Source organism: Buteo buteo, chromosome 6, assembly GCF_964188355.1.
Source record: "Buteo buteo chromosome 6, bButBut1.hap1.1, whole genome shotgun sequence".
NCBI lineage: Eukaryota > Metazoa > Chordata > Aves > Accipitriformes > Accipitridae > Buteo > Buteo buteo.
Window position 1 is genome coordinate 12,120,760 of NC_134176.1, and position 140,881 is coordinate 12,261,640.

At 47.8% G+C, this 140,881-nt stretch overlaps 4 protein-coding genes, 1 long non-coding RNA gene and 1 other non-coding gene across 9 annotated transcripts in view; 1 reads left to right on the forward strand and 5 right to left on the reverse strand.

The window, feature by feature from the left end:
* Positions 1 to 5,567: 5,567 nt before the first annotated feature.
* Positions 5,568 to 13,552, reverse strand: EIF5 (eukaryotic translation initiation factor 5). Of its 4 annotated transcripts, XM_075029774.1 has the most exons (13): positions 13,447 to 13,552; positions 13,081 to 13,273; positions 11,541 to 11,738; positions 10,711 to 10,990; positions 10,360 to 10,441; positions 9,964 to 10,136; positions 9,522 to 9,633; positions 8,667 to 8,806; positions 7,990 to 8,148; positions 7,636 to 7,797; positions 7,185 to 7,349; positions 6,774 to 6,908; positions 5,568 to 5,967 (listed from the first exon to the last, which is right to left on the reverse strand). In XM_075029774.1, the coding sequence occupies exons 4-13, from the start codon at positions 10,780 to 10,782 to the stop codon at positions 5,875 to 5,877; spliced, it is 1,293 nt and encodes a 430-aa protein (XP_074885875.1). In that variant the 5' UTR covers positions 10,783 to 10,990; positions 11,541 to 11,738; positions 13,081 to 13,273; positions 13,447 to 13,552; the 3' UTR covers positions 5,568 to 5,874. The 4 variants fall into 4 exon arrangements, with proteins under 4 accessions (XP_074885875.1, XP_074885874.1, XP_074885876.1 ...); XM_075029773.1 differs by lacking the exon at positions 11,541 to 11,738; XM_075029775.1 differs by lacking the exons at positions 11,541 to 11,738; positions 13,447 to 13,552 and having other exon boundaries at positions 7,990 to 8,145; positions 13,081 to 13,381.
* LOC142032484 (small nucleolar RNA SNORA28) lies at positions 9,021 to 9,144 on the reverse strand. The gene has a single exon (XR_012650846.1). It is a non-coding gene; the product is annotated as a small nucleolar RNA SNORA28 (small nucleolar RNA).
* Positions 13,553 to 13,669: 117 nt separating the features above from the next.
* Positions 13,670 to 67,473, forward strand: LOC142031918 (exocyst complex component 3-like protein 2). Its single transcript, XM_075029777.1, has 12 exons — positions 13,670 to 14,257; positions 21,938 to 22,110; positions 25,012 to 25,163; positions 51,140 to 51,214; positions 53,410 to 53,510; positions 54,558 to 54,650; positions 56,027 to 56,159; positions 57,386 to 57,496; positions 59,002 to 59,157; positions 62,303 to 62,424; positions 64,020 to 64,205; positions 66,776 to 67,473. Exons 3-11 carry the CDS (start codon positions 25,119 to 25,121, stop codon positions 64,198 to 64,200), a joined length of 1,017 nt encoding a protein of 338 aa, XP_074885878.1. The 5' UTR covers positions 13,670 to 14,257; positions 21,938 to 22,110; positions 25,012 to 25,118; the 3' UTR covers positions 64,201 to 64,205; positions 66,776 to 67,473.
* A 3,855-nt stretch (positions 67,474 to 71,328) lies between these two features.
* Positions 71,329 to 77,398, reverse strand: LOC142032413 (uncharacterized). The gene is made up of 3 exons (XR_012650822.1): positions 77,232 to 77,398; positions 74,969 to 77,062; positions 71,329 to 74,238 (listed from the first exon to the last, which is right to left on the reverse strand). It is a non-coding gene; the product is annotated as an uncharacterized LOC142032413 (long non-coding RNA).
* A 15,981-nt stretch (positions 77,399 to 93,379) lies between these two features.
* Positions 93,380 to 113,318, reverse strand: TNFAIP2 (TNF alpha induced protein 2). The gene is made up of 12 exons (XM_075029778.1): positions 113,272 to 113,318; positions 105,896 to 106,247; positions 103,288 to 103,915; positions 101,528 to 101,642; positions 100,144 to 100,269; positions 99,202 to 99,302; positions 99,015 to 99,113; positions 98,722 to 98,845; positions 97,679 to 97,801; positions 96,627 to 96,782; positions 95,382 to 95,503; positions 93,380 to 94,961 (listed from the first exon to the last, which is right to left on the reverse strand). Exons 2-12 carry the CDS (start codon positions 106,233 to 106,235, stop codon positions 94,820 to 94,822), a joined length of 2,076 nt encoding a protein of 691 aa, XP_074885879.1. The 5' UTR covers positions 106,236 to 106,247; positions 113,272 to 113,318; the 3' UTR covers positions 93,380 to 94,819.
* Positions 113,319 to 129,195: 15,877 nt separating this feature from the next.
* Positions 129,196 to 140,881, reverse strand: part of EXOC3L4 (exocyst complex component 3 like 4) — a 20,886-nt gene continuing 9,200 nt past the window's right edge. The window contains exons 5-11 of the mRNA XM_075031055.1: positions 140,067 to 140,167; positions 138,009 to 138,104; positions 135,702 to 135,816; positions 133,535 to 133,657; positions 132,690 to 132,842; positions 131,587 to 131,708; positions 129,196 to 129,453 (exon numbers count right to left, since the gene is read on the reverse strand). Of these exons, the coding sequence (XP_074887156.1) occupies positions 129,291 to 129,453; positions 131,587 to 131,708; positions 132,690 to 132,842; positions 133,535 to 133,657; positions 135,702 to 135,816; positions 138,009 to 138,104; positions 140,067 to 140,167 (873 nt within the window). The 3' untranslated portion in view covers positions 129,196 to 129,290. The remainder of the gene's footprint in view (positions 129,454 to 131,586; positions 131,709 to 132,689; positions 132,843 to 133,534; positions 133,658 to 135,701; positions 135,817 to 138,008; positions 138,105 to 140,066; positions 140,168 to 140,881) is intronic.

The following is a 140,881-nucleotide window of genomic DNA, read 5'->3' on the forward strand; positions in this document are numbered from 1 at the left end:
CATCCAGCTGGGACCGCTGGCTCCTCTGGCTCACGATACAGAATATGAGCACAGGCTGAAGGAACAACGGAGGCAGGAGATGGAAGCCTTTAAATCCAGGTTTCACAGCCTCAGAGACCACGTGAAAAACCCTTAGTCTTTTTATTTAGCCTTTTCCTTCTTTATTTAGTCTTTTCCTATGTGAACTACTCTGTTCGCAATTTGTATACCTGTAAATTTGTCCATCAGAGTGATTATTTATTAATTAATAATTTATTAACAATTCCCTGACAACACAGGAATGGGATTCTCCTGGGGAAATACACTTCCCTCATGTTTCTTTTAAAGATGCCAAATGTCTCCCTTAATTGCACAGATACAAAGCCATACTCAATTGACGTCAGTGCTGTTAGCAGGGATTTATTAATATCAGATAGATATAAAAATCAGTATCAAGCAAAAATTCAGAAAGAATAAGACAACACCCACACAAACTTCCCTTTGAGGAGTTCTTGGTGCTGATACTTCCCTTATTTGCAATGTATGGCTGAAGCGGCTATGACCCTAGGCTCGGACCAGAGCTCTCCTTTGCATCATCTCTTCCTCCCTTGAGAAAGAAAATCCTGCGCAGAAAATGCATGTATCACCATGGTAATGAGATAAGATTAGCAGTGGAAAAAACAGCACTCTCTAGCCCCAGCCTCAGAAAATGTCACGGTCCTGAGAGCAGGAACAGGCTCTGCAACCTCTCCCCCCTCCTTGCAGGTGCATGGCCACCTGTGTTCAAGGTCAGCTCTGATATGGTGCAGCCGAGTAACCTTGGAGCTGAGTGACGCAGAAGGAGCTGGGAGAAGCCCAGTCTGGGGCCTCCCCACCTTGGCACTTAGGCTGGGGCCCTTGTAAAGCTTGCATACCCGCATGGGCATGCCTGTGCCCAGCCATGGCCCTCGCTGATCCTGGCCTTGCCTTACTGACCTGGCTTCACCCTGGACCTGCCCTGTCATGATGGATTTGCATGGCCATTGCTGGAAGCTAATAGCATCCTATTCATAGAAACCCAGGATGCAGCTTTCTGCTGAGGCTAAATTACTAAAGAGTCTTAGCTATTTTGTAAATACCAACATTGAAGCATGTGCAAGTAGAAAAACTGATGTCCAGAAAAGATGGTTTAATGTTTATTGGATTTCCGTGACACTCATCACAACAGGAGGAACCGTTCCCTCTGTTTTACTGACAATGATTGGGTGAACCCCTGTTTCTTGGGTTCTTAACCCAAGATATCAAAGATTTTTTTCTTTTTCCTCTGAAAAACATTGAGGAGTTGCAGAATTTTACTGAATTAAAAGCAGCATCACCTGAGTGCTGGGGCCATGTCCTTGATGGATGCCAACTGGAACAGCTCTAAGGAAGCTGTGGAGATACCCTGGTGCTGCTCCACACTAGGTAAGGAAGTGGTATCCTGGGAAAGCTGTTCAGCGGCTCCAGAACAGCTCCTCACCAATTCTGGGTCCGGAGACAGATTCTGACACCTCTGTGGCAGCAAGATGATTGTCTTCAAAAGAAAAACATAGACAACACCAGCAGCCTGTCAAGCGTGTAAGCAATCCCAATGGCTCCAACAACTTTATAAGACTTAAGCTGAAATTTAAGCATGCAAACAGCATTTCACAGATAAGGCTTTCAAGAACATTGTTTTCAAGCTGCTTTTTATTGTCTTTGCTTTGGGGTTTTCTGTTCCACATCTTCACAGTTCAGTGGTGTTACTGAATGCCAAGGAGTCAACAGCCCTCTGAGGCTCTTTCAGAGTAATTAGTTTGAGAAGAAAATAGCTGCCACAGTTTGGAAGACTAATTAATTGGTGGGTCAGCTACTTTTGTTCCATCTCTCCTTGCCACTTCCGTTCACTGGTTTCACTGGGAACCCAGGATTGCTGTGATCTTATTACTACCCTGTAGCAGCCCTCAAATGAAAGGACAGCATTGTTACGGATCGCTACATTAACTACTTTCCAGTGATACCTCTTCTTTTCAAACATCAAAGTTCAGAACTTGCGCAAGTAGAATACACCCACATAGGAAACATTACTTATTAGAGTTATAAATCAACTCTTTTAACTCTATGGTACATCTGGCCAGCAACAAATCAATCCAGCTGTTTGACTTGTGTGGAGATTGGGATCTTTCAGCAAGCATCTCAACCTAAAGAACAAGGAAGATCTTAGTGGGGAGGAACAATAGCCTCGTGGCAATGCGTCACACAAGTGACCCCACAGAGCAAACTGCGCCCTGTTTAAAAAGCTGACCTCTTTGGGAGCATCACATTGCGGTTACACCAGCTGGGGTGGCCGCTACCACAGCAAGGGGAAGTAAAAAGCATTCAGCACATTACTATGCCTACTGCAATCACTTCAAATCACTCTTATCTTTAGTCATTGCCTTGCTACAAGTCCAAGCTGTACGCTCTCAGGAGCAAAGAATGTCCTTTTATATAATACATGTCTACCATATCCAGCTGAGTGAGGCCCTGCCCTCTAATGACGATTTTTAGGCTCTCATTGATAAAAGTAAAACCAGGCAATTTTACTTCTTGTACGCACAACAACAATCAGGATTTCAAACCTCAGCTGAAGCTGCTGAGCTCCTTTCATCTGCTCGTGATTCTGCCCCAAGCAAAGCCGTCAGCTGAGAAGCTCCCCATTGTGCTGGATGAAGAGAAGCCACTGATGAAGGCTGCTGAGCTGCAGTAAAGCTCCTGATCGCAGGCCCCTGGGAGAAGATCAAGGTTTGTAAAACCAAGGCTAACGGACCTGCTGCTAGACCTTCCACCTGCCAAATCACAGCATTCATGCTGAGGGTTTTAAACAGAGAGACTGTACGGTATGAAGCAAGTGAGGGCAATCGCCCAACACTTACTGTTTCCTTTCCAGGTGCCAGGAGTCTCTTTGAAGCTTTGAGCAGATGGTATCTAAACACCAAGTTGCCTTTTGAAGATGTACTTGTTACTTTTAATCAGATAGCAGCAGCAATAAATTCAAAGACTCAGGAAACTTCTAAGTCAGACATTTTCCTTCCCTAAAGAAATACTCACAAAATGAACACTCATTTTTATTAGTAGCTGGTGGAATCCTCAGTTAACAATCCGAGATGGAAACAGCAATGTGTGTGAAAATAGGGTGAGAAGTGGAACTCAGTGCCAGGAATTTCATAGTTAGTGGTGGCCTCAGGGCTTCTAGAAGCCTCCTCCATATCTGAATATTAGGGTACCACTTTATAACACACTTAATCTGATCCACCTGTGGGCTACTACATACAAGAACACTTTCACTCTCTGCACACTCCCACCATGTTTACCCCATATCTACCATCACACAGCTTTGCTATAACATCATCAGTTCACTAACCCTATGGAAAATTGTTTGGGTGGATTTATTTTCTAGTTTCCCTACTGGAAAGAATAGGTCTGTCTTGCTAGTCACTAGGTCTTGGGGTGGAAAAAAAATATCATCCTTTGGTGGCAGCCTGCAATTACAATTAAGTGGGCTCTAAAATGAAACTTAACTACACCCTGAATCAAACTTCACCTTGTCACAGCTGGTAGCAGCCAACACCATGCAACACATACCTCACACAGAAACCTTCCGGTCACATCCTAGAGATGGTATTGGTATCAACCCAGATCTACAAAGCTGCAGCTGCAGATGATCAGCATGGAGCAACTGATTATTTTGGTGAACGCTACTGACCTACACTAGCTAAGAATCAGCCTCAGAGAATCGGAAAGTGGTGCCTGCCCATGCTGCAGAGAGCTCTCTTGTACACTTAGTTAAGGGGCCACAGCATTTCTCAACATTGCAGCTGTGACACACTCCTGGGAAAGAGCAAGGCTTCTCATTCCCTGCACAAGCAGGAATTCTGCTCAGAAAGGCAAAGCCAGATCAGACTCCTACCCACAATACAAGCACCCACCTCCCACTGCAACAGGTAAGTGACTACCAGGGAGGTACAACTTGTGAAGTCCTACAACCACATCACCAAGGTGACTGGGAGATACTGGTGAATGATTTCATTATCCGGGTATTGGTCATGCCCAACCTGTTGATACAAGTATGCAAGAAAGCCAGGGCTGAAACCTTGCCTCCAACTAGACAGTGTTTTTAACCCTTCCCTCTCAAGCTTGTCACCAGCCCTGAACTTGTACCCTTTCACTTTAAAAAGTTCCAGAGGTTCTAGTCTCTTAATTCTATCCACACAACAAAACCCCACCCATTACAGTTTTCTACAGGAATAGCAGGCAAAAATCATCAGCTCTGCAATAGTGACACTGTATTCAGCTGGGATTTTTTCAGAGGATCTCAACCTTGCAGCCTGGCAGGCAAATGCCTATAATGGCATTTTCTTTTAGAGAAAAAGAAGCCAGGAATAAACCTGTATTTCAATTGAAAATCATGTTTTTGTACTACTACAATAAACACCTGCCTAAACACTTTCAAATGCTTCCTGGCTTCACCCCATCTTTCTAATGCTGTTTGTCACATCTGCTAGTGCCAAGTGATAATTTGCTGCCAGGGCCACCTGCAAACACAAGTTCACAGACCTATACCCCAGTTTTGGAGAGGAAAACGCACAGCTCAAGTCACCACTATTGCACCCAGCAAACATAATCTTCCCCTTCATCCAACTGCAAATTCTGCTGAAAAGTTTGACTAGAAAAAGCAGCTCACTGCACTGGCGCCTTGATCTCTCAAAACTTGTAATACTGAATCTCACAACAATTAAAGAAAACATTATCGCTCTCTTGCCACTCTTAGTTTTCCAGAGTGGAAGGCTGTGAAGGGCAACAAAAAAAACTCTCCCCAAAGCCCCTGCACTGACCCACACACCTACACCAAAACCCATCACTCACCATGTCACACATTTCCTGATTTAGATAGACCAAGTTCCTCTTTGTTTCTGAAGGAATCTGGCACCTCTACACTGGCATTTGGGATCTACAGAACTCACTTCCACAGCTATGCAGGTCAGCATCAGGGGGTCCTGTGCTCAAGGTAACAGATCATGCCCTCCACCTCCCTCCACCCCGCAAATCAGACTGGAGCAGGATGCCAGTCTCCTGTGCTATGATGACACCACACAGCAGTGCGTAAAGCCACAGCCAGCTGTTCAGCGGCAATGCATGTTAACTGCAGAGGTACTGGTCCCCTCAGCTCTAGTCAGAGCCCTGAAACCTGTACTTAATGGACCTGTTGAAAACATCAGAAAAAAACCCCCAACTTCTGTAATGAATACCTGTGGAAGTTTTTGTTAAAAAAAGCCTGCACAGATCACAATCCAGGTGCCTTCTGTTTTAAGAAGCTGGCATCTGCACACTGCAGATTACCGAACACCTGCTTCTTGCCCAGGGTTTCAAGTCTCCACTGTTGCAACAGCCTCTAAGCTAAGGTTATTTTTTTGCCTCAGTGGAGACATTTTTGTCATTTTGTCTCAAACTTTGCACATCAGCTTTTGTCATTTTGTCTTCAACTTTGCATGTTTCACCAAGTTATGTAAATACTTACTTGGAAAAGAAATAAGGGAGTTCAAAGTCACAAATGAAGATGGACCAAAACCAAATCCTTTATTTCCACAACTGTATAAATGTGCTCCAAGTATGTGTCCAACACAAGTTAGAAAAACAAAATAGAACATGCCAGTTGCAAACTAGATCAGTTCACCAACGTGCTGACTCCTTGGTATTAGGCTTAGTTACACAAGACCAGTCACAGTAAAAAGATACATTTTAGAGTACAAAGAGTAGCAGGATGTTAAGCCATTTCAGCTTGTGCACATACAAGTCACACTTCTGGCAGAAAATGCAGAGAAGTTTGCATTATTATGCTGGAAGCTATGTTGCATCACTTTAAATGGCATCAATATCAATATCATCATCTTTATTGTTTGCAGGCTTCACAGTTTCAACTTTAGGTACACTGGCAGTTGTAGAGTACACCACCTGTGGAAACAAGACACTTTTACTACAGCACCTACTGTCATTAAGCACTAGAGTAATTTTAACACCAGAAGCTGCAACACACCCGCCTGCTCAACAGCCCTCCTGTCTATTGCCATGACCTGCTTAACACACTGCTCTGTTCTGAAATGCACTGCACACCATCTTCCCCCACAAGAATTAATGCTGCATAGGAAACCTGAGTTCAGGCATGCCGACACTACAACTATGCCGTAACATCTGTCTTCAGAAGGCAGAAGCATGCATGTGTATCTGTAGGAAGCAGGATCTCATACCCAGGAAACAAGAGTAGGTACTACTGGGATGAGAATAAACAAACAAAAAGCCCACATGCAAAAAAAAAAAAATCCCAGCCACAGTCAGCTGGAGCATAGCTAAAGGATTTTACCTAGGCCTACACCATGAGGAAAACAGTCATTTGTTCTTTAATCAGCTTTTCTAACATACACCCACTAACTCTTCTAGAAGATGAGGCTTTACACACAATACCTCCTGTCAATCTTCCACTACATGAACTACTCTACTGTGCAAGAGACTGTTCGTGCTATTCCACAATGACAGTCTTTGGCTATGAAGATACACCTGTACCATTACAAAAAGGATCTTAGGCAGATGTGTAGCAAAAACACTCTGACACAGCATTAGACATGAGGTGTCCCTCCACCTCCCAACATGCACAGTAACACATGAAGTAAGCTAAGCTATTCTATAGTGCACCAAAACACAGACTTAAGCATGCAGGAACAGTGCAACCTTGGAGTTGTTTACAGTAACTGAGCCTTTCCTACCTCTATGTTTTCATCTTCATCCTCTTCTTCATTACCGGAAGATTCTTCTTCAGCTTCCTTTAGCCATTTAATAAATGGTTCTGCTTTGACACGGATTTCTTTGGCAAGCTCCTTTGAAACATACTTCTTTGAGGCCTGAAAGACAGAAGTAACCAGACTTTGCTTGAACACTGAAGCAGTTTACATTAGATCATACCCAAACACAGCAAAAGCCTAACTTCAAACTCTCACCTCACCCCACTGCCTTGAACAGCCCATTTTTGAAAGGGAGGTTTCTCCCAGACAGTTAACTTCTCAGATTAGTTGTTCAAAGACATCTGCATGAGAAGCTACACCAGAAGGGAGAAACCAGACACAGTATACTACATTCAGGTACTTAGCTTGTATAGTACATGAAATACTACCCCTTACCTTTTCTGCCCAGCCAAGGATGACTTCTTCTTCCAGAAGATCTGCATCATACATTTCCTTCAAAATATGTGGTATCTTAGAAATAAGCTGAGACTGATGCATGGCTACCACACACTCAAAGCCATGGAGAAGGTACCGCTGAGCTTTCTTATTGTTGTGGCAGAACTAAATCATGATAAAAGCAAACACAATTAAGTTAGCCTTTTTTTCCCTCTCCAGAAAGGACTGCTGCTTCTCTTCTCAACAAAATGAGATAAGAAAATTTACAACAGCTCATACTATCGCTCCCAGCAGTTCTCCCTAGTTAAGGAGGCATTTGAAAAACCAAAACAAACTACAAAAAGCCTTCTTCCCCAAAGTACCAAGCAATCCAGAACTGAGTCAAAAGCAGTTGTTACAAAAAGCCAACCCAACAGTTGTTACATTGGATGCAAAAGAAGAGGCTGCTTACACGAAGGAAGTGACGCCTGTATTTCCTTATCTGTTCACGAATCTTTTCGTCAAAAAGGACTTCAGTGAGAACTAGTGGGCCCATAGCCTTTACATCCAGTCTCTCTGCTTCTGCTACAATGTCTTTGTCAGAAGTATCAATGACACCTTCTTCCTTCTTTTTCTACAAAGACAGTAACAGGTAGAAACGTTTTAGAGCTTCCAAGGTCTGCATCAATACTCTATTGCACCACTTCCTTCCCCACCACCGGTGGAACTGCTTTGGTAGAAGCTTAAGCAGCTTGCGCTTAGTCTCCTTACCAACATCTTGTACAACTGCAGCAGACTACCAAGCAAACCACCAGAGAATATTCACCTTCACAAAGTCAAATAGTATGTTGACTCTCTCCTCCACTGTTCTTTCCAGGTCTTCACTAAGTGTGAGGTTCTTCGCGTGGTCACTAATTTCATCCATTCTACGCCTCTGGGCTTCTTCTGTTGTGTCTTCACCCCAATCATCATCATCCTCCTCCTCCTCAAAAACAAAACCAAAGCAACAGGTTCACACAATGTTACTACAAGCTTAGCAATAGGTGTCTTTTCCAAATACAGTTTTGAGAGCGTTTTTAAACAGGCAATTTTGATCTTCCCCTCAAGACAGGGTTATACTATTATTTAGGAGTCAAAGATGATGGAGAAAGGGTAGATGTAGGGAAGAAGTAACGTAAGCTAGACACGAGTTTGTAGCCATCTGCAGGGTGACTTGAAGAGCAGTTTTACCACTCCTATCTAATACGCTCATGAGATACTCCTTTTCAGGGACCTGGATCGTAAAGGGTATGCAGCTTTCACTTAGTAAGGAACACAAACCACTGCCACTGAAGAGTTGATAAAGCTGCTATAAAGGAGACCCAGGGATACTTCTATTCCAGCAATGAAGTTCTGGATACAATAAGAACTTTTGGTGCAATGCTGACTAGCAGGGAATACCAGTGATTTAAATTAGAGCAAGACACCACACACGCCCATCTCCCTGCTTTCCCTTCTACTTACCACAACCTGTGGAGGTGTAATCTCCTCTGGTGGTGGGGGTGGAAGTGTCTCATTGCTGGACACAGAACCATTCTCTTTGTCTTTGCCTTTTCTGTTCTTCTTCTCCTTTTCTTTCTTTCCTGTACCAGTGTCACCACTTTCTGCAAGTCAATTTTAATGTTTTATTCCATGAACTAGTGAAAGCTGAAGCCCCTGCACCACCTCACCTCTGCCAAATCCCCAAGTGAGTTGGGATGCTTTTATTAGTAGCAAGTTATGTATAGTACCCATCCCCAGATACACTCAGGGCAGATATACATCTGCTGGGCAAACCCCTGGTTCTGGTGAAAGTCTCATTTCTCATCAAGACATAAGGTTGTCCAAGTCTATATAACAGGTGACCTCACAACGCAGAGACCCCTGGAATAGGTTAGACTTTTCTATTCTAGCAAGCTTAAATTGCAGCAGGCAACTAGATGCTTACTACAGAGTGTTGCTTGCACAGACCAAGTACATTACAGTTAGCATTTACTATATTGCTTTTACTTCCTACCCTTCTACTTCCCACTGACTTGAAGGCAAAACTGCAATGAGCTCCTGGCTGACTAGCTCCCCTCTTGAGTCTTGTCCTGCACAGGCAAATCCAACTCTTCAAATACTTCTACTTGGGAAGAATACAGGATAACAAGGGAAGAGACTGCTCATATTGAAAGTATGAATACAGCTGCTTCATCCTGACCCACAAACATACTCTGTGAGTGTGCTGGAGTCTTTTTACACTTTAATTATATGTGAGCTATTTGTTTTTCTGCTTCCATTAACCTCACTCACACTGAAGAAGCTCCCTTTACTCACTAGATAAGGAAACACACTTACCAGGTGGGTTTTTGAGAATAAACGTGCAGAGCTTATGGTTTGTGTCAAGCATGCCTCGATAGCCACAGGCTTTGCAAGAGTTACCTATAGTTTGTTTCTTAGGATTGACATGCTGTAAAACAGAACAACCTCCAGTTAGCATACCACTTACAGAACAATTAAGTATTAAAGTCTAAACCTGATCTTTACATTATCATCCCCACAGGCTTAAGCCAGAGGTTTAAATACTTTATATCACCCCCACCACAGCAAGTCTATAAGTAGCAATTTAGCTTACAATTCTTAACTGTTAAAATGTAAAGCTTTGCCCAAAGAGGGTGTGTGTGTGCACTGGATTTTTTCTTCATAGATATTCGAGTCAGCTATTAAATTCACACCACCTCCATAAACATCTAACGAAGTGTTTCCATAGCGCTACCCCTAACAGACTGAGTGCACTCACCAGATCAGTTTCAGGATTCTCACACTCAGGACAGAGAACAAATTTTTTAATGAATCCATCCAACATGTCTTGCAGCTTATTCGCCTCATGAGATCCATTGACAATGTAACGGTCATTCTTAACATCAAACTGGGTCTGTGCTCCCAGCTCACAACCAAAAAATTTGGTAGGATCTGTAAAGAAAGTATAATAATCACCACTGCTCTCATATCTTGTGATTTTTAACAGCAATTAAATATGCCATTGCTTCTTTCTGTTCACTATTTCATCCTGAGATAGTCACATTTCTTTCTTACAAACCTTGAAAAGTGTTAATGCTTATTAGCTACGTAACACTACCACTTTGAACACAAAAGCACAAAAAAAAAAAAAGTGCTGTGTCACTCGACTACTTACACGTTGGAGGCCGATTAAGCGCCTTTGCAACGTCAACCATGTTGACTATAACTGTCTTTATTCCATTTCCTTTGCCCTCCACCTAAAAGAAAAAAAAGTTTTAAGATCAAGTGACTGCAACAGCCAAACTCAGTGTGCATTTTCCCCATTTCACTACATCTAAGTTCTGCTTTACAGTGTGTCTTCTTAGAAGAGCCAATGTGCACTTAGTCCAGACAGAAAGGAGCAAACATCCTCCTTGCCCTCTGACTGGCTAAACATTATCATTACCTCACACCTCTCTTCCTCCTCTATCAAGAGAGCTAGTGGTGTGAAACACTACCTACTTAGCACTGATGGTTGGCAAGTTACCTTGGCAATCAGACGGGGCATTTTGTAGCGATAGAACTGATCTGAAACACTGCGGTTGACGTTGACAGACATTTTGCCTTATTAGTAGCTTTATCAATAAGATGAAGAGATCTTTGATTGCAGTTTTTTGGTATCTTCTGTCTGGAGAAGACGGGATGACATAAACGACTGCAAGAGTTCTCGGTCTCTGACATGAAAAAATTTTCGCCACTGAGGCTGTAAGGTTCTTGCTTGTATGCTATGTTTCCCCAATACAGGTACCAGTGGCTGCGCAACAGCTCTGCAAGTGTTAATAAACAGAAAAGAAAGGAAGTTTATCTTAATGTGCGCCAATCAGGTTTTGCTACAGAGCTATATAAGGGACTACATCATAGGGTGAAAAGAAGAAAAAACCTCCAAACATTCTTTATGCTATATGGCTTTCTTCAACTTGTGGAACTGAAACCAACAGCCTTGAATTGTATACTGCTAAGGAACTTTTCCTCAACTACACCACAGAGCTTTCCACCCTCTTTTTTCTTACTACCCAAAGCATTGAACAGCTTAAAGCTATTTTCTGTACAATTAACTCCTGAAGAGTGCTGCAATTAATAAGGAAGGGAAAGGAACACTGCTTGATTTATTACGGAGACCAATGGGTCTTGCACCAAGAGGGTCATGTGATACATTTCAGGCTGCAGGAAGCAGGAGAAAGATCTGGAAAACAGTTTCAAATTCCACATCATAGCATGAACCCATCACATAAACGGAAGTCTGTCAGAATGTTGAGAAATATCAGTAAGATGAAGCAGCACCAATCTGTAGCCCAACATAATTTTTACATGGCTTACCAGTTTTTTTGGATCGGAGTGGAAAAGAGTTGAAAATTAGGTAATTCTCCCTCTCACTTATGGATTCTCATAGCAGCTTCTGTTGAGTTTTGACTTAACAATAAGCCTGATAAAGTCTGACATAAGTTGCTTCACTGTAGAAAGCCTAGCAATGCAGAGGTACAGAGCAGTGCAGCAGCTTTTCCAGTTGATTTTTTTCTTAGGGGAAGGGGGGAGGGGAAGGAAGGGGAAGGAGGATGAATCCTATTATTAAAGTTGCCTTAAGCAGTATTTACATATTTAAATTAACATGTGTCTCTATAATCAGCTCTAAGAGTACTTAAGCCACAACTGGTTGACTACACAGGCAACCCTGACTAGAGTATGGCTATTCTGACACGTCATCATGTTGTTATAATTAATGACAGAAGCGTTGACACATTAAAATAGCCTTCCTGGTATTTATGCATAAGAGCACGTCTATTGGTTCCACGTGGTCCGAGTCCCTCCAGTCAGGCTCACAATTTCTTCACACTAAAAGCGAGCAGATTTGTATGTGCCTTGCGTTCTACATTAGCCCAGATGCAGTTGTGCCCTTCCTCAGCAAAAAGTGCACCACGGACCCTGTTTCAAGCTCGAGCCTTCCTTCCCCAAGGTATCTAAAAAAAGCCACCACGTGACCTGGCCACGTGCCTGCAGAAGCACTGAGGAAGCAGGTATCTCGGTGACTGAGCATGAGCTCTCAGGCAGAACATGCCGTTTCCCCTCCTTCCAGATTACAGCTTTTGTCTGCTGTAGACTAAAGCTCCCTCTCCTGGCCCCTAGGACACCTCATCCCAAGCACCACCCCCCCCCGCCCCCCCCCCCGTCTGCTATGCACAGAGGAAAGAGCGGGAAGGCAGATAGACTCCCTGCTTCAAAGCACCGTTTCCCCGCCCCACTCAGCCTATGATGAGTCATAAATGCAGCAATTAAGCACTGAGTCAGCCCTGGAAGACATGGCGGGGGAATCACCTCCAGCCAGGCGTGCGCTCTCCAACCGCGAGAGGGGGACGCTCCGCGGCTGGCCCCCCGCTCCTTGTCCCCCGTCTCCCCCCGCGCCCCGGGGCTAACCCTTCCACAGCAGGCGTCCCCCCCCTCCCCGGGTTTGTAACTGCGCCACAGCTCCCCGCGCCCCCTCCCCGCCCACCCACAGCACGGGGAGGCGCGGCCCCAGCCGCCGCCATCTTGTCTCATCGCATGGCGGTAGTGGGGAATTGTAAGAAAAAAAATGAAAAAAACAAAAAAAAAAAGACAAAAAACCCCACCCCAAAATCAGCAAACGGGTATAACTGAAACTCTGGGGCTTTTAGGGGTTTTCTCGTCGTTTTCTCCTCCCTCTCCCATCAAGGTCCCGGACACTTCGATACACAAAACCTCTCCCACTACCCACCGTTTACCGACGACCCGACGCTCCAGCCCAGCCTGAGGCGCCCGCCCGCTCCCCCCACCTTCCCAGGACCCAAAACCTCCTCTCAATCCCGGCTGTCCCCATCCGCCCTAGCCCACTGCCAATACTCACCGTTTTCGTCCAATAAAGACATAAACCCAACGCTGCTCGCCCCGGGCTGCGACGAAGCCGAGTGTGCGAGGAGAACAGGGCCGTGGGGGCGCTTATATCCGGACGGAGAGGGAGGCGGAGGCGGACGCCGCAGCCTCCGGGTCCCGGCGTCCTGGGGCGGGCGGTATCAGCAGGGACAGCAGTGCCGGACAATCTGCGGGCAAGACACAATCAGGGGCATCGTTAGTGGCGACACCTGTGAGGAGAGGGAGGAGGAGGAGGAGGGGGGAAAAAAGGGAAGGGGGGAGGGAGAGGCGGCGGCTGGCGCGCAGCTCAGGCAGAAGGGGGCGGCTGATGGGACCCCGGCAATGGCTGCCCCGTACTCACCTCTAGAATGTTCTCGCTCTAACTGAACAACGCCAAAGCTGGGATCAATCAGCCAGCGGCGTGCCCCGCCCCCCCAGCCCCGCCATTGGCTCGCCGCTCGCCTTGGGACGAAGCTATTGGCTGAGGCCTCGCCGTCCCCCTCACCCACTGGCGGCGACCGCTATCAATCAAGGCACCCCTGGCTTCGCCTCCCTCCCCCTCTGCCCTCCCCCCGCCGGTGCCCCAAAGGACATCGCGTCTACATCCACCGAGTCTCGCGAGAGGGCGCGGGAGGCGGCGGGGGGAGGTGCGGGAGCTGGCGACGGCTGAGTCAGTGCGGCAGGGCCCGGGGAGGGCGGCGGCGGGGCCCGGGGCTTCGTGCTTCCCCCGGCCTCCCCTTCCTTCCTGCTGGGCTGTGCGGAGAGACCTCTCCCGTGCCCACCCGCCGCGGTCAGCGCCGTTTCGCGCCCCGCGGCAGGGAGGGGCCCCTCGGTTTCCCCTCAGGGCTGCCAGCCCTCCCGGGAGGCGAGCGGCACGGCCCGGCCCAGCCCCCGCGGCCTAGCAGGGCCCCTCGCGTTTGGGGCCGGGCCCGCGTAGGCCGCGGGCGCCGGTCGCTTCGGGAAGGGGCCCGAGTCGCGCTCCCCGCCCTCGCTTTCCACAGGCAGGCAGGTGGCGCGGAGCGGGCCCGGGGGAGGCCGGCGGTGCCCCTCGCCCCGCCGCGCTCCCGCTCGCCGTGGCAGCCAGCCCACGCCCGGCCGGGGCTGGGAGAGGCGTGTGGGGCCGCGCTTCTGATGGAAGGGAAGCCTGCAATGCAGTAGGAACGAAAGTCTGGGTGGGTTGCGACTTGTAATAGACCGGCAATGACTGAATGCTTGACATCACAGCAGCTATATTACAAATAATTTAAAGCAATTAAGTTGCTGAATAAGTTGTGTTTTTCCTGTACGGCTTGCTTTCAGGGTGCAGGAAGGAGCCTATTAAAGTGTCACAAAGATTCAGCTTTGGGCAGCTGTGGGTGCTTGGGCTACCTTATAAAGGATGGTACGATCACCATGTCTATATACTCTATGTAAAATGTTGCCAGCTCTCCTTAGCTGAATTGGGACCCTGGATGAAATACACATTTGCATTTACATTCACTTAAAAAGCAGAAAACTTAGGTGCTTTCTTCCCTGTGCTTTATTCTTTCCCATCTTCCATATTCACTTTTCGAGCATCACAGTGAATTACTGTTTTGGACATTTTAGGATGTGAATAATGTTCAAGTGGCAAAGAACTTTTTTTGACTTTTATCAATTGAGTGATGAAACAACTCTCTCACCCTATGAATACTCCCCAGCAGAACAATACTCCTCAGTTCCTGTCACTTGTGTCTTACTGAATAATGTTGGAAGGCTCAATGGCTATGTGGGTGTATAGGGGAAAAGAGAGGAAATGAAGATAAAACTAGTAGTGACATTAAACAATGTCATATACTCTAAATCTCTTTCTGCCTGAAGTTAGTTTTGAAACATAGGTTTCTCGGCTGACTTTGATAACATGTTGATACAGAATCATTTAGGTTGGAAAGGACCTTTAAGAGCATCAAGCCCAACCATTAAAGGAAACACCACTCCTTTTGAACATTCAAGTACATCTTGAACATTTTTGGTGTGATACGCAAAAGAACTGCATTCAAATATGAAGGTGACTGATAAATGAGGTTTTCTTGGAAATCATAAAAGCTGGGCTATCATTATGAACAGTTCCAGTGACACACAATAATAAAAATCTTGTTCCCTCAGCTGGAGCAACCAGAGATAAATACGCACATCTCAGTGCTTTCTAACAAGATCCTCCTACATGATGGCTGCTGCCCTAGTTATACATCTCTTTTCAGCCTGTGGAATAGCAAGTCCTTGTAGCCAGGACACAATCCTATAAAACAACATGTGAGTCTATCTTGGACTTCACTATCTGCATTTGAAAAAGTTAAAAATTCTTCAGGATATGTTAAATGTCTCCTTGGTAAATACACAGCAACGCTTTTTAAAACATGAGAAAGAGGGTTTGGGCAAAATAAGGAAGTATCTCCAAAATATGTGAGGCTTGGCAGTTACCATGAAGGGAAAAAAATCATAAAAATGTGGGAGGCAAGAAAAGCACAGCAGGAACTCCTTTGCTGTGAAAATTGCAGCATGTATAACTTGCTAAGTGCCTCCTGTCTATGGCTTTAGTTCCATGCTACAACACCTATGAGGTTAATAAATTACGAGTGTTAAAGCAGACTTCTGCCAACAGCACTTTATTGAGCAGCAAAAGGGAAATGAGACCCTGGATTTGGTGCTATTTGACATATTGAATAATGACATAATGAATAACAGTTATGATTAGTAGCATAAAGAAGGATTTCTTTTTTTATTTTACAGTCTATAAATTGACATCATTAAGTTAAAGAGTTAAGTTACCTTTTAAGATAGTGTTCCTTCTGCAAAAAGCAGGTCCCATCCAGATGAAGTCATATGATAATCTCCTGGATTATACAAAACAGACTAAAATTGTGGATTATTGTCTTCCCGGTGCCTAGTTATTGATTTTTCTCTCACCAGAACAATTCATTAATATTAAATGTTGGATCCCAAATATTTTTTACTGAATCTTAATATTTATAGTTTGTTCATTTTAGTATTTTGTGGCTTGGACAAGATAGAAAAATACTTTCCTCCCACTTTAAAATGTCATATTTTCATGAATCCTGAAGTTCGTAGTTCACATTGCTTGTGTGACCTTCAAAATACAGACCACTTGTGTGCTTTGCATTTCACTGGTAGAAACTAAGCAGGTTTTATATATACTTTTGTAGTTAAGACATTTTAAATGGCATTAGTAAGTCAGGTTTTGGAAGTGGTTTCATGCCTGAGAATAGGAAGTTTTCCACAGTGGACCTTAGGGTGCATTTCCTTATCACAGGAATGCTTTATTGTCATTCAGTTCAGCCTTGAACAATTCAAGTTTGTTCTATGTTGCCTTAGTCAGTTTTTATTAAAAATAACAAAGAGTCAATGCCTGTGATAATGCAGCAAAATCAAAATTCTATTGAAAATCTTAATATAGGTCTGTATTTAAAATATAAATCTTCAAAAATGGGCGTTGTAATCATGTGTGTTTATATTCTCTGATAATCAACTTTGTGTCCTGTCTGCTGTTTATTCTTCAGCAGGTTTGTTGTCTATTGGTGATGTGGTTGGCTATAAACATAACCCTATTTCAATAGCCACTTGGTAACCTTGGCCTTGAAGAATGTTTTTTTCTGTGCTGCAAGCTGTACGTGTTATCTCCCAGTGGCTGGCTCAGAGCTGTTATTTTGTCCAGTATCAACTTAGCTGAGTAAGTGATTTCTCGTTGTGCCGTCCTCATGGCTTTGGCTGTAATTTCAGTAATTTCGGAAGATGGAAGGAGGGCCAAGATCATGTACAGTTACACTGAACCGTGAATAGCAATAGCTTTTGTTTTTCATATTTTGGCAATGTGTAGAGAAAGTTTAATTATTTACACACCAGGTTTCAACCTTTGGGGAAGCATGAGTCCAAAATCCATCGGGACTGATACTAGACACTGATCAGTAGCAAGGGCAGAGGTTAATTCTGGCTCTACTGTTCAGGAGCTCCACATTGCTGACCAGCAGCTTCCTGTTCATCTTGAGACTCACTTTGTGAAATGCCTTCCTTTCTGTGTGCTGTAACACTGTCATTCTTGTTAGCTATTTTTATTAGTTCAGGAATTGGAGAAAAAAAGGAGAGCATGTGTATGATGTTAGATACACACACAGCCATTATTTATGGTAGTTAATTTTCTTGCTTCTATTACTATGCAAAAATGCTAAAATCTCCCAGCTAGTGTTTGGGTCCGAGTGCACTGAAAGGGCCCAGTGCTAGCTGACAGCATGAGGCAGGTTCTGCCCCAAATCTGTTGTTATCGTCTCAATAGACACAGTGCGGCTCCCTCCTGCTCTCCCTCTTTCTCTTCCAGTGTGTGTCTGCCTGTGTAAGGGAGGCGCCTCTGCAAGCAGAAAAAAACCGGCTTTCTCTGCAGAATATAAACTAGTGTTTGATAGCCGCAAATGCTAAGGGAAAATGATGCCTTTTCTATGTCCCAGGATTTCCTATCAGGATGCAATGCAGAGGATGAATACAGGCTGGCTGGGTAGGGGAGCAGTGCTAAGGGGATGCTGGGCCTGACTCTCCAGTTAGTGCTGCTCAGTATGAGACCCACACACTGGGTCATCTGCTGAGATGGGTCACTGCCCGCCTGTACCAACACTATATCCAACACCAAGTACATTCACCATGTTGCATTAAACAGAGTAGGGGCTGTCTTCCCAGAGCATCATCAGGTCTAATGGGGCTGTTGTCACTTTGGCTTCCATGAATAAGGCTAAGGTGGGCAGAGAGTATCCTGGCTCCATCTGGATGTATGTTTGCTGTAACACCCTTTCCAAAATAATAGTAGTAATGTATCTTTTCTTAGACCAACTCGAACATCTGGAAGAACTAGCAGGCTTCATGAACAGCTGAGTAATACCCATCCATGTGGGCTGAGAGAAGGGCTAAAGGCTGTCACGTGCATCGCTGAATTTTAAGCAGTACATATCTTCAGCAATGCGGTAGAAAAGTGGGTGTTTAGGCTATCAGGCTGCAGGTACCCAGTGGCCATTTGAGTGGTCTCACTGTGTTTGCTAGGATAACATGGATTTTCATTGCGGAACATGTTGATTTGCTTTGCATGTTTTTTCTTGTGTTGGTGATTTTTCAATAGTGTACCTTTACCTTTGGCATTGCACTTGGCTGGTTCTTTGTCTGTGGGAGGAGTCTGTTGGGAATTTTACAGACAGTAGTTGTTTGGATGAAAAGACAAAATAAAATGTCCTTTTGAGCAAATAAACCCAGGCTGTCTGTGTTTAAAGAGGCAAATAAAAAAAGGCAAACTCACAGAAATGAATGAAGAGTGCAAATGGGGTGGAAGTTCAATCAGGAGGTGAATTCAGCACAGCAGACTTTGGAGGTCTGTGAAAGAGGGATGCCCTGGGCTTGGAGAGCTGTCTTTTCTCTGTGTGTCTCAGCAGTAGGTGGAAATGTTTGTGATAGGAATCGGAGAAGCCAGGTTTCCTTAGTTTGTCCAGGTAGCAGCTTTGGCCACGGGCCTAATTGGCAACCACTAGCATTATCCAGCAGTTGCATGCTTGTGGTTGGCAAATCTGCCTGCTACATTTATATGGTTGCTGAAAGAAGTGGATGTGGAAGATAAGGAGTCCCTGGGGAATATAGCTTCCAGCTGAGAACACGCTGTCAAAGCTGCCTGCCTGTTCATTATGCCCATTAGCAACCGCTGCATTTACATTTCCCTGCTACTTATCATAGCCAGGCTTCAGACATCAAAATCTGTCTGCTTGTTTGTTAAGTTAAATCTCTCTTCCAGTATCGTTATAGTGATTTATGCTTTCATTTCCATTTCATTAAAGAAATTGCTCAGGTCCTCTGCAGCTGTTAACGTGCTTTGCCAACACCTCCACATATACCTCCTGTCTCATCCTTTTTCTTTGGCCTCTGATGGTCTGGCAACCAGTGCTGTGATTATCAGTATTGATTTCCCAGCAGATGTTAGCTCCAGTAAAAAAAAGTAGTGAGTGCTTAGAGTTACCTATTGGCTTTCCAATTCTCCGAAGAGGAAGGTGTGGTAGCCCCTGGTTTTGAGAGCCTGTCTCCAGAACTTACTCCCAGTCTGGGGAGACCTTGGAGATCTTAACTGCTCTCAAAGCCCTTCTCCCATGGGCAGAAATATGTGGCTGCTGAGCTGGTTTGTAAGGGTCTGCACTGCTAGTTACAGCATGTTTTGCTGTTACGTTCTGCTCATTTGAGCATGGAGGAGTTTCTTTGCTTTAAAATAACAAGGACATTGCTGGGAGAACTGGGGTTTGGAGGCAATACTGAGGCCCAGATAGGGATTACGTTTGTTCTTCTGCTGGCAGGTCTAGTAGAGGAGAAGGTATCCCTGATGCTTGTGCTGAAAGCAAAGGAGAAGTGTGTTTTAAAGGCAAATGAAAAGCTTCATATTCTCCAGAACTAAACCTTTGAAGGTGCTGCTTGACGGGAAAGGCGGAGCCATGCATTTGGAAACAGAGAGAGACACATATAGCAGAAGAAGTTTTGTCTCTGAAGTCTGATTTTATATCCCTTACAGAGTTGCCTCTCTTGCAACATTGAAGGTATTTTGCAGAGCACCACAGGTTTTATAGTGGATAATGTTGAAGTTGTAGGAATTTGCTGCTTTCTTGGTAGGTTTTGCCTTCAGCTAGAGTATAGCTGGTGTGGGCTTCTTAATAAAAATACAGGGATTACCTTTTGTAATGAAGCAAGTAATACACGACTGCGACACAGTGCCAAAGTCTTTGAATGTTCTGGTGTTTGCAGCTCAAATATATTACTAAAGTAAATTATTTGCCAAACTGAAAAAAAAAAAGGAGTGGTACTTAAAATAAAAAAATAGAGGCAGAAACTTTGTTCTGTGGTTTGCACATGCCAAGTGTTATGTATGCTAAGGATATTACATAGACTAGTAGCAATGTTAAAATAGCTGATAACACACATGGTTTCCAAGAGTGGTGTAATGAATTAAGTCTGGTTTTGGCCTATGGGGATACTGTGGTGGCTAATAAAAGCTGACTTGAAGCACTAATAATGTTTCACTCTACCCATCTGCCCATGCCTTATGTACCTGAATGTCAGTGTATTTGGAATTATCCACTGGGTTCAGGAACGGGTAGATGAGGCTGAAGAGACAGGCAGGTGCACACACATACACAGATACACACACCATGATCACGTAACTCTTGCTTATTTAAGAAACAAGTCTAAAAATACCCTTGAATGTGAATGCAGGTCAAACATGTTGTTGACTGTAAAGTCTAGCATGATTTTATTGACCTAATGTAGGTTTTTCTTTTTGAGAACAACCCAGGAGACACACTGATGGCAGAACTTTCTTCCAAGGGTATTACCACCTTGAACTGTTTTAAAAATCAGTTTTTTAAAGTCCTTAAGACACACAGTTGGGTCAATGAATGCTCAAATGCATAATGGAGGCTGAATTTTGCCTTGAAGCTGAAGGATGTTATTTTAAGACTCTTTAAGAAACAAATCTTGTCTGCATTGATTGTTTTTGAGCTTTTTACCTGAAATAGTTTTAGGAAACAGGCTTCAAAAATATTTCCTGCAACAGGTATTTTCATAGAGTTGAAAGGATATAAAATAAATGCAAATAACATGATTTGTGGCTAGTATCTCTGTCCACACTCATCTGGGAAACTATGGTATCAACAATTATGTTAGACTAGATGGTACTTGTGAACATTTTGGTGCTGTAACTCTCTCAGGATGATTTTAGAATTCCTAAGTGATCATGTGCATGTAAGAGAGATCCCTGGTGTAAAACATTATTCAGCCCTTGGGAGTCTAATTTATCCTTTCACTAGTGTCCTTAACATGCCAGTTAAGTGTTTTTTTGCACTAGTAGTTTTAAGCATGGTAGCATTTTTGCTTCAGTGCCTGATGTTGTCATGGGGCATCTGAATAGGCTGTAACTTGCAGTTGTGCAGTTCTCCATGGGTTTTGTATCTGGTATGTCTTCCCTGCACTAAAGAACACAAAGTAGGACTTCTTAAAGTTGCTTACAACCACTCCACCCGCTAAAAGAAGAGATACTCAAGAAGAATACACTGGCTGATTTCAGTGTTGTTTTGCTGCACCTCTCCCACAGTTTATTTTTAATCATTCTCATGAATGATTTACTATTCCCATTCTATCATGTTACTTTTTTGTTGCTGTCTCCAGCAGGCAAAAAGCTTTCAAAGGGTTCCTTAGGGTTTAATGTATTGTTTGTCCTAGATATTGGGCATGACTTATTCAGAAATGTGTAATAAATACACAGCTCCTCTCGTTTCTGATTGTTTGCACAGCCAACAGATTAATGGATGACTAGGTGATGGATGAATTCTCCATTCTAGATGAAGTTAGGGAGGGTGTATGGGTGCAGGTGGGATCTCCAAGGTCATATGTAAATGCTTGTGAGCTCATTCATGTCTATGGTGATGCACCATTTTATAGCAGTGGATAATGTGCCAGTTTAACTCAGAGATTTTACCTCTGGGATGTCTTTCCTGGTAGTGGCTTTGTGTGGTTATCCCTGACTATGCCATACAGCTACAATACTTCTGTCTTCAAAGATGTATGCTTATAAATAGTTATTTTTGGTTTGTAGATATCCAGTTCTTTTGATTAGTAGCACCTACTGTGCCTAAAGAAGGCCCTTATTTTCCCTGTTTGCTTTTTTTCCCTGGTGCACGGAGACAAGGAGTGCTGCAACAAAGGGTTATAATAGTTTAGTCTGTCTGCTGGTAGGATAAGTTTCTGTGTGAGTCTGTGCACTCTGGATGATGTTTACTAATACATGTTTGATAAAACTTCTTTTCACTTTATAGATAATGAATTATGAATCTCAGTGCCACTGCTGCTCCCACAGAGACCTGCAGTGAACAACTGAGTCATGCAGAAGCAGCTTGAAATGTCTCCCCTTGCGGATGTAAGGGAGTCCCATCGCTTTCTCGCCAGAGGGTCCTGAGCTACTGTGTTCTGCACCCTGCAAAATGTTCAGGTGGGCAGGAGGGTGAATGACTTGGCCCCTGCACCTTGTCTGGCAGTGTGCTAATTCTGGTGCACAGGGAGGCATATGCTGTGATGTGTGCAGGCAGATTGCTCACAGTTTACTCAGTTCCTGGAGCAGCAGGGAAACGGGCAAAGTAGTGGTGGGCTGCCAAGTCACAGCCTGCTAGCTAGGTTGCTTGAGAGTCAGCACAAACCACCTTATCCCCTGCTAGGGAGTAAACTGCTCAGTAACGTCTTCTCTTACCCTAGCAAAGATCTTAAAGAGGCAGTTCTGTAGCTTACTTCAGGTTGTCTGATTTTACTTCAGATTTGCCTGATTTTTGCCTGTGTACTTATTGTGCTCCAGATCTGCAAACAGTGTTGTGTTTGCCATAGTGATTCCAACCTACATATTTCTGCTCAGAGATCTTTGGAAGACGTGATCTGTGTTGGGGAGGTCCGTCTCCCTACATCCGTGGACTTTGCACAGGGCTATTGCACAAGAGGCTGTGCAATACATTCTTCCAAAAAAATCTGCTAATGAGAACAAGTGAATCAAAGGAGAGTTATTAGTCATGGGTTTGCCATAGCAGTCTCTTTCATGGACTGCTGCCTAATGGCTGCTTCTCAATAAATAAATAAAAATATCAGATAAAATGAAGTCAAATTCTTAAGCCTTTACTCAGGACCAGCTGAGCTTCAGCCATTCTCTCTGACCACTTTTGAAAGCCTGGCATGCATCACTTGCATGGGAGAGTTGCGCCAGAGCTGTGAAAAGCCCTGTATGTTTTAACTCTTGTCCTGTGTCTTATATCTTCCCGATTTCCCACTTATACTAACTGTGTTTAAAGCTTTTTAGAGGGTCTGTCATTGTGCACAGTCCATGCTAACACATTAAGGACAGACAGGATTCTGTTCTCAAATCCTGCTTTGAAAATCTCTTCATAATATGTCCCTGGAAGAAACTCCTGGTTTGTTTATTTTGATTTGTCCTTTGGCTGTGGCTGGATGCCTGGTCATGGGCCAGAATGAAGCTGGCCGAGTACCAACACAGAACAATTTGCAGCTCCATGTAAGTGACTTCAGTTCATTTTGGCCATATCTCTGCAGCATTTCCCAGAGCCAGTCATCTGTGCTTCAGCTGATTGGGGTGCAAACTGAACTCTGGCTTGCCTGGCTGAGCCTGCCAAGAAAAGCATTAGCTAAGCAGAAACAGCTTGTAGCTGAGGGCAAAGGTGAGCATGCATTAAGTATCCACATCTTGATACAGAAAGGATGCAGCTACAATCAAAACAGGGGAAAGGGGACTGGGCAGACAGACAGCCGCCTGAGGTGACCCAGGAGTGCATGCCACACTGCTTGCTGAGAAAGGCCTCTTTGTCTCCCTGCATTATGCCTGCCTGTTTTGACTGAGATGCAGAACAAATGCAAGAAACCCACCTATATGGCGTTGATGATATTTTTCTGTTTCTTGGCATTGCTTTGTTGTGCTCAGAAAGGCCTTGAATGTGTTGGACCATTGTGCATATCTCAGCCCCAGTCAAGCAGAGATATCTGTGCAGCTGACTGCAGTTCCCTTCTCCCTAACGTACAGGCTAGAGGATAGAGAGGGTGTCTAAAAGCTGGGGCACCTTTCTAACACGAGAATTCACTGCTGAATCACAGCTGGGAGACAGGAGAAAGAGACTGAAGTTCTTCCTCTGTGTCTAGGAAGCAGCGGGGAGCAGAGATGGGGAGGAGACCTTTAACCATCACCTACCCCTTTAGCACTGGCTGGTGGGTATGCCTGATCCCATGTCATACAGCATGACATTGCTCCCCTGTTCCCATTTAGATTAGAGCTTCGCAAGTGTGACCTGCATTTCCAGACCTTATTTTGAACATAGCTAATGCAAGCCTTGCTCTGGCAGAAGCCCTGCTGTGCCCATGAGTATCCCTCAAAGAGACAGGACAGCATTTCTTATCAGTTTATGAGGAATGGTCTTATCAGAGTTCTTGGACTTCACCTGGATACGCACAATTCCTTCTTGTTCTGACAAGACTTTACCACTTTGATAAATTCTATCTATAACATCAGCCCTGCCATAGGCTATAGATAACATGATAAAATGGACTTGACTTCCAGTTACAACCAGTTTTGTTTTCAGACTGTCTTTCATATCTATTTCTGCACTGGAAAAATGGTTGGACTGTGGGCCTTGAAGCCATAAGGCTGAACATGAGAGATACCAGTTCTGTGTTTACCTGAACTTTGGCAGCATTCAAAAGATTGGATTTACAACTTGACCTCTGTATCTACCAAATGCCTGTTTGGCAAAATAGTTTTCTTGAGTGGCACGCCCTGATTCGGGATTCAGCTCGGTGCTGTTTGGTGGGGCTGTTTTGTGGGAAGAAGTAGATTCCTCCTCCTGCAGTGGGTTTAGGTCCAGCCAGGAGACACTTTGGGTGTTGGTATGAGGTAGTACAGTCCTTTAGCAGTCTTGGCTGCTGTTAGTGAGAGGTAATTCTAACAACAGAGAATAATGCCTGGAATGTAACGCTTATTTCTTTTAGATGCCCTTTGCTTTGATGTCCAGCAGAGACAACCTCTGAGGCCATTGGCATGACAGTAGCTTTGGTCACTTTTGGGAATTTGAGACTATGTGGACTCAAAACTGTTCCCTTTGCATGGGTGGGCTGAGATAAGCCCCATGTCTGAGCTCCAATCCTGTGACTTACTTGAATCTTTCCCATTTCCCATTAACTGTGTAGCTTTAAAAGTTAAACAGCAAGCCTCTTCTCTTCAGACCCTCTTCTTTCTTTGTTGCTCTCATGTTCATTCTCATTCCAGCTCCCTAAGGGGAAAACCAAATGCCATTTGCAGTTCACTGCTGTGTATTACATTTATTGCCTCAGTCTTTCTCTCTTGCAGAGCATGAACCCAGCCGACCAACTTCTTATCAGTTTGACGGGCTGTGACTGTTGTCCTGGTGACCAGCATAGTTGCACTATCATCACGTACAGAAGGCAGCAGAAGAGATGCCTCGACCTGTGGATGTAGCTGTGCCTGCGCATGATATGCCAGTAAGTCACTGGGATACAGGAAGATAAGGTCCAAGTCTTGGTCTGTGTATGTGAAAGATGAAGCAAAACCAAAATGGAGAAGCATGCAAAGTTAATAGCTATAAAAGAAGAAATGAGAATGTGCGTAGGAGTTGCAAATGCTCAACTCTTCTCAGCATCTGATCTGTGTGCCCATAATTTAGTGCATTTGTATTCAAGAGAAGCTTGCCCACCGGCCTGCTGCCTCTTTGCCTTTCTGTCTTTTTCTACCCTCTCCATTTCTTCCATTTCTTACTTAGGTTTATGGAATGAGAAAGAATAATGTTAGTAACACTTCTGAGTCACGTTTTCCATCCAGACACACCATGCTTAACCCGTTCATACACACAACCCTGTACAACATCAACTCCAATTCACTAATTACTCACGTGAATTGATCAGACCGATTTTTTAGTGCCCTGTCACAGATTATCTTCTAGGTGCTAACAGAAAGCCCTGCTTTGAACTGCATACGATCCAAGTGGAAGACAAGGAACAACAGATGGAAAGAGATGGGTAAGGGGAGCGCAAAGAAACAGTGAGACATCATTACTCAGCACATAGGCAACGGTGTCAGCACACCAGCTGCCTAACGCTTGGGACAGCTTTTGCAGGCTACGCAGTGTATTCTTGTTTTAGTGTTGGCTAGTTCACTTAGATATTGCCAGCTTTCAGCCATTGAAGACAATATGGGATGGGGTAACCTAGATAAAACCAGATCCTGGCTAGTACAGGCTATATGTTAGTTAGGGGACAAGAACATATTCAGGTCTTCTACCTGTGAAAGGCTGGTAACAAGCCTGCCGGTTTCTGTGCTGAGCAGGGACAGCTTTAATCTGCTGGGGTCCAAGTGGGGCACGGCCCAGAGGCTCGTGTGCCCCGTGTTACGTGTGTGGTGGCATGGTAGTGTAGCCGTGGTTGCTATGGGGAGGAAGTGTCTGGTTAATCCCCAGCCCAGCTAATCTTCCATGGCTAATTGAGGGTTGAATATGGTTGGTTTACTGTAAAACCTGGCCTTTCTGAACACTTATTACCAGGCATAGCTCCACAGTCATCAACAGTCCTGCACTAGACCCAAAATTGTGGGCAGGTATGTCTGAGCTGCTGCCTGTCTTGTTTTGCTTATGTATCTATGCCCTTAGCATTGCCCTCGCCTGTGTTTGCTTATCTGCGACCTCCAAAGGCCTTGCAGCAGATAGGATGCTCCGCTAGACCTGCCCACCGTCTGCTCACATCTGTGTATCTCCAAGCAGCCTGCGTGGGGGTTGGATTTCTGTGGGCAGCATTGGGAGGGGGAGCTGATGCAGCAGATCTGTCTCCCAGGAAGGTCTCTAAGGCGATGCTTCAGGGCAGGCTGTATTTCAGTGATGGTGACAGGGAGAAGGGATATGCTTGTGAACAACATGAGTCAGCCCCCATGCCAGGGCTCCTGGTGGGAGATGCCACATCTCCTGGCTGCAGGATCAGAGCCCTGCTGACTAATGAGGAGAGGTTTAAGGATGTTATGGGATGAAGCTTCTGTCATGTAAAATTCATGGTGCTAGCAGGCCACCTTAAATAAAACATTACCCTCCCTGAAACAGACACAAAGTTTTCATTTCATGCTTGTAAAAAAACACAAAGAAAGGATGTTTAAAGAATGAGGGAATTCAGGACTGGTTTGAGTGTGCCAGTCTGATGTGACCCTGAATCTGCTTTCACAGCAGCTTTGCACTGGAATGACGCATGCACGTTGCCCATGAGGAAACAGCAGTGAGGGAACATCATTTCAGTTAGAGGAGGAGAGGACTCATGCTTTCTGAGTAGCAGAAAGAGAGGAGTTGCATTTCTCGCTTCTGCAATAGCTTCAGTTCTGGGGTGGCTCCATGAGCTTCAGTGACACAGTGAATGCATGGTGCCGGCGGGCAGCAGAGCAGACCTGCACCAGCTCTCTTGTTACGGGACAGCTGATAACCTGGCTCCCATTACAATTCTGCTTCTGCTTTTTGTTCGCCTGCCTGCCTGTGCCTATTGTCCTGCACTCATTAGTACTTCTGTTACTGAGATCAGACTGTTTTCCTTGGGCTGCTCATAACTGTCCTAGGTGTGGTGTATACTGAAATTTCTAAGGGACTTGTGAAAGTCCCGTGTACCTTGGGCTAGTAAGGCACGATTATGTGGCCCTTCCTTTGTAACATGAGTTCTTCCTCTTATGGGAAGCTGATAAATGAAGAAGAAGCTATTGTTTGTTGTTGTTACAAAAGGCTCTTGAGATAAATGGGAATCTGGCACCAACAACTAACTGCGTAATTTCGGGAGGGTAGCTGAAATGGCTGGAAAGCAGTATCTGCTACTAATGAGTGCAGTGAATAATTGCTGCCTTCAGTTCTTTTTCAAGGCAGTATTAGTTTGCTGGTTTTAACAATAAGATGGAGAACGCATGTGTCAGTGACTGATAAAGTATGTTATATTTTTATATGAATTGATCACCAAAAAGTATAGTTACAGAAGATTCAGTGCAATATCACATACAATGTGTTGCAGGTGATAGGTAGCAGAAGTGACCCATGTGTGAGTCTTATGTGAGGGATGGAAAAAAAATGGGAAGTTTGGGGTATAAGAAGCCATATCCATGATGTTTATCCCAAACCACTGGTTTTCCTGGAAGTGATGTTAGAATCATGTGGCATAGCAGCATTAGATGATGACACAGTGATGCATGGCTAAGCCTCCAGCCAGCTTGTATCACCCAGGCCATTCCAGCAAGTTTGTAGGATATGTCCCATGTTCTTAAAACACTTCTGAGCATCCTTGCATATGGTTCTCACTCACCACCCCAGAAACACAGAGCTGTGCCACATGTAAGAGGGCCTAGCCTTCCCCCATTCATTTGTGCTGTTTCTATTTGCAGGAAAATCTACAGTTGCCTGCCCTGCGTGGAGGATGTAGTTTGTGTAGCTTTATCTCCAGTGCATACCTAATACTCAGTGGCAGCATGGTCTTTGCTGGAGAAATGTTATTTGTAGTTTGGAAGTTGAGTTGGATCTTTTCCAGTTGTCCTTGTCTCTGCCTGTGTTGTTTCTTTTGAAGTTCTCATTTCTTTTTGGGGGGAGTCACCTAGATGGTACCAGCACTTAGCTCAGTGAGGCAGACTGCCTGGGATGGGAGCTTCAGGGCTTGAGATCAATTACAAAGGACAGTTGAAAACAGCCTTTCTGAATTTGAGTGTGTGCAGCATGTTGGTGGATTGCCAAAGAGGCAGTTGGGACCCCAAAAGGGCCCCAGTTCCTGGGGCAGCAGTTCCTGGGCAGAAGCAGAAAAGGTGTCAGCAAGCACCAGGCCCTCCCAGCCAGCTCAAGCCCTTCCCTTTCCCCCATGGCAGGAGCAGCCTGTCCCCATGCTTTCATCCTCTCAGCAGCAAAATGTGATGTTACTTGCATGGTTTTGAAGCCAGGAGCCAGCAATATCTCCCAGCTGTGCAGAAGTCCTGGGCTAGGGGTGGTAACCTGGGGAGGTGGGCAAGCAGGATTTCTGTGTGGGGCTCCCCTCCTGCTGAGATGCAGCAACTTTTGCTGGGGCTGTTGCCAGAGATGCAGCCCATAAAGGCACGTGACTCATCAGCTATACAGCTGACCCTATGCCCTCGCAGATCATATACATCTGAATTTTTTCAGGTGAGTGGAAAGTCAGAAGACCTGTGGGCCTGGAGACTAGTTTCTGGCACTTTTTGTGGTGGTTAATTTCTGGAAATTTAGGCTGTGGTTCGTCTGCTCTGAAATACATAGATTGACGTCTGAGCTACGCATTCTGAATTCCTTCTATTGTTGATGGAGAGAATTAGGCAGTGCTGGTATGCTGCTTGACTGGCCTATTTTAGATGTCTGCATTTGCTTGGGAGGAAGGGCACTGCCTATGCCCGTGCCTTTTTTCTGGTTATAAAAGCAGTCTGGATTATCAGCAGAGTTGTAGACTTCTCACACTGGCCATGCAAGGTTAGTAAAAGGATTCACATACCCAGAACTTGAACTGCCTGTTAACTCACACACTGGGCAAAGAATCTGGATTCCCCAGACAGGCCAGATGAAAACCAGGCAGGTAGAGACCTCAACACAGAGGGTCCCTGCTAGGTCCCAGCTATAGGGGCCCTCTCCCCTTCAGGGAGGATCCACCCTGGCTTGGTTGTCTGGTGGATATCCATCATGATTGTGACCACTAACCTGCTGAATGAAAAGCTGATACAGGATTTAGTTGCCTCGAGTTGTTTTGTTTGTGCCAGGGAGGCAGGAAGAGGTCTCAGGAAATAAACTTGAATCTCTGGACAAGTTTTCTGTTGCTGAACTTTGCTCTCCTGCTGACTTTTGTCTAGCTGCTGAGATCTTGGGTTTACCCTTTCAGGAGTTGTGAAGATCTAAGTAAGTGCAGTGTTTTGTATGATCCTTCAAACTCTGCCTGATTCCCCACCTCCCATAACCCCCTGGCATCTTTTCTGCTCCATATCCTTGTCCCTTGTTACCTGCATCACTGCCTTGCCTTTTCATAGCCTCTCTGTGCTCTTGTCTGGTTTGATTTGCTCACTGCTGCATGTACTTTTTTTCATTGACTGCCAAGGCATGCAACCTGCAAGGTCTTTTGATTGAGTCTGACTTTGCATTTTAAAAAGAGGCCTGAGATCTCAGTAACCCACCCAAAGAACTAAAAAAACAAACCACCCCAAACAAGACAGACAGGAAAATATACAGTGGATCTTTCTGTGCTCTCATAAATAAAAGTCAGACAATCACATGGTTTTCTAAAAATAACAGCCATAGTGAGCGTTTCGGTAGGAATAATACTGACCTAGTTTGCATGTTGCCCACATGCAAAAATAAGTTGGTGAGGAAAACCCAACTGCCTGATGTGGTATTTGCATTTGCTGAACCAGATCTGAATTGAGAGGTGGTTAATTAGATCTTACATTCTCCTCTCGGCAGCCCCTCTGGAAGTTTCAGGGAAGAGGGGAAGGGGGGATGCTCACTGGCAGCATGGCCCATAGCAGTTAGCTTGCCTTCTGCATGGGCTGGATGTGTGGGTTGCACCTGTGTGGTGCAGTCGGTGAGGGTCCTCATGAGCAGAAGTCCTCTTCTGTAGACTCGGTCCAGGATGTTCATGTCTGGAGAAAGGGCAGAATATCTCTGTGATCAGAGGATCTGAATGTGTGTATGTGAATTTAGCCTTCTGTCTCCATCTGTGAGGCAGATCAGAACGTTTTGGTGCTGAAGGAAACCTCCCTTGACTGCCCAGCTCATGCCCACCCCCAGTACTCAGTCTGTGCTCCTGTCCTTGTCCCTGTGGCCAGCACTGCAGCATAGCCCTGGGGTGGGAGCTATAACTTGCAGGACATGAGAGTGTCTTGCACTAGCCCCTGCCTGCCAGCTGCTTCTCATCCCGCCAGAGGGGATGCTGCTCCGGTGCTGGCCTGGACCTAGAGCTGCTCCCTGTGGGCAGCTTGGCATCAGTGACAGCAGTGACAGCAGCTGTCAAGGGCTAACATCAAGCTGGCATCCCTCACAGTGATGGACACCCTCAGGGTCCCCTGATCACTGGTCTGGTGAGTATTATTGGTTAATATGAAAGGTTACTGGGCCTGGCTTATAGAGGGGCCTGCTAGGATCTCGGGGAGATGAGGAATGTGGTTGTAGACAAAATGGATCAGTAGCAGAGGCAGGAAGAAAAGGACTTGGAGGCCTTTACTCCAGGGCTGACCAACCTTTCTGTCCCTCTGAGCCTCATACCACCATCATTATGTTGTCGAGTGCCACAGGACGTGCTTCCCGTCTCTTGGAGAACTGGCAGATGGAGACATGTCCTGTGTGGTTCACCAGCAGGACATGGCATTGCCTCGTCAAGGCCTCCCTAGCTTCCCAGGGGCGATGGATGTGCACTATGTCTGCAGCTGGATCCCATCGCGACCTGGCAGTGCAGGGCTCAGCAGACCTCACTGGCTCATTTCCTCTTGGCGTGACGTGAACCAGCAGTCCTTGATCCAGCACAGCCTCGCTGACGGCAGCCCAGGGCCAGGAGCTGCCTCCGAGCTGCCGGAAAGCCGCGGGTGGCTCCGGAGCGGCAACCCGGCCACCCCGTTGTGCGGTCGTGTCCTCCACGGCTTTGGCACATCTCAGCCTCTCCATGGAGCCGTGGCTGCCTGGCCTGCTGCGTGTGCTGAAATGAGGGCTGCAGTCCTTTCCAGACTCTGAAATGAGAGCAGAAGCGTGTCAGGGAGTGCTTTGTGCGGATATGGATAAAGCTCTTTTATGACTAACGGATGCCATCGCTTTCCCTTAAGATGATATCCTCTTTCTTTCCCCCCCCCCTCTCTCATGATAAGTGATATATGAATTTCTGACTCCCTGAACAGCCTCGAAGCTGGGAAATGCTCTCATTCAGGCAGAGAATCTAGGTCAGCTGTTTGTAAGAATAGATCAAGCCTTCATTGAACGCAGTGGACGGGCCTTCAGCAGGATGGGTTTTTTTTCCTAGCTTGTTTTGTTCATAATGAGCTCTGAAAGTTGACAGACATTTTGTGGACGGCAGCTATAGCTTCCTGCCAGCAGGCTAGATGCAGGCATTACTGATCCAGTGCATCACAGGGGAAAATCAATAATATGAAATATTAATTGTGATTTTTAATTTTTTTTTTAACCTAAGATGGGGCACTCAGTAATGAAGATCTATACCTATGTTCAAGAGGATCTGATTCGTGAGGTGATACATTATGAAGAAGGGGCTTAAATTTTTTCTCTGATTCCACACCTATAAATAACTGCTCTTACATATGGCATCTAATTATTTAATTGTATATGCAGATTAGATAGTCATTTACATGCTGTCATCAATGACAGCAACTAATAGTACTGGCAGTTATTTCCAGGCGCATATGGTAATGCCAAAGGTTTTAAATATCAGTCAGTACCTGCCATACATATCAATATCTCTCCCCATCTCTTCCCTTCAGAAAATGTTAGAATAAATTACTATCGTAAGGTACATCTGCTGCTTCTTGGAACTAGTTGTACCATGGCATATCTGTTGTGTTATATATTTTATGTAAGACTACAGTCCAGCTTGTAGTTCCTGATTTGTCTGTGTGTGATGGCCCCCCGAGACTGGGAAGCAAAAGGAAAGAAAATGTTAATATGCTTTTTCTCCGTTGTATTTACACTTGTGAAGGGTGAGGGAAGGCAATTGCAGATATGAAGGACTCGGGTCCCATTGTACAAAGTGGGATCTGTAGCCATTTTGATCCAGAAGATATTTTACAGCTATTTGGCCTTCCCTTTGCGTAGACCTAAATGGTTACCCAGGGTAACGTTAGTAGGAATCAGGGCTAGGGAGTGCCCAGTTCATCTTCTTATCCTCATCAACAAAATCATTGCACTCTTCTTCTTCCTGATGTAAAACAGGTTTAGAGCATGAAAGCTTATATTTTACTGCCATTTTACCCATTTTGCCTGCCTAAGATATACTTAACTGTGAAGAGCGTGGTAACAGCCAAGGAGACCTCAGTGAACATGTAACCATTATTGGGCTTGGAAGCTGCCCATTAAAACCTTGTGCAGAAAATACCATTAAAACCCCATTCATTCAAACAAACAAGCTCCAAGGCAGCTGCCTTAAAATCCAATGATTCTGTGCTGTGTCAAGATCAGCTATATTAAATTGGTTTGCAGTTTGTGCAATTTTCAGATGTTATTGACTCCAAGGCATTTGTTGTCATGTAGCCATGGATCTTACAAACACCACTCCACACCACTCTTTCCGGCTCACTAAACAGATGTGTACAGCTAAGAGGCTGAATATTCTCTTTGAAACTAAAGGAAATAGTCACTTACTTAAATCCTTTGTTGGAATGTGGCCTTAATGCTCTTTTATTAATTGAGTTCCAAGAGTCTTGGCTCTTGACAGCCAGTAAATAACATGCACTGGAGTTCTAAGGTCATAACAGTACAGATAACATGCTTGTTCAGGATGGGAAAAAATAGTGGTTCCTTTTCTAATTTGCTTGATAATTTAGAAACATCCTTACAAGTTACCTAATTTTGGTTCCTCGAAGACCAAATCTTTCTCCTTTGCAGGGAAGAACTTGCTGTGAGTGATGAAAACCGGCAGAGTTGTTGTGATGAAGGCAGCAGAGGAACGCTGCCAATGTGCTGGCAGTCAGTGCTGTGCAGCTCTGGGGAGATGGGTTGGTGTCTCTGAATCTTTATATAGTGCTCCCTCCACTTTGCTGAGAAGTGGGAAGCAACAGAAAGATGAGATAATCCTGATACCAGCAGCAGATGAATGCATTACAAATACTCTTTCCTTTCCTTTACCTTGCCTGTATCTGATGCCTCCCCCCTCAAGTTTTGCCCACCTCTTTCTTTGTCGGTATTTCTTCCATTCCTGTGAAACAAGAATGGGTCAGAAAATCATAGAATCATAGAATGGTTTGGGTTGGAAGGGACCTCAAAGATCATCTAGTTTCAACACCCCTGCCATGGGCAGGGACACCTTCCACTAGACCAGGTTGCTCAAAGCCCCATCCAACCTGGCCTTGCACAATTCCAGGGATGGGGCATCCACAGCTTCCCACAGCAATTTGTTCCAGTGCCTCACCACCCTCACAGTGAAGAACTTCTTCCTTACATCCAATCTAAATCTACCCTCTTTCAGTTTAAAGCCGTTAACCCTTCTGGTATCACTACATGGCCTTGTAAAAAGTCCCTCTCCACCTTTCTTGTAAGCCCCCTTCAGGTACTGGAAGGCTGCTGTAAGGTCTCCCTGGAGCCTTCTCTTCTCCAGGCTGAACAACCCCAACTCTCTCAGCCTGTCGTCATAGGAGAGGTGCTCCAGCCCTCTGATTATCTTCATGACCCTCCTCTGGACTCACTTCAACAGGTCCATGTCCTTTTATGTTGGGGGCCCCAGAGCTGAACACAACACTCCAGGTGGGGTCTTACAAGAGTGGAGCAGAGGGGGAGAATCACCTCCCTCGACCTGCTGGCCACGCTTCTTTTGATGCAGCCCAGGATACGGTTGCCTTTCGGGGCTGCAAGTGCACATTGCCGGCTCATGTTGAGCTTCTTGTCAACCAACACCCCCAAGTCCTTCTCTGCAGGGCTGCTCTCAATCCACTCATTGCCCAGCCTGTATTTGTGCTTGAGACTGCCCTGACCCATGTGCAGGACCTTGCACTTGGCCTTGTTGAACTTCATGAGTTTCGCACAGGCCCACCTCTCAAGCCTGTCAAGGTCCTTCTGGTTGGCATCCCTTCTCTCCAGCACATTAACCACACCACACAGCTTGGTGTTGTCGGGAAACTTGCCGAGGGTGCACTCGATCCCACTGTCCACGTTGCCGACAAAGATGTTAAACAGCACTGGTCCCAATACCGACCCCTGAGGAACGCCACTCGGCACTGGTCTCCACTCAGACATTGAGCCGTTGACCGCAGCTCTTTGAGTGTGACCATCCAGCCAATTCCTTATCCACTGAGTGATCCGTCCATGAAATCCATGTCTCTCCAATTTAGTGACAAGGATGTCATGCGGGACAGTGTCAATTGCTTTGGACAACTCCAGGTAGATGACGTCAGTTGCTCAAAGTGTTGAAGACTCAGGGAACTTCCGCATCATGTAGCAGTGCTGAATTTTCCAGTGCCACGTCTCCTCTAAATGCTTTTCTGATTTTGGAAGAAAACACAGTGGTGCGGTGTAAATGTTTTATCACCATGTATTTGGGAGGCCTGCTTTATTCAGCCTGAATGCATGCTGATAAAAATTTAATGCTTCTCTTTGTGCTCATGCAGAGTTCCTCCCCAGGGTATTTTTCTGAAACCGTTTCAGAGGATGATTAGCTCTCTTCTAGGACCCTTTGGGTTCCTCTTGTTGTAGCAAACCCCTCGTTGTAGCTAGCTAGGTCCAATGTTTAGAGATTGCAAAAGCCTTTTAAAACTGACCTTTTTACAGTGTGACATGGCATCTTCTTGGATATCCTGAGCTTTACCAGGGCTAGTAGCTAAACCAGCTCCCCGCTCACTGTGGGTTGGGAATGGCGTTCTTACTCAGAGTTGCCAGAAGTGACAACGGGAGATGCTAGGTGCTGAACATTTCGGAAAATGTGATCTATTTAAGTGTCTATATGAAAGCTGATCTCTTTTCTCTCACCTGCTCTCCTAAATAACCTGTCTGCTGTGTCAGAGTGTTTAACAATGAGGATAGGGGCCCTGAGTTGTGTTGTAAATATATCCCATTCCATATAATAACTCCTTTGGCAGTGCAGGTACATGGTGTGTTCCTGCCTTAGTTTGTAGACAGATATACCTGCCATGAATGTTGAGTGGAGAAATGGTTGAGTTCTGATCCTGCGTTAATATTTAAATGTGCCCAGCTCCTAACTGAGAGGTCTCAGGATGTCCTGGAAGCCAATCCGTAGTTATGATTTTTAGCCTCCAGATGGTGTCTGGCAGATGTGCCTGTGGAGCCATGTCAGTACAGTGGGGGTGAAACACTGGAGACTAGAAATGACACAACCACTGGCCTCCTGTGCAGCAGAAGAAACATGAAAATGATGTAATGTGGATTTTCAGTCCCAAATCTCTCCATATACTGCTCTGTGAGGGCTGTGGGTACAGATGTGTGTAGGAAGTTTCCTGCAAAGTTGAACCTAAAGTTTTTCCTGCTGGAAAGAATCTATGTAAAAAGGCACAGAGGAATCCTGTCAATCTATGCCAAATGAAAAGACTTGAATAAAATAATGTTAGGCTTGTCTGTCCAATTGGAGATGCAATATTCATAATACAAGCTTTCCAAAAAAACCGCCTCTGGATGAAATCATGGATCATCTTGAAAAGAGGCATAGTGGTGGTTGAAGTAATGCATTCTTTACCACACTAGCAAACAATATCCATAATTTATTTTTTAAAAATCTCTTTCCATCCCAAGGATAGCAAGCAGCATTTAAGTTGTAGTTTCCTGGTGGCAGACCTGCCCCTGGAGCCTTCCTTGGGTAACTCTTCAGATAGCTCATAGAATTAGAAACCAAGCTGTTGGGTGGCTGCTCTTCTAGGGATTCAACCAAACCAACAGCCCGTAGCACTGCAGTCATTTCTGTGGCAGAAACACTTCCCTCAGCTGCTGTTCAGGACTTGGGCTTTCTGAGCGCTGAAGTGATGAGGGTGGACCCTGAGTAACAGGAGACAAGGCGTGTAAAACTACCTCTGGGATAATTTTCCTTCGTGTTTTCCTGATCCCTTTTGAGGCAGAGAGGCCAGGTCACCTGTCCTTCTAATCCCTCCTTGGTACAGTGTACTTCTCAGTTTGACATGAGGTATATATTGTTTATATAGAGGTATATATGGTAGGAGAACAAGGTCAGACAGTATCTCTTCTTCACCTGCTGCCCATGCAGGATTCCAGAGGCCCTGGGCAAACACAGATTTTGTCAGCCTGCCTCACTTCGCAGCCCTGATGTTTTCCACACCAGCTGCTTTCCCTGCTAAGTTATTGTCTGTGAAGAAATTGGAAAATAGCCCTCAAACCTTTACAGAAGCTTTATGTCCTGCCCAGCCCATGCTGTAGCAAGCAGCGGGGGGCTTTTACCAAACCGGGGTGCACGGGGCGAGGGGATGGAGCTGACGGGCTCCATCCCCTCTCTGACCCAGGTCTGTGGGCCCCGTCCTCTCCCTGTGTCCCCTGCAGGTGCCAGTGCCCCTCTGAGGGCTGCAGCCCCCACCCCTCCACACCGGTAACGCCAAACCAGCCGCTGGCCACTGTACAGGGCAGGGGTGGCATGGAAACTGCCTCCTGCTCCTCCTGGTAGCTGCTATTTCTGCACCTCCCCACAGCTAAATATAACCTAACTCCAAAGAGGGCCTCGGGGTTGATTAAGTATGTGAAAATTAACAAGTTTACTTTGAATTATTATTATTTATTATTATCATTTTGGGCATTTGGAGAAACTCTTTTTTAACCAGTCTGTATTGCGTGCCATGTACTCTGTCTGGTGGATACATTTTTCTCCCTCTTCCACTGATGCTGAAGGAAAACAGAAGGAAGTTGCAATTACTACAAGATCCTCAGTCCTTGCTGGAGGCCTGCAGGGCAAAATCAGGGAGTGGAATTCCCAGCTTGGTCCCAGTTTCTTTACTGAAGGCTAAGCTGCTATTTCAGGAAGTATTGCTTTATTCTTCTCTTTCTACATGGATCAGATATTCTTAATGCAGGGGTTTTTAGGGTCACTTCCAACATCCCTATTGCTTGACTTTCTACAGTGTATCTTTAAAATTTTGGGGGCTGAGTGATTATTTATTTATTATTACTATTATTATTGTTGTCAAAAGGGGGAACATCTTCCTTAAAGCAATGCTTGTTTCATTCTGTAAAAAAAAACAACAACAAAAAACCAACCCCAAAACCAGAATCAGGCAAAATCCCCAGGAATTAGCTAAAAATGTTCCAAAGGAATGGCAAAGTAGGTTATTAATTAAGTGAAAATTGAGGTCAGTTTGGAATGGGGTCCTCACAATTAGAAGGAAAACAGAGGCAGTGCAAACTGTACATCAAGTTCAAATGTGTTTTGTTTCAGTATTCAGGGCAGGGGAAGGGGCAGTATTCAGTTGTTTGGGGAACTTATTCTTAGGACTTTAGTGTGGTTTCTGAAACTGCTGGGACCATGCAGCCTGTCTGTCTGCTTGTCAATCCATCTGTCTGTCCCCTCTAATAAACTGAATTCCTCCAGTTTCAGACAAATCTGGAGCAGGAGAGAAGTCTCAGATTAACTTCTGCAGAACAGGATGAAAATCAGTGGCTGAGCAGAGAAGAGCTACTCAAGCAAAGGCGGTCAGTAAGAGAAAGGAAGGAGGTTCCTTCTTTCCCTTTTGCTCTGACCATGGCTGTCAGACAGCAGCAGCAGCTCCAAATTAGCTCCAAACTCGCAGCTTTTTGGCCTGTTTGGGGTAACACAGATCTCAGGGAGGCGAGGGGGTGCAGCCTGGGGTGAGGAGGCACTGTAGGGAAGCAGCTTTGTTTCAGTTGTTGCTATGGGAAATGTTGCTTGTATTAAATATTTGTGCTGCTTTATTTACTGTTGCACACACACGGGTTAGCTGGAGAGTAAACAGGGGATTTGGTGAGCAACAGAGGCAAGGAAACCATGTCTGTGTACCTTCAGATTGAGCTGCTGGGTGGAGCCCCTGATGTCTAATAAAGGCTGAGTTCATGCTGTATTTTGTTCCTCAACAGGAGCAGTGAAGGTCTATCCTCTCTCCTCAGCCAAGTATTTTCATGAAGTGTGTAAGGATGTACTATTCCGTGCCAGTCACCCTCTGTTAGTTTGGTTAAAACTAGCTTTAAAGTTTGTTAAAACTGACTTAAAACCCAGTCAAGTGCACTAGGGCAGGGGATCAGATGAACATAGAGATGCATGCAACCTGTGGCTGCATTGCCTCATTTCTTTAGGAAATGGCATTATCCTTAGGAAATAAGAATAAATATATGCTTTCCACAGAATGATAAACAGCTAATTTTGCACAATTAACAAAGTCACCTCTTGCATATGACCATTATGGCAATGCCAGCTGCAATGTCAAACTGGAGGGGAAGGCATTTTTGGTTTGTTTGTTTGTTTTCTCTCTCTCCAAAAAGCCTACCTTGCTTATAACACAGACTGTCCGTTCTTTGATTGCTGATGAAATCACAGATGCTGTGTGTGGGTGGAGGAACACATTGTCAGACTACAGCATAGCTTCACAAAGTGCTTTTGCATGAATTTATATCTGAGGGAACCACCATGTTTCTGTGCCATACTCTGCATGTTTTATTATCATAATTAAGAATTCTTGCTGCCACCTTTCATGCCTTTGGTTCAAAGTGGTGAAGAGTACCAGCATGTTCTGGAAACAAAGAAGGAGGTGAAAAAACCCCAGATGTCTCTCTCCAGATCCTGCAGATCCAGCCCGCCTGTTAGGACTCAAGTGTGTTTCATATAACAGATGCTACTGAGCACAAAGTTTCCATTGTATATGCCTGACTGTGTTCATGTAGAGTCCCAGCAAAGCAAGCAGGGGCATCGCTGCATTGCTGGAATTGGAATATTAATGTAATTGGACTCTTGCAAAGTCATTTAATTTGAAGTGCTAATAGTCTGACTTCATCCGATTAGCATCCAGACCAAACAGCTATTGTTCAAGGCAGGCACACAATCCACTTATTATGAAGGGATTTTATCTACATAGGCAAAAGAAATGGGAAGCAGCAAGATTAAGTCAACAGAGAAACAATATAAAAATTTATCTGAGATATTCACTTGTTTAGTGAAAGATTCCAAAGACAAAGGAGTTACAGTTTTTCTGAGAGAGAAAGACAGAGTCTCAGTGATGTGGGGAGGCTGTGGGCTTTCCCAGGAGCTCCAGGCAACGGGGGAAACTCCTGAACACTGGGGATGTTCCCAGAAGACAAATTGCTCGTCAAATTGCTGTCCTCAGTGAGCATAGCAAGGGTCAGGGCAGGAAGGAGAATGACCCCCCTAGAGAACGTCACACTGTGGATAAAATAGAGGCATTGAAACACCAGGAAGAAGGAGGGGGTAGGGGCGGGCTTCCAAGAAGTGGCTTTGGAGGAAGAAGAAGGTCATTTGGTACACCTGACAAAGGAGATTGTTCAGAAGCAGAACTGTGCTTGTTACAGTGCTGTGTTCTTGTGGTTTCCTACTGCCCTTCTTTCTGCTTGGAAGGACTCCCCTTGGGTGGGCAGCTCAGGAGCCCAGGAAGAGGCAGGTGAAATGTAGCAGTGCCCCAATTCCACTGCCCAAAATGATGGTTTTGGACAGCAAACAACCCCTTTGCATTATGTTAATAATTGGTGAAAGACCTTTGTTCTAGTTTGATCTTGACCCTTTTCAGCTCCTTTTCTGTAAAGGTGTAGCTTCCCTGGGGACTTTGCTTGTCTAGGCATAAAACCATTCATGGAAGCACTGTGGTAGAAGATGTTCCTAGAGATTCAAATCATCCCCATGTTTTAGCTGCAGAACTTTAGCCTGAGCAGTAAAATGGCATTAGAGACAGAGGGGAGAGACCTGTGCACCCTGCATGTGCTGTTAAGGCACACAGACCCAGAAAACCAGGATGCTGGTGGCCTTTTGGCAACTCCTTTGTGGCATGTCCTCTCCTGGTGCAGTGCATTTCCCTTCAGTGATGCCATGCTTCAACCCTTGCCTTTGGAAAGTAGTTGTGGGAAGATTTGCACAGAGTGGGTGATGATGGATTGCTGCTCCTGCTGCAGCAGGAGGGATGGGGCATCACCTCATGCTGCTGACGGGCTCAGTGCCCACCGTCAGGAAGACCATCCCCAGCCTGCTGTCCCTTTGTAGGGTGTTCATAGCTGCCTGCTCCCCTAGGCAACTGCCTGCTTTGCCTATACCCACACATTGCCCCTGGTTTGTGAACCAATTAAAGGTGGAACAGATGAGATCTGGATTGTTGGTGCTGCAGTGCTCAGATGGGGTGTGCCCTCAGGGCACTCTCATCTTGCGGAGTGTCTACCATGGCTTTGATTGAGTGGACCATGGAGCAAGACATGGTCCTAGCCTCGGGAATTCTATCCGTCTCTGCTCAGTCACTTGCCGCTTTCCACAGGCTCACATTGTATTCCCTTGAAAGAAGCTTTCTGGGAAAATACAGCAATTCCCATACGTCATGTTGCCTCAGTTTAGGGCACGATCTGCAATGGTACTGTGTTAAAAATCCATATGCTGCAGAGAATCTTGCCTGCAGGACTGGCACTTTGACATCCAATTTCCTTCCACAGAGAAGTCTGGGGAAATGATTTTTGTTAAAGCCGGGCTTGTTGGAAAAATGCTGATGAAGTGAAACATAAACACATTGTGTTGGAATTTTCATGAGAAAATATTGCTGAAGGGTTTCAGCATGCCTGCAATGCGTCTCTTCAGTACTAACCCTCTCACTCCGTCTTGTATTCATATATAGTGCAGCTATAATATTCCAACGGAAACATTTTAAGTTTAGCCAATTAAAAATTAAGGTCAAAATGGAATGTACATAAAGCCTCTCAATTTTCAACATTTTTCACAACCTGGGAAAACACTGTATTTTGAAACCTCAGTATTTCCTACTGGCAACAGCTCAAATTTATGACCACTGCTGGAATTTCTGTTTATCCTTCCGAATGAAATGGATTTACTTCCTCCTCCCTATTGTTACTAATGAATCAAACAGCTCCATGATAACATGCTGGTGGAATTAAGCACTGAGTAAAAGAGCCAGAACAACATAACATTTACTTGGTTTCCAAGTGGGAAACTAGTGGAATTTTACTGTCACGAAAATGTAGAAAATCTTGGAAAAACTGCAGGCGTTAAACCCAGAAAGATGAATGCACTTATTTGGATTAATCTAGATGCTGTGTGGAAAAATTGCCCCTTAAATTCATACCCCCCAAAAATAATTCTTGAATAATGTATGGTTTTGAATCAATACAGCTTGTAATGGCTCATACAAGACTTTCTTCAGCTGATGAAAATCCTCAAGGTCTTGATTTCATTTTTATAATAATGGAAAGGAGAAATAAAAACCAGTTTGTAACTATCTAGCAAAGACAGCGTGGTAAGGACAGCATTTCAGCTTATGTCCAAGTGTAGTGTCTTTCTTACAGCAGTGCAGGGACTTTTTAAAAATCTATTTTAAACATGAGCTCCTGGAGTTAAGTGATATTTTCTATGTAGGAATTTGTTCTGAGGATTATGGATCAGAACCTTTAACAGCCCTGGACTCGTAAATAAGGTGCTTGCACTGAATGGGCATACATCTCCTTTCTCTTCACTCCAGAGGCTGGCTGGTGAATAGACCTATATGTGCGCATACACATATGGACACACAGAGACATGCACACATTTATGATGCATTGCTGTAATGTTATGCCATTTATGTATACGTGTGTGTGTATAAATATAAAATAATATGCAATAGTGTATATAGTTGCTGGAAAATTGCACAATCCAGAAAGCTGAGATCACTCTTATCTCCTCTGAATGGTGCTGCTAAAACCTGAAAACCATTGCCTGTTCTCCAGGGCTTTACTTCCCTGTTGGCTAACACTAGGCTTGCTGGTAGGTGGGGAAAAATTTGGCTCCAAAGCCAGGCATGATCTCCTTGCCAAAGAAGAGCTCAGGTTCAGATGGGGCACGTGGAGTGGGTGGAAAATGATGTGTGCTTCATAGAAACTATTAATTATCAACTCCCTGAAACTGATAGGATTGTCATCGAAATAACTGGCAGTGTGCAGGGATGTTTTAATCATTTAGAAAATGCTGAAAATCCCGCTGGCTTTCCCCCAGTGGCTTGTGGTTAGATTGTGTATGAGGTTTTTGACATTATTTCCCTTGAAGAGGCAGAGATTACATAAGAGGCCTGGCAGCCTATAAAAATGTCCTCACTCAGCACGGGCAGGAACCAGGTTAGGCTTCTTTGAAGGCAGCTGAAGCTTGTAGATGCACAGAAAAAAACTTAAATCTGGGGAGAAATTACTTCTCTGGGAGGCGGCTGCTAAGATCACCTTGCATCAAAATGTTTCTAACTTTTTTTTCTGATAGTATTCCCAGTTGGACAGAAAGCATCTGAATCTGCTTGGATCATGAGGAAGATGAAATATTCCTGGGCAGCCTTTGCAGGAAGAGGTAGCAAGTGGGAGAAAATGGCTGGGGAAAATGCAAGGATGCTGCCCAAAGCCATGCATGAGGAAAGAAAGAAGCAGGAAGCGAAGAGGAGAGGGAAACTGAAAACCATGGCAGGCAAATTACTAAAGTCCATGGCTAGTGGGAAAGAGGCAGCGGAGGAGAAGGCTGGCAGTGAGGATGTGGCAGGGAATTTGCTGAAGACAGCAACCAGTAGGAAGGGAGCAGAGGGAGAGGTGCCTGCAGGTAACCTTGAAGTTATCTCTGGGTCCAGTCCTGGACCTTCTCTGCCTCTTCCAGCCCTGCAGGCTTTTGGTTTCATTAGCTTCTGGAGTAGGTGCTTTGCGCTTTCCTCCTCTCCATCCTTCACCCAAGTTCTTGTCCTTTTTGAACTGTACGTTTGCTCCTCTGGAAACGTCTGTATTTCGCTTTGCCTCACAAGTATTTCTCTTTGCTGTTCTTATTTTTATCCCTGCAAAGACTCCTGATGTGTCTTGTGAGAAAGATGAGGTACATGTGACTGACACCCTGTCGGGTGTGACTGTGCTGTTCTTCCACAGATGGGGAGGGGGAGGTAAGTTGTACATGGGCTAATTGTACCAAGTAACGTTTCCTGAGTGTTACAGGTATGGAGGCAGGATGAGTGCAGCTTGCTAGACCCCTCCTGAGCAGCTTGCGCATTGCTTTGCTGAAGATCCTTGCATCCGGCCTTCTCCATTTTGTGTCACACTCCTCTCTCCAGTCCTCTTTGATATAAGTCTTAGTACAGAGACGAGGTGTTTTCATAGGGGAAAGTGAAGGATGCAGGTGAAAGATAATGGAAGCTCATACTCTTTCATTCTTCACTCTAGTCCCAAAGCTGTATCCTGAATTGATTTCAGGGTCCCACTGCCTCTGGCCTTGCTTAACTTTTCCCTGGGTTCTCAACAAGTTTGATTTTTCCTCTAGGTGCTGCTTCAGATACCTTTGGGCAAATCTTCTTAACCCTTTGTTGCTCAATTTTGTCATCTGTAAAATGCACAGGAAAAAAACCACAGTTCTGTGCAGCTGTTGTGAGATTACATTTAACTCTTAGTGGTGGGCTGGGTGCGATGAGTAAGATAGTTTGGAAACAAACAGTGGTGAAAGACTTCTTCCAACTTCTAAACTTTAAAGTTTTCATAACTGCCTTGATGGGGTGTCTGGTGATTAGGGCAGTGGCTCAGTCACCACAACTTCTTGCAGACATGGAAGTCATGGGGAGTTAAGTGAATCCCCATTGCTGAGACGCTGCAGATAGGTAGCCCACCTTATGGTTTTCACCTTTGGGCAAAATAGCACGCATGGTCGTTTGGCCTAGTTAAAAAGCCCCAGCAAAGAGAGAGCCCTGGACTCCACTGAGCAGTCTCAGTCTAAGACAAGAGCTCGCTGGCAGGAGTGACACCCTCTGTGTAGCCATGGCAGACTGAGCAGGTGGGGGGGACCTTACAAGAGAGTTTGCCGCACTTTGGTCCTGCCAAGGCTTCTGTAGAGAAGACAGAGGATTCCTTCTAGGCTTGACTTTCAGCTGTTGGCTTTCAGATGTCCTTTCTGTAATACTTTTCTTCTGGACAAAATGTATATTCCTTAAGGAAAGATTGTCATTATTGAACCTGCATTGCCCACATGAGGAGGTCTACTGGGATGATGACAGAAAGCTGCAGAAGTGATGGGTCCTAATAGAGGAGTGAACAAACATCAAGTTGTCTTGTTACTCTCTCTATTGCAGAGGAAACCATCTGTGGATTCATTGAGCAAGGAAAATTTTTTGAAGCTTGTGATCATATTTATGACCTGGAGCATTCTGGAAATGATGGTGTGGGAAAATCTGAATCACTTTATATGCTACTGGCTGAGCGAATGTGGACTGTGGTGGGAGAAGCACTCAGTGGAAGTGGTAGGATGTTCCTGGAGCCGTTGCAGTCGGTGGGGGAATCACTGAAGTGGCAGAAGCAGAAGGAAGCAGAGTGGCTTGGCAGCGGCCAAGAGACGGAGTCTGTTTCCACCTGGAGTCCAAACTTCTGGAGGAAAGATCTGGAGGAAAAACTAATACAGTACATGACAGCCCAGATTCCACAGTTTGGGTCCTCGAGTAACACAGACAAGACCGCACTACACCAGCATCTGAGTCAGCTGGAAACAACATTTCTCCCCAGCCTGGAGCACAGAAGTGATGTCTTCAAGGAAGCCGGACTGCTTGTCACCTATGCCCGCTGCTGTCATGCCTCTTTGTCTTCTCACCTTTCCACACTTACTGACAGTAACCATTTCAGCTTCAGCCAATGTCTTTCAGTTTATGAATGGGGCCTTAAAATGTACAAAAGGTATGTTTGAAGGACTTCTTTTCCTCTACATTTTTTCTATGTCTCAGTTCATCAGTTCTGAGCACATCCCTGCTTCCTGTTAACACAATGATGCTCAGGACTCTTGCTGAGTTTAGACTTGCCCACTGCCTGTTTTGTCTTCCGTGCTCTCAGAATCAGAGCCTTTTTTCATTGCAATACTGGCTCTTTCTAAATCCTTAGTATTGGGCTCTGGGGTTTACCTGAGGTAGGCAGGTATTTCTCTGCTGGACTCCTGTTGGACATGCACAGTGTCCTGCTTTCTTGAACAATTTCTTTTCTCACATTAAGCCTTTTTTAGCAAGGTCCATAATACTCTGATTACTCCAGAATAATTTTCTCTTGCCTTTTATGTCAGCATGGTGCTCTGCGGACTTTTCTTGTTGTCTCCTTCGTTCTCTTGCTGCTTTATCTGGCTTGTAGTTTGACCAGTTGTTTCCATATTTCCTGCATTAGTGTTCAGATCACAGGAAAAACACATAGCAGATCATTAAAATCCTGCCCAAGTCTGGGAAAACGGATGTGGCTTTCCCCATGATCTGAAGAGCGGCACATCTGGGACCTTTTGGCCTAATGTGAATTCAAAGCCTGTGGGTGTCATCAAAGCCTGAAGCTTTCTTGTGATTTCTTTTTGTATGACAGTGGTAGATGAGGTGTTTGATTCTCTGTGTCCATGGTTACTTTGCTACTTGACAGCTCCAATCTACTTATGTCCTAATAGTTTTCAGCCCTTTTGGGTTATTTGATTGCTTCCATCCAAGCCTAGAGCTTCTATGTTCTTTGTATTAATTACACTTGTAAACCCTTGATTAGCTCATGAACAGTTCATCAGGTGGGCTTTTCCCCTCACCAGCTCCCAAAGGAGGGAGGCAGGGTAGTGGATACATCCTGGTGCATGCTGTCCTCAGACACATGGGAGCCATCTGGCCAGGATGCATTCCTTCTACTGCTACTCTTATGGGTTTAAAATGGTAAAACTTTGGGTTTAGGTAAGAGTAATGGATTGGTGAAATATTGAAAACTTACACAAAGTTGGAGGTGAATAATTATATAATGTAAATATATAATGAAAAGCTCGAAGATAGGAAAAAATGTAAGTGTTATGCAAATGCTGAATTCCTTCAAGAAAAAAGAAAAAAGCAAGAACAGCTTGTGACTTTTGTATGGTCAGAAGGTAGTGAAGAAAGTGGAAATGAGAAGAACAGAGATGCCAGATGTAACTGTTTGGATTTTCCTCTCTGAATACAGTTACAACCTTAATGAAAGCTCTATTGTAGATGCAGTTGTCCTGCTATATAGCTGCTTTTTATTCCATTCAGAGAGAATATGTGATGCTTGTAAAATTGTGCATCCATGCAAGTGTGTTTGGGTGACTCTACCCAAGCCTGAGGAGGAATTCAGCAGCAGGACTGAGGGAAGGGGAGAGGGAAATGGTGAGCGAAAAGTGTAATTTGGGCAGCAAATATAGGAAGAAGGAAAAGAAACGGCACAAAAGAATAGCTGGCAAAAGGGCATGGTAAAGATCATCTACCATGTTGTGGCTGCCCCGACTGCTGGGTGCTTGCAGGGCACCCCATTTGCTTAGCATGAGGCCGTGGTGCCAAGCAGGGGGTGCCAGGCGGGCGATGGGCTGTGGACCAGTGGGAAGTTGCCCTTCTGGCTGAGCTCTTGTTTCTGTACGCAGTGGCAGCGAGACATGTCTGAGACCCAGGGAGACCCCCCAACACAGCCTTTCCCTTGGTGTACAGTGTCTCATGTGGATTATATTGAAGACTGAGGAAAAGTTACTTGAAGTCGCCCGGGTAAGAACTCAGGAGTTTTATCCCAATCTGCCTGTTTTATTCCCATGGTTTTAAAATAAGTAATGCCTTTGTTAAATTAGCTGCTCTCTTGCTAGCTGAGCCAGCTCTGCTCAGGTGTGTGTGAGCCCCAAGGTCTCCATCTTGGCCGAGTTTCATTGCAGAGCCCAGGTGTGAAGATCCATGACTGTCTTCTACCAAAGGGATACTGCCCCATCCTTGCTCCTTAGCAAAGAGATGCTGAGACATTTGCAAATCTCTGTTCATCCCATTTCTGCGCCTTCAAAGTGCTGCAATCTACTCTGCTCAGAAGCCAATGTATCTGGAGGAAAGGGAAGCTATGCGTGAAATCCACTTCCTTACTGAGGGCCATTTCAAGATGCTGCTCATCTCACCAGCTGTTAATGAGCCCACAGTGTGCAACAGTTGGGTTTTTTAAAGCCCCTTTGCCTCAGCTGTGTAGGATATTGAGACTGCTGGATTTGTCTGTATGTGGACGCGTCACAGGCCTTTCCAGCCTGCTGGATGCTGCTGAGATTATAGCAAAGATTATTTCCAGAGCCCAGCATAAGAAATCGTGCAGCTGGTGCACCCTGGCACAGCCCTCCTGTAAGGTCGGAGCAGGGCATCCTGCCTTGCGATCCCACAGGTGACCTCAGCTCCAGGGCTGTGGGATCTCCTTCTTTTCACAGCAAAGCTTCCCTTTTGAAGAATGCTGTCTCAGTGTGTGGAATACAAACGAAGCGGGGAAGATGCATTATAGCAACGGGGAGCTCCAGAGGAAATCATGCTATTTGGAAGACTCAGCGGGGCCTTTTAGATTCAGCTAAAGCTGAAATGCAGCAGCAGGAGTTACCACACTCATCTCTCTCTCTTGCTTTCCCTTTCCACCAGCCTCAGGGGAGCAAAGGAGGGGAAATTCCATGGCAAACTGCTGAATCACTCCAGGGAAAGTACTCTAAATTGCAGAGATTTTCCTCAAGACCTATTCCCTGAAGGAGAACAGGAAGGTAGTCACAAACATGGGAGTAGAGGTGCCAGCTGGTGACAATATGCTTTAAACCTACTGATTTCAGTGTTTAACATTAAGCATCTTTATGCGCTATTTCTAATCATTACCCCGGGGAAGACCACATGTTCTTAAGGTCTGGTTTTAGCACTTATTTCAGTGAAGGAGATTACTTTACTCAGGGTAGTGCTTGTGAGGTTATCTTAAAGCATGTCACTGAGTCATACAGATGCTGACTAACAGTGATGGAGAATTTAACTCTTTTTTTTTTTTTTTTTTTTTTAGTTTCCTCTGAGGTAATGGCTGGAGAAAGCTTTTGTTTAATCATGGGCTTTCTGCTTTCCTGATCTACCATGCGCTGAGCAGGCTCACGTAGATCTGGCAGTGGTTATGCACTCTTGTGCCATGCTGCCCTGAGTTGGCTGCATTTTTTCATGCCACCTTGGATCTGGAAGCATTACAGCTCTACATGGTGCCACATTGTACAGGGAGAACAGAGCTGGAATTGCTGGAGAGTGTGGTGCAGCAGCATCCCAGCTCACTTCAAACTGTCCAGTTTAGGACCAGCTCCAGTTTCAAGCTAATGAGCTTAAGTGGACATGAGCTGACTCCATATGGAAAAATTATAGATGTCTCTTCACTCAGCTCAGTGGCATAGCTTCTAAAACCTGCTTTATCCTTCTATTTCTTTTTCCAGGATACTCCAGCCCTTCATTATTCCAAGTATACAGGAAGCTGCTATTGAGCAAATACCCTGTCAGTTATCTCTGAGCAATTGTAATATATAATTGTGACTGTAAATCACATGGTGCAGGTTTTGCCACTTCAATGGATGACTAAATTTTTCTAAATGAAAAGAGACTGATCAGAATAAGCCATGGTCTGCTTTGCCTATGAATACCTGGCTTGTCACTGGGAATGCCAGCCTGATATCTGTGCAAACTAAAAGCACTTTAAACAGAAATGAGCAATGAGAACTGTGACCACATCTGAAGGTGCTGAGAGCTCAGACGCCACGTGGGGTTCAAAACCACTTCCAAACGTCACTGCGGGGAACTGGGCCAGCTCTGCATGCAGGCGGTGTTCCCTCAGCCTGAACACTTCTAGGGCAAGGGGGCTTTGCACCTTTTGAGGTTGCAAGGTTGGTGAACTGGAAATGATGGTGCCATCGACTAGGTTTTTGATCCGTCACCCCTGCCCTTGCTGTACTGGGGAATTTGACATGAGTGCAAGGCAAACTTTCCAGCATGATGCCAGGGTTCATTCTGATACTGGGAGGTAGAAAATGAACTTTCTATCCTCTGATTTTGCAGCCTCAGCTCAAAACTGGCTCTTTGTCCAAAACTGGAAATGGCAGGACTGGATATGCATACCTGGACAAAAGCTCGAGGAGGGTTTAGACTGACCTGCAAAGGATCGCTTGGGTCTGTGACTTCTTCCCTCTCTCCCTCCCTCCCTTCCTCTATTTTTTCAAGTAGACGAAAGGAGGACTGAGAAGTTCATGTGCTTTGGAGAATTTGGGCCGAGCACCTGCTGCTACCCAAACAAATAAGGCTGTGCAGTTTTTCTGCCCACCTTCCTGCCAGTCTGCAGTGGTGCGCTCCCACCCGTGTTGAGCCTCTTAGCGAATTTTGACCACACTTGATAACGATGTAAAGGTCTCAAGGATGTTAAATTCTTGCATGTTTTAAAACAGCAGCTGGACAGATGAGGGACCCAAGTTATAACTCACCCCCTTGTGTTTTCCAAGAGGAAGCGGTTGGCTGGGCAGTCAGCACCGGCGGGCTGGCCATCCATGGATCTGAAGCTTTTACAGCATGGGGTACTATGTCTTGGTCAGACAGGGAGGGACAAGGAGGAAACTTGAGGTTATTTATGGGCCTGTTTGTTACAGCAGAAATTCTGGTCCTCTCCATGTTGGAGCTTTAGTGCCTGAGGTGCTGGTGTCACCATGAGAACTACAAACAAGCAAGCTCATGCTAATTCAGACACATCATCTGATCCAAAGCAACTAAGTACAGTGGCTCAACAAGTTATTGCCTTGCAGTTACTAACTAAATGCATGCTTTGTCCCACTGGGGAGCAAGACCTTCATGTTGGCTTAAGCTGACACATTTTACTGTGCAACTGGGGCAGGCTAGAAGTGTTTGTGCAGCTCGGCTGGGATGTGTTATCTCAGCACATCGTGTTCACACAATTGCTCACAGTCAGGTGATGGCACTCGGAGGAAAGGAATTTTTCTTGGTTTGTTTACAACTGCTTATTTGTCTTTGATTAACATTTTTCAATGAGTATGCGAGAGCAGTTGTTTTGAATATACTTTTGATTAAATTCTTCAGTGACAGCCACAAATTTCCTAATTCATCAGCCAGAAAAGAACAAAGACAAAAATGGAAGATCAGACTTTACATTCTTTTTATTTCCTTGGAGGAGGATGCAGAAATGAAAGAATAAATAAGCGAGTCAGGCTTTTGAGTTTAAAGCTTCTATAAAGGTCAGATCATGTTTTAAGCAATGAGCCCTTTCTCTGCAGTGTTAGTTTTGTTTTTACAGTCCATTCAAAACAACACCAGCCAGCCAAGTCTTGGGAAATTTCCCATCGTGCAGCCTCAGGGGGCTCATCTCACCATGACAGTAGCTCTAAACACTAACCCGACTCCTCTTTGGACTCACAAGTCCCTGGCTTAAGTGAGGGAATGCTTTTAATTAACACTGGCTGGTTTATGTGGGTGCTGGTTGTAGCGAGGAAGGGTGGAAAATCTCAGCTACAGTAGCTGGCTGCACAGAGTTGTGTCTAAGTGTTGTTTTGCTTTGTGGGCGCCTTCATTTGAGCTAAGCTAACTAGGGAAGACTGTAGATAACCCAAGCTGACACTGGGATGAAAGGAAGCTGCAAATCATTTAAACTCAAACAAACAATGTAGAACAAAACAGAACAATGTTATTAGGTCAGCTGGAAAATAGCCAGGCTTTGGGTTAAACAAGATGGCCAAAAAATGGAGGCAGAAATTCATCCAGTCCAAATGCATAATGAGAAGCTGGGAAACCTAACTCATTACGAATGCCATTGTATCTCAACTGTTCTTTCTTCTTTTCTTTTAATATTTAGAAGGAAGTAGGGAAAGCCCTGAAAGAAGCCTTTGATATTGGGAAACCCCCTTGTGCAGATGCTGCAGTCATTCAGGTAAACTGGGGGGGAACTGAAAAGCTCTTGTATTTTGGGGCAGTCCTGCTTTTGCACACAAGTACATAGGTATTTGGCAAGACCTAGTTTTGCATGTCTTGGGCTAAGCTTGGTGTGTTAAAAGCTTGCCAGTTATCTGCCGTACTTAAACTGCATCTGTTTGCTCCCAAATGTGTTTTTCTCTTGTGCATATATGAAGAAAACTAAACTGACTAAAAAAGGATGAGCCTGAGATTAGCTGATTCAAGCTGCAATTGCATTTTCATATATGCACTTGGATTTTTGTATAACCTTTTAGAAAGTCATGGTGTATGTTAACTGGTCTGCTCTGTGTGAGTTCTGCAGAGCACTTTTATAAAAGCAGCAAGAGTTGCCAAGCCACGTAGGTCCCCATATCTGGCAGTGCAAATGCAGGCAGCTTGCTCCATGCTTATGTGCTGGGTACAGCTGCGACTGGTGCCCTGATGGGTTAGGCAGCACAAGGGACTACTTCAGAGCACAGCAAAGCTGAGTGCTCAAAGGGCATTGCAGAAGCACACTCTGCTGATTTATGAGTAGTACATAGCATGGCCAGAGGGTGTTTGGATCAAGACCGACAGAAGGCTTAAAATAAATCCTGGAGTTTACATGTGGAGTTACACTCAAGTGATGCTAGAGATCAGGGGCAGGTTGTGGGCTGCCGTGACTGTATCTTTCTTGTCCTGTGCCACCACCCCAGTGGCAGTCCTGTTTCAGGTTACGAGAAAGGGAAGTAGCCCCATAGTCATTTGGGATGGCAGACAACCTCACACACCCTGTTGGAGGCTGGTAGTAGGCATTGCAGATCAACAGCAGCTGGCCTTCCTTGTGAGGATACAGCTTTAGCTGGCAAAAACTGACTTTTCTGGCCGAACTCAGACCCAGGCACCAAGTACAGAGCTCACAGAGGGGACTGCTCCCTCCTCACCTTGCCATATGCCCGCTGGAACAGTGATGTACTCAGTGATGTACCTGTGCTAGGGTGGCTTTTAGCCACTGAGCTGGCATTTTTTTTTTTCCTGCTTCTGGCTGACAGAGCAAAGGTTTCTAACAGGGACCAGGCCAAAGCCTGGTTTGAATGCTGTTGTCATATCTGCAACATCTGGCCATGCTTCAGCACGAGTGGTTTTGCTCTATTGTGTATGTAACTGACAGGTTTGAATGCTTTGGGGTAGGGGATGGAAAAGCCTGGGTAAATAGGCAAGCCTTATGAAATTACCGCCTCCTCAATTTTCTCAGGCTGACACTTAAAGATCAGATAGAAAATGAGCAAGGTGTCATGGAAACTCATCAGCCATGGTTTCCTGACTCTTTGGGGTGGCATATTTTATCCTGTCCCTTTGGGTGAACTTTTACATCTGTTGTGAGCAGTGGAAAAAGCCATTCACGATGTGAGTCACCCTTTGTCTCTGGCTGATGCTTCCCAGAGCACCGGGAGAGCACAGCGTATGAGTCCATCTGTCTCCTTTTATCCATCTGGCTCTCCTCCCCTTGCAAGCTTTTGTTTCCACAGAGCAACTAATGGGCAGCATTAAGTTGCCACCTGCTCAAGCCTGCCCAATATGGGGTGGATTTTTAGCTGTCTGGCACAGCCCACCTCCTGCAGGCACCTGGGCCACCCAACTGGGGTCAGTGGGGCGAGACAGGCGCCGTGGGGTTTAACACACATTGCCGTGTCAGGCATGAGCAGTGGTGGCTGGGAAGAAGACACCCATCTTCCTCAGGCATCACTGGTGGAGACCCTGGCAGAGGCGCAGGGCACACACAGCTGCCTAATCTTTTTTTTAGTGTCTGCACCCAAATTTATCTGTGAGGGTGAATCATGCAGAAGTGCAGGTGCTCCCTCAGATGGCAGGTCTTTGCATGAACTGAGCTGCTAGTCTGGACATTGCTAGCAGAGAACATCTGTAGGGACAGGCTTTCCCCCGAGTGCAGGGCTTGGCTCCAGCCTGTTGACTGCAATGAAAGCAGCAGTGGCAAAGGCGTAGGATCAGGCATTAAAATCAGGCTCCTAAAAAATACTTTTATTTCCACAAGGGCTCTCAAAACTGGAACAGAAGTCGTTGCCTAGATGGCAGAGGGATTTGCAGGGGAGTGAGGGATGGGATATATTCCTGTTCACTGCATAGGGAAGAATTACTTTGGCCCATTCTCCTCTCATGCCTTGAAATCCACAGATACTAACAGAGAAGACGGAGGCTGCCTGGCATGTCAGTGAGAGCCTGAGTGAGAAGGTGGAAGCTGTGTGCCTGGAGGAGTGCTTGAGGTTCCTGGAGAGGTAGGAGGGATGCTGTTTTCCTCCTTGGCATGTCCTCAGTGCTCAAAAGTACGAAATCCTGATGAAGTGACTGGTGATGCTGTGTTTATCTGGATCTGCCATTGCCCCTTTTTTGTTTGATGGCTGTTTCCCATCAAGCTGCTACTGGAGAGACAGCGCTTCACTGCTCTTTATGTGCTCAGCATTTGCTGTTGGACTAAAGCTGAGGGAGCACCTGGACTTGCCTGGACAAGTTAAAGCCTTGGGGGATGTTTATTCTGGAGAGGCTCAAACCTTAAAAACAACCAGAAAGAGGGGCAGCCACGTGGCCAGTGCCCAGGCTTGGCCCTTCCTACCCTGGCTGCACTTCCCAGGCATGGTGCTTTCTGCTGGCTCCCTGGTGGGTGAGGAGCTCTGCTCTGTCCTGCTTCTCAGAGGAGGATGAATGTCTTCTTCTCATGTTCTGTCCTCTCACCACTTTTTCTGGGTCCCTTTATCTGCTTTTTGTTTTTGGGCATCTCCCTCCCTGTGTACCTCCTGCAGCAGAAAATGCCAGTACTGCTGGTTGTAGGTGAATATTTGAGAAGGAGGTTTGATTTAAGATCCTTGGCCCTTCACATTATGAGAGGAAGGAAATTCCTATAAAACAGAGTTATCCAGGAACCATTTGTGAGACTGAACCTGTGATGAAGCAGTTGATAGACTTTGTGGGTTATTCATACATGCTTTGTTCTGCAGCTTTATCAGCAAAGCCCGAGCTGCTTCCCAGAAGCAAGTGTTGCAGCAACAGCAATAGGAAAGTGAACCTCCTGCCTCTCGATCCCTAGCAGTGGCACCCAGGCAGCTCGAGGGCTCTCCCTGTGCTGTTCCTGTGCTCTCTTTCCTTGCCAGCTGGGCAGGACAGAGACCGTCTTTGTCCTGCTGTAGATCCCACCTTGGGAGTGAAACTGTGTGTGCTGAAAAGACAAATAATCACAGAATATTTCTTCCATTTGCTGCTGGGCTAATGCTGTCAGATGCGTTATGGAGCACACCAGCTTAAAGATACGTCTTCCTGTTTTAATTTAGCTATGAAAATGAAGTAAGAAGCTTTCTCCAGCTCGATGGCTGCCCAGGGATCTGCAGCGGCTTACGAATCTTGGAGAACTGCTGCATTCTCAGGTTAGAAACCAGACCCTAGTGGCATGGGAAGCAAAATGAATTTTCTGCTTTCTGATCTTCTTCTAACTCTGCTATGGCGTCAACCTTGCCTCCCGCTGGATCTGGTCATCCAACCCCGTGCACACCAACCCTTAAGCACGGAGGGAGCCAGCTGCAGTCAGCAAGACCCCTTCAGAGCTGCCCTGGCTCCCCCAGCGAGAGGGAGACTCGGGTAGGGGCTATGCCTGTGGCCAGGGCCAGGACTGCTGTGTCGGCAGCACCCTACTGCTGCTTCTCGCCGGCTCCCAGGCCCTGCAGGTGCAGGGGCCATAGCCTGTGGTCCACTATCTTGCTCTTCTTGGCACCCGCGACCCTGAGCAGGAGGCAGGCAGCAATGCCATGTTGCATGTGGGGACATTATCCTGGCCAACCCTGCTGTGTGCTGCGATGTGGTTCCTTTCGCTGGCCTGATTCTCCTTCATTAGGAAAGCCTCATAAATGTTGCATTGAGATGCATGTGCTAGTGCACTTCAAGGTGAGCCCAAGCTTAAGTAAGTGCTTTGCTGAGTGAAACCCAGTCGAACATACCAGGCTTTCCTTGGGGTTGCTAGGAAGGAGGGAAGCAATAAAGCACAGAAGGGTGGGGGAGGCTGTTTGCACCTACGAGCTAATTTCAGAAGCGCTTGCAGCAATGGAGAAAACAAGGTTGCTTCTCTTCTTCCTGTGTAAAATTATCTGGGGATCTCTGGAGTCAGCAAAATGCCCAGATCCAGCATATGGACAGTGCTTACTTGACACCGGAGCCTCGCGTTGAGCCTAGGTAGCTGTTTTATTTGTTGTATTTGCCTGTTGCTGATGCTGGATCCTAGACTGAATACTTATGAGGCTCTTTTGTGTAATGCTTTACAGTGATACTGAGAATGAAGTTACACACTGAGCTTTTCCAGAAAGTAAAATGTCTGGTTTCAAGCTGGTGGTCATTTTAACTAGCATTTGCTGACTTGAAGAATGTTCTGATGGAAGATAATTGTTTGTCTTATATTTGTGGGGTGTTGGAGGCACACAGGGTGCTCACCCAGCTTCCATTTGTCAAGGCCACTTCATGTGTACTCATTTTTGAAAATACTAGAATTTTTACTTATCAAATATCACTAGTGATGGGTGCAAACAGCATTTGTGTACATTGAGCTTTTGTGTCCTTGGGGCAGCATCTTAATGAGACCCTTCCAAAAGATGGGTGCACATATGTGGGTCACTGAGCTAGCCCTGGACCTGGTCCGTTCAATTACCCAGGCAGTCGTGTTTGTTACCATAGGAAGAATTTTGATCTGAGAGAATAGCCTGATTTGATCTGATCAATACTTTCCATATCCTTTTTTTTTTTTTTTTTTTAACAGGATTGTCTGGCATAAGCTAACATACATTTGCAGTGCCAGCACTGGTCAGGATGTTAAGGTAAATGGATTTCTGGACAGGATGGAAGATGAGATTTCGGGGCACTTTCTGCAGGCTGTCACTTCTAAAGTCAAGGTATGGGAGACCCATGTTAACACTGAATATTTTCAGACTGTAGGGCAGGCACGCACTTCACTCTCATGTCCTGATTTGGAAAGGGTGAGACCATAGTCTGATCTTCGTGCCCAGTACCCTCCTCTGCCTTGTCTGAAGCTGTTTATTGACAGCTTTGTCTTTTCCAGTTTTTAGGATCCCAGTTCCACTGTTTGTAGTATTTGCTGTTGTGCTACAAATGGGCACCCCATGGTGCCCCTGGGCACCCAGACCCCAAGGGTTGGACTTCATCTGATACCTACTCATCCCCAGTAGCTGGGCATCTTCTCGGGGCAGTGGTAACTCACAGAGCCCAAGGCTGTGGTGGGTAGTCACGATGTAGAGAAGGCTGACCAGAAATGGATCCCTTGCTTGGGATAAGTTTCCCTCCCTTCATACTTTCTGATATTAGACTATTAGCCCAGACACCCACCTTCATATTCTGGACTTCATGTCTAGGTAACGCACAATTGCAGGCTCCTAATAATGTGTGGTGTTCTGTGTTTCCTTGGGAAGCTCCCCCGAGCATCTTCAGGCTCATTGCACAGGCTCCCTCAAGCGTGCTGAAGGCAGCAAAAGGAAAATAACAAAAGAAACTTTGGCCACACTGTGCAGTTTTGGTCTCCAGAGCTCACTGCCAGCCTGTCCCTTGGGCCCACACGTCAAGACAGGAGCTGCGGGTGGTTCTGACAGGGAGCACGGACAACCTTGGGGAGAAACAGCAGATCTAGGGCTCAGATTTTCAGTCCTTCTCTGGATGTGTTGACACAGGCTTTGAATCATGAAAGACAGAGTTTATCCCCTGCCTGCCTGCTAAATGATTCTTATACTTTCCCGTTGAATAAGAGGCAACAGCCATGCTGGGAGCAGGATGCCAAAGCAGAAGGGTGCAGAATGGCTGGCTCTTCCTGCACTCCTCATCTTCTGGGGCACATTTTGCATAGTCCCTGGATCAGAGCTATTGCCACCCATTTTTCATAGTTGTTGGTCTTCCAGGTTTGGGCTTAAGAATGTAATACATCCTTCCTGAGTTTGAATTATTTCTTTCTTTCATGTTTTGCTTTTCTTTGAAATGAAGGCACAGGATGCTGCAGCTTGTGGAGGAGTCTGTTTCCGAGAGCAGAAAGAGCAAAAGCACAATAATCCGTGTCTGTCTTCTGTGCAGTGTCTCTACGTGTGCACCCTTTGACTCTGTCCCTTTTCCTCAGGGAACACTGAAGGAGCACTTCAAAAAGTGTGACAGTGGTTTTTACTACATCCTTGAATCCTTAAAGCAAAGTTTTTTGGCATTTGGGAAGAAAAAAACAGACACGTATGAGGTAAGAAGTAAGTAAGAAAGTAAGAACAAGGTATTACTCAGGAAATCAGGACAACTAGTCCTTGAACCTCTGGATGGCACAGTATTTGAACATTAATCCAAAGTACAATTTTGTCTGTTGTTAAAATGGCTTTTAAAGATCTAGTGGTCTCAGTCCAGTTCCTCTATCCAACAGAGTTGGCTGTCTTCTTCACTGTGACAGCTAGGACCTTTCTGTAATCTCAGCAGGGAAACCAAGAAGTGAAGAAATGTGGAAACAGAAAGTACCTCCCAAATACAGAGGGGGAGCATCGAGCCATCTCTCATCTTACCATTGCTCCAATACCATTGTATTGGAAATCTCAGCTTCTAATGTGCTTCAGCCTTAGTTGTAAGGAATATTTATCCCTTTGACAAAGAGTGGACACACGGAGAAGTGAAGGGTCCAGATCTGCAAAGGACATAGTCTCTCAAGCACGGTTAAATATGCCAGGCTTGGCAAAGAACAACCTCACAGAGTACCTAAGTTTTTTCACCTTTACAGTAGCCTAAACAATTTGTCTAGGGTCTCACAACACCCTTGAGTCTGTCTCTTTGGCAATGAGATTGGTGCTTGGGGTACCCTCTTTTGCACGCTACCTGTGCCGCATATGTGCCCCTAAGCACTGGACTCCTTTTCTCTTACCCTAACAGGTCTGCAGGCTCTTTGTCAGTGCTGATTTTAATTAACATTTTGAAATGTGGAAAAAAGTAATGGAACAGAAAAAATTAGGAGCTATTCTGCTGTTGTTCAGAGCCTGTCACTGGACATTATGTCACATTAGTGCTGGGGCAAGCAGCAGCTTGGTGGTGGAGTGCTGTGCCAGAGCTATCTGTCTCTTGCTTTGTCTGTTTTGGAAAGGGCTGGGGATTTCCTGTACCTTTGGACTGCAGCCTAAAACTGCTCTGATTTCAATTGCTAATGAAAATGTGGTTTCTGTGCAGCAGCCCATCTCCCCTTAGAAAGGCTTACCCTCCCTTCCCCTTTCAGGCACTGCATGGTCTCGGCACTGGGGTTTCTCAGCAGGTAGTGAATGGCTCAGAGATGCCCAGGTGACTTCTCTGTGCCCAGTCACAACTGTGTGCCCAAGGGTATGGCCCTGGGACATGTCTAGTGGGGATGCTTCAGGGAGGCTGGATCTGGCTTTGTCTGTAGTCCAAGCTGTCCCCAAGTGATGTGTTTGTTAGCTTGGAGCTAAGCCAAATGTCACTGCTGCTCTGAAGTGTGAGTGACCTCTGGCTCAGCTAACTGGTCCCATTGTTTTTGGTTGGATGTCTCCACACTTATCATCAATGTTTATGTCATCAACATACAGCTTGGAGGTAGGTACTCCATGTGTTAGACCAGGCATTTTAAAGGGATACTTAAGCAAAGAAATGGGACAGCCATCCTATATCCTCTGTCTACACTGGTCAGAGTCCTATAGGTATGATCTGGTCCTTGCTCAGTACAGGGAAGTTAATCTGGGTGTCTTTGCTCTGGAACAGGCTCTGGTCAAGGCTGTCAACACCATCATTATTACAGAATATGTGCAGGCCCTCCTGACCGCTTCCAGGAAACCATCTTCTGTGCAGAGGAGGATGATTGTCAGCAAGATAGAAGAAGATCATAGGATGCTGCAAACTGTCTTTAAAGAGTGCTTAGTAAGTCTTTGATATGGTTACCGTTTTGCTCCCCGTCATCAAGAACAGTACCAGCAGAAGAAAAGGCTCTGAAAGCAACAGAAAAGCTTAAGACGTCTTACCACAGTGGTATCCAGCTTCACAGAAATGACAATCAGATGTGCTGATGGCCCTTCTGATCTGCCAGAAGCTGTTAGTTTGTAGTTTTGAAATGTGTGACTAGAGGAGGCAAGTTTTGCACTCCTGCCACTGTAATAAGAATGAGACGTGCTCCTCTGAGCTGGTGAGACAGCTCCAAAGCTGTCAGCTCCCCCAGGCAAGACTTTGGTACATGGCATGGGGGTGCAGATGAGGAAGAGCTGTGTTCCCCTTGAGCCTCTGGAGTGATGAACTAAATCAGCTGCTCCACATCTTCACCTTCTCCGTGGATTTCCCTGTATGGCTACTCCTCCCTGGACATGGGGTATTCATTGTTACCCCTCCATCCAGCCTCCTCCCTCCCTGCAGGCCCTTCCCAGCCCCTCAGAGCTTGACTGATGGCTGCATGAGCCATTACCCTGTGCTGCAGTCTTTCCTCAAGGGCGGAAACATGCTGATGCTGTTGTGGTTGGTGACGGTTACAGGGGGCAGCGAGTCTTCCTGCAGGGGTAAACACCTCACACCATTAGGAGGTAAAGATGCATTGCAGAAGGGATAGCTTGGGTGTAAAAGCAGAGCCACACCTTTGAAGAAAAGTTGTGGTAAAATGCTAGGTCTGATTTGCAGAAGCAACTTCGGAAGCTTAAAAAAGCCTCTCTGCTTAATTCATAATCCTGTGTAATTGGCAGTACTGCACACAGCATCTGCAGATGCCACCAGGCTGTCACATGGGTCCCTTGATTAGCCAAGGGCAAGGACTGCAATGCCAGCAGCATACCTGCCTGCGGCTGCTCCAGCCAGAGAATCGGGGCCATGCAATGTCCCCTGCCACAGCTCTTTTGCAAATGCAGGCTGAGAATACCCATGCATAGCACTTCGTAAGAGGCTGGACTGAGAATCACGTTAACAGTTGCAAGGTCAGTCTGGTAACAGGACTCAGGTGTGACAGAGCAGATAAAACCCCTGGGTTTATTGGTTTTAATAATTTCATAAATTCTGAGTCATTCTCATGACTTGTGAATTTAAGTGCTAGGGACTGGAAATCTATTTTCTCCCAGACGAGCTGCCCTGCAAGTCAGCAATCCTTACTTTATCCAAAGAATAAAATGAGATCAAAATGGTTGTCTGTAGGCTCCTCTAAAAATCTCTCAGACTCATTACAATTAATGCATTAGTTTCATGGTGGAAAGCTGGAAGCTGCCAGTGCTTTTAGCTGAAGGCCCACCTCCTCTGGAGTGATCAATCACAGACAAGTCAATGCTTTGAGCAATCGAGCCATGGGAATAGCAGGAGGATTATCTAATCTTAACTCTGAAGTTTACCAGTAATGCTGTGCTCAGCATCAGCTTTGGATGTAATGTGCAGGGAAAGCTGGGTTTATAGTGTAAAGGAGATACAGGAAATCTAATTATCTACTAACACCCCTACATTCAGCTTGGGTGAAAAAATTTTGCATCTAGTTGGCACTGTTTCCCTTGAATCCCCAGCCTGTTTGCTTTCTTACTTGATGTGGGAGCACCGAAAACCTTGGGAAGGAAACTCGTAAGCGATTTGCAGGGGACAGCCTGATACTCAGTCAAATGAGGTACACAGTTATGCATGCAAAATATGTACTCTGCTGCAGACTGAATTTATCGTGCAGTTGCTGCACAGGCTGCACCTGCTCCCTGCCCTGCTCTGCCCTCTCTTCAGGCTCTTCCTTCCCCTCCGTCCTCAAAACACTTTGGGAAATACCTTGCTTCTCTCCGCAGAGCAGTACATGTCAAAGACACTTAAGCACTGCTGACAAGACACCTCTTTTTTGTCCTTTCAGATTGCAGGCTATTTGCCTCTGACCTTGCCTGTCTATATAGTGCTTAACTAAATCTGACACCTTCAAATTAATTAGCATTTTGTAATAGTGAGCTTGCCAAGTATGAAGCTGTACAGTATTGGTACCTTAGGAGCTGAGTACAGCTTGTGCGCTGTGCAGAGCTAGACTTGCTCTGTGTCTGCAGTGCAGAGGAAGAGAAAGAAGGCTGTCTTCGAATATTACTATTATTTTAAATTTAACTTCCATGTGGAGGTGAGCCGCACCGAGAATGTGGCCTGCTGTTTCTAATGCCCCGTGGAGATCAGGGGAACCTGGGCTTCTCCTGCCCCAGTTTGGCAGCCTGTTCTCCAGGTTTGCTTTGTCACAGAGTCTCTGTTGACGTGATGGCATCAATAATTCAGGGAAGCAATTTAATCGCATTACTGCACCGATGAAAAATGTGAACAAGGCCTGAAGCTCTCTCTTGGCAGTTCATCTGCATTCTGCTTCCTCAGGCTTTGCTAAAAATGCTGTGTGCTTCTTGATGAGGCTTTCTTCTTCTGTGTCCTCCAGTTTAGAGGGAGCTGACCATATGCAGCATGTACCAGCCATGTCATATGCTTTACAGTGTCCAGCCCTCCTTCCCATTTTTTTTGTTTTTCTGTTAGTGGTTGGAAAGGACCTTAAAGATCATCTAGTTCCACCCCCCCTGCCATGGGCAGGGACACCTTCCACTAGACCAGGTTGCTCAAAGCCCCATCCAACCTGGCCTTGAACACTTCCAGGGATGGTGTTCCCTCACCCTTTCCCCAAGGTCAGTTTTCTGTCCCTGGGCTTGCTCGAGGGCAGCAGAAATGCCATCATGCCTGCCAACAGAGCTTGTTTTCACATAGGTACAGGGCTGTGCTTACGTCTGGAAGCAAAAGGGCAAAATGGCCTTGAGAGGGCAGGCGATGTAGGGAAAAATGAGGTACATTTGACCACTTTGCCAAAGGAAATGCAGGAGTGGATTCTGCGCTGCTGAATGTAGTTGCCCAGCCACCCTGGAAGCAGTCTGTGGCTACACCCCAGTTTCTTTTCTCCTAGCCTGGAGGGAAAACAGGCTTCTATACATGCACAGACAGTCCTGCAAAGCTCCTAACCCATACAGTGAGATCCCTAGTCTGATACGAGTCCAGCTCTTAATGTTGTATGCTGCTTCCCTTATCCTGAACACACCTTTGCTTCTCTCCCCAGGGTCCTGCAGCTGATCCCCTCAAGGATCCTATAAAAGCAATTTTAGAACTTATTCAAACTTCTGATGCTGAGGGGATGAAAATAGCCCTTCTGCCCATTCTCAAAGAATTTCCTGATCTAAGGTAAGGTCTTTTATTGGTTTGACTTCTGTAGTTTCTTACATGATTACTTGCCACCAGAAGACCTACAGCAATATTAGTCCTGCAATACCTTTTGCACTGTGCTGAGCCAGGCACAATGCTTACCTCTGAATGCACTTGGTGCTGCCTATTTGCAGATACTCATTAACATGGTTTATGACTTTGCCAGACATTAATCAGTGGAGTTGAGATGTCCTTCTGTAAAGGTGAAGGATGGATGAAATGACTGTCAACAAAACAGGATTGCTGTGGAAAAATACTACCCGAATAGACAATTTACAGGCACACGTGTGCCAAATGTAGGTTTCAAGAACATCCTTAACTCAGGCGTTTCATAACTTCCAAGCACTTGGCTTTTGGATTTAATGCTTCACCAATCCTTTTCTAGGTATAACTATTTCCACAAAATCCTAGGTGTGTTCAGCAAGAATATACACTTCCATTTCTCACAGGAAGCTGTTAACAAAAATGAAACCCAACTTTTATTAGGAAGGTGAGATGTTAGCTAACTGTGTTTGTTCCAAAGTCTGTGGTTTACTACATCTATCTTTTGTTCTGATGTCTTATGCTACTGACTGTATTTTTCCAAGTTAACATGATTACAGTTTAGACCACTCTGTCACAGGATGCTGTGAAGGCCAAAAGTGTGAATAGCTTCAAATGGGGAGCAGACAATTTGTGGTAGATAATTATTTCAGTGCCTATTCAACATGACAGTCATGATATAACCCCCAGTGAAGGAAGTCTCTAAACTGCAGACTGCCAGAAGCAAAAAACCAGAAAGACAAAGAGAGATCATGTTATGCTTCATCTGGTTTCTATATTCTTTTCTTAAGCATTTACTACTTTTGAAGATGCTATTGAGCTAAAAAGCTGCTTATCTGATACAGCATAGCAATTCTTATTCTCTTACTATATTTATACACACACATATAAATAGTAATACATATATATAACTATATATATAGAGAGAGATATATATATAGTATAGGAAGTGGGCATAGGAAGTACTTAGAATAATATTCTTTTGATACAGATCTCAGAGGAGGTCATCCTGGTGTGAGCAGATGCACTGTTCTTGATTTCGGCAGATTCCCGTATGTTTAAAACTGTTTGGCTTCGATACCTTTGCCCTGTTTGTTAATCAGACTAAGATAGCATGGCCTCGCTCAGCAAAGCAATGCTATGTGGAACAAAAATCCTATAGCCTTCTAGATGAACAATAAGTAGTTCCATCTGAGGGGAGAAAAGATATCAAAAATGCTTCCAAATGGTCAAATGTGGAGTTACCCGAAACCTATTATGGCAGATACAGATCTTTTTCTTGGAGAAACCTGAGGTGAAGATTTCCAAAGTTTCACGGGGATGCTGTGTGCACTGGGCTTGGGACCCGTGAGCTCAGCCATATCCCACCCAGCTCTTGTGACACAGCCGCCTCCTTGTTAGGTGGCCAAAGGGTGTCAAAAAGCAGCTCAGCAGCTTCCGATCTTTGGTCTGTTCCAGCAAAACTGAGTGATAGGAAGCAATCTTTTTTCCTTGACTTGTTCACTGACCTGCCCTCGTATCCTTTTGGAAAGGAAAGAACATCTGAGTGCAGTGCTGGACATCAAAGACTCGCTCAGCCGAGAAGACAGAGCTGCTCTGTTGAAGGCATTTCACGATAATTGCAGGGAATCAGAAACAGAACCAAACTTGCTTTTTGCAGATATAGAAGTAAATCCTAGAAAATATGGACTCTTTGGATGCTTCTGCTGTTAGCAAAGGTAGGTGTGTGTGTGAGCGTGCTTGTGTGTAACACGTGTACCTGCACAGGCGTAGGCATTCCTACTTACAGGGAGGTGGAACGACTATGGCTGTAGCATCACCTCCCCGAGGTCCTCGTTGCGGTGTACGCTGGTTCTTTCCCTCTCTCCACTTGCAAATTTCCATATCATGAAGCATTGTGTTGTAGGCAGTGCAGGGTGCCAAATGCTTAGATGTGTGATTCAGGTTACAGAAAGGACAAAGGAGAAGACAGGGCTTTTCCTCCCCGTCCTTCGCTCCTATCTGTGTGTCCCTGCAGCAAGGTCTCTCCACAGCATCCCCTCCCTCCTAGCTCTTACCATGTGTGCATGGGCAGGGTCTCCCAGGCAAGCGCTGCTGTGTCCTGGCAGGGCATGCTGAGGGCTTTTCTCCTCTGTGGTCCTCCTGCTTCCCTGGTGCTGAGGGGATGGATATGTGAGCCCCACTGCTGCTCCCTCCATGAGAGCTGTATTAATTAAAACTGGGCTCAGTCCTGTTCAGGTGACTGTGCCGTGTTGTGAGCACCAGAGGAGAGCATACCCTCTCCTTGCTGGCAGCAGCAGACGGTGGCAGAAGGGAGGAGGGGTAAAAGTCAGATGGATGACTGTCACTGTAAGGTCTTAAATCCCCTGGCGTGAATTGCCAGGGCTCATTTGGAGCACCTGCAATCTCCTTTCAGTTTCCCAAGGGATTCCTTTGCAGTCACAGATTGGGGATTTTTTTGGGGGGGTGGTAAGCTGCAGCAGACCTTGAAACTAAGCAGGTCCTCATGGTTTCAAAATACTTCTTAGTGGAGAGTGTGCAGCTGTTTCCTTCAATTGAAATAATCTGCAACTTCTTTCAGGTTCAAATTTGTCCAGCTCCAGCTCAGAGAATTTTGTTTTATCTTTGCCAGGCCAGAGCCCTCGGCTATCAGAAATAGTCCCCCTTGGTTAGTATTTACAGGTTACCACCAGTCACCTTCTGTTGGATAAGCTGACTAGCCTGAGTATCTCAGGTTGAGAAGCACAGTCCCCTTCTACCTCCTCCTCCGCTCTCCAGTGTCACCATTTATTTATAGTTCCCCATGTTAGCAGATCAGGGATGAGTTACGCAGGGCTCTGACCTGGGCCTCCAGGCACAAGCAGACAGTGGGTTACCCTGGTAGCAGGGAGAGAAAGCAATTAGAGAAACAATTAATAAGCACACAAGATTTCCCATCCTAATGAGAACTGATATACTGATATAATGAACTGGCTATCAGCCACCCACTTTTATACTCTCCTTTAAAGAAATTACCCATGGCATCACCTTCGCCTTAGAAAAGATATTCAGGAACATGTTTTAAAAACACTGTAAGTCACTTAATCTCCTATTTGCTGAAATCCCCTGGGTAAATGGGCTCCCAAATCCCAGGAGACCTGGCTGAGTCTGCAGTGCGGTGGAAGCACGTGTGTAGCACAGGTTGGTAGCCTCGCCCGAGCTCAGGGGTAGCAGTAATGGTGAAATCAGTTATGGGATGTGCTTAAAGGAAGGTCACCTTCCTCCTTCCATCCCAGCCCTGCAATTTTGCTGCCACTCTCGGGGGTGTGACCTGCAGGTACATTGGGAATCATCTGCTTTCTTCCAGCCAGGAACAAAATAGTTTTGCATATTTCTCCTTTCTATATGCAGAGGTGGGAGCACTTTGGAAAAGTGTTATGTTTGATTATTTCATGTTAGCATGAAACGACCTCCTGTCCTGCTTTTGGCTGGGAGAGAGTTAATTTTCTTGCTAGTAGCTGGTATAGTATTATGTTTTGGGTTCAGTATGAGAAGAATGTTGGTAACACACTGATGTTTTCAGTTGTTGCTAAGTCGTATTTATACTAAGTCAAGGATTTTTCAGCTTCTCATGCCAGCTAGCAAGAAGGCTGGAGGGGCACAAGAAGTTGGGAGGGGACACAGCCAGGACAGCTGACCCAAACTGGCCAAAGGGGTATTCCATACCATGCACTGTCATGCCCAGTATATAAACTGGGGGGAGTTGGCTGGGCGGGATCACTGCTCAGGAACTAACTGGGCATCGGTCAGCAAGTGGTGAGCAACTGCATTGTGCATCACTTATTTTGTATATTCCAACCCTTTTATTAGTATTGTCATTTTATTATTATGATTATTATTATCATTATTAGTTTCTTCCTTTCTGTTCCATTAAACTGTTTTTATCTCAAACCGTGAGTTTTACCTTTTTTTTCCCAATTCTCTCCCCCGTCCCACTGGGTGGGGAGGAGTGAGCGAGCAGCTGTGTGGTGCTTAGTTACCAGCTGGGGTTAAACCATGACACCTCCCAGAAGGGGAGTGAGCAGGTTTGGCTAGAGTGGGCAGGGAGCAGCAGGGGTGCTGCCCACGGCTGTGGGCCCATGGATTGTTAGCCAGAGTAGCCCAGGAACTAGAGATTTTCAGCAGGTAAGTGTTGATACAGCTTCATGCAAGAGTCTGTGCACAGGAGGGATGTTTTTGCTGTTTGACTCTTGCATGTGTTCTGACAAGTGCTATTTAATTACCCAGCTTTTATCTTGCTTTCCCTCAGGCCTGCTGTGAGAAACATGAGGTCTCACTCCCATGTGGCAGCATCTGCAATCTCAGCTCCTTAAAAGCCTCAGGGACCCGTGCAGCCGGGTGCACAAAGAAGCCTGACAGCTATGGAAGATGCAATTCCCGCACTTTTGCAGGAAAACTACGTGGCCCAAATCCTAATCTTCTACGCAAAGTCCAGGCGGAAGATGAATGGTATATGGCAGAAAGACATTCCTTCAAAATTTGCTAGAGATTGCCGCTTAGCTGAGTCCTGCTGGTTATTCCCAGGATGTGGCATGGTGGTGTGTGGAGGAGGAGGAAGGTTCCCCCTCACCAAATTTCTCTGTTTCCATCCCTCCTTTCATGCAATCTCACATGAAACCAGGGACTGCTGCACCACATGGTGTCCTAGTAGATGACATGACATTGCAACCTTCCCCAGGGACCCAGGACCCTCCGTTAGGGAATCCTGCCTAGCTCATGGTGCTAGTGCTGCCTGCAGGTTTGGGCACCTGGATCCACCCCCCGAAGCCTGACCTGCACCAGGAGGGGTGCAGACAGAGCTGCCTCTTCCCTCGCTCCCCACACAAGAAGACTGTGACCTGCTTTGGGGGCAAACTGCCATGGTGCTGGCTGTGGGATGGGAAGCTCTTCCCATATGATTTTTACAGCTGACTCTAGAGCAGAGTCTTGCATTCATTTTTATACCTCAGTTACTGGAAATTTCCTCTTGGAGAGGGAGGGAAAGCCTCATGGGAAGCAGGCAGTGAAAGGAGCTGTTTGTCCCAGCCTCCAGGCAAGGTCTGTGCTGTTTTCAGATGTAAATAGGCAGTTCCGCCGGGAAAACACTGACTTTTCTTCCCAGTTATCTATGGACTGGTCACAACCTCCAAGCTGGATTTGGTTCAAGGCCCTCCTTTGCTATTGTGTTAATATAGGCCATTACCGCTCCTCTCTGGCCGTGTAAACAAGCAAAAAAGCTCTGCTACCTCAGACGTGCCAGTGCTTTTCTGAGCAGCCATTCCCCCTCAGATCTGCTTCCCTAACAAGAAAAGGGGCAAATTTGTGCATAACCCGTCAATGTGCAAGGCGGGGGACGCGTCAGGCCCTGGGAAAGCGCAGACTCGGGTGGGTGCTGCCACCCTCTGCGGTGCCGTGCCGTCACCCCAGGGACGCGGGTGTCTTGGCTCAGAGGCAGCTTGTCTGTGGACGGGGTCCTGTGAGCTTGACAGGAGCCAGGGCAGGTTTATTACTGTCACGAGCTTTGCTCCTGACACAGCGCTGAGCGTGGGGTGAGTGGCAGAGAAGCGGGAAAGAACAGGCTGCTCCATCGGCAGGGAGTCCTCTGTGGGCTTTTGGGGCACCCTGAGACCTTGCCATCGATACGCTCCTCACATCATTAACGGGCAGTGAGAGCGTCCCGTGGCCTGCCTGCCCCTCCTGACTGCACGTCTGCTTCAAAGGCCCAACTCCTGTGTCCCTTGCACTTTATAGCTGTCCATTGCAGCTTCAGTGAGACTTTTCCCGGGATGTGGGGAGGCTGGAAGAGCTGGAGGAGCTGCAGCCTGGCCGGGTGGACGCGGGTCGGTCTGTGGGGCTGGGTGGACGCCTGCCCTCCAAAGGGTGCCAGCCCTGCTGGGGATGCTGGGCCAGTCACCCTCCCCTCCCGCCTAATTGCACGGTTTTTTCAAGGGCGGGAAAGGATGACAGACCCGACTGCGACAGCAGGGTCAGAGTCAGCCTCTGCCGATGGGGATTTCAAGCAACAAGCCTTCCAGAGAAAATAAACAAAAACCCCTCTGACATTTCGATCACGGTTGGGCTAAAAATAATCCCACAGCATGCGGACGGCTCCTGCCACGTCCATGTCGATGTCTATGTACGCCTCTGCCATTTGACATTCGCAGTCAGACGAGGGTATATTCTGCTTGCATGCAGTGTCTGGGAGCCGTGGGGGATGCCAGGCTTGCCACCATCGACCCTGCGGATGAGCTGGCTGAGGACAAGCCCCGCGCCATCATGGCTGCGGCTGTGCCTCTCCTCGCTGGGTGGGCCGGGGACAGGCAGCACCTTCTGTTCTGTGTGTGTGCGGAGAAGCACCGCTTTCCATGAGGTTTCTTAGCAGCAAGTTTCTGCACCCTGTGTGTAGCATCCAGTCATGGAGAGGGCAAATAAAGACTTCGTCCATGTGGTTTAGGGCTGGCGGCACACATGAGGTTTTCCAGAGCCGGAGGGCCCAGGGACGTTGGCTGGGGTGGGCATAGAGGGGTGACGGGGAGAGGCCGCCTGGCGTGGAGGCAGATGGTGTGGGAGGGATGTCCTCGGCCACCCGCGAGTCGCCTGGGGAGAACAGATGGTGTGTGGGGAGGCTCCTGGTGGCTCCCCGGGAGGGAAGGCGGCAGCAGGGGGGACGCTGGGTCGCTCCCTGGGGCTCTCTGAGGTGATCAGGGAGGGGAAGGGAGGCTGTGGGGAAGGGGATGAGGGATTTCCCTTATTTGGGGGGATTTTAACCCCTTTTGCTGTGTGCCCTGACCTTGCCAAGTGACCCAGCCTCCTTCTTTCTAGCCTTCACCCTAGGCTGGGGTTAAAGCGCTTGGGTGGGATTTGTGCTGCACTCTGCGGAGGGCTGGGAAGCAGGGTTACACTCAGGATCCTTCTGCAGGATTATCTCATGGCCTCGGGATGTGGGTAGGAGCAGCACCACCTTTGCTATCAGCCTGCCAGGGCCACCGCGGGGCCGTGCTGAGCATCTCTCATTTGCCCTCGTGTCCAGCGGCTCCCACCGTGAGCAGGACAGCATCGCTTGGAGCTCAACACTCAAGAGGCTCCCTGCACAAAGACCCTGTCCCACTCCCTCTGCACCCGAGGTTTCGCAGGGATTCCCTTGGCACCAGGGTCATGCCATTGCCATGCTCACTCATCACCCGGACGTGCCAGCCCCAGGAACATGGGCAGCAAGGAGTGACATGTGGCTCCTGCTGGTTCGATGCTCTGGCTTTTTTGGGAGCTGCTCACCATCCGTCACCTCTCTGGCTCTGCACTGGGCCAATGGGTTGTGTGGTGAGCAACAATTTGTCACCCATGTCCTCCACACTGCTTGGGGCTGGGGTTTGGCTGGCCACTTTGAAGTGCTGTGTGTGGCAGAGCCTCGCCAGCTAACCCCGTCATTTGAGCTCCTGTCTCCAAGGGTCACCTTCAGTACTTGACGCTGAAGATTGTGGAAAAGAAAACGCTCCTTAATTATGCTGCAAGGTCTGAGGAAAGACCTGACTTTTGCTGAGGTGCCACCTGCGCTTCCTCGGTTTACTTAATGGCTTTGCTAAGGATGTGTGACTGAATGGAAGGCTCGATGGTGAAAAAACAGGTAATACTGAGGGTTTGGGACATGCTGAGCTCTGCTGGATAGCAAATGTGCACGAGGAGAATCCATCCCTAAAACCATGAGACCTCAGAGAGGTCAAGCCACTTGCTGATTGCAAAATGATGTAGTAAATTGTGGTTTATTCCCTTTTCTCCCCCCTCCCAAGAGGAGCCTGTCAATGCTGGGAAACCCGTACATTGATCCCAATATTAACCAGAATAACTTGCACCCACCTTTGAGGCTTTCCTCTCCAGCCTTGAACTCTGCCAGTACTCATCTGGGGAGCGATGCCCGACCCAGGGGTGGGCATGGGTGCATGCGTGGGATCAGCAGCATGACAAAAGCCACCACAGGTAATTCCCCCATGAGGAAACACTCCAGCGCATCGCTGAGGGTTTGATTTTAAGGCTTAAATGTCTGTCTTTACCCCAGCACCCCATGGTCCATGTGGGAAGGAAGAGGAGGCACCAGCGTCTGCACCAAGGGCTGGGCTGGGTCCCCCCAGTTTCCCTGTGACCCTGGGGACACCCTGGGCTGCGAAGGGTACACACCTGGTGCCATCTAGTGGCACTGGGACACGGAAAGGGCCGTGGCTCTTTTATATTTATTATTTTTATTATTGTTATGGGGTATTACGGGGTATATGCCTGCATGGCATATCAGTTGTGTGGGCTGGGAGTGACCCCTTACCGGGGTGTGAGACTTGCAGGAAAACAAAAATTTGGGAATTCTGGTGTGAAGTAGGATGCACAGAGCATGTAGATATTTCTGCCAGCCAAATAACCAGCAGTTTCATGGGAAGATTGTGTAAGAAGGCGATGAACAGAATTGTCAGGATGTGTCCTGTGCTTTATAAAACCAGCTGGAGCTTGTGAGTGCACAGAGGAGCAGTTGAGAGACCGTACTGCAGAGCTAGGACCCAAGGAACTGCTTTCTTCCCTCTCCACAACAGTCAGGGTTCCTGCTGCAGTGAAGGGCTTTAAGATAAGGTTTTAGTTGGCTTAATATGACCTAAGGCCATATTGGTGCCAGAAGACGGGTTCCTGGCCTCACCCCTGGGTTCCTCCCCACCACCTCCATCATGTTGGCTCTAGGGGTCGGCTCCACTTCTGTGACAGCAAATTAACAGCCAAAATAAATAGTCCTGCATGGGCTTCCCTCTCCTCTTTCCTTCTCAGGGGCTCTAGGGTAGTTACCTCCCTCCGAGCTCCAGCTGTCAGCTCCACACCTGCTAACTCTCCTGTCTGCTATTGCCATCCCAAAGCTTGGGGTTTTCATCCTGTTTCCAGCTGCCCTCCCTGAGCTGCCCCCTTGCCCACTGCCCACCGTGCCCACACCAGACGGAGCTGTTCCCTCGCTGGCAGTTTGCTTGCTGCTGCCCGCAGCATCACGGAGAACGTGGGGCTGTGGTGCTGCCTGTCCTGCCCACCCTGGCTACACAGCCTGTGCCAGGGCGATTGCGTATTGCCCAGATGGGCTGTTCTGAAAGGGGTGCCAGTCAGCCAGCAGTTAAAATAAATGAGCTGGGTTTAAAACAGCTGCTGGGAAAACCCCTGTGTTTTAGGGCTGGGACAAAGTATTTGCAAGGACTTTTGCAAGAGCAGATTGTCTGGAGCAGTTTGTTATATCATACATCCTTGCAGGGTTTTGGAAAAAATGTAAAGCAAATCTTGGTTCACAGATGAGTATCAGATTTTTTTTTCCTTCACTGGATTATACCCTTCGAACTTCTCCACACTGATCTTTTGTGCCTAACAGAACAGGCTTGTGCTATGCTGAATGATGTCATTTTATTCCCCTCCAGACTGCCCAGTGCTGAGAAAGATCTGAATCTTCATTCCCAGACACTAGCTCCGGCTCCTGCTGATGCTGCCATGTGGTCCATGGCTCACTTTGCTTATATCTGCTGGGGTCTCACCCAGCATGAGCCAAACTTGGGAGGGAGAGCTGGGTCTGGCAAGGGGAAGGATGAGCCCACACTGAGGTGTTGCAGCCCAGGAAGGAGCTGGGGTAGATGCTAAACATGAGCTCTTTATTAAAAGCTCTGGGGAAGGGGGGGGGGTACTTCTGTGCACAGGCTAATGGTTGCCTCTGCCTGGTGTGAAGCACCCATGTAAAGATGAGCGTGGAGAAAGCTCTGGCATTGCACAAGACTGCATTTTGCAATCCTGCCACACACGTCACTGGCCTTGCCCTCGCCGCATGGGTGACGACGTACCAGGAGTGGCCCGGTGTGGGTGGCAGCACCCGTCTGCCCGTGCAGCTCTGGGCTGTGACCACCAAGGGCACCCTCATCCCCCCAGGACTCAGCTGCTCCTCGCACCCGTGGGTCTCCCCACTGCGGCTCCAGGCAGAGCTGTTGGGATGGGGCAGCCGGGGGCTGGTTTGGAGCTGGTCTGTCAGTGGAGCTGGGGAGACTGGGGCCTGCTGCCTGCCCCGGGTGCGAGGCAGCGGTGATGGCTAAAGCACGTGCTGCAACGGGCAGAACGCAGCCACAACGGCAGCAGCTGTCTGCAGCTTCTTCCTTCCCCTCCGTGCTGCAACCTGCCTGTCTTCAGAGATGACTGAGGCTGCTGGGGTAGCTGGACATCTCCGGACCTCCCTGACAGTTCGGACCCCCTGAGCGTGCGTCGGTGATGCGGAGCGGGGCCGACTCAGCCAGTAACCCACAAGGCGATGGCCTCAGGGGCCTTATTGTAACCATGGTTCATGACCCTTTCGTGATGAACCGTCTTTTGCAGGTTGTCCAGGTGCCTGGGATGTAGCCCCGGGCTGGCTGCCAGGACACACGGGTGATGGGCTCTGCCGGGTCTCCTTTGGAGCAGCAGCATGAAGGGAATTGCAAAGACAGAGACCTCCCTCTGCCAAGGTGTGACCCTGGGCTGGGGGGTGCTGCAACCTCCCCTCCCCTGTAATTAATTTCAGCTGCTAATAAGGTCTGTTTCTACCCCTTAACCCTGCGCCAGCAGGTCTCCTGGCAGAGGGGTTGCTCTCAGGGCGGACCCCAGACACAGCCCTGCGTGTAGTCACCTCGCCCCCCCAAAAGCGAGGAGGTCAGACTGCCCCAGCCTGAAGCCAAGCTGCCGCCCCCCCCCCGGTCCTCGGCTACCCTTTCCTTGCCGGCGAAGCGCCCGTGTGAAGTTGGGACCCGCCACTAGATGGGGGTAAAACCTGCGGGAACACCCGGCGCCGCGCTCTGCGGCGGGGCACGGGCCACGCGTGGGCCCGGCGGTGCTGCGGGGGGCGGCGTGGGAGGGATGCCCGTCACCGCGGGGGGGACGCTGGGGGTCCTGCGGTGACCTGCGGCCGCTTTCCTCCCTGCCCTTGGGTGCCGGGGGTAAGCGGGGGCCCGGGCGGTCACCTGCGTGCAGGGGACACCGGGCACGGTGGGTGGTGTGAGGCGTGGAGGGTTTCTCCCTCCAAACACGTGCCCGGTGCCGACTCTCGCCCCCTTGCTAACTGGTATCTGTTATTCTTGAGCCCAGTCCCACCGTCTTTCAGCTGAAAAACACAGGGCGGTGGAGCTGGACTCACTTGCAGAGGCTGTTTGGAGCACTGCGAAACCGATACATACCTGCGTCCTGCCCAAACACCCAGTGCGGGCCCTGGGGTGGGCTTCTCGGTCCCCCGGTCCTCGGGGGGCTGCAGAGTGTCTCGCTGGCAGGCTCCCCCCCCAATCTCTCCCGCCAGGGTAATGCAGAGTGAGGCTGAGCGCCGGGAGCAGCTCTATGCCATGGCAGAGAGGCCACCGCGGATGTGCTTCCTTCTCCCGTCCTGCTTACATTTACGTCTCCCAGAAAATCCCCCCCAGCTCGCTCATCTGTTCTCCCTGGGGCCTGAGCCACGGCAAAAGCCTGTGCCAGGTCTGTCCCCATCCTGGCCCTGCCCTGTGGCCAAATCCCACCCCATCCCAGAGGCTCCCCAGCTGGAGCCTGTTCCTTCCCTGCCCTGGGGAAAGCCCTGCAGCCAAACTCCCCTGCCACAGTGGAATTTGCTCATCCTGGGGCTGCAGCTGTCCCTGCTGGCCCTTGGCCCCGGCTCAGCCCTGTGCCCAGTGCACGGCACTTGCTGCTGGTTCTTCAGTCCTGGGGGGGGTCCCACAGCAGGAGTCTGAGCTGCAAGGGGGAAACGCTGTGAGAAACAGGGTGCGCTAAGTCGAAGCCCAAACCTGTGGTGCTTTCTTTATAGAGGCTGTCCCTGGCCAGTGGGGATGTAATGAGTTTCCTGCTCTGTTTTATGTCCCACATGGCCCTCGATAAGCAGCCCTGTCAGCAGCTCCTTCCTGGCTCCTTCTTAAACAAAACAAGACCAGGCAGGTGGAGCTCAGGTTACAAGATCATAATTAAAAATAGTCACGACCAAGATGTTTTCCCCAAGACTGTCTGATAGCCACACGGGCCAGGATTACTGTGTGGGAACAGTGGGAAATGTCTCTGTGTATCAGACACTTGTCGTGGGGAGAGAGGAGAGGTGACAATGACTGCGGGAGCCAAGTGACCATGTCCTGTGGGGCAGATGGGGGCTCGAGGGGCAGAGCTCTGACACTGTTTCCCCTATTGCCTGCTCAAAAACCAGGGCCCTGGAGGAGCACGGAGCTGCAGGCAAACCTTGTGAATTTACAACATACGAGGAAGCCTTGAGTGAGTGGTTTCCTGAGAGTGATTGGGGAAGAGCTGCCATCACGCGACCGGGGCTTGGTATCAAATCCAGAGTGGAGCTGAACTTCCCTGAAGACAGCCTTGCCTTGCCCTTGCCTTTGCCTTGCCCTTGCCTTGCCTTCCCTTCCCTTCCCCTCCCTTCCCCTCCTTTCCCCCTATCGTATTTCTTTCCAGAAGCATTTTTTACCTGTTTGAGGGCCAACATCTTGTCTAGCCCCGCCGTCTTTGCTAAATTAAGCTATGTTGGTTCCTTCAATGCTTAGTCAGACATCACTTTTCTGGACTGTCAGTCATTCTCTCTCTTGTCTTTTGGACTCTGGAGTGCCAAGAGCAGACACGATACAGTAGCCGAGCTCCGACGATGACAGCTGGAGCAGGGGAGTTTCTTTCCGTGTTGTCCAGGTGTCACTCCTTTTTGCAAGTCCCAGCTAGAGGCTTCCTTTTTCACAGCAATATGTTGATGCAACTTGTTCATAATCTGTCATTACTCCAGAGTGTTTGGGTTTTTGCAGAGTGATTACTGAACGGGCAATTTCCTCCCTGTATTTGTACAGTTGTTTACTTGTGTGTCATTGCCATATGCTGTTCTTGTTCTGGTTGAATTGCATCCTATCGATTTTTTTTTCCTAGATAACTCCAAGATCAGATCCTGTCCTCTACCTGTGGCCACCATGCTTGCAGTCTCTGAATCTCTTGTGAGCATCCTCTGCATTTCAGCATCGAAATCTTTAATGAACCTGGTTCAGACCAGACTCCTGTGGATTCACACTCAACACCCCATGCAGTTTTGCTCTGATCATGAATCTCCATCCATTTTTTTGTCTGCCTCCCAGAAGCTTTACTAGAGCAGACCCCCAGCTCGAGGTCTGTATGCCCAGAGAGATGTACGGTGCTCCCCAGACCTGTGCCAAGCCATGGCCAGCAGTGACAACGCTCCTGCTCCGCTGCCTCGTCCCTGCTGCCACTGTCAGGGGCAGCGCTTGGCACTGGCAGGAACCACACTCCCTACCTCGCTTATCTACACAAATGGTACTTGAGACGGTACCAAAAACCTTGCTAAAGTCAAGAATTCCAACATCTGCAGCTGCTCTGCTCTCAGGGAGGAGAAACTCCTGCCATGGAGGGAAAGCAAATAAATTTATGCAGAACAAATTTGATTAAAACAATCTTGGTGCATTGTCTTGGTATCTTTCTCATGCTTAAAACTCTTGAATTCTACCAATATTTTTTCCAGGAAATAACCCCAGGGCTTATTCCTCTCCCTCTTTTAAGATCAGCACTGCTTGCCCTTGCCCAGGGAGCCACCTCCCTCTTGGCCATCTCGGTGGACGGCTGCGAGATGGCTTTGTCCGATATTCCAAACACGCTGTGCTAGGACAAGTTGGGTGGATGAAATCCACCTCTGGAAGCCTCTGGTTTATTTAGGCTGCAGTAGGATGCACAGTTTGTTAGCATTATCTTATTTAATTTATTTTTTGGCAGCGTTATTGGTGTAAGCAGCCCCCACTGCATGTGTCCCCCCCACCCCGTGCTAGTGCAGCTGTTGGGGGCTGGGGAGGGGGCAGCGGTGATGGGGGGTGACAGAGGCTGCTTAAGCCAAGGCTGGTGCTGGAGCAGATGCACCTCCGAGCACTTACAGTTGTGTTCCCCTGGTGATTCCCATCCCTTGGTACAGGCATCTGCGCTTCAGCTTTCCAGTTGCTCCCCAGATGCTTGTGCTGCAGTTTTACATTAATCCCCTGGAATTTGAATAACTTGTTTTCTTTCTGTAATTCCTTCTTAAACTTCAGGGGATTAAGGAATTTATGATTCAGCTGAATTCCCATCACACTGCACATCCTCCTTCCGCACTAGGAGATTTCTTTGTGCCTTCAGTATTATTTCCTGAGGAGCTGCCTGCTCATCTAAATTCCACCTTCCCCTTAGACTGACCTGCCTCTGGGTCTCTCCCGTTGCATCTGTGTCTGCTGCAACCTGCCCCCACCAACTTAATTTTTCCAGCTCCTCCTGTCTTCAGAATCGGCATCTCTCTGGTCTCCCCATGCCTGGTGCCTACCTTCTTCTGCCCAGAGCTGGATCCGTTCTCCCACCCCATGAAGAATGGGATCAGGAAAGGAGCGCTGAGTCCTGCATCCTCAGTGTAGGGGTGAGGAGCACTTCCCAAGGCATCTGTGGAGGCTCAGGCTCACGAGAGGCATCCCTGGGGTTGAAGCAGGGCAGCCCACAGGTACAGCTAGGTTGAGCCTCTCTGGAAGTGGGGACAGCAGTGGAGCAGGGGGCCCTGGAAGGAAAAGGCAGTCTCTTCAAAATAGCTGACTGGGGGTATAAGAGGTCTGAGGACGAGGATAGCCCAGAGGCTGAGGGCAGCCAGGCTGCCTCACGTACATGGGTGTCTCCGATGCTGCCAGCCTCTGGGGCAGTACGGGGCTATTTTGGGAATGGGAACTAACCTCAGTGGGTGAACTCCAGATAAATCACTTCTGCAGCTGAGCTTCAGGCTGAAAAGGCTGCAGGATGCCCAGGGAGACCTCAGCAAATGGCCCTGGGAAGAGCTGTCAGACAGCAACACCGTGCCTCAGTTTCCATTTAAATTTGTGGCACTAGATGCCCTGACACATTTTGTCATGCGTGTCCCAGCTGTAGGAAGGTGCAGGGGGTTTGTCTGTCCTGTCTTGCTGCAAGGCCGTGCGGATAAACCCAAGCTGGTGTCTAGCTCGCGTGTGTCCTGCTCTTCAGCAGAGGTTGAGCTGCCAAACCCTCTGGGGTTAAGGTGTATATTTAGGACTTTCCCTTTCCTATCCCAGCAGAGTGCTGGGGTTGCATTTATGGGCTGGCAATGGTGGAAGGATGCGGGAAAAGCAGCGATTCTGGGAAATCACGTGTGACTCCAAGCCTCTGGAAATAGTCAAAGCTGCCAGGCATGATGCAAGCTCATATTTCTGCATGCTTTAAGGAGTGCGTCAAAGCAAGGCTGTAGCTACCAATGAAGGCAGAGCATGGCTTCCCTCATTTGGTTGGAAAAGCTGTGCTCTGCCCAGAGGGGCAGCTCCTCCATCCACGGAGAAATAACAGAGCGCTGCCCCAAAGGAACGGCACTCCGGTTTCACTTAGGCGCCATCTGATTTTCATAAATGCAGAGCTGTTTATGTTAGCCTCAAGTATTTTGCACAATGCTGGACTCCTATGGTTTCAGCATTGATGAAATTCCCCTTTCACCTCAGATAGGATGCAGCTGGGTACCTCCCTCCTGGCCGTAAGTGAGGGCTGGGCACAAGTTCCTCTGCTGGCCAGGTTCCCCACGGGGCTGCCAGCAGAGTCAGGGCAGGACCGCTGCACCACGGAGGGGCTGACACTAGGCACCAACAGCAAAGGCTGTCCTTCAGCCTGGGCTGACACCTCCAGCATCTCCCCCAGGGCTGTGCTGGGAGCCAGCGTCAGGGTGTTTGGAGGCAGGGGCAGCAGCCTGTCATCTGAGAGCCACTAGTTTTGGGAAACCGCAGCTATCAGCTAGAAAGATCTCCACCAAAGCCCTCCATATCTGAAAACACATGCAGGAGAGAATTGCTCCAGCAATGGACATGTCGTCAGTGAGAAGGTCCAGCTGAGGGGCCTAGATCATGGGGCCGATGAACGGAGGTTGCAGAAGCTGGGCTTGCTTAACCTGGTGTTGTGGTTTAAGCCCAGCAGGTAACAAAGCACCACGCTCACTCCTCCCCCCTGGCCCTGGTGGGATGAGGAGGAGAAAATATAAAGAAAAGCTCATGGGTTGAGACAAGGACAGGGAGGGATCACTCACCACTTATGGTCACAGGCAAAAGACAGACTCAACGTGGGGAAAAACCAAAGTCAATTTAATTTACTACCAATGAAATCAAAACGAGGATAATGAGAAGTAAACCCCAAATCTTCAAACACCTTCCCACCACCCCTGTGTTCTCCCTGGCTCAACTCCGCTCCCAATTCTCTCTCCCTCCTCCCCTCCAGCGGTGCAGGGGGATGGGGAATGGGGGTTACAGTAAGTTCATCACATGCTGTCTCTGCCGCTTCTTCCTCCTCAGGGGCAGGACTCCTCACACTCTTCCCTGCTCCAGTGCGGGTCCCTCCCATGGGAGACAGTTCTCCATGAACTGCTCCAGCGTGGGTCCCCTTCCACGGGCTGCAGTCCTTCAGGCACAGACTGCTCCAGTGCAGGCTTTCCCATGGAGTCACGGCCATCTTGGGGGGCATCCCTCTGCTCCGGCGTGGGCTCCTCCCCAGACTGCAGGTGGGCATCTGCTCCCCCACTCCCCTCCATGGGCTGGGGGGGGGACAGCCTGCCGTCTCACCATGGGCCGCAGGGGCATCCCCTCCTCCGGCACACCTTCTCCCCTCCTTCTTCACTGACCTTGCTGTCTGCACAGGGGTTTCTCTCACATTCCACTTTCCTCCCATCACTGCAGGTTTCCCCTTCTTAAATCTGTTCTCCCAGAGGCGCTACCACCATCGCTGATGGGCTTGGTCTTGGCCAGAGGTGGGTCTGACTTGGAGCTGGGGAAGCTTCGAGCAGCTTCTCACAGGAGCCACCCCTGCAGCCCCTCCCCTGCTACCAAAACCCCACCACACAAACCCAAAACACCTGGCAAAGAGGAAGATAAAGGACAATTTGATAGCAACCTACAAGAAGGGTGGTTACAATGGTGACAGAGTCAAACTCTTCTCAGTAGCAGCAGGTGATACATCAAGGGGAAATGGGCACAGGTTGTGGTTTGGAAAGTTCAAGTTCTACATCAGGGCAAAACTTCTTCCCTACGAGGTGATGCAGCCCAGAGAGGTGGTGGACTCTGCACTTAGAGGTTTTCAAGACTTTGCTAGGCAAAACCATGGGCTCACCTGAGCTAGTTTTGGCAATGGCCTTGCTTTGAATGGGAAGGTGGACAGGAGGCCCCCAGACCCCCTTCCAGCAGTGCCATCATCCTGTGAGCTCTGTGGCCAGGCCAAGCTTACTTACAGCTTGTCTGGGTGCTTATGTGTAATGGATTATCACTTCTCACCTGCCTGAAAAGAAATACGTGGTGAAGGCTCTGTGAACTTTGCATGAAGAGTTGTTTTCCCAAGCATGGTGTGACAGGGAGGTTGATGGAGTAGAAAGCTGGGGTGAAGAACACTCTTATCCTTCTGTAATTTCTAAACATTGACCTATTGTACTAAGAGAAGGACCAAAGAGAGGGAAAACATAATTAAGAGTAGACTAGAGGGGTTTGCATCTCCTTAAAGTCAGAAGTCTGTTTTCTTCACCACAAACAATGCCAGGATGGGACCAGATGGGACAGCCAAAGTCCCTGCTAGGGATCAGATAAGAGCTGAGTGGAAGGACGGGAATTTCCTTGTGCCACTGGGAGTCTGAAGCTTGTTGGCACACAGGAGCTACTATTTTTTGTATTGCTTCCTGGGAAGTGAGGCCTCCTAAGAGCCTGTGGCAAGGTTGGAATTTCCCACAAGGCTCTGCTTTCTCAAGGCATTGAACCAAGAAGTGATGCTTGCTCAGGATGTTTGTTCTTGTTGACATGACTGGAGCATAAACACATGTTCTAGCCGCTCACAAGGACGTGAGGCGGAGCTCTAGGCTTCCATGAAACCAAAACTCCACTGTGAAAAGATTTAGGAGTTTTTGGTGAGCTAAAGTTGACTTGAATTTATAAGTGCAGTTCGTCTCCTGTAAAGATATTGTCTATATTTAACATAGTATCAGCTTTGTTTTGTTTTTCTGCTGGGTGACAAGAAGAAAGTGCACAGAAGATATTTTTGGGGAAGAACTATGAGAAGGCTGATTTACCAATCTGACTTCCCAGACTGCTTTTGAGTTTGAAAATGAGTGTGACTGAGGTTTGGCAGACTCTGAGGGTGACCTTTCATAGAGGCACTCACTGCTTCTCCTGGACCTCTGGGCACTATATCAAAATGATTAAAATAAACACAAAATTCGGATAGTATTGAGCCAAATGACAAATCCACAAGCCTCAGAGAGCTGGGGAATCTGGAAGCGGGTGCAGAATAGCTGCATGGGTCAAGCCAAACATCTCTCCAGCGCAGTGTCTGTTCCTGACAGCAGCCAGAAGAGGTGCCCAGGGAAAGCAGAAGGGATGAGAGAAGCATGATCCACCCACATATACTCTCCCAGACACTAGCAATTTGTAGCTTACACGTTTCCTGAGCCAGAGCAGTGTCTGTATTTAAAAGCCTTATTTTGTTCCTCTTGCCCCCTCTCCATCCCTGTCTGGCTGCTTTCCTCATATAGCTTAGATTTTAGCAACCACAGCATCCTGCAGCAGGAGTTGCTGCAGCCTAATTACACACTGCGTGAAAAAAGCTTCAGTTTTATGGTTTTGGGTCTTGCACCTATTACCTTCATCTGATTCCTCTTCTGTAGGATGAGACGGTTTTCCTCTTTCCACCCTCTCTAGTCCTCTGTTATTTTGCAGACTTCCATCCTCAGTTGTCCCACTTCCAGCCTGGAGGATCCTGTCCTGCTTACCCAGAAGCTCTGCCATGACTCTGCTAACCTCACACCTCTGCTCTGGACCTTCTGCACTTCTGCTGGACCTTCTGCACTTCTGCTGGCATATCTTTGAGACAGAGGGACCCAAACCATGCACAGTCCTTGAGCTAGGGCTCCCATGAGTTTGTGTTATGGCACAATTTCTTGTTCCTGATCTGTTCACTTTTTCCTCTCTTAGTAACTCCTAGCATTCAGTTTGAGGTTTCTGCTCACTTCCTTGCATTAGGTAGCATTTCCACAGCACTGTCTGCCCAGGGTCACATTTGCCTCCCCTGTTTTCTATGTAAAACAAGGATTTTGCATCCCTTTGCATAGATCTCCTCTGCCACTTGAACATCTGCTTGCTCAGCCTCATAAGGTCACTTTTGCTGCCATAAGTAATTTGGTATCATTCGCAAATGATAGGGTCCCCTGCCTGTCCACCCCTGCCCAGGTTCCTGCAGAGACCCCAGCACAACCCTGCATGGAAGGACACCCCTCCAATATGAAAATTGCTCCTTATTTCCCATCTCTGCTCTGTTACTCATCCCTGTGAGGACCTTCTCACTCATCCTATTGCTTCCCATTTTCTCTCAGAGCCTTTGGCAACAGCTTGTCAAATGCCTTTTGGAAACCTAGGTAGGTTACAGCAACCATATCTCCCCTGCGCTCCCTTGCTCACCCCCTCCAAGAACACCAGTGGGTTTGCGAGGTGCCGTTTCTCCTTGCCTAGCAGGGCTGGCTCTTCCCTGGTGCATCACCATGAGAAAGGTGACAAAGGTTCCTGCTGGGTGCCTGTGCCACCCGATGGGAGGGGTTCAGGCTCTGTGGGTGTCTTCCAGGTTATTTGGAAACATCCAAGGGCTGTCCTTGCCACAGGGGCCATGACTGCTGCCACACAGCCCCCGTGCTGGAGGGAGCCTGCCCGTCCCTGCCCTGGTGAGGAGCCTTTCCTGGGCATGGGGCCACAGTGCAAAGGGGGTACAGCTGCTTTGTGCTTCTCCAAAGCTCGCCCAACAGTTTTGCATCCTTCCCACTTGAATCTGCTGCAAAAAGAGAGAGATCTGCCAGATTTCCTAAGGACGTGTGTCTGTCCAAGCATATCACACACCCATCCTTTCTCCATCCCCACATTACATTTGAGCTTTGTGTCTCAGGGCACAGGGTCCCTCCTTGTTGTCCCTAACGTTTTAGGATTTGTTTCATAAGAACCTCAGAGAAGCAGACTGGGACATGCTGGTGAGGCTGCTGCCTTACACCAGGGATGTCCCAATGGCGGTCTGGAGGACAGCCCGTGGGGACAGTCCACTACGTCCATGATGATGGCCTTCCTCCTTCCTTCTGATAACCCTGGAGGTTGTTCACTTAGTTTCAAGCAAACAGGATTTGAAACTAAGGCTGGAAGCACAGGGAGGGGGCACCAACTGTAGATCCTCTTGGGAGACGCTTTTTTTTTAAATTGGAAAATCAATATGTGAGGGGCACATTGTGGCAGACAGGAGGGGTGTCTGTGGAAGAGACACATAGATGGCCACTAAGGAAAACACTTAGATGCTTTTCTGGGGTTACTTAATGGTAAAAACAGTCGGTTTAGTTGTGATGGAGAAATGACCCAGTTGTGAGTGGGAGGGAGTGCACATGTTTGGGGATGCCATTCATGTGACATCCTCTCCCAGTGTGCCCCATGTGGGGCTGACCTCTGATTGCCGCTGGCTTACAGCAGTGCAAAACCCATGGGTTCAAGGGAGGCCCTCCAGAGCAAGATGCAGAAAACTTTGGATCCAGGAAAGTGATTTACATTGTCAGATTTCCAGGAGCCCCCAGAAACAAAATTGCCCCAAAACTGTAGAGTTCCTTCAGGTGGGTCCCAGGAGTTTGGGCAGGTGTGAAGGTGGGCAGCTGCCTGGGGCATGAGGTGCAGTTTGGGTTATTCCCTCCACGTGTTGCCCAGCCTGGCTTGGCTGATGCGTCCTCCTTGCCAAAGGACACAGTGACTTTTCTCTGTCCCTTCCTTTCCATGGGGTAGTTAAAAACTTGCTCCCTGCCACATCCAGCCCCCAGCAGCATGCAACACAGGGAATTTCTGAGCCATAGCTTGCATCTTCTTGCTGGTGCCTTTTGCATCGCAGTGCCATCAGTATTGCATAATAGATGTCAGAAGGGAGGATGGCGGGAGACTTTTCTCCATTTCCAAACTTGCTGCCTTAGCCTGATTGGAAATCTAAGCTGGTCTGGTGGCTGAAGGGTGCACGGGACCTTTGGGCCTGGGCTCAAGTCTGTGTCCTGCTGCAAGCTCATGACGTGTGTCCAAGGGCAGGTCACATCTGTGTTTCATCTCCTGGTCTGTAAAATGCAGCACAGCTCTTTTCCCTGGTGCACAGAGGGAATAAATACTCAGCACTGGGCTGTGATCCTGGGCCCATGGGCCATCTAAATAGATGGCTGTTCCAAGGAGGAACAACGCCAAATAACTCTTCCCCCAGTGAAACAGCAGTGTGGTTCAAGTCAGTCTGAGCACAATGTGATTTCTGCGGGGTTATTGCTGTGCATCTGCCCTGAAAAAAGTGCAGTCCACTTCTTTAAGAATTTTTTGGCTTGGCTCGATTCCATTTACATTGTGAACCGAAGTGTGTTTCAATGGGAGCAGGCAAGTGGTTGTACTGGAGATGTAAGTAAAGCAGGGAGCACGCTGTAGTAAAGGCTTTTAAGCCCGGTCCTGTCTAGCTTATCTACATGCTTACATCCATGCAGAAACACATGACTCAAAATCTCTTGTGTGCTTAAAACTAAGTATAAGTGTAGCAATATGGACTCTATTATATTAACTCAACTTACAGGTTTTTGACTGAACTACACAGCCTGTTTGATTTCTCCCAGCCGTTGTTAACTTAATGAGACTTGAGATTGTTCAAAGATCTTTTGCCACTGCTTTCCTGTAATGAGGGATAAATTAAAGCAAACAAACCCAAAGCAAAGGACACACAATTCAACTGCATGGAGGAAAGCCAATAAAAATAATGCCTGATGTCCTCATTTTTTGCTCGATGTGGGCCGACCTGGTGGATGCACGTTGTGGCTGTGTCAGCTGTACTGGGGCACAGTGAAATCTGTGTGACCTACTCTGCTGTGCTGCTGGAGATGCTTGACCGCTCCACTTATATTTGAAAAGCAAGTTTGGTTAGGCACCAAGCCAGCCTCACACATGATAACCTCTTTCCCAAAATGCTACAAGCTAAAGCGCGTGTTGGACAGGAGAGAAAAGTGAGAGAGCAGAGGAAACATGAGACCGACGACTCAAAGGGCATGTGCATTCCTGGGCTGATGAAATTACCATCTGTCTTGCTTCTTTTCAGGGTAAACACAGTGCCCACGGTGCTGTGGTGGAGGCTGGAGGGAGGCTGAGGACAGCACTTGCCCAGGTGCTGGCCTGATGGATGCTCAGCCACCGCGGGCTCCGTGCACACCTCTGTACTCTGTTTGCCCACAGCAATCTCTCTAGGTGGCTCTTCAGAGGAGCAGTTTTTAGTCAAAGGTGCAATTGCTACCTGGACTAAGACCTCAGAGGTTTCTTCCTCTTCCCAGCTGAGCAGCCACATTGAGGAGTTCAAAAGTTCACACACTACCAATGAATTACCTGTCTCCTCCATGTGATAAGTGAGAAAGACCAATCTGCTTTCCAGAGCTACCAGGTCCCCTCTGAGACCAACACTGTGCGTCCCTGACAGCTGGCTTCAGGAGGCAGGTTGGTGCGCACTTCTTCTTCTTGCAGCGAGCCCAAAATCTCCGACCCAGACCTCGGCAGGATGCACTTTGAGCTCCCCAGGGCCAGCTCCCCACGCTGCACAAACACAGTTCATCCCTAGGTTTCCTTTCCCTCCCGGCTTAGGTGGGTTGTTGTCAGCGGTAAGTGAGATAACAGTGTCTGTCGTGGCTAAGTGGGGAGGGAGGTGGCTGATCACCCCTCCACCAGCTGGTGCTGCACCCGCCTGGTGGCCAGCAGAGCTGCTGGGGCAGGATCAATGTCCGCTGGGAACGGCACCCTCGGGGCGCCAGCAGACACAGCTCAGCATGTTTCTGGCTTGGTGTAAGTCGGGGTCACCTCTGTCCCATGGCTCCAGCATTGTGCAATGCGTGTAAACACTCTCTTATTCTGTGGTCATCTCCCCTTCCTTCCTGCTCCCACCTCCCCTCAGCCGATCTGCATAATGTGCAGCATTTAGACATTTTGGTCTGGCTATAAGAGATGATAAGTGATGCTTGATGACCTTCATTAATGGCATTACTTGAATGCAGCTGGATGAAGAACAGACAATGACGGGAGAGCAGACACATGCTGAGCAACACACTCCTCTGCCATAAAGAAAATTCCTTGATCTGGGCAGACGGCAGCTAAAAGCAGGCTAGGAAAGAGCTCTGGCCAAGCAGCTCAGGAAGGGCCTCTGTTTTCTGGATGCTGTGGCTGAAGGCAGGGTTAGGACAAGATGATGTTTGTGGCACTGGTCACTTACAGACTTGTGAAGGTATATCTGCAGGGCTGTGGTTCCTGCAGCTGAGGGGCAGCAGAAGGCAGGGCAGGGTACTCCCTCCTCCAGGTCCCTCCTGCTGTTTAGCTAAATTTTCACTTGGCACAAACTGCTGCCTGAAACTTCACCCCTGAAAGCATTTTGGCCTCAGACTGGCTTCTGTGTGCAGCACAGCTGTGGCTGATAGCACCGAAGCTTTGCAGATTGACAAGGATATCCTGGCTGGGAAAGGAAACCTCTGCCTCAGGTTGTGGAAATACCACACCATTTCTTGGCACGCTTGGTACTATATAGTGGGAGGGAAATAATCCGTTCTGCACCTTTTTTTTTTTCCCAAGAGAAGTGAAACTGCATTAAGAACTGTTGACCACACAGAAACGTAGAGGAGTCAGATGGTCTGAACCTTGACAACCTATCATCTATCACTGACAGTGCTCATGTTACCTTTGGTGACGGTTGCCCTGCCTACAGATCAATGGAAAATGAATATTTGCTTCTAGCTAATTGCATCACTGCCAAATATAAAGCCAAATGTCCTAAGCTGGTCATCATCTGACCTTGAAGACTGCGTCTCTCTGGCTTTCAGTCGCAGCTGTGACAATCCTCCTGTGGCTCTGCCCACGTCCAGGCACTTGCCCCCAGCTCGTGCTGTGTACTGGAGAGCCACCAGGCCCCCAGGAGATGCCTTTGCTGCCCTCACACGTCATGCCTGTGGCTAGGAGTATTTGAGGGAGCTGGGGCACTGCATTATGGCGCTTCAGCCCTTAACTGTGGGTTTGCTGTGTCTTTGGAGGAGGAATGCCATGGTCTGTCGGGATAGCCCATTGCTGCCCAGTCACCTCACGCTGCAGTCACCCAAGCCAGGTTAAAGTAAGAGCACAAACACAGCCAGGTGTTCCTAATTTGTTCTTCCACCTGAGAACACCATTGCACATGCTCATGAGAGATGCAAATGAAGGCACGAAAGATGTGCCACTGTTGCCGTTTGCACTAATGCTAGACCAGGAAGGCTCCCTGCCTCCTCCTGCTCCTGCGCTCTGGCTTGTGCCTGTCAGGAGCCTCTGACAGAGAAAGTATTTAAAAAGCTTTGCTCAGAGACCAGCTCTGGGTCCCCCTTCTTGGTGCTGGTGCTAGGTCACTCTCCCCTTCCACAGCACAACCATCCACCTCTGACATTGTCCCAAGACATCCAGGCAGGTATTACCTTCTTCCTGGGAACTCTTCCTGTTCCCTCCTTATCCAGGCGATAGACAACCACTTGATTACAGCAGTGGTCGTTTCCCATACTTACATACGTAGGCAGGGTTTTCCCTCCTGCAGCGGCTTTCCAGTAAGCAGCTCTTTGCTGCCGGGAGAGGTGACACTGCCCCTGGATGACTTCTCAGCCTGTCCTTGAGAGGAACACCTCCTTCACCAAACCTCACAGGCTGCCCTGATGACAGGCAGGTGAAACACTTCAACAGAACAACCATGTGGCTTGTCACTGGCTCCCGAGACCAGTTACAGCAGCCTCTGGGGGCTGATGCCCACCCTTGTCCTTTTGGACATACCCTGCATATATTTGTCTTTGTCTACCAAAAGCTTCAGAATTCAGAGAATTCAGAATTTCAGGACTCCCAATTTGTCGGTCCTGAATACTGGAAGTAGAGGTAAGATTGTAAGATGGTAATGTGTTTTCTGGTTATTAAATTATTTTGTACGTTAGGTGGGAATTGCATGGCTGAAACACTGAGGTTCTTGACGGCTCACAAACCTGGAGAAGACAGAGAAGTCCTCTGCACATTATTTGTATTTCTTTCATAACATGTCAAAGCTCCTACAACATTGTGAACTTGCATGGCCTTAATTTTCTGATATTTTCCTTGAAGTGAAAGTTACCACAAGGAATAATGACCAAAACCCACACTGGGACTCATCTAAGCACACGCTGTGGCAGAGCGTGGGAAGAGAGAGGGAGTTTCACACATCGGCACATCTAGTTCTCAGGTCCCAGACTTCATGGTTTGAGTTTGCCAAACAAAATACCCTGATTTGGCCACTTTCTGTGGCGAAAAATGTTGAATTTCCAGAAAACAGTGTTCTTTGAAGGGCTGAAACTGGGCAAAAGGCTGGATACAGAGTGGAAGAAAAACAGTTGTTATGGTAGTAGCGTCTGTGTGAAGACGCTGTATACATGTGCGATGCAGGAGTCTTAGGCTAAGGAATGATCTAAGTATCCATTACAACTTCAGGTAGCAGGTCTCAAAAATCTATAGATTTTATTGCCTCCATTTCTGTCTTGAAAGCACCCCTATGAAGAATTTTTTCTGTGTATAGAGAGTGGTAAATAGATTGCAGAAATCTGCTATGTGTTGGTTCTCTTAATGATAATTTACACATTAACATGGAAGCATTGCTCACGTACTACTGAAAGCAGAAATTTGTTTTTCAGGTCAAGCTATATTGAAATGTATGAAAATGGGCAATCGGTATAATTTTGAATAACAAACTGAAACCTCTAGTATAGAGTTGTTCATATGAGATAGTAGAAACTTACACTGGAAAGAACATCATCATATCTGGATAGAAATAGTGTTATTTTATACAGAAATAGTTTTTTTGTACAGAAATAGTGTTACATGGAGAGATGGGCTTTTGCCCATTGCCCACAGGGGACATGGAGGGTGAGGTTTTGAGGTAGGTGGAAGGAAGGTGGAACCTTTTCCTTTTATTAACTGTGGTTTCTACCCAAGAAAAGCTGGCTTAAGAGATTGTTCTAGATGATGGATGAATCTGGTCTTTCTTCAAAAGCTGCTATTGATTTCATGCTGTACGTGCTGATCTGACAAAATGTTTCCCAAGTAAAAGCAATCTGAGCTCCTTAAGAGAGACTTTGTAGAGAAATCAAATCAAACAAAAACGGGAGCTTGAGCAGTTCATGCATTCCACAGTAATACTTTAGTCTTTGTGGTATTTTAATGGATCAGAAGGGGATGCTGAGCTGGACAGTTAAACAAAGACCAACAAAAAACTTTTGAGCACAGCCAGAGGCATGGCAGGTACTTGAAGGCTGCTCTCCCACCTTCTCAGTGTCTACTTCTGCAGCCTTGTTTCTCTAGGGCACATCCTATGTTTCTCTTACTGATATACAGCAAGGGTTATCTGGATTACTGCTCGTGCTGTGTTTTGCCAGCTCCAGGATTAACAGTGTTACCTATGAGATCTTCGCAAGCTGCCAAGGTTCCTCCAGGATCAGGTCTAGCCCACCCAGCGTGTGTAAGAGTTACCCTGGTTTGGTTTGCCCCCCTTTTTTAGTAACTCTTACGAGTGTCTGCCCCATGAGATGACAGGATTGGTCTGTGGCTTCTACCTGCCTCTCTTGAGTTACCCCAAGCCCTGTTATCCCTCGGAGGTGGAATGGGGTGCCCCTTCCCAAGCATCCCGGGGAGGGACACAAGGCTGCTCAGAGCTGCTTACTGCAAACCACCCATGCCCAGGCAGGACAACGAGGACACCTCTGCATGAAGTGTGGCCTCTGCAGATGACGTTCGCTTCACAACTGCTTGCCGACCAAGGGACCTCAAGGCCGGTGGGGTCCTGGAGTGTCTGCCCAATCTTATCACAAGCGGGTGGCTGCCAGGATCCTGCTGGGTTGAATGCCTCTCCTGAGGCATTGGAAATGCCTCTGGCACTCCCCACATGTTAAACAGAGGGACTGGGTAGCTTCAACCAACCTTTTTGGGTCTGCATAGCCCCATGCAGATTGGGAAGGGGCTGTGTCACAACGCATGAAGTTGGGGTTGGGACCTTGCCAAAGACAAGGTGTCTGCTGTGCAGGAGTGGGAAGATGACAGTCCCTGACCCACAGGTCAGCTGTCACCACTTCTTGTAGCCTTGGTGTAGGGCAGAGGGGACTGCAACGAAACCAAAGAGCAGAAACAACCCTCCGTTAACTAGGACATAGCATTGTTAGCTTTGTCCTGATATTTTCTCTAATCTACGCTTGGTTTAGCTCTCAGGCTCCACTGCTCTTGCCAGTGGGACTTGGGGACTGGCCTTCAGCCTTTGGGATAGAGCTCAAAAGCTCTTGAAGACTCCAGGACCAATATTGTTCTACCCGAGAGTTTGTTATAATCTCCTCCCTTTCAGAGCTAATCTCTTCCCATCACAGCCGTTCCAACATTAATGCATACTTTTGAGAGCTCAGCTTTTCTGCTAAATGATAAGTTTTCCTCTGTTATTAGTCCATTAGGAGAGTTATTACAGCTCAAGTGCTCTGCACTATTTGCATGAAAACTACTTAGATAAATAGTGATGAATTCCTCATCCTCAAATGATGGTCTTTCTGGGTGCAGGTACATGACTTGCTCTGGTGTGTCCCATCTGCTGAATGAAGGGTGGGAGGATTAGGAGAATGTGGTCCAAAGGCACTACTGGGTAGTGTTGGGAGGGGAGCTGGGGCAAACATCTAAGACTTGTGGAGAGGTGAAAGAAGCAACCAAAAACCTCTGAGGGCTAAGACCCAGAGAAGAGATGAAAAATGGGTTTGTAGGGAAGCCTTCAATCTGGTCAGTTCAAAAGGGTTTTTTTTTAAACCTGATTTCTAGAGGAGAAAGCCCTGGGTAGCAAGGAGAAATGGTGCCTAGCAGGTGCAAACAATCACAGTAGCCTTAAAGACTTCATACTGCTTTAAAAAAATGCAATTAACCTTCTTCCAGTAATGTGCACCTGAACAGCCTGATGTGTGTGTCTGCTCCACCGCATTTCCTCTGGTTTTTCCCCAGGAGGTGAGATTTGCCTCCCTCCCCAGCAATGTGGAGTTGCACCTTTGCTAAGTGGGAAGTCTGTGGTTGCTGCACTGATGAGTAATTATTGAAATCCCCTGACATTACCTGCCATCTCTATTATTGTGGCTACAGAAAAGCTGTTTTGTATTTCAAAGATATCAGTGTGAGTGGTACGGCCACATCCTCTTTTAAGTCATGCAGGAAGGCAGCAATTACTCTCATGGGGTTCAATCTACAGTCTGGCAAAGCACAATTTTGCTAGTGTCACACCCAAGCTTACTGGCCTCTGGCCCATTCTCGAAATAACCTTCCTCCCCAACGCTCAGCGATGCTGACTCCTGCCCATTTGGTCCCCAGCACTGGCTTTTGACCCAAGCTGTGCAAAGCAGAGGCAGGTGATGAGGCAGCATGTGAAACCGTGCCAGGAGATGCAGGACCCGCAGCCTGTGTGCTCTAATTCCCCTGGGGAAGGAGGTTCTGCTGTCCCCACTCGCTCCAGATGCACCTTTCCTGCAGGATGCTCCACGCATTGCCAGGCTTCACAGTCTCTTCCCGCTGGATTGGGGTTTCCTGGTTTTCTCTTATTAAAGTTCATACCAGCTAAACAAAATACAACATTTGCAAATGGATGTCAGCAAATTGCTGCCACACCCTTTGTGACTAGGTAATTGCATGTACTCTTCCTGCTTTACATCGATTAGTAGGTGAGGAACTGTCACCTGTGCCTGTCACTGTGCATGTCAATGAAGCCAGGACTGTCCGCCCAGAGATGTGGGCTGAATTCAGAAAGGCCCAATTACCAAAGCACTTTGGTCTAGTGTGTCTCTCTTAAAATCAGTACATCAATAAATCCTATGGCCTTTAGTCCAGTGCTGTCCTATCTCAGGGGATCCTGGTGAGAAGATCCAGCCTCAAAGAGGAAGAATTGCAGGCCTTCTGGTTTCTTAACGCTTTATTTCCAGGTCTGCAAACCCCAAAGTTTCTCAGCAGGTTCTAACAGAAGGTTTCTGCTTTTTTACACCATCGTCACACTTGAGAGGAGCCCAGGAGCTCTCTGACTGGTTTTGGCTTCCCCTGCAGCAAGGGCAGAGGTTCCCCAGGTGTCATCGGGGATTTGGGGTGCAGCAGATGGCTCCTGCAGGAGCAGGGGAGGTGAGTAATGCCTCGGTCCGCCCACTGGTATGCTGTGGTTTGCGTCCCTGTGCCTTTTGCACTGCAAATTGCAAGTCTTCTGCCAAATGATGGAAGTGCCTGGTGCGATGGATGAGTAGGGAGCCAGGAGTGTGTGTGTGTGAGCTCAGTCCGTGTCCAATGCGGTGGCTGTTGCAGGCTGATGTCCTGGTGGCACTGATGACAACCCACTGGGAGAGCTGGCGATGCCACCGCAACCAGCTTTCTTAACTGTTTTATAAAGCTGATTTTATTTTTTTCATCTTGGCTATCTGCTCTGCTTCCAAGGAGGGGCAGACATCAACATCAGCAGAGGTTGCGTGATAAAGAAAATCTAGCCACGCTGACCTCAGAAAATTTTATTTAGTTAGTTTATAGGACTGCTATTTATAAGTATTAATCTAACACTGTTATCAGAAGACATTCATGCAACTTCCTGAAAGTACCTGGCTATGTGTAATATGCCACATATAAATAAATGCCATTGGAAATGTCGAGTCATAAAGGAAGATAAATAAAGTAGTTTCCTGGGCTCATTAGAGCTGAAAGCTGGGTTTTTATAGCAAGATGAAGAGAATTGCTCAATGCAGTTCCATATGGCTTATGAAATGTGTATGAAAACCATTTTCTTCTACCCATCCTAATTATGATATATAAATAGATTCACTATTTTCCTTTGAGCACTTACTTAGCTGGATTTTTTTTTTTTTTTAAAGACCAGCGTAATCACTTGTGTGATGCATTTCTGTAGGCCCTTAACAGATCACTAAATCAAAATGCAATTATTTATAGCAATAATATGACCTTTCACTAATTGGAAAAGAAAATGTTGTACAATAGGTGACAGTTGTCATGAATGTTCAGCACTGCTAGAAGTCATTTTGGCGTTTGGCCTTAAATTGTAGCTGGGATAAGTGTTTAAATAATGTTTAATAAGTTTTTAAATTATGTGTATATATGAGTTTTGCGTGAGCATGAGTGTGCTTATGGAAGGAGTGGGTGGTTTGCACTACCCACGGCCAGGCAGCAGCCTGAAACCAAAGCACTGCTTTTCTCCCGGTATACAATTTTGTCATATAACCTGTTGGCCGGGGACTCCTGTATCTGTCTCACTGCAGACAGCAGCAAAGCCACAGGTTTAACAGCAGCTGCTAGGAGGGTAAAAGGGGGCCAGCAGGGCTGGCTGGGGCCAAATTCTAGTGGGCTGCATCTGCTAAAGACTTGTATGAACCGGAGGAGACAACAGAGATGGAGAAAGGGGGATGCCAGAGCAGTAAGGATGAGATGTGTGTCAAATATATATCTTTTATTATTCAACACTGAGACTGCGGTAGTGCTTAGAGGCTGATGTGTTGGACCTTGTTATACCAGATGCCATAAACACAGTGCACGCAGCAGTCCTTGCTCCAGAGAGCAAGGAAAGCCATGCTATGAGACCCACACACAGCACAAACAGAGGGTGCCTCTGCGTTTCCAGCTTGTCTGTAGTCCAGTAAGAGGCTCCCTTCCTGGAACCAGTGGGTGACATTCACCGGAGCAGGCTGGGAGTAGTGGAAGAATTGGCCCTTTGAAGGAGTACATAGGACTACATGCGGCAACACAGTAAACAACAGCCAGAGACAGAATAAATGAGTCACTTTTCTAGCATATTTGAATACTGTTTAAATATAAACATTGCAAATTAATATCTCTAACTGAGAAAAAAAAATTGGATGCAAAAATACACCAATGGTATACTGCATATGCATATAAATACATTACATGGTTTGCACAGTCACTATGTGTCTCCCTTCCGAACTGACTTTCTACAGCCTGATACAAAAGTTGAAACACAGAAAAACAGAAGGGAGAGGTCTTCAACTAAACACATTGTTGTTCTGGCAAGTGTTTTGCTTCCCAAAAAACTGGGCTGTAAAAACAAAACGTAGTTTCACAACAGACCCATCTGTGTTTTCACATCATATCTACCTCACAGCAAGAGGGGAAAGAGTGAGCAAGAAAATGGTGACGCACACAGGGTGCTCAGTACATTTTAATGGCATTTGAGACCAGTTCCACCACCCATCCAAAGCCTATGACTTCAATGGGGTCTGGAAAAGTCATGGCCTCAATAGGGAAGGCTTAAGCAACACCCAAAGTGCTTTACTAGATGCTGGGGCTTACCCCACATGATCCATTCCAATAGGCAGCTGGCTCCTAACGCTCTGTTAGCGGGGTGCCACCCCAGTGCGGATGCGCTGGACGGGGTCATTGCAGAGCGGCTGGTGGCTGCCGGGGGCTCGGGCGCTCCCACCTCACAGAGGTGAAGGAAGCACTCGCTGCCCTGGCTGGACCGCTGCTGTGGGCACAGCCAGGGCTCTCCGGGGCCGGTTCGGAAACCTCGATGCCCCTGGGCAACGCTGCTGCACGGGGCAGAGCGCGCAGCCGAGGCCGCTCCAAGCCCCAGATCTGGGGATGCTGCAGCGCAGGGGGACAGCGGGAATCCTGCCGTGGCTGAGCAACAGCTCCTCCTCACCCCAAACCTGGTGCCTCTCCCATCAGCCTAATGCAGCCACCCCTGCCTGGCTCAGAGGAAGGCCGATGGGGTGCAAGCACGCTCACATGGGACTTTTCCAACATCCCTAGATTTTGGCTTCGTTTTTCGTTTCCCTCTGTCTCCTTAGAAGACAAAAAGCTACACAGGAGGTACGTGCTCAGCCTGAGCTAGCTGGGGAGTCAGTGACGTGGCCTTCGTGGCACCCTGTGAGGTAGACGGAGGTCAGAGCACCAGGGCAGCGTCCAGGCAGAGAACGTGGTGGCCCCTAGGAGACCTTGGAAGGAGTCTGTGACTGCTGTGAGGAGCAGCCCTGCTCCTTGCAAGCACTGCTCCACCCACGGGTGCCCCCTTTTCCCAGCTGTGCATGGAGGACAGTGATTCCTGTAAAGATGCTGAGCACCAGGTTAGGACAAAGTGTTTTCCGTAGGAAAAGGCGGCAGCGTGCGCTGTGCATCACTCCAGAGGATGGTCTCCATCCCGGGCTTAGCCCACAGTCCGGCACAAGGAGCGTGCCAAGGGGTGGCTTGGCCTAGGACACGTTTATGTTGGAGAAGAGTGGGGCCCCGGGTGGCGTGGATGCTGTGCTGTCTGCCAAGTAGCCCAGGACGCTTTTGAGTTCACTGCGTGACAAATTGGCTTTGATGTACAGGAATGCTTCCAGGTGCCTTTTGCTGTGGAAAAAGAAAAATGGGTAGGTGTTATCTCCTGCTGCAGATCGCCGCGTGCCTGGTCCCTTGCGCCAGGATACGGCCCCCACCCTGCCATGGCACTGAGGTCCCTGGCAGGCGCCAGGTTGGCATCTGGCTATCCTACATGGGACCCAGCACCATCCCAGGACACTTGGGGTAGGGTAGGGAATCTCCAAGACAAAGGAGAAAACCAGACCAGAATTTGGAATATATAAATAGGCTTTTTTTAATATCTTATTTTGTTGTCCGATGGCACTGGGATTGCCACAGCCTGGCAGGCAGCCCCCACCTGTTTTTATAGACTCAGGCTATATGAACCTCACCTATACTCATATCTGCCTGTTTCCTGGCTCAGCTAAAATTCCATACGAGTATTTGCAAATCTGTTTCAGCACCTCTTACCGGATATCTGGGTATGTCGTGGCGAGTGTTGCAACTTCAATTTTAATAGCACCTAAATCCTGAAGTCGGATTATTTCAGCCAGTTTGGGGAGCGCCGAATTCAGCCACGTTGCTTGAGAGCCCTGCCAGAAGAGAAAGCGGTCAGCAGGGCATCGTGGAGGTGCAAACCTCCACCCAGCCCAGGAGCTGTGTTTCACCAGGGGTGCTGCCAAGCCAGCTCCTGAGGCTGTTTCCTGGTGATGGAGAAGGACATGGCAGCGATTTGAGGTGCCTCACTGTTTTCAGTGATGTTTCTAGCCTGGACCAGCCTTGGAGAAATTGGATTAGTTTTGTGGTGCTTTTTAATCCTCTTACGCAAGTGGTGTAGGGTTTGCCACAAGACTGAGGTTTCCACATCCACTTCAACAAACTCTCTCTGCTCCTCCCTCAATCATGTTTTCCTTTCCTTGGGTTTCTATGCTGCCCGGTGTGTGTGTGAGGTCTGATGGGCAAGGTAATGCACTGCCACATGCTGTCTGCACACAACCCTGCCTTTAGCATCTCCAGGCATTGCCAAAATCCTCTCCCTGCCCACTCAGGTAAAAGCCCCAACTGGACCTGTTTTCTGGTCATTGGATGTCCCAAGGCATCGGCTGGCTGACCTCCTGCCCACGCCGAGCGATGCTCAGGCTTGTTCCTTCTCCAGTCAGATGTACGTGGGATGGTAGAGGACAGGGCTTGGCTTAGCTTTTTTGCAGGCAAATTTAGAGGCGTGAAAGGAGGAAGGTGTTCTCAGAGGACAGAGAGGGGTCTTTCAGCCATGCCTCTTGTGGAGGAAACTCTTGTGTCCCAGAGACCCAGCACTGCCCATGCCAGCCCCTGCCTGACCTAAAAGCAGCAGAGTAAGGGAAATCAAGTGCGAAAGGGAAAAGTCAAAACCCAGACTCCACACAAGCTGTACTGAAACCAGAGCAGTGCAGTGTTTAGCTAAATCTTCTGACCCTATTAATATAAATCTTCAAAAGGCAACTGCTGTCCATGGGACAGAAGATGAAATAATCGCTCTCCATGCGGGGGAGGGCAGGCTGGTGGCAGGGGAGCCTTCCTGCCACAGGCACTTGGAGACCTCTTTCTATCTAAGGTCCTGCCTTCCAGGAAATTAAGCTGAGTTGGAAAGTTTAACAAGAGGCCCCATAAAATGTATTTTCCTGTTTTTCAGTGTGCCCATGCCCCGTGCTCTTGCGGACGCAGCGAGCACTCACGTACATTGCTGGTGCAGAAGGCTTCCAGATCAGCAGCGTTCTTGGAGATGTGTTGGGCCAGGTTTTGCTGTTGTGCTGGAGTTTTCAGGCTGACTTTCCTCTTCAGCAGCCTCACAATGTACTCTTTAACCAAACGGGCGTGGATCTTCTCCATGATAGCCTGTTGGGAAGGAGAGGGGGGGTCATCCATCTGTCTTTTGCTTGGGGACAGAACAAGCCATGTGTGTGGATGGAGGACAAAAACATCTTGGGTGCTCTAAGATGTGCCCCACCAAATGCCTGCTGCTGATCACACATCGGGAATGGCGCTAGCTGCCAACCTCCCCACAACTGGTTACGGGACATCCTAGATGCCGAGAATTTCTTTGTACTCAAACTAATGAAATGTGGGAATTTCCAACTGTTGTTTCCTTCTGGGAAGAGTTTAAAGCATAGAAATGATCTCTGTGTGTTAAAGAAGTAACAGTACTCCAGAGAAACAGGAATTCATGCTGCTCCTCCTGTTCCTCTCTCTAATACACAAAACATCATAATTTTGTTTCATCTACTAAAAAGACAAAGGCAGGAAATCAAAGATTTTTTTATATAATGATGTTTGATATATACCCCAGCACTACTGAAAATGTGGTTGCGGCTCAGTTATCTGGGATTTGTCCCAGCTGCATCCATCTCCTCCAGTCCTTAGGGCAATCAAAGGAGCCATGAGTCAGAACCATGCAATTGCGTCTGTGCTTCAGGGTTGCTAAACCAAACCCGTACATAAATAAAGCCGTATTTTTGGTAGTCCCTAAAGCATTTTCGCTACAGAAGGGGTGGTTTTCTCTGCAAACACTGCAGCAGAGCTACAGGAGTTTGCTTCTGTTGGAGAAGAGTGAGATTTATTTGGCTAATCTAAGTAAACTGCATGCTGATGGAAATCCTGCCTGAAAGGGCTCTCCGATGCCAGGCCAGCTCACCAGCTTAATACGGGTCAAGGCAACTCGAGTCGCAGAGTATCAGTGCTGAAAATGCAGCCTTGGCATCCCATAATCCCGCCAATATTTCTCTTGGACTTACATGGTAGAAAGGGTCCTTTAGGGTCCGGAAGTCTGAAATGTGTTTGCTGGTGGTTTTAATGATCTCATTCATAATTTCATTGCTGGAGTCCCACTTATTTTCTGTAAACTTCTTATAAATTGGCTGAAAAAAGGGAAATCTGCTTAGTTGCCTCAAAACGAATTCTATGCACATGTATATTTAGCATTTCTATATGTACAGTATCCTACATAGCGACAGCGTGGTGTGCAGTCCTGTGCAGGGACATGTGACGATGACTTACGGGGACAGGGGAAGAGGGGGCTGTACTGGGTTTCTCATGATGAAGATGACTGAGGGCTTGAGAGGCTTATATTGGAGATGCTTTTTTATTTCTACATTGTTAATGTTTTGTCCATACCGTCTTGTCTGATTAGAGAATTATGGAACCATCAGGGAAAAACATGAATCATTATGAGACATTTTCAATCACAAGTTTTCTTGGCCACAGTAAATAAATATGAAAATAAAAAAAGCACCCCTGCTCTGTCATGCCTTCCAAAAGGCCCTACAGAGAAAGCAGGAGAGATTGTGGCTGAACGTTCCTGACTCCTACGCCTTCTCCTCCACCACACTTCCTTAACTTAAAAGGCTTGTGTTATATATAAAAAAAAAAAAAAAGAAAAAAAAAGAAAGAAGCCAAAAGTGCCTTTCAGGCCACCTTTATGAAGAAGCCAAAAGCTGCGTAATCGCAGTTCATGTCATTTGTGATTGCTTCCTACAGTTTGGAGTGTAAACTCTTGCAGGTTGAGATTCTCCCTCCTGCAGCAGTTATCTTAGATGTGATCAGCACATTCTATGTTCATCTGCACAGTAACGCCTATGTAGCTGCGCCCATTTTGCCTGCAGGCTCGAGGAGCAGCTCAAGGAGAGGTGAGCCTGAGTTTCCTGGCAGCGATGCCCTTCTGAACTTTGCTCCATTTCAATCAGAGATTTGGGCAGCCGATAGCACGGCAGGAGAACATGCCCAGCACTGGCACAGGCTGAGCCATAGGGCAGGAGGTTGTGGGTCATGGGTAGGGTACCTTCAGCTGGGCAAACAGCTGTTGAAGCAGCACATCAAAGCCGCTGTTTTCAATGTCGCCGAGAGTGCTGAGGATACTGGCTTTATTGTAGTCCGCTTCTGCCATGTTTTTCTCTGCGTAGTCTCTGCAGGGAAATATCAGCAAGGTCAGAATAATCTGTCCTCAAAAGAGAGAGAGGGAAATTCGGAGGTCTCCAAACCTTCCTCTGCCCACTCTGGAGTACCTCCCCTCTGCCACACTATTGTCCGTTGCCTGCAGAGGAAGGAGCAAAGCCTTTTCTTTTGGACCCTTACCTAAAATTCCAGCAATTGTTAATATTTGCAATCAGTATAGCCTTGTAGTATCTGTGCTTCTTGCTTTTCTCCTTAAAGTCTTCAAAAGCATCCTTGTAGCTGGAGGGGAGATGGAAGAGGAGAGGCGGATGAGTGCGTGCCCCGGGTGGCCCTGCCAGCCCCGCTGCCCGACGCTGCCCGACCGCACCTTTTCAGGAAGGCAGGCAGCTCCTTCGACAGGCGATCCGACAGCTCCTCGCCCACTGCCGCGCTGATGTCCTTGGCTCGCTTCTGGCCGCTGTAGATACTCTAACAAACGAACAAGATCAACTTTAAATGTCGCCTGCTCCAAAAAGGGCAGGTTTGCTGGTTAGAATGGCTACAGATCCTTAACTGCGGTAACTGCACCCAGCTCTCCTGCATCCCCCGCTGCGACCGAGCCAGGGACCGTGCAGAGCAGCTATACTTGTTTGGTGGGTTCAAGCCAATTTTGAACCCCATCTTCAAATGGGGACAGAAGTAAAGAAGAAAGAAGCGTTAAAGAAAGGCTATAAAATAGCTGAGAAAATGGGGAAAATGACACCTGGGGTTTTTTTGCTTTTTTTGCTGAATGTCATATGATTGCTTTAAAAAAAAAACAATTTAAGGACAAAAATCTCAACACATGCAAGGTTTATTTTTTAATAACAAACTCTACTAATCCTCTATAGCCAGAGGAGGGAGAGTGTTGAGCATGGGGAAAGGGTGTGAGCACTTGGAGTGCTCTGCCCGTGACAGTCTCCCTGGGAGCAAGCAAGGCAACAGCACCGTGCGGCTTCCTCGCTCGGCTAAACCTGTCTCTGGTCTCTCTGCTGCTACATTAGCCAGCACCTAGTGGCTTGGTGTTGGCTGGGGGTGCAGAAGAGACTGCACAGGGAGAAACCAAGGCAGCTTTCCTGCTTGTTTTGCTTATAGAGGAGTTTGTTTCCAGCACGTGGTAGACCAGGACCGTGCCAGACCGTTGCGTATGGGCTCCCCTGTACCACCTACCTCTACTACTGCCCTACACAAGCGACTTGGTGTTTTGCTTTCCTGCATTGACCATAGTTGCTCTCAAAGCCTAAATATGTGCAGGATGCAATTGTTTATTTTTCATATATATCTGTATTACCTGGATAACAAATATTGCTAGTAGTTCACTCTGAAAATGCCCATTTAGTTTCTCCGGTTCTTTGTCTTCTTTCCATCTTTGAATTTCTTTATCTAAACATTTGCTCAGTGAATTTTTGATAGTAGCCTTTAGGGAAGGAAGAACAACAGCATTTACCACAAAGCGGATGTAGCGGCTCCTGCCATATGCAGGTTTTACTTGCCCACCCACCATTTGTCTGGCTCATCAGACTTTTTCCTTGGCCCTGGCTGAGAAATTAAGGCTCCTTGTCACGAGATGCCTTTCCCACCACTTCACGGCAGCAAGGACAACCCCCCCACAATATCCACCTATGCAATAACGAGTTGAATATTTCAGGGTAGGAATGAAGACCAAGATCCATGTCCCTGCCCGCCACCTCACCACGTCAGTGGTGGTCTGGAGGGCAGGGGAGGGGAGCGGTGGATAAGAAGGTTACAGGCAGCTACGCGTGCCGGAGCCCAAATTCCCCCAGTCACGCATTGCCTGTGTGTCACATTCGGTGCTACCCTCTGGGCCTGGTTTTGCAATCGCTTTTCATGAGCCCTTCTGACATCTTACGAGCATTGGGAAGTGAAACAAAATGTTCTCAGGTTTTCTCTGCCCCAGCCCCTCTTGTGTGCACGCTGTGCAGCAAGGCTTTGGAAATGGTCTGTACGGTGGCTGGCATATATTTCTGGTCTCCAGGTGCCTTGTTCATGCGCCTTGCAGCCCTCACACCCACCGCTTCCCATATGCAAATCATCACAGGCTACAGCTAAATCTGGAACTTGTCTTCTCATTTTCCAGGAATTCCAGCCCCAAATGCCAAAAGCCCTAAGATCTGGGAGTACTGTAAAAGTTGCTTCTTGTTTCCATTAAGGCAAGTGTGATCCAAAAACCAGAGCAACTGTTATGCTCTGCAGAACAGGCAATTCTCCATCAAAGAAACAGATTTTTCAAGACCAGACCTGTATGCTTTGCGCTCACCCAAGGTCTGGCACTGCTGCAGAGACCAGAAGTAATTCTGAATCCATCATCCGCGAGAAGGAGCATAAATCCCTCTGGGGATTTAACAGATAACCGGAAAATTACCCATAAAGATTTGTTGTTGGATTTTTCCCCACCTTCCTACCACAAGGTTTGTGAGAACAGAGCAGTTCTTTTCTGATGGCTCACAGGGCTATCAAGTTCGCTCTGCAAGTCCCATCTAGCAGCAAGCCGACCTGTCCCCCCAAAAGAAACAATAGCATTCTTGCTTTTGCTTGTCTCTGGAAGGGTGTGTGGCTCACAGGTGAGAAGTTATGTGTGCAGGACAAGTCAGAGCTCCTCCGAGGGGTCATATGGGAGTAGTAAAGGGAAGAGGGGGGACTGAACAGATTCTCACCTCTTCACTGTCAAGGTATTTCTTTTCAAGCTCTTTGCTCAGACTTGATGGCAAAAGGCTTCCAAGCTTAACTTTTTCCAACTCCTCGGCTAAAACACGATCTTTTCTCATATCTCTGGAATGAAAAAGCCAAACAATCACATTTTCCAAGGGCAGTGTAATGCAAGACAGCTGTTGATGAAAATCACTGACGCTTTTTGAGGCTATCAGTGAAAAAACAGATGGAAATGTACATTGTCCTTAGTCCAGGCAGGACTTGGAGGAGCTGAATCTGTGTCAGGGGTGAGACCTGTGAGGGTGGGAGCCCAAGCAATGCTGGGGAATGCAGTCATGTTCTGCCGAGCTCCTGAGCACCGGCCACTGAGCTCTGGTGGGGATGGGGGACCTGAAGCATCTAGCCCCAGGACGCGACCTCTCTCCATCTATAGAGGTGGTCAGATGAAAAGCTGGCATTTTGTGGCTAATTGGGAATGGGGTGGGTGGTTTCATATCCTGCTGTCACATCCCCACCGCATGCTGGCTGAGCCAGGTGCTCCTGAGCAGCTTTGAGGGAAGGGATCTGCCAGCTGTGGGTGGCTCAGGCCAGCACTTGGTTTTGGGGGGCTGATTTGGAAGCAGCCTCTCCTTCTGGAGCTGCAGAGAATAACCCTGAACATCGCCTGAGCCCCATGTTTGCACATCACCCAGCTCCACATGGGTACACCGCCGTGCTTCCCACACATGGGCTGTTTCTGATATGACACTGGAACCTGGGGCCAGGCTGTTGTGCAACCTTCCTCCTCCTCCTCTTCCTCCTCCTCGCTGCTCCCTTCACTGCCAGCTATGGAGACGGTGGTCCCTCAGCAGACATCTGGACGTGGCCTCTGGGAACACACTGCAAAGCAGCCGCTGCCGTGGCCAACACCGTCCCCAGTACCAGGCTGTGCTGCTGTGGCTGAGCCGTGCTCCTCGCAGCTACTGATTTCCAAACACACGCTGGTTCAGGCCTGAATATCCTGACCGAGAGCACAGCGCTGGCTCTGGAGAACTTCCAGCGTCAACACTGACTCATTATACTCCGCCAGTGAAACATGAGAAGGAAAAAGTGGAGGTGAAGGTTGAATGGCTTTAGAACAGAAGAAACGCTGCTGGTGTATTTACTGGTTTTCACCTAAGAAATGAGAGCTCTCAATTCTCCATCCAGTACTATAAGCCACAACAAGGAATATTTTCAGTTCTATAACATACAGGGCTTGTGAGGATGAAGGGTGACCCTTGGCTGATGATGTCCTCTCACAGGGATGCACCCTTTGGTTGCCTAACTGGGAGGAGAGCATAGACTGTGGGTAACACCTAAGCAACACCCTCGATGCCCAGGATAATTGTATCTCAGGTTGTTCTATTATTGGCTGCTGTCTGGTCCAGAGGGCTGAAATTCCCAAATTTTCCAAGAATTAGTTCAGGTCTGCAACTGGAATAGAGATCAGGGCAATGAACCTGTCCAATTTACGCCAGAAGTGAAGCCCTAAACATCTGTGTGTATATCTGTTGCCCAGAAGCCTGAATGGTGGGGTTAGCCCATGGTTTACAGACTAGCATCCTTCAGTGTGTCCCTTCCAACTGTCCTGGCCATCAGCACGATGCCAGTGACACCAAAACCTAGCCAGGTGCCAGACTGCATCACAGTGATACTGATCCATAAATCAAGCAAATGCCTGGTTTTGCAGTCAGTGAACCTGTGCTGATCACCAGGGGTAAACATGTGTAAAAGTCTCACTTACTTTGGATATATGTTGTGCACCCATGAGAGGAGAAGGTAAATATCCTTGTCTTCCAGATGAGACTCAGCATTTTTCTTCGCCTGGGATGCAAAATAATTGTGGTAGAGTTCTGCATATGTGCTGAACACATTAAACTCAGGGGGATAAAGCTGTTTAATGTACTTTACAATCACTGTCAAATCTTCTTTCATTGTCTTTCCCATGTGCAGGAGGTTCTGGCCAACTGTGGAGAGGTTCTCAGTTCTAGAAGTATGGCTTGTGTCCTTCATTCGAGTCTCTACTGACTCCTTTACTGTAGCCATCCAAAGGTCTTTCCATTTTCTAGGTCTAAACTGCATGTTTTGGTCAGGTGGATTCTCCGACGTGTAGTTCTGATCTTCTTTCTCCTGCTCTTTCAGTACTTCTACAGCCTGCTGCAGCAGTTCTGGGTTTGTTTTTGCTAGCAGTACGGAGTCTTTCAAGATGCTGAAGACTTTGTGCTTCAGAACTTCGTAGACGGACTCAACGTCTTGCTGGCTGATGTTCAGTCCCTCCTCACTTTTGCTAGACAGGGTCTTCTCCAGGACAATCAGATGCTGAGCAGCATCACAAAGCTTTTGCTCTTCAAGGAGTTCCATGACTTGTTTGACTGGTGAAAAAAGAACAGCCTTTCTTTACCCAGTAGTGAAGATTTGAATTTCTGTTTTTTTTAAAAAAATGATGGCTCTGGAATACTTTTTAAAAAAAATGTTTACAGTTCTATAGTGTTAGATCTTAGGCTCCTTCACCATATAGAAAATTCTTCTGTTTATTTAAATATCAGGTTATTTCTAGCTTGCCTCTAAGTGGGGAAATGGAAATCTAAATACCCATCACCAATGTGTTACATATGGACAGCTATTCATGAGCTACCTGTATTTTTTTCCCCTAAATTTAGATTTGTGGAGTTTTATTTATTTATCTATCTATCTATTTATTTATTTATTATCCCCCTTCACATTAATATGACCTCAAGTCAGAAGCATGGCTTTAGAAAAAGTGTAGATGGAAAGATGTAGCTAAATAAGATGTGCTAGAGGAAATACCACATGGGTGTTCCAGAAATAGGTTGGCACAATCTGACCTGCGAAATATTTTTGGAGGACATATTTAGCAGGCAAGATAAATACAATTGAACTATTTTATCTGAACTACTTGATATGGTGCAATCTGGGAAATTATTAGTTAAACTGGAGAAGTTATACCCCAGAATAAGTTTTGCTATGTGTGTAAGCTTCGTATGGAGAACCCTGGGTGGAGAAAGCTTACATTATTCATGAAACTCATCTTACTTCATATTCTCCTTGGAGACTGTGGCACAAAAGCCGGGAGTGCCCTAATGGCATCTGCTGATTACACAAAGTTCAGAGACATTATCGAAACTGAGGGCTTGGTGTGTGATACAGGAACAACGGGATAACTTGAATAGTAAATGGGCTGAAATTCAATAGCACAAAGTATAAGATACAAATTCAATAGAACAAAGGTTACTTAGTAACAAATAGGATTTTCTGCTGCAAGCTGGATGTGAATCAGCCTGAGATGGAGGAAGAAGAGAGATGCCTGGAGAATTAGTAAATCATTACTGTGAGATGATGGTGAAAATGTCAGATATGACCCCAGGATGTATCCAGTGAGGAATGTCCAGCTAAGATAGGAAAATAGTAACATATTGTACCAGGCATCAGTGGTATCTCATCTGGAATATTTTCTGCAATTCTGGTTGCTTTATTTCAAAACAAGACATTGGGAATGGGGAAATGTGGCAGTCAGAACAAAGGCACGAAGGGCCTGTTTTCAGCAGACTCAGTTCATTTAGCTGAGCAAATTCAAGGCCGAGAAGGAAAACCACCAGTTAGGGAAAACATCTGGCACATGGAGAAAGAGATGCCAACTAGCCAGGTAAAGGCTTGCCTGGAAATGAAATAATTTGTACTAAAACAGTGAGACTTTGGAAGAGGCCCCAGTAAAGAAGGTAGGACTAAAAAATGAACTTATTTTAAGGTACAGCTTGCTAAGTTTATGAATCAGGTAACAAGATGTGTCACCTGAGGTGGCAAGGGAGCCTTGGAAGTGCCAAAGGACACTTCCATCTCCAGTTCTGGGTTTCACTGAGCAGATATTTTTCTACCTCTCTAAGCACCCTGCAGGGACAGTGCCCATGACTGGAGGAGCTGTATGTTTATATATCAGCCCCGGGAAAGACCTACACGTGCTGCTCACTGCTGTCCCTGGGGGAAGAGGAGATTTCACAGGGTGGTAGTTTCATGGAGGAACAGAGCAGAGAGGTAAGCTTTGGTTTCTCACCTACTCACAGATCTCTGTGCCCCCATGAGAGGTAGAAATAAGTTTCGTTTCGGACAGAAAACCTGCAAACTGGCAGTTTCTCAAGGAGTGTGCCCTTGGTACCAAAGGACTAGGACTTGAGGTCATGTCTCCCTCAACCCACGTTTCCTCAGGCTCCTTGGCCAAGTCACTTCAGTCTGTCGGTGCCCTTGTTTCTCAAGGGGACAATTCTCCACCTCATGCAGCCCCTCTAGAGGAAACTATGGCCTATGAGGTGGTGCAAGGAGGATGGAGGAGCACTTACCACTGGGTGGCTTGATCTTTTTCATTTTCTTAAGTGCATTTGTAAAGATTCCCTTTATTCCTTTCTTCCCCTTTTCAGGGCTGTCCCCAGCAGAGGTGCAGCTCCCATTGCTCGTGATGGAAGATGCACGTGAGGGTCTGCAGGCTGCCTCTGGCCTTTCACTCATCTTCTCCTGGTCCCTGGACCAGATCTCGTCTCCAGAAGGTTCAGGACAGGCAGGGCCTTGCTCAGCTACTGATGTCGAAGGGTTTTCAAGCTGCCTGTTTGCACCAATGCAACCCTCTGATCCATTGCGTATTCCAATAGGACCACTTTGGAAAAAAGGTAACAATTTCATCATTTTCCTTCTAGCCTGTAAATTTCAGAAAGAACTGGTCAGATTATAACAGTTTGCATAAAAACTACCATTGCACAATGTGGCAAGGTGTATTCCCACTAAAAAACCAAATGCTGGAATGAGTTGTCCCTGTGTGGGGAGCGCTACACATGTCTGGTATAAGGACAGCTCTGCAGGATTGCTCCTGAGCAACGGCACCTCAGGTAACTGAGAGGATGGAAGCAGCTCTCTGGTCTAATAAATAACTTAGAGAAAATTGATGAGTGATTTTAAGGGTGATTCAGATGGCCTGATTGGAGACCTTGAGCTTGTCTGGATACAGGAGAGCGGGGCTCTCCCACTGGACGCTGTGGGAGTACGGACGTGAGCATGGATGCTGCACATGAATGATATGAGTGAGTGGGACAAGTGTCCTGTGGCTATTCAAAGCAACCACAAACTCCCATACTTTTATATGGCATCAGGATTAATTCCCACCTTCCTCAGGGCCTGATTTTGCTGATCTCTGCTCATTTGGCTGTAGATCTGTTTGTGGAAGCACCCATTTAACTTATTGCACAATGAGCCTGCAATTACAGCATGAAAATGAGATGAGCCTACCAAGCCAGGTATGCATCAGTCTTTGCTGAGCAAAAGTCCTGCTGGTTTAACTGTGTCCCCATTTAAGTTAGTAATAAAATCCTTAGCTTTATTGAGGAGAGCTCCAAAAGAAGGTGGCTGAGAGTTCAAAACCATCAGGGATGTGAAAAACATGGTTGAAAGGATGGCAATGTGGGAAGCACAGCAGTATCTCCTGATATGAGCATCACGAGGCTTATCATTTTAGGCCCCAAAATCCCAGTCAGAAGCATGGCTTCAATGCTCTACATGCTGCCTGCATCCCTACGGTGGCAGACGCAAGCTCAGGGATGCATTCAGACCCTTCAAACCCACTCACAGTCTACGCAATCTTATTTTCAAAACGGTCCCAGGGTGACTACGGCGTCCCAAGACAAGGCAACTTCAGCACAGCTTGTTGAAACTTCAGTGTGACTTGGGTGTTTTCAAATACCTGGGAGGAATTGTTGTCCCATCTGTTCATGTTGAAATGTGGGCCGTGGCTTGTGCAGAAAGAAATGCTAGTGAAATGGGGGGGGTGGGGGGGGTAAGGTTCTGAGAGCAGGCACTAACCAGATTGGAATTTTCCCAGGGCTGCTAAATTAAACTGGTGCTAGTGACCAGGGCTGCTGCATGTCCAGAGCAATCCTCGCCTGGCTGAGGGGGAAATAGGAACGAGGCGTGAGGATCAGGGTGGTTTAGCCTTGTTTAAACAGACATTATCTTGCCAGAGTCCTGCTCTACCACCAACACTCCTGCGCTACAAATAATTAACGATAGAAATTTGTTATTGTAACAACATCTTTTTAGAATTTATATTTAGAATTATCTAGGTACATGTATCATTTAATATATTGCTATAGATTTATTTGCATAATTCTATTCATTTATATAATGATTATAACTATGTAATTATTGTAAATAAAGTGACTTGTAGTTTCCAATCTTTGTTCTAACAACACTTTTTTTTAAGTGACTTTCTGGGAGACCAGTGCACTTCCGTATAAAGAAGTTGGGCAAGTTTTGGCTTACTTGTACTGCGTAAGGGCAGAGGAATTAGGCTTTAAATAAAGAAAGAATTTGGTTTCAGTTATAAGGCCACAATGGCGTGATCTTCAAATACCCTTGTTAAATTTATACTGTTGATACGCATCATGCTGATACAAACTGTAATACTTATTTCTGGGCAAACTGGTTGGAAGACTGTGGTTTTCGTTTTAATTGTGATTGCTCCTGCTGGCTCCCGGCAGCTTGGAGAGTTCTGACGCATCAGCTTAGTGGTAGCAGCCAGGTGGAGCAGTTACAGCCTGACACGGCTGAAAGATTTCCTTCTCCATGCTTCGGCTGCCAGGTCATGTTCAGGATTAGTAATGCTATTTGCTTCTAAAACATAATAAAGATGAAAACTCATTCGGGAAGGAAAGAAAGGTGTGTGTGTGTGTGTGTGTGTGTGCACATTCTGGCTGGCTCTCAGCTACACTGGTGGTCTGTGACCTGGGACAAAGCACAAAGGTAAACCTAAGGTGCTTCTACGGCTGAGCGGGACGGCGGTGGCTGCCAGAGGCGTTGGGTGGCTGTGTTGGGTCGCTGCGTTGGGTCGCTGTGTTGGGTTGCTGCTGAGCAGAGCCCTTGTCCCCCAGGGCTGTGGGGCCGGTTGCATGGGCGAGCGAAGGGGGCTCGAGCACCAGAGCTGCCCAGCGGCCGTGAGTCATGGCTCAAGCTACTTCTTCACGCACTTCTTCCCCTAGCACATTTACTGGGCAGGGAGGGAGGAGAACCCCCCACGGTTCACTCTGGCTACTCTAGTCAGGATGTCCCACTAGAATCCTAAAAACGGTGGAAATGAGCTCCTTTTTGTTACTTTTCTGTTACAAAAAAAAAAAAAAAAAAAAAAAATCATGGTAACAGGCATTCTCTATAAGCGTTTGGGACTTTCCTAATTTTTGTAGGGCTATTTTCCTAGCCTGCATTCCCAATACAGCACTGTGTTTAGAGTCATTCTGCCAAATCCCTTCCTTCCTGTTTATTCAAGCACAGACTCAGCCGATTCCTTCTTCTCTCTCCTATTATTCCAAACAAAGCATTTATTGTTCCTTTTTTTTTTTTGGTTTCTAAACAAAGAAAGTACCTCTCCCTTTCTTATAGCTAAAGATGACTTTCAGAGTCTTTTGTTTTGATGAATGACAGCCAGAAAGGTGGATTTCAAAATGGTTTTGCTTCTTCTTCAACACTAAGATGAATGTCATGTATCTTTGAAAACCATTGAAATGACACTACACATAGAAGAGTCTGTAAGGGAAAGACTAAGCTGGTTAAAAGCCTAGTTTTTAACATCTGGCAGAACTTTGTCCTGGTAATGCTCTGAAAGGGCCAAGCGCAGGGGCTGGCGGTGCCGGGAGCGAAGCAGGTAGCTGGGCATGTGCTGCCGGGGGCTGCAGCCTGGGTGAGCCCCTGCGGTGGTCCCTCTGCAGAGCGCACCGAGCCATCATCTGCAGCGCGTCCCTATGCCCTGACCTGCCTAAAGAAGTCCCACAGCAGAATTAGAAGAAAGATAATATCAGCTCCAGCATTTTTGTCCAGGGGCTGCACATCAGCAGCATGTGAACTGTTGGCAATATTGGCATGTTAGGGTGTGCTTTTTCATCTTGAGCTAATAAACAGTGAGGGAGTTAAACATCTGAGTAAGGCTGTCAGTGCAATAGCTACTATGCTTACTCACATTTGGCCAGCTTGAACGTTCGCCCAGCATTCATCAGTTTGCCACTGCTGGTTTGCATATGTTTGTATCTGCAGCAGGAAATACCATTAAACTCCAGCTCCCAGTTCTACCTTGAAATGCAGCCTCGGACACTTATGACAAGTAGTACCAAAACCTCCCCCTCCACCTCTTCTCTTATCATTAGATGACCAACCACTTACTGTAACAAACACCTATAAGAAAATTCCTATTAAAAACTTTCTTATAGAAAAAAACCCCACTTTCTACAAGAAACACTCAGCTAAAAAGAGATGGCACTGGTTACGTCTGGAGGCCACGGGCGGGAGATGCTGTGCCAGCACTGCTCCTTGTGCCTTCCCCAGCACACGCTCCTGCTCGCTGCGGCAGACAGGACATGCCAGGAGCTCGACTCTGGCTCGGATGGCCATGGGCTGCTCCTGTATGCCTGTGTTCACAAATCAAAGCTTGTTAAAAGTCCAGCAGGCTTCTAATTATTTTAGCAGTTAACGCTTTGGGAAATGCTGAATAATTTCCCAGGCACAGAGCTAAAATTCAAGTCTTGGGAAATGTAATGATTTAAGGTCAAGACTTGACATAGATCCTAAGTCCCTATTATTACTAATTTACTGTTAATTTACTGTTATCATCATCATCACCATCCTCATTATTATTTTGTGGCACTATAGTTTGAGCCAGGGGAGTCTTTAGCTCCAATTATTTTTGACGTAGTATATTCAGCTTACGGTTTCCAACCAGAAGAGCAGCACAGCTCGCATAGCATCCTCTGCTACCCTATACAGAAGCCCTGTACCATTAGGACAGCAGTGCTGTTGGCTGCTGGCACACCAGAGAGGGACCCAGCGAACTCCCCGCATGGTGCCGATCACGGCGTGTACGCCCAGGCTGGAGCTTTTCCAGGGTGGGCAGCAAGGGCAAGGGAAACGCCTGGAGCAGAGCTACGACACAGGACACAACTCAGACTCTGGGCATGGTGGCTTCCTGTTTTCTCCTTTTTCTCCTTGAAGGAAATGGCTTTCCCACTGCACACTTAGGAGTAAGCTCATTTGTAAGGGGCAGCTCATAGTGTGCCAGAGAGCACTCAGGGGAAGAGATTTATTAATTACCCCTATTCTGAATTTTTTTCCTGTTCTTTTTCTTGACTGCTTTTTCCTGAGCTGCTGCCAGTATTAACAAGCATTTGTTTGGATTTTCAGTCCTCTCCAGCCTGCTGACATTCTAGGTCACAGGGATTTGTCTTGTTTTAGTGGAAATCCCCCCCACTCCCACAGCCTCTCAGAAATTCAGAGTTATTTAGCAAAGTTTGTTCTCTGCATTCGCATCAGCCTTTTCTCCCCCCACCTGCTTCCCATGGAACTGGGGTCACCTCTGCCCACTTGAGAAAATTGCACCTGGTCAAACCATCTTTTGAAGCGGCAAAGCAGTGCAGCCAGTCTGAGTTTAGTGTACCTCAGACTTTGCAGTGACACCTAAATAAGCTGCTAATAAATCAAAGCAAAGAGTCTACAGAGGTGCCAGCCCCAATCTTTGCAAGTTGGGAAGCCCTCCTAGGAGGTGGGTTTTTTCCTATCCATTCTCTTTAGCTGGATTGGGTACTGAATGGAGACACCATGAAGCTGGGGGCTCCCACTTGGCTCTCCCTGGGAAATCACAGTCCACAGATGAGCTGGGCCACCAACAGCCCCACCTTGAAATTTTACTGTGCTGCTCAAATCCATGCTCCTGTCCGGGGACCCCTACGGGACACCCACCACCCCATGTGGTCCAACAGCACCCTGATGGTGGCTAAGCTCTACTCCTAATGGGGTCAAAAGCCGAGGGGAAACAAAACCTATGTCTCCAGCAAAGAAGTCAAGGCAGGAGCAGAGCCTCCCTGGGGGACTTGATCCATGTGCTTTAGCAGTGACAGGCACCCCCATGGGGCTGGGGGTGATGGGGGACCCAAGGCACCTAGAGGAATGGCAGTGGCAGACCAGGCAGAGGATCCCCAGGGATGTCACCTGGTGTGAGATGCTTTAAACCACCATTAAACCGTGTTACCACTGTCTGGGGAACAGCGTAGATAGAGTTACTCGGTGCCTTGGTCATTTTTAAATGAGAATTTGGTTTCCCTAAATTACTAAGGCACAACTGAAAACGGTCTGTAAACCAGCGCCTCCTGTTGTTAGTGAGAATTTTTCAAATAGCGAAAGAGAAGAGAAAATTACACATAGATATTGTTATTGGGAAAGAACAGAGAAAATGCAGTGTAATATGCTCCTTTTTCTTCTCACTTCAAATCTGGGCAGTATAATTTTAAACTGCTGCTGCTGCTGAAAGAGAAACCAGCTGCTGCTGTCTAGGATTTTGTTTTCATATTACTATTCCCGAATCGAAATCCTGCATTCAGGCCCGGAATTTGCAAAGTTCACTGCTAGAGCTAACAGTGACTGAGAAGATACACAAAATCCCCAGGAGCCAGACCCAGAGTTCCTGGAGCGCTCGCCTCTGCCAGCACTTTCAGACTCTTTGGCTTTCCAGGCCTCTTTTTACAGAGAGGGTGACTGAAGCAAACCCAAACCTGAGTTTTCCAAAGCTCTCTGCTCCTGTTCGATCGCGTCTATCAGAACTGGCAAGCCTCAAAGTCCCTTGGCGGGGACAAGTGGTTGAATGCCTTGGAGAATGACTGTTTCTTCAGGTTTTCTGCTCTGAACTTGGGTATGATGGTGAGGGACCACGGCTTCTAGATCAGCCATATGCTCCAGTCACAGAAAGTCTCTTCCTTACTTTGCAGCAGCCTCAAGAAGAAATCCTACTTTAAACACGCTGAGGATCCTAACCCTGAGGTTGAAGCCTTCACTTTGTGCCTGCAGTGGATGTGGGGCAGCTGCCCAAGGATAGGAGGGAGTTTTGACAGGCACTTCAGTGCTCTGGGAAAAGGCAGGTCCTAGGGGCAGTGGGACTTGCCTGACTAGGAAAAAAAATAGTCACAAAATGGCGAGCATGGCAACGCAGAAATGTGCCAGGTCAGTGCAGCGACCCTGGCAGGGTGCAGGGCACAGGGGCTGCCTGGGACCATCCAGGATCCAGGCACTGAAATGGTGTTTTTCCAGGGCCATTGGGCTGAGTGAATCATAACCCAATTATTTTCCTGTGATTTGGGAGAAAACCGCTTCCTTCCGAACAAAGAGGAGGGGGTGGGAAGTGCCACGCTGAACCTGGATCCCAGTGCCTGGTCTGGGTTTAGGATGCTTCGGTGCCCAAGACCTACGTCCAGCTTTTGGGGAAGGGGTTGGGGGGGGTCGGGGGGACAGCAACAGGAATCACTGCTCGCAGCCTGTGTTCGTGCCCTAAAATTTGGGGGATGAGCGACAGAAACCGGACGCAGCTGTCAATGCAATTGCCAGACACATTCTCACCGTCCGTCCCCAGCCCCGGGATGTGTCTGGAGCTGCCGTCCTCCTCGCAGCAGCCCGATTTATTCTCTATGCCGGCAATGACAAGGTGGGGGCTGAAATCTGTCGCTTAGCCCGCGACTCCATCCTTTAGCCCCTTCCACTTACTCCTTCCTCCCCTCTCCCGGACCCAACGGGGGAGCCTCGGCGCTCGCTAGCCTTGCAACAAGTGAGCCGGGAGGGAGAAGCGGGAGAGACACGCCGGCCCTACGGGGAAGGAAGGGGAAAGGCCCGAGGTCCGCAGCACGGCCAGGCGGCACGAAGGACTTACTCGGCGGCGGCGGCGGCGGGTCCCGGGCGGGCTGGCGGGGCGGCGGCGGGCGGCGCTGGCTGCGGAGCCCCGGGGCAGCCCGGCTATAAGGGGAGGGCGCGGAGGCGGGGACCCGGCTACGCAGGGAGCCCGCTGGCTGGGGGAACTCCGGCTGCGCCTCCCCTCCCCAAATGGGCTCGAGCCGAAGGGAAGCGAGAAATCCCCTCCGACGGGGGAGAAGAAGTCCCCGCGGAGGGTTGGGGGGGGGGGGGGGGGGCGGCTGGCCCCGGGCGTGGGGGCTTCTGCCCCTGCCGGGGAGCTGAGCCCCCGCGTCGTGCCCTGAGGGAGCGGTGGATGGGGTACGGCGGTACCCAGGCCTCGCTGCCGGGCGGGGGGGGGGGGTTGTATGTGTGATGTGTCCCCATTGCAGGTTTGGAAAGGCACCGTTAGGGATGGGGCAGGTGCCCCCAAAAGCTCTGCTCCCCGAGCGGGGTGCTGCCACGGGTGGGCTGGCAGGGGTGAGGTGCGTGCCCGAAAGCACAGCTGGCCGTCTCGGGGGGCCGCGTTGTGCCCAAGGGAAAGCACCTTACCCAGAGCAGGGCTTGCTCCCAAGAGCCACTAATACAATCAAGCACCTTCAGTACAGCGGGTTGAGCCCCTGCCTCGGGACGGGGAGACACGGGCTCCCTTCCTCCCCCCAAAGCCTCTGAACTTGTATCTTCTTGGAGAAGGGACATTTGTCTTCCTGATTTCTGTCCCTGATTTCCTAGGCACCTGCATCCCTGGCCGTGGAGGTGTGGTGAGCCCCTTACGCTGGGGAAGTGTTCGCGCTGCCACGGCAGGGGAAGGCTGGGGGACAGCCAGGGGATGCCGGGGTGACAGCGATGGGTGTGGGGGGCCTCGCAGAGGGTCTGGGAAGGCTGCCAGGGCTGTGCTGTCCCTCGCTTAGATAGCATCAACATGGAGCATCTTCTGCACCCATCTGGGTGAGATCTGGGCTGAAGCAGCTGCCCTGGAGGCAGAAAATCAAAATATTGTGGTCCTGCAGAGAGTACCTCCTCTCTCCTTTCCTGGGAAGCTGCTGTGGGGCAGGGAGTGGGGCAAGCAGCAGGTCCCAGTGCCTGGTTACCGTGCCTGGGATGATTTCTGTTTTATATGTGATGGCTGTGGTCTAAAGCAAAATGCAAAAATATGGTCCAGAGACTTAAAGCTGAGTGTGAACCGTGAGCTTTCATGGTGCTGCTGATGCCCACCCTCAGCGCCTCTGTGGCCGCACAGCTTTCAGGGGGGCTGTGCAGGCCCAGCATGGGGGCATCCCCCTGCAGCAGATGTGACTTGGGGCCAACGTTTCTGCTGGAAGGAGGCACCTGGCTGAGCGGGCACGGTGCTGGAGAGCAGATGCTTCTCCCAGTTTGTGCCTTTCAGCAGGCATCTTGCCTGCCGGGGCTGCTGCTTTCGTCTGTGGGACTCTCCCCTCCAAAAGATCATGGTAGCAGGGAACACCCCCCACCACCCCCCCAGCAATGTCTGCCAAAGCAGGAAGCAGAAGCGGAGGGGCCACCCTAATGGGCAAGCCCGCGATCTCTGGTCTCTGGAAAACACTGACTGACCTCAGGCCAGCCTGTGGCTAAGCAGGGCGGAGGGTCCCCCTCCGGGACTGCCTCGGGGCTGGGTCCCCTTGCTGCCTGACAACCCGTAGCCAGGAAAAATCATCGTCATGGGACGGAAATGCTGGATGCCACATCAGTCTGAAAATCATTGGCAACATGAAAGGGTGCGAGCTTTGGCCCTGAAGTGCAGTAACTTTCGCTGTGCTTCATTGCCTTCTCCAACAGCAATGTGAAGGGGAGAGGAAAGGTTTGCCATCTGCAGTTACAGACGGTTTTGGGGCAGCATGGTGCAGCTGGAGGCGAGCTTGACACTGCATCCAATGACCCTTTTGTGCAGGAGGCAAAGGGACGTGGTTCCTGGGAGGCACTGGGGAGGCTGGTGTGGCCTGGGAGTTATATACACAGGTAGCTCTGGGCATGGCCGGGCAGGCAGCGTTCGTGGCTGGCTGAAAGCAGACGATGCTGTTCTGGATGCAAGGAGGGCCAGGGGCTGGTTCCCTTCTCCCGTCCTTTCCTCGGTTATGTGATCTCTGCAGGATGCAGGGGTGTCTGTCCCCAGGTGTGCTGTGAATCTGCAGCGGGAAGTGGCTCAGTGACACGTGTCTCAGACCCAGTGAAACCTCTCTTTAAATATTCAGGGGGTCTTTGCATTTGGCTCAGCAGTAGTGCTACTGTTTTATGACACTGACGCCTCATCCCCAGCTTAACACAGGAGACCCTGGCTGTAGGAGACTCCTGCAGCAAGTGATGTGGGAAAGCCCAAGGGATTCTGATGCTCAGCTGGTGTTAGCAAATGTAGCTGCAAATCTGCAGGCATCCTTGGTTGTTTTCTTGGATAACTGTCTGTACAGAATGATCTATGTGGGATCCAAAGCAGATTCATGTAGTGTGATTTGTTGCTGGGCCTTATCTTTAGCTACTGTAAGTTAACTTCAGTGGGGTCAGGGCAATCCTGCCAGCAGGCAGGGGAACAAGAAGCATCTTGTAACTGGGTCTTAAATTAAAAACCTAGAGCTTAGGTGTCATCCTTCTAGTGACCTTGTTTACCCCAAACAAACCTATCACTGCACTGTGACCTCCTGCTGGTAGACCAGCACGCCATTGCTTGGCTATGTAGTCTGATTACTGAGACAGGCATCTTGCATTTACTTGCATAATATCGGGTAGTGGCTAACCAAGTTATACCAGGCTGCGCATCTTCTAGTGCTGCATGGGAATTCTTCCGTGCTCTGTAACTACTTAGAATGTATTGCATAGAGCTACACTGATATTCTGTGTTTATAGTTTATGCTATCTAAGAAGCTATCTTAAGTCTGTGATTTTGAGAAATCTGGGGGTTTACACTTAACTTCCATAATATACATGATATATTTCTCAGCTGCAACCTACACTTAAAAGCAAGATGTACTTCAGAGATTTGTTACTTAATTTTCCAAATGCTTCCTTAAATTTGATCAGCAAACTTACATGGGATCGTTCACCTCTTTTATACTGAGCATCGAAGACTTTCTCACTAGCAGTCCTAATATCCAGATTTAGCTGAGCACGAGCCTATAAAAGGGACATGTCTCTACTAAAAAAAGTTGTGAATCCTTTGCACTAGACAATGAAAGATTTGTCTTACCTGTAAAAATGAAGAGACTAAAAACAAGAGGTGTTGATAAAGAGATTATTTTTGAAGTAAAGTTTTAATTTCTTCTTTCAGCCTGCTGAAGAGCTGTTATCCTTCACTGCCAGCTGAAGGCGTGTCAAGAAGCAGATTGTTACAAGGGTAGAGGTTTTCTTCCTGGAATCCATTAATTCAATATGCTTATTCATTGAATGGTATTTGAGATTTTTGTTCAAGCTTGTTTTACTCACCTTTATTACCAGACAGGGGAGCTATTAGTTTTCCTGTGAGATTTTCCATGAGCTTAACTCATTTGTCCTAAGTAATTCCAGCTGTGCATGTTTCAGTGCTAGAAAAGCAGCAGGTCTGGGTGCAGGTGGCTGGTAGCAGCCCTCTGGGTGAGTGGGCATCACCCTGTCACCTTCTGCTGGGGATTGGGGGACCATCTCCTGGAGCAGCTGGGGTACACAAGCCCAAGTAGAGCTGCCTGAAGTACAGCTTGAGAGTCAAAAAATGCTCTCAGTGTGGGGCTGGACTGGAAAGCCAGGGTCAGGTAATGTCCAGCAGCTTTTCTATGGCAGATGGGGTGTGCAGCAGCGTGGGGAGGTGGATGGGGCAGGATGCCACCTTGGTGGCTGACCTGCCTGCAGTGCTGGGGGAGGCACATGAAGGAGCATGGGAACTGCGTCTGCTGTGCCCTGAGCTGCTCATAGCTGGTTGCTTCACTGCTCTTGTGCACGAAATACCTCTTATTTCTGCTCACTGTGGGATATTTTGATAGAAGAGGTGACATGTACAAACAGGGGTAACAGAGGAGAATTTGGGGTCCTCATTAAACTGTAGGGTAAAAGACCAAGAGGTCACACCAGCCACATTTATCTGTCTCTCTTCAGAAGCTTATAAAGTTTGGGGTCAGTGAAAGGGCTGAAAATTTGATTGCTGAAGACTGACTCAGATCTGCAGGCCAGAGCAATGGCAGCTAGGTTGTGAGGGGCCCCAGCTCCTCTCCCTGAGTGGAGGGACGTGGCAGGTCGGTGGAGGAACGTGCTGGCTCAAAAGGCGCTGTTACTGCTCAGCAGCTGAGGCAAAGCAGCTGGTAACTGGTGTGAGGTCTAGACGAGATGGATCCAGCTCTCAAGAGTGTTGTGTATTTTAACTCAGACCACTCGGGTCTTGAAAGGATTGCTTCAATGATGTGCTTACCAAAATATGTTACTTGTGATTGATTGAGTTGTCTTCCTCTCCAGTATTCATGATGACTGCAAGTAATGGAAACAAGAGCTCTTTTTCTCCATCAGCTACCAGGGTCAGAAGAGCTGTGATGATATACCCAAATATTGGCTTTATAGCACAGGAACAGGGTAGTTGTAAGCAGCAGGAACAGAGCATGGGAAATGGGAGGTGAGGGGACCCAAGTTCACCATGCAGATTATGTCACACAGTACTAACCACTGTAGGGAATTTCCCGTGACTGTTGATGACTGCTTCATGTAAAAGACATAAATAAGTAGTGGTGAGCAAAGATGGAGGACGCAGGACTTCTCCTTCTGAAAATATCCAAAATCACTAGGATGAAGTTTTGCTTCCTCTTGTGGTTTCTCTATGTGCCAATGGACCTCCTAGGTTGCAGCTAACTGGACTTCTATATGTCCTAGGGCCCAGCTTCCACAGGTGAGTGGAGAGTACCTCCTGGGACACAAGTCTGAAACCTTTCAGGCTGATAGGACTATTGTTTCTAGCCAGTCTGAGATGCCTCCTGTGAGATGACAGGATATAACCTCTCATTTTTTCTCTTATTTCATGAACTACTTCCCTGGCCCAACTTTGTGTTCATTTGTGCCCCACAACCCTTGATAATTACGCATTCGCAATGAATTCTTTGTCTGTAGACATGCGTTAAGTTATATGGTTTGAAGTACAACATCCCTTGGCTTTCAAAATGGTCACAGAAACACACCAAGGGACAGATTCCTGCTGTCTTTGAAGCCTACTCATGGCCTTGTCTAAAGAACTCCTTGTGCAGGTTATGTGTTGTGGTAGGTGAGGAGCAGACTCTTCCCTCATCTGTGATAGCTCAGCCTGAAGTTAACCATCAAGTTGGCCAATTCTAGTAATATCTTACTGGTCAAAAGCAACACCTAAACTCAACACCTTAATGCTAAACAATATGGAATATTTTTTAAGTATTGGACTCACCCAAACTGGTATTCTCAGATCCAAAAATTTACCTTCCTCCTGCAAAATCCATTTTCCAACGTGGACCCTGTTGCCGCAGACAAAAGCCTGCCCTTGTGCTGAGCAGATTGATTTGCTCAGGCTTTGCTGAATCTAGATGTGAGAGCCAAGCAGGATGACCTTCACCAACCATGTTCAGCAGCAACAACCGCTGCAGCAGTGTATCTTCATCCTTCTCTCAAAGTTCTGGCTCCCTTCTCTTCCTCCCCAAATGGTGAATATGCATGTTTTTACCCAGGTCTGTTCGAGGGAGGTTGGTGTTGGAGGTTTGACCCGCAGCTTCAAAAGTGTGAACCCCTTTTGAGAACTTTGTTACCAGCAGTACAAACCTCACATAGTGATGGTTTTGCCTTCTCCAGCCACATCTGCATCGAACTAACCAAACAGAGCTTTCTTGATTTTTTTTTTTGTTTTCTACTGGCATCAAAAATCCTATATGTCTGAGTAATGAACCAGGAATTCAAATCTGACAGGAATGTCCTAAATCTTTGTCAAAGGAAGGACTTGTATGCAAGCGTGGTCTGCATCCCCACCCTGATATTTCTGCTTGAGGAGTGGTCCATAGCTGAGGTTGATGACACCTTTGCCGTGATATTTCTGGTGGAGGAGGCATCCGTCTCCGCAGCTTCTCTGGCACCCTCCCCCTGATATTTGTGCGAGGGAGGTGTGCATTTTTGAGGTCGCTCTGCCAGCCTCCCCCTGACATGGAGACTGGAGGAGGGGTCCATATCAGAGGTTTCTGGCTGGGCCCAGCTGTCCCTGACATGCTCACAGCGGGCAGGAGACTTCATGTGCTGGAAATGAGGTCCCCTTGTCCTGACAGCCCTGGCAGCCAGACATTCCCAGTTTGCTATCCCTGGACCTGTGGCCAAGAGGCTTCGTAGCCTGGGACAAATGGCCCTCCCCCATGAAATGGAGGTAGCGATACTGTCCCTGTGTTTGGAGCTGCTTGCAGACAGACAGGCATCCTCAACATCTGCCACACGGTGACTTGGGGAGGAGCGACAGGAGCTAAGGGAAGGGTGTAGCTTTTTCCTCTTCACCTGAAGGAAATTGGAAGTGCTTTGTCCGGTGTGGAAGTCCGGTAGTCTCATCACATCTCACTCCAGCGGATGGCTTCCTGCCATCCCACTCCCATTGGGAAACAGAGGGCATGTTGTGGGGTCGCAGCACCGGGCTCGGGTCTGGGATGGGGCTGAACGAGGCGCTCGGAGCAGATCTGCAAGAGCTCTGGGCTGGGGCAATTGGGAAGGGTCACATCTGCCTGTACCACAGCTATTTTGGGAAACACTGCTGCTTCAGAGAAGCCTCAGAGATCCTCTCACAGAAAAGCACCATCATTTTTATCACCCTATTTTTAAAGTACTCCAGCACTTACTACCCCACGGTTCTTCTTTATTTTCCCCAGCTTACTCTTGCTTCTTTATATAACACTGCTTCTCTGTTTCCAGCTTCCTAATGCCCCTGGGGAGGGCGGGGGGCAGGCAGCATGAACACACAAGGACCAGCTCTCTGTAAAGCCAGACGAGCATCTGTGTGTGTGATTGCAAGGTGCATGCTGTTTTTCTCACAGTGCTTCTGCATTAAAAAGGAGTCACGAAGATGGGGCCGCTTTTGACTCGGGTGCCCTCAGAGGTTGGCACAGCCAGGGGCTGAGGGAAGGCAAACGGGACCTGCCTCACCAGTTAAGCTACAAGAAATGGTGCGAGAAGCCACATCCCGGGCAGCATCGGACAGCCGTGCTTTCTGTGATGTGGCTTGGTGCTCCCAGGTGTGATAGCCCAGCTGTGCTGCACAGCGCAGGGCTGGGTTGCCCATCTCCTGGTCCTGACGCGCCTTCTCTGCAGCGTCAGGTCTTGAATACAAAACCAAGCTCGAGACCAACGCTTGCACTGGGCTGCCTGTACGTCGAGTGATCCTCAACAGCTGCCGCAAAACAAAACTTGCCAGCTGAACCCTGGCATTGCCAAAACCATCCTGCAGCAGCCAGAGCTGCTTCAGCCGTGTTGGCAGAGCTGCTCGAATACCTGCTGCCCACGGCTGCGGGAGAAATATGCTCAATATGTTTAAAAGCTGGGACCGGGGCATGCTTGTCCTCACTAGTGTTCAGTTCGTGGGTCCTCCCCAGACACCGATGTCTGTGCTTGGGCTGGCACACAGTTTGTGTACAGCGGGTGGGAGGCCTAATTTTAGATTAGGGAATGAAACACAGATCTCAAAGGTCACTGGATGGAACCAAATCCCAGCTGGCCCCCATGATGGTAGCAGCATCATATTTAGACCTGGATGGACTAATCAGGACATCTTCTCACTGCAGTTGTTTTCTTCCAGCCCTGCCCCAGGGCTCACTGCCTTGGGGCATCTCTTTTTGCCCAGCAGGAAAGGCTGCCCATAAATTCCCCATTACTGCATGGTGGAAAGTACTGGTGGGGGAAAACACATATGAAACTGCAAAAGCAGTACTTCTTTTTGAGGTCTTGAAAGCAAGACACCAAGAAGTTCTTCTATTTTGAACTTCATTTTGGGTCCTCAAGGTTTGCCTGTTGCTGTTCGCAGGCTCTCTCCTGCTGGGTTATCCTCACGTGTCCAAGCAAATTCAGGTTTGGTGAGTGGCACAGAAGGAAGTTTTCAGGGGAAATCCAAGTGGCCATGAGGACTCAATAGCCTGTGTTTGAAACCCTCTGACTCAGTAAGGAACTCATCGCTTATCTTGCACTGTTGAAATCAGCGGAGTTGTTGCTATCAAATTTACTGGCAGTAGAGAGAGGCCCTTCATCTCTTTGTAAGTAGTGGCGTATTCCTAAATGAGATTTACAGATCTCCCGAGGACTGAAATTCCCACTGACCTTGCAATAAAATGTTCCTCTTTCCTCAACAAACATCTGAGGAATCCTGCTGGCTCTTCAGGATGATAACATTTTTCTTTGCCTCCCCCTGTCCTGGCAGAACCTGCACAGCTGGGCTGGGTAAGGTGCTTTGTACATATTTGCTCTCCTAGGAGTTGTCCCAATAGCGCAGGGGCCAGACATGGATCCTTCCTAAACCACTCCAGCATCAGATGAGGTTGTCATAGTGTTTCTAACATCCCCTTCATAAAACAGATTAAAAGCTCCAAAGTAAGTGAAGATGAGTGACGGATATGAAAACCAATATTGCAATGCCTATGTAAAGGCAGTATTTTGGGTGCAGTATTTAAAAGTAAACCCCGTGTGTGCAATTTTAGCTCCTTCAGGCTTCTATCCGCCTGCATTAGGAAGAAGCAGTTTCACTTATAAGAGGTTGAAAGGGCTGTTACATATAGTATTAAAGTTCTTTTTTTTTTTTAAACTGTGGAAAATAATATTCCTTTGAGGATTCTGTTCTGTACACTCCATGAAAGCATTCTTCCCAGAAACAGAGCTGCAACAGCAACAATGCAATTCATTTTTTGTGTCGTGACTAAAACAATGGCATCTAAATCCACACGCCAAGGCCCAAGGTGACTGATTGTGAAGACGTAGCAGTTGTTGTTTGCAATGGATTGTGAATAACTCCGGGAAATATTGCAGTGAGGTTTGCTGCCTGGCTGTAGGCAGTTTTGTTAACTGAAGTATTTCTCCTGCTCTGGATGTTTAATAAGCAAAACTAGGCATCCATTCAAGTATTCCTGCCCTGTTGCAAGCCAAACAAGTCCTTTTTTTTTTTTTTTTATTAATTCACTTAGAAGAGAAAACCTTGAGCTGTTTCAGTATTTAATCACTTGCAAAAGGCATTTGTACAGAAATGAGAAATCCCAGACCCAAGGATCGGGGCCAAAAGCAGAAGAAATGGTGTGTTCAGGTTCAGCCCCCTCCCCATGGGCAGCACTGAAACGTTCCATGTGGGACTCCACCATGGGGGGTCCTGGGAGGTGCTCTCTTGCCGCGGCGTACGTAGCCTTCGCCGCAATGCCGACTGCTGCCGTGCCAAGGGCATGCCCAGCCTGGGAGGGTGCTGCAGCTGCTCCGAGATCCTGGCCAGCACTGCAAGCGCAGGATCCTCTCAAGCATGGCTTTTTTCTTTGCACAGAATAATCAGGTTGAAATTTAGACCACAACTTGGTACAATCCCACGGATCTATTCTCTCTTGTGCCAGGGCTGAATTTGGTTTTGTGCTGTTTGGTAGTGAAGAAACGAGCAAAAGTCATGCGGTTAATAAAAAAGGAAAAAAGAGCTGGTTTTTTCAGATAAAACTGAGTTACAGAGAGGCATTTCACACATGATGCCACAAGGCACCCCTGAGGTAGGTGGGGATGGAGGACCGGAGCCATGTGGGTGCCTCCTTCCCGGGGCCGTCATCTCCTGCTGGGCAGAGGCAAGTGGAGGGCCAGGCTGCAGGCTAGGTCAGGAGATGTATGGGGTAAGAAGCACAAACTATTTCTTAGTGCTTCCCCTCCCTGCATCCCGCTGTCTCCCCTTTGCCCCTCTCCCCATGCCGCCAGGATCCAGTTCATCAGATCCAGAAGAAGGTCTCCTGAGCCAATGTGGTGTCTTGTGCACCCTTCAGCAGCCACAAGCAATCGTGCTTCCAAATAACAGCTCCTCCCTGAGCTTGCCGGGAGAACTTCTTGCCACGGGCAAATTAAGCCCGGACCTTTGGCTTGTTATTTCTCTCCACGCATCTCCTTGAAGATGGTACATGCGTCATCCCGGGGAACAGTCTTTGTTTTGGAGGGTGACGAACGACTGCTTAGCAAGAACAGGTGCTGGGTGGATTCAGCCTTGAGATCACTGAGGGAAAGGGGCACTGTGGGCTTTCACTAGTGCTTTGGAGGGCTCAAGGACCTTTCGTTTAAAGGGCTCTCAAGATGAAAGCATGTGTAATGCATTCTTGTGCTGTAATTGGGGCTGCAAGGGGAAGATGATGGTCCATGTGTTCAAGTGACATGCTTTTGGGGACAAAAGCCACCAGCTCTTTTGGCCTTGCTCCTCCTAGTGAATCTTTGATGATTAATTCCATGATTACCTCTTATCTACTCAATGAGCTTCTGTTCATAACACAGTTCCTTCAGGAAATATTTTTTCCCAAGTATTGTAAAGTTGTGAGCTCCCTCACTCAGAAAATGATCCCCAGCATTTAGTGCCTTGCTCAGGATGCCAGACTTTTACAATTACTTTCATTTTCTATAATTTTGGTTCTGGGAGTACCTATTATGAGCATCAGCGGAAAGTGCTGTTGGATATGTGCACGTGAAAGCAAGAGAAACGCCCTGGTCTTGTTCTTGGAGCTGGCACTGTGTGCCACTGAGATTGCAGCTCCTCGTTGCAGGTTGGCATCTGAAAGTAAAACAGCCCCCTGGGGCTGGTTATGGCCCCATGGTCCCTCGCATCCCTCTAGCCCTAGAGTGCCACAGCATCAGTGTCACCACATGTTGTCAGCCTGGTGGCGCAGGTCACCAACGCGCTCCTGTTCCTGTGTCTGTGTGGTCACGCAGCACTGCTCAAAGGGATTCAGCACCTCTGTCCCATCGCAGACCAGGACCAGCCATGCCGGCACATCTCTTGTGGGTACCTGCCTGGCCTGCTGCTGAATGCCACTGATGGTACGCACGCCACGCTGTCCTCAGTGCTTCAGCCCTATCAGCACTAGCGGTGGTTTTGCTGCATCTGACTTGCATCTATTTGCTGCAGCAGAAGCTTGTTTGTCTATGCCTGACCCCCACAGAAAATGGAGAGGAGCTTATTCCTTCCCTTTTGCAGCAATTTTTTAACTGACTGGAAGACTGTGTCTGTGCTCTGTGCCTTCCCTGGAAATACTTTTTTAGTCCATAGACAGAAAAAAGTTGAAGGCCACTGCTCTGCACTGACAAATGTTAAGCAAACCTCTCTTTCTCTGTGGATGTGGTTTACAAGGTCGTTCCTGTTTTCTGGGCTTTCTTCTGATTATCAGCATCATTCTCTCAGCTGCAGGTCGCCAGCCCCTTTCCAGGGGCTGAGTGCAGCCGGGGGATGCCTTGGCAAGCTGTATAACCACCCCTTTCTGCCTTCTGGCTTGATTTGCTTTTTCTGTACTTGTGTAACACTGTTCACAGAAAAGCAGTTCTGTCTTGCCTGATGCCAGTCTCCCCACAGTCCTGGGAACCAAGGCACAATCCTGCATCCTATAACAAAGCCTGTGGCAGCTCCCCAGCCCCATGCTCACTATGGAGCTCAGGCTACAGACCTAGTTGTTCTGCCAGGCCCAATTTCATGCATAGCCAAACATAAACTGTGCCTGGTCAAACATCTTGGGACTTAGGTGCTCATCTTTGATCTTCTATTCACTTCTTCTGCCTCATTTAGCAAGAGGTATAATCTCTGTGCAGCTAACAGAGAAAGCCTTACACAGGCATTTTGAGACTCTCCCTTAGGTAGCAAGATGGCAAAAATACTACAACAGCCTTTTCCTGGATGTTCCTCTGCTTTACATGTTACTTCTTTTCTGGGATAATGTATTTGAATGACTTGATACGAATTCACAAATCTAAATGGAGAGTGCTACATTGGAAGAATATTAGTGGCTATTTGTAGTGCTCAGTGTGACAGGGATGAATACAGGGAAGCGAAGTTCACATTTTCTCAGTGTCCTCAGGCAAATAGTTATGTGGCTGTGGGACTAGAGGAAATTCTTGTAGTTCTTTAAAAAGTCATCTTAATCCACTTTCCCCACACATTAATTTACATCATTCTTCATCTTTTCCCAATACTGTCTTATTATTATAATAGTAATACTAAACAGTTTAAACATGCTATGTCCAATAAATGCTCTGGCAACCTGACTGATCTTTTGCACAGATTTTATGGGAGAGGTGGGCCAATCCCAGTGCTAATGTTATGTCATCATTAGCAGTAGTACATAAAAATGTCCTTAAGGGATGGAAGTGCACAGGGATGCTAAGCACAGCACTCCTGTATCTGCCCAGTGCCTGGAGAACCAAAATAACTGGCTTTGGGGTAGTAAATCCAGCTACGAGATTTCATGGAGAAATATGCAAAATACAGAAGATAAATGTTTGCTAAACCCTGGTACTTTGGAGAACTGTGATATATAATTACCAAAGTAATTAAGCCTAAAACTAATACAGCTTGACTTTTCAGGAACCCCTGATATAATAACAACCTGGCACCTTTTTTCTTCCCAGCCATATTTGCTGGGTGATGTCAGGCCACATTGCCCAGCTCATAAAGTGGATATAATACTGCAATCCACTTCTCACTGAATGTTCTTAATATTTTAACCCAATTGAAAGCTCTTTGCTGAAAGATACCGCACAGCAGGGAGCTAAACATTAGAGTGCTGCTGCACTAAAAGGCTTTTTCTGGAATATTTCGACTGATTGATTAGTATCCTCAGCTCAAGGACAGCCTCCTGCGCTTTCAGTGCAATGGCTTGGTATTGTTCCTATCTTGCTTGGAATGAGCCTGTTTTCTGTGTCTTCCTTCCAGGAAAAGACAATTTCACTGAGCAAAATTGCTGAAATGAGGGCACCCAAAGGCCAGTCTCAGATGGCAAACCCCAGCCCATGGGCCACCTTGGCTGCAGGCACTGTTCTCTTGGACAGAGTGTACTGGAAACACTGCTTTTCACCCCAAACCAGAAACAAACAGTATTGTGAAACAGCAGAGACCTCTGAAACAAAAAAATATCTGTCACCACCCACACAGTGCTGCGAGCTGTGCCAGATCCCCCCCGAAATGCAGCATTTACCCTTGAGAAGCTAAATCTGGAGAGAGTTTGGCTCTTCCATTTAGTCGGCCACTTTTGAGAAATCCTTATTCACTGGAGGATGTATCTGCACTTGGTAGCTTGGGCCCTCCAGGGCAAGAGTGAGCTGTGTCTCCTGGTGAGGAATGTAACTGTGTGCCGGGCTGGGAATAGGGCTGATTGTGGAAACCACAGGGAAACAACAGAGGGAGTTAACAGGGTAATAAGTGAACTTCTTGGCACTTTCCTACAAAAGCAACGTATTCCATAATAAAAGCTCTGGGAGGCCTTTCTTCTCTTTTATTGGAATGTGAAATATGGTCCTAATGAACACCGGGTGTTTCACAGAAGATGGCTGGACAGCATCAGCTCATTTCGGAGAGCACAGCCCTTCCTCTTTCCTTGCTCGGGTGTCGCCGGGATCTGCTCCCGCAGCCCAGACCGAGCATCCTTCTGTGCAAGGGGGGACCCCGGCTCCCCACCCCCCCTGGAGCTCCCTCTCCGCTTGCATGGCTATTGGGGCAGGACGGGGACTGAACCGTAGTCTCGCCCTAATGGGTTTAACCTTAAACTGGTTTGCTCAAGAGCAAGCAGCAGGAGAGGAGCAGCTCCCAGAGGAAGCAGGCTGAGCTCCTGCCGCTGGCTCACAGGATGCCAGGCTCCAGGATCCAAGTGTCCCAGGAGAGGCTGTGACAAAAAGCAGGTCATTGTTCCCAGCTTTCCTCCATGACTTCAGGGTAGCAACTTACTTTTATTAGAAAACAGAAGCCAAGCGCCTTATCTAATCCCAGGGCCAGACAGCTGGAGCCTGAGGAAAGGCAGCTGCTTTATGGAGATACTGCCAGTAAAATAATAAGATTGAAAACCCAGTATACATTTAATGCGCTTGGGAAAATTTCTGTGCCACAGATGCCTTGCGTGAGGTGCTTGGATCAGAGATGCATATAGGGCAGAGGGAAATTTCTGATGCACAAAAACTCCCACTGAGGCTTTAGTGCCTCAGATCCTGCACTTCTCTGAAAAAAAACAGTATTAGATGTCTCAGACTGAAGATGCAAAAGTTGAAATCCCCTTTTTGTCTCTCCCACTTAGTCAATGCTTTTGACATTAGATGTAAACCTCTCAGTGCTGATGCCCTTCCCCTCTGCTGGGATGGGGGATGTAGCTCACACACCCATGGAGTAATCCAGGGCTCCCTGCTTGCACCATGTCCCCAGGACAAAGAAGGGGAGCTCTAAAGTGTTCCTGAGCTCTGCACACCTATTGGGAGATGCAGATGATATTTTACTTCTCCTTCTCCATAGGAAATACAGAGAGTCACCAAGCCGAGGATTTGCAGGAATTGTCATGAGCTGTATTGAAGAATGATGCAGGGCAGAAAATTCCTCCCGGGATTTCCTGCCTCAAGCTTTCAATTTATACCCGATATTTCAAAGCCATCTTTAGAAAAACACTTATCTTGACTGTAGAGGTAGCAAGTCTACCTTAGAAAAATTTTCATATGATGATTGTGAATTAAAGGTGCACTCTGTATTTCTTATCCATCAGAACAGCTCCCTTGGCTTGTCACCAGCACCTGCTGCTCACCCGGGCTGAAATTTATACTGGTGCAAACCAGAGCAAAGGAAACGAAAGATGCTCACTACTGATGCTCTAAGCTCTGCAGCAGACAAATTAGTGTTCAAGGCTATGCCATGTCCACATTTATCACATTAATTGATAGATCATAAACATGTCTCCGTACAGAGTCTTGGATTAATTCCTGCAGAGGGCAACCTAAAGGATAAATTGGATTAAATAAAATCAGATTTATACGGCCGTAGGCTGCTGGATGTCTCTTTTAGTCTCCCCTGCAGATGCTGGATGTAACGCTTTCAAACCCTCACGGAGTTAAACCAGTGGTGTTCCATGTCCATCAATGGGGTGATGCTGGTTTACACCAGATGAGGATCTGATCTGTAGCACTGTGCCTGTCCACCTCACATTAGGTTTCATACTGTGGTCAGATTGTACCAGATTTGTTAAAATATGTTTGAACACACAAGAAAATGGACTAGGGGCATGGTGGCCCTTTTCCCCAGGGCAAGGAGGACTCGGAGCCTCCCTCTACATGGCATGTCGGATCCAGACATGTCTGCCCACAGAGAGGCTGTGATGGCATGAACAGGTCTTCAGTCCAACAGGAGTTTTGCAAGGCAGCCCATGAATGAGGAAAATCTGCTGAAACACCAGAAGGGCCACAGGGTCCATCGTGGAGTGCAGAGTGGTCCATGCGCTACGCAGCCCAGCTGTGGGGTTTGGTTACCCTCCAAGGTTTTCCTCCTTGGGCAGGTAGTGGTTTGTGGCATCAGGTCACAATGTCACCAACCTTGTGTCATGCCAGCTCAGCCAGCTGGTTCACAGGGGAGGAAATAAGACTTGGGCACTACCACATCCCTGCCCAAGCTCTGCCCCTCAGTTGCTCAGGGACACTAATTATGAAGGAGGCTCTTGCTCTGCTGCTGTATAATTATGCAGTGCACAGTCCAAGCCTTAATATAGCTCTGAGTAAACTCCTTTTGGTTTTCTCCTGTTCTCTGAAAAGAGACTCAAACTTGGACCAAACAACAGAGCAGCCTCCTAGCAATAAAATCTGTATTGAACACAGGGTGGACACAGTGCCTGGAGCTGCTGCCCAGGAGCTCTTGCAGGAGGTCAGTGTCTTGGCACGTCTGTTGCCTTTGGTTTCTGAACTCGGGCTGGCAAGTTCAGAAAACGACTTCTTTTCCCATGGCCGTCAAAAAGTTTTGTTTGCAGAGGAGCGAGGTGGGGTAGCAGATTTTGGATCGTGCCGTAGAGGCAGCGTAGGAGGAGGGAAGATGCTGGCTGCTGTTTTGGTTCTGTTTTAGAAGCAGCTGATGGACACCGGGGCATCAATTTCAGCGAAGAGCGTGCTGTCCTCCCTACCGTCGGGGCTCTCCAACACATGGTAGCCTTGCCGGAAAATTGCCGCTCTCCTGGCGCGCCCCAGCCCCCGGAGCGCGAGGACTGCCAGGATGTGCTCCTTCCTGCAGAAACCAAACAAGACCTCGCTCAGTCCTGGCAGGAAAAACCAGCCCAGAGGTAAGCAACCAACAACCATGCCGGAGGCGGAGCGAGGCCACGGCGAAGCGCTGGGGAACGTCCCCTCGCCGCGCTGGAGGAGTCACCAGGACGGGGGTCTGCGGCCGCCGGAGGTACCGAGCCAGCGAGGGTCAGCTCCTAACACTGCTGGTGGGACACACTCCTGCTGCTGGTGCTTTGGGGAATTTCCTCCTCCCTCTCCACACACACGTGATGTCTTTTGCAAGTTTTCCTGAGAGGCTGCAGACCTTTTATTTAATGATTATTTTGAGTTGAGTAATAGAAGTGCTAATATTTAGGAAGCTGACAGGCATTAATTAGATTAGAGCTGGGAAAGCCAACTTGGAAACATATCCTGTTCCAGTAATCTTGATATATACAAATTCAGCAACATCTCCGAGAGCTCAGGGGAAAAATTAACAGAGACCTGAACAGGAAGCAATGCAGGTCTAGCAGGTTCTGCCTTATTTCCCAAACTTAATTGTTAAAAATAGTATTACTTAATAACGGAAAGCCAGGACACAGATCAACCAAGAGGACCTGGCTTGGGTCTAAGGCTAATGATGAAAAAGTACCACAAATCATAGCCTTGTAAATGGCTTTTCTGCCCGGAAAATTGTCTTCAAGTAGCTGAGCCTGACTAGTCATTATTTACCTCTCCCATCCTTCCCAGAACAGGCACTGCCTCCTTCATCAGCTTAGTCTGGCCACTGGGATTAAGGTTTTTTTTTTTTTTTTTTTTTGTAGGATACATGCGTTCACCTAGGAAATGACTCTGGAACAATTATTCTTTTTCAAGTCCACGTTTGAATTTCTCCACACAGATAAGCTTGAAGCATAACTGACCCACTTAAGTTAAACATACTTATAAAAATTTTGAGCCTTAGTTTTGGGGAGAAGAAAATATCCTTAATGTCATTTTTTTCTGAATATTTGAGGGTCCACTTCAGTGTTCTGAGCAATTTGTTAAATTTATGGTTTATTTTGATTGTATAACTGTTATCCAGCAGGAACTGTGTAACCCAGTGCAAAAACCTTTAGTCCTTTTCTGAAATGACTCTGATGAAATGGAATTTTTTTGCAAGCTGTACCACTGATATTCCTCCTCAATAGCTGGTAGAAGAGCTGTAGCAGAGGAGGTAACTTCTGATATGCAGCTGCCTAGTCATAGACAGAGCTAGTCACTTTGTTTGTTCACTTTTCCAGTAGCCTTAAATTTTGTAGATGCTGCTTTGGAACAGCAAATGGAAAGTACAAAAGAAAGAATTTGTAATTTATTCCAAAATGTAGTGGTTGTGTTGAGGGCCTTTCAGAAACTGTAGCTGCACTGTGTCAATGTGTGCTGCACTTTGAGGACTGAGCCTGGGAACAGGAGACAAACTATTTGCTCCAAAGCTGGAGCCTGTAAATTGGCAAGCTGGGCTAATACTGGTAATGAACTGAAAAGCAACCTGGAGCTTTACAGTGAAACAAGGTTCATCTGAAGAAATAAAATGGTATCCAGTGATAGGATGCAAGGGAATGGTTCAAAGCTGTGTCAGAGGAGCTTTAGACTGGACATTAGGAAGCATTTCTTTACCAAGAGGGTGGTCAAACACTGGAACAGGCTTCCTAGAGAGGTGGTCGATGCCCCAAGCCTGTCAGTGTTTAAGTGGCATTTGGACAATTAACAACATGCTTTAACTTCTGGTCAGCCCTTAAGTGGTCAGGCAGTTGGACTAGATGATTGTTGTAGGCCTTTTCCAACTGAAATATTCTATTCTATTCTATTCTATTCTATTCTATTCTATTCTATTCTATTCTATTCTGTTCTGTTCTGTTCTGTTCTGTTCTGTTCTAAAATGAGAATGCTTTTGAGGCAACTTGTGTGCATTATAAGACCCAGCAGACAGGGGAAAAAAGAGAAAGGATACAGTCATAGAGAAAGAAAAATAAGGCGGGATTCCCCCTGTTGCTGGCACCTCTAACATGTAGCTACTAGCAGAGAAGAGAAGCTGAAGAGCTTGGCCAAGGCATGGGGCGAGCTCGTGCTGTTTGGGATGGAGCCCAGCAGTTCTGGCATCTGCCATTTCATGTACCTGATATCCGGATAATCCTGACACAGCTCCTTGACGTACTCCTTGATCCTGTCTTTTTTCTTCTCCCCAATTATATTGGCAATGTGGTGTATGGCGGGAAGAAGCCAGTCAGAGTCAGAGCCCTGCAAACAAGGAGGCATACGGGGATGTCAGGGGGGAGCACAGCACCTCCAAAATGCCTTTTTACCTGCAGTGCAGAGCACAGCAGCAGGATGCTTTTACGGGTGTAAGACAGTACTGCTGCAGGCTGGACAGGCTGCCCTCGGGTGGGCGGCGTGCTGCTGGGGGGCACCAGGATGCTGGCCGAGGCAGCGCTGGGCGGCGATGGGAAGGTACCCCTGGGAGCTCCACTGGGGCCTGACTCTGCGCTCCCCGGTGCTCATGAGCACCCCAGCTAGCCTGAGCAGGGCGTTGTGGCTGTAGTCTGGCACGGCAGCGGATGCCAGAGACTTCACCTCCTGGTGCCTGACAGTTTCGTGTGCTTCATTTCTGAGAGGGATCTGCCTCAGTGGGACTTGGAGCCCAGGACACCTGACTTTCTGCAAAATCCAATTAATTCGACTTTGGCTTCCCTGCAAATCCCAGGCTGATGTTGCCTAGTCACAAAACACACCAACAGCCACAATTTTCTCCCCATCACCCTCCTGTCTGCAGACTGTGTGCCTGGATGGACCTTCTCAACGGATTCGTCCCCCTGAGCTGTACTCAGGGTAGGGATCCTTTGGAGACAAGGTGCATCCCATGGCCCAAGGGAACGCACCCAGCAGGAAGTTGCCACGGGATGAGTGTGATCCTACAGCACACAAACCATCCTACGCAAAGTGCCCGTGCACCTGGAAGTGTGTTAAAACACCCTGCGCTGCAATCGGGGAGCCGCCAGCTGAGCACGCACAAGCCGCTAGTGCAGAGTGGCCGCTGGGCTGGAAGTCCACACCATGGACCTGCAGTAACCACCTCGCTTGCTCTCTTTTAGGCATTTTTACATTTCTTGAGGCTTGCCCTCCTCGAGAGCCTGCGGCCTCAGTCCCCGGGAAGCCAAGCACAGGGATATTGCACCTCTGGGAACAGGGAAGTCGGGGAATGCCAGGAGGGAACTAACATACCTGATCAATGAGTGTATTATTAAGGATTCTGGCTTCCTGGTTCATCTTTTCACTCACTTGCTGCTGTGTCTCCGCATTCATTTTCCGTCTGGGTTTGATGACCTGCATGATGTATTCCCTCACCATGTACTTATGAATATCACGAAGGAGCTCCTGTTTAAAAAAATCAAGCCTCATGGTTTTTCTGTGGTTCCCACGCAAGGCCACAGCAGTGAGAGAGGGCAGGGGAAGCCTTTTGGTCTTTAGCAGCAGCCAAGGGGGTGTGGAAGAGATACACGAAGGCAGCACACCATCAGCACACGCTGCCCAGGCCAGCCCTGCCGAAGGGAGCTGGCAGCCCCTTGCTCCAGCAGACAGCAATGGCAGTGCCCAAGGGAATGCCATGGAAATACCCTGAAATAGCCCATAATATTGTGTTGGCAGTTTGGGTCCTCAGTAGCAAAGGGGAATATTTAGGATTGTTTTAAAACTAGGTTTCGATGGTGCTTGCAGATTTTAAATATAAAGCTGTTGTCACCTCCCCATTTATTTCAAAACTACATAGATGTGAAAGGAGCACATAAGCCTATGACTCATGGAATTATAATGTTCAGTGGTAACGTTCACCAGAGCTTTTTATTCCTCTTTAAAGAAATCAGTTCCTGCATTTAAACTACAGAAAGGGAAAGCGTTGCTTATGCTCACGTGTAAGTATGGTAGTAGCTGAACTCCCCCACGTGAACAGTCCCCACAATTATAAACACCCCCCGACGCTGGAAAGGAGTCTGCAGATCAGACCACAGCCTGCAAATGACAGTGGGACCTCCCCAGCGTCACTGCACCCGGCCATGGGACCAGCCACCTACCTGGCCCAGGGGCTCCCTCATGTGCTGCAGGTGCTTGGAGAACTGCGAGACTGCCAACGCCAGCGAGTCTGGCCTTTCCGTCGCCAAAATCCAGTCCTTGGTGAGGATTTTCTTAAGGAGTGGCTGAAAAAAGACCAACTCACTGATGGCACCAGTAATTTTCAGACTAGCTGATGCACTAGCTGAAGGCACCCAGCTGTAAGCCTGCTCGGGGGCCTTGAACCAAAAAGCACAGAGCGCCGGCTGCGCACCCACTCTGCGTGAAGACTCACATTAGGCACCAGGGGCACAGAGCAGGCTGGGTTTCTCTCTCCACCCCAGAGAATTCAGATGCGCACCTTCCCTTTCTGGGTAGGCACCCCAGCGCAGACAGGAGAAGCATCACTCCCTGAGCAGGAGATGCTTTGGCATTAAAGGCTTACTTGGGACACCTCATCTCCTTGCTCTGTACCACCTTCTAATCCACCAGCTATATTTCTTTAGGTAAATAAATTTGTATCCCTACTGTATGGATGAAGAAACAGATGTGAATGTTAATCAGATGAAACTCAGGCTTGGCTAGAACAGGCTGTGGTATGCAACCAGGTATGCTAGTGTTAAATGGGTTTGCAATAGCTATGGCCATGACAAGTCACTTGGTAATAAATCTGTTGGAAATCAGCCCAGTAATCCATCACCCCTCCAGTCTTCTCCACACAGAAATCAAGCTTCTCTTGCTCACAGCACTTGCAGGGGGCTGTCCGTACTCCCTCCAGACCCATGTGTCTGCACAAAATCTCACTGGGATTTTCCTTCTGCTCATTGCTCTGCTGTGGTGGGGGGGAATAGCAGCTGGGAGCATCCCCGACTTGATCCCTCTTGATGCCTCACTGATGACATGGGAGTGATGGCACCATTTCGCATCTGCCCTGTGTTCAAGGTGCTCTGACGAAGTGTCCCCAGTGGGCTATTTCCCTTGCCAGGTCCCTAGAGCTAACATGCCTCCACATAGAAACACAGCAATATCTGCTAAAGGCTTCTGATGGCACCTGGAAGAGACTCCCCTAAGGGTCAAATTCAAAATATCCCTTCTTGGACACATCCCCTTTGTACTTTTCTCCTCTTAGCTCTCAGGATCTCTGTCTTTAGGCTCCTGGCAACCTCCTTCCCAATTATTTCCCCCACTTGTGCCCTCCTGCTGTGCTCCCAGCCTGCTGGAGGGCTGTTTAGAAATGCTTTGCCTTGGCTGCTCTCAGTTCTCACGGCATTTCGGGTCTCTTGCTCAATGCCTTGGCTTGACTCCTTCCTTGCCTGCCACTTAGGCTCTGAGACATGCTCTGCAGTCACTGGAAAGTCCCCTTGGCCAGGCGGGCTTGGCTTAGATCGGAGCAGTTGCGTGACTGTCTTGGTTTCTGAAAGTTATGCTTGGTGATTTAAAAAGTGAATTAGGATGAGTGAAAAGGGGTGGCACCAAAGCTTAATTTCCCCCATTTCTTGTGATGTACCAGCTAGGGCTAGTGGATCCCCAGCTGGCTCAGAGCAGAGCTGGGAAGCACAAACTGCGTTGCAGTATCTTGCCTTATAGGCCTCTTAACATAAGTTAAGCTGATATCAGAGCTTTATCAGCTGATACCAGAGCTTTAGCATCCTCACACTGAAAGAATCAGTCTTTCTTCACCATGGAAACAGCCTGGAAGAATCACCTCTGCCAGGATGAATTCTCTCCTGTCTTAAGAGGTTGATAACAGACCGTGATGGCAGATCTACAAATAAGCAAATCAAAGTCCTGAAAAATCCAAATGTTGGGATAGAAGGAAAAATGTCCCACTGGTGGTGTCCAGCTGTCTTCCCCGGTGCTTCACTATGGATAAGGTTTCCCTGACTGCTTTGCCTGAGATGCTGGAAGCCACCCTTTTTTTTTAGTTGCTATTGTACTAAAGTTAAACAGCTTGACAAATGTATCATTGCTCATAGTAAAAAACTCCCAGGATGCTGGAAGTGTCACTTTGGGTTAAGGAGGATTTCTGTGAATGTGAGGCACAATGCTTTTTGGAGGGACCGTAATGTCATGCGCTGCAAAATGAGGTCTAGTTGGCGAGACAAGGGAAGTGCAATGACCCTCAGCTGCTGCAGTGGTCCTGCACATACCCCTTATATTTAGGAACTAACGTGGCCAAGATCCTCTTACCTGTGCTTTTGTTCTTAATTTATTTAAAAAAATATTTGTGAAGTTCCTTGTCAGAGCTGCCAAAATCTTCTGCAGTTCCTCAGTGTTGACTTTAAACACCGTTTCTAACCCTGACCTAGAGAGAGAGAGAGACACCACCAACGGGTTAATGTTAAAATGTAAACTATTACACTGTCCTAAGCATTTTATCCAGATTGGCATCTTGGGCATTATTTTTAAATAAATTTGCACATCTAGTACTTCCTCTTGGAAACACTTAATGGGTCAAAGTAAGAACTCTTTTTGCACAATCCTATACACTGAAAATTAATCACAACTGAGTAACTGTGCCTAAAAAAACACCTATTTCGTCATCAGGTGGGACAATTCAATCATGCAGAGCAGTTGCGTAGGCTGGTTACTTTTTCACTTGAGCAACACTTCTGCTAAATGATGGCCAGGTCTCTGAGAGAGCACAGAGGGGCTTATGGGGTAAGAGAGAAATAAATAATAAAGCCAGAGAAGGGAAAGCTGCTGACCCTTCCTCCCCCAGAGCCTGGCTAACTCACTCCACACGGCGTCTCTCAGCAGTGGCTGGGACTGTGAACTACAGAAGTGGAAACCTGTGGAATTTCCTACGGACAGTGTGTACTTCTGCAAGGTTTCACACTGATGAGGATGAAAACACAACTTCTGAGGGGTTAATGAAATCCCCAGCAGTATGCGCAGGTTTTGGGGGCGTTGTGAGCTCCTGGCTTTCTTCTCACTTTCCATCCCTGCCCTGCTGAAACACTCTCCGGGGGGAACTGAGGCAGCACCGCCAAAATGCTAGTGGTCCCCGAGCATCCCTGGACGTGCCACATCCACTGCTGTGACCACAGAGCACGGCGGGTTCCTGCCGCTGCCTGGTAGCGAGTTTATATGTCTGAGGCTGCCCAGGCAGGACTACAAAACACCTAAGAGTATCCCTCTTGCCCCAGGCTGGGGGGCTCAGGTCCGTAACTCCTGCTGAACACCTGAAATCTGGTTCCAGCATCCACAAAATCATGCTGTTAAGTCACCTACCTCTGCCCAGCAACTCATCACCCCAGGCTGACGAATTCTTAACCCGACTCAGGAATAAACCCCGCGGAGCCAACCCACCACCCAAACGCCTGCCAGGTCCCTGCCCGGGGCTGGCATCCCCCTTCCCCACCTCTCTAGTCCCCGGCAGGGAATGGCAGAGCCATTTTCCGCAGGGGCAGGAGGAGGCAGAGAAAACCAGCTCCTCGGCGAGGTTAGCATTGCTGGAGAGACCGTGCCATCTAGAGACTCGCCGACGGTAGTGCTCACTGCGGCTGGAGCCGTCGGCTCCTGGGAGACGCTGCAACGCGAAATCCTCTGCAGCCCCGGAATAATATTTGGCATAGAGCATCCCCGCCGCAGGCCGGGCCAGGCAGCGATGCAGCGGCATGGGCTGGAGATAACAACCCAAGTTTTTTGGTGGCCAGACCCCAGGCGTTAACGCCGTGTGGGTTGGCCACCGAAGCACCGCATCTGCACGGCAGGGATGACCCCCAGATGCTGAAGAGCCCCTGGGCCCCGGTGGACCGTGTTCCCCCGTGGCCGCAGACCGTCCCCCCGGGACCGGTGCTGTACGAACAGCCTCGGTTCCCCGGGGCGCTGGCCCAGGAGGGCTGCAGCGGCTGCGCCGGCGGCTGCGCGGTGGCACCTGCAAGGTCGTCCTGTGCCGCGGCACTGGGCCGATGGACCAGACCCTGGGACACGCACTGACTGGCACCATCCTGCTTACAGGGAGAGTGTCCCTCTCCTGGAAGCACTCTGATAGTCAGAGCTGGTGGGCATACCTGTTCATCAGAGGCCTTTTCAATGGATGGCTTTAAATAACTAATTCATAACACAAGCAAAGCCCTAGAAGTTCCTGCTGCCAGCAGCGATGGCAGGGGTTTATTTGCAGGTTGAGTGCTTTCACAGAGTTTCCTCCAGCCTGGTGCCAAAAGCAGCCTTCAAACCATGTTGCTGGGTTTATACTGCTAACCTCCAGGACAAAAAGTGAAAAAACCCCCCTCCTCTGAGGCTGAAAAAGATGGGCTGAAAAATGAGATTAAAGCTTTCACACAAGCACTGGGTCCAACCCTGCTTCTGCCTCTTCACCCTTGTGACTTTTATCTGCATCTGTTGGGGAACATCCCCCCGCGAGGTGAGGAAAGGCTGGAGCTGAGCACCCAGTGGTGCACCCCAAGGAGACCTTGGTCTTTCCTTTCCGGGCACTGCCACCCTCCCGGACCCCAGCAACACGGCAGCTCTGCTCAGGGCGAGCGGACTTACGCCAGGTCGTGGAAGCTGTTGACGTAGGCAACGAAATAGGGCGCAAAGATGGGGCTGTCCCGGGCAGTGCTCCACGCCACGAACTCCTCCCCGAACCTGCGGGAGAAGACACACAGGTAACGCTAACGGTGGGGGTACCGAGGATGGCTCAGCTGCGTACACGGCGATGTCAGGAGACACCAGTGGCTGGCCCAAACCGTCCCCTCTGTATGCGGACGTGTTTTTTCCAGCTGTCATAACATGCGTGTGCATTGGCGGGGAATAGATGGTAGATAATTATGGGTTTAGGGTACGCTCGCCTGAGCGGGCACACAGCACTTTTGGAGAGATGCCAGGGATCTCAGCACGCCAGATCCCTGACTTTACCTCACAATGACAGATTAATTGTGGCCGTGGTGCTCAGGGTCATCAGTCTGGTCCTTCATTTCTCTGGCTTTTGGGGCAATATAATATGAGTCCTCTTAAGCACACAAGGAAAAGATTTACCTTAGGGCTGATTTTACAACAGAAGGTGAATAGGAATGGGGCAGCATTTTCCCCCTGTGATCCTAGCATGGTGTGTTAGGTAGCTGTTTTCTGTGTAGCACATCTTTTAGGGTTTTGACAGCTGTTCTACACCCAGACCTGCACTGCTGGCAGGAGGCTGCACGCTCAGGCAGGTTTTGCCTGGTGGTCCCATTCTTTGTCAGGGTGAAGGAACCTGCTCAGGCCAGCCTCAGCTGCTTGCATCTCAGGTTTGTTTAAGAAAAAGCTTAAGTTTCAGTGACCCTTTCATCTGGGAACCCTTGCTGCCCCAGCTTGCATTTTACGCCAATTTTGTTTTAAAAAAAAAGGAAAAAAAGAAAAAATAATTTTAAAAGAGAACAAAGAAAAAAGAAAAGAAAAAGAACAAAGAGAAAAAAGAAAAAAGGAAAAAAAGGGGAAAAAAGGAAAAAAATAAAGAACAGAACGTTAGTACTGTGTTTCTCCTTCAAAACCCAGGCAGACTTCAAAGCCAAATAGCTAGTAATAGCCAAATACCCTGCTCACTCAGGGTATGGGAGACAAGTGTGGACTGCTGGCCGAGGGTTTAGAAGAGAAAGCATTGCCTTTAGCACACTTTGGACACCTGCCATGCCCTGGGTTCACAGTCTAAGAAAGGAGTGCTCGGGCTCTTTACCCTCACTCCTGCAAAACGTCTACTAGCAAACTCTCCACGCAGCGCCTGCCAGAGGTGGAAAACTTCAAAGGTTAATGCGAAATAATTTTTAATCTTGTTCAGAGTTGACTCACGCCGCACAGCCTTTCTGTTCCGTAGATTGCTGCTCTGGCAAGCGGCCATGAACCCCCCAAAACACAGCCCCACTGGAGAGGTCAGACAGCGTGTTGCTGTGCCGGGACCCTCTGCGAGCCAAAAACCTTCCCTGGAGCATTCCCAAAGCATGTCGCAGGGGTAAGAGCTGAGGCCATAACTCGGGGACTACCAAGCAGAAAACTGTCATTTCAGCAAAGGTGCAGGGTCCTGTGTCCTTTGGACAACGGGTAAATTTTAGAAAGACTCAGAAGGCAGCCCAGCTATATGTTTTGCCCGGGTGTAACAGAGAGGGTCCCATCAGCCACTTCTACGCCCACAGCCACAGCATGCAGAAGAAAACCCTCTTGGCGGGACTCACCCTGGGACACAAAGATGATGTTTTGGGCAAGCAGGGTCTGGATCTGGGGGTCCATAACTGCTGCTTGCCCATGGCTGCAGTTGCAAGCAACCAGCATCCAATACCACAATGGTCCCAGATGGATGGGACCACAGTGGTCCCATTCCTTTCCAGCCAGCAGCTCCTTCCTGGAGCTCTGACCTCAGATTTTGGGACTTGCAAGAGTCCCATCTGGGTCTATTTATGACTCCCTCCAAGTTGTTTTGCAGCTTGCTCATTATTGGGCTCATTGTGATCTCTAATTCTCCCAGGAGCAGGCCTGTGCCTGCTCAGTGCCAGGTCTGGCCCACTGCATGGACCTTTTCCTTGCTTTTTTACCAATGTGGGACTCATCTGGAAGGAATACGCTGCCCAGAGCGGCAATGACCTTGGTATGAATTCGTGCAGCTCTGCCAGGCACAGCTCAAGCATTTTCATTTCCAGGCTTCTACTGATTGTTCCAGATATCTTCGTGTGCTCCCCGATGATCTAGAAAAGGGCACAAAAAAACTCCAGTGAATGGGACAAGCACAGGTGAAACATCCTTCACAAGGTTCTCATGCAGCTTTAGTTGATAAAAATGACTCGCCTAGCAAAGGAGGAAACAGCTGACTTGTTGCCAGGTGGTTTTCATTATTCTCTGGCGGTCTTAAAAATAATAATCCAGAATGGGCCAAGAGGCACAAACTGATTTGTGGCATAATCATTCATCCCTAAAGGCCCAGTGTCCTTCCGCTGTCTGAGCGTGAGTTGGATGCAGTGTTGACTGGAGCCCCGAGCTGCCCTGGTGCCATCCTCCTCTTTTGGGGTGATTTGCTGGAGACATCAGTCCCCAACCCAATGTCCAAGAGGAGCTGATCTGTCCCCCTGTCCTCATGGTGAGGGTGGCTACAAGCACCATCCCTGGGGGCTCACCCAAGCCCCCTCCCCAGGAGTGACACTGGGGCCACAGAGAGGGTCGGCCATCACCCCGAAATCTTGCTTGCACTGGGACTCCTCCCTAATTCCCATTCCCACAACCCTGGAGTGAGGCAGGCTGCTGTCCTGCTCTGGTGCTTCTTGAGGCATCCTACCCATCTGCTCATCCCATTCAGATCTTCCTTCCTGGTGATCACACAGCGTGTAATATTCCTCTATGGAAAAAGAGTCACGGCAGCAGGCAAAACTCTTTGATTTTCTTTCTTTTTCTCTCCCTCTCTTTTT

Excerpts from the sequence above, each read along its gene's own strand:
- EIF5 (XM_075029773.1), bottom strand. The coding sequence starts at position 10,782 with ATGTCTGTCAACGTCAACCGCAGTGTTTCAGATCAGTTCTATCGCTAC. Across the intron at positions 7,798-7,989 it reads TACTATTTGACTTTGTGAAG|AAAAAGAAGGAAGAAGGTGT; the intron begins GTGAATATTCTC and ends CTGTCTTTGTAG. Across the intron at positions 5,968-6,773 it reads ATGAAGATGAAAACATAGAG|GTGGTGTACTCTACAACTGC; the intron begins GTAGGAAAGGCT and ends TTGTTTCCACAG.
- LOC142031918 (XM_075029777.1), top strand. The coding sequence starts at position 25,119 with ATGCCTCGACCTGTGGATGTAGCTGTGCCTGCGCATGATATGCCA. Across the intron at positions 51,215-53,409 it reads CAGATGCTGCAGTCATTCAG|ATACTAACAGAGAAGACGGA; the intron begins GTAAACTGGGGG and ends TGAAATCCACAG. Across the intron at positions 56,160-57,385 it reads CTGTCACTTCTAAAGTCAAG|GGAACACTGAAGGAGCACTT; the intron begins GTATGGGAGACC and ends CCTTTTCCTCAG.
- TNFAIP2 (XM_075029778.1), bottom strand. The coding sequence starts at position 106,235 with ATGATGAAATTGTTACCTTTTTTCCAAAGTGGTCCTATTGGAATACGC. Across the intron at positions 101,643-103,287 it reads GTGCACAACATATATCCAAA|AGATATGAGAAAAGATCGTG; the intron begins GTAAGTGAGACT and ends TTTTCATTCCAG. Across the intron at positions 95,504-96,626 it reads AAGCCTTCTGCACCAGCAAT|GGCTCTCAAGCAACGTGGCT; the intron begins GTACGTGAGTGC and ends CTCTTCTGGCAG.